General features: G+C 42.2%; 1 protein-coding gene and 1 long non-coding RNA gene across 5 annotated transcripts; both read right to left on the bottom strand.

Moving 5' to 3' along the window:
- Window positions 1-15,844: 15,844 nt before the first annotated feature.
- On the bottom strand, window positions 15,845-57,428 carry Ehf (ETS homologous factor). 4 transcript variants are annotated; one of them, XM_004852054.4, is made up of 9 exons: window positions 57,243-57,428; window positions 35,725-35,824; window positions 31,957-32,202; window positions 29,741-29,803; window positions 27,276-27,344; window positions 27,089-27,157; window positions 21,075-21,134; window positions 19,584-19,779; window positions 15,845-19,480 (listed from the first exon to the last, which is right to left on the bottom strand). In XM_004852054.4, exons 2-9 carry the CDS (start codon window positions 35,819-35,821, stop codon window positions 19,381-19,383), a joined length of 900 nt encoding a protein of 299 aa, XP_004852111.1. In that variant the 5' UTR covers window positions 35,822-35,824; window positions 57,243-57,428; the 3' UTR covers window positions 15,845-19,380. The 4 variants fall into 4 exon arrangements, with proteins under 4 accessions (XP_004852111.1, XP_004852107.1, XP_021120034.1 ...); XM_004852050.4 differs by having other exon boundaries at window positions 21,075-21,137; window positions 57,243-57,427; XM_021264375.2 differs by lacking the exon at window positions 57,243-57,428 and adding an exon at window positions 53,711-56,131 and having other exon boundaries at window positions 21,075-21,137.
- Window positions 57,429-102,680: 45,252 nt separating this feature from the next.
- On the bottom strand, window positions 102,681-138,789 carry LOC110350633 (uncharacterized). Its single transcript, XR_002397322.2, has 8 exons — window positions 138,408-138,789; window positions 132,491-132,637; window positions 128,711-128,969; window positions 123,751-128,015; window positions 123,577-123,617; window positions 111,284-111,894; window positions 110,895-111,028; window positions 102,681-106,698 (listed from the first exon to the last, which is right to left on the bottom strand). It is a non-coding gene; the product is annotated as an uncharacterized LOC110350633 (long non-coding RNA).
- Window positions 138,790-144,179: the final 5,390 nt, after the last annotated feature.

Below are 144,179 nucleotides of genomic sequence, written 5' to 3'. Positions count from 1 at the left end.
TGTCCAGTTGAATTGAGGCAATGTTTCTGCAACCTCAGCAGAGCACCTATTATGTAGTAAGTGCTCTGCAAATGGTAGCTTCCAGTGCTTTCTATATGTGGTCTCCTTCCATCTTTGTAATAGCTTTATGCAATGGTAATTACTATGATCCCAACTCTATCATTGAAGATGCTAAGGCTCAAAGGGAATGGAAGAAATTGCCAAAAAAATCTAGAGAGCAGTCAAAATTAGAGCCTAATCTAAATATGTCAAAGCTCTATACATTAGGATATACTGGCTCAAAGGTCTGCTAGTAAAATTGTGACATGCTGAATAGTCTCAGGTTGGTGTTGTCCATGTTTCCTCTTTCCCTCTCCATCTTACAGGGAGCCCCAGTCCCGAAACTGAACCGGGATGGAGGGAAGTGGATGCTATATTTTACCGAATCTGGTTCCACACTCACTGTCCACTGCCAGAAGCCAAAGACTGAACACAGTAGGCTCAGAAAGGAAGGAACTGGAGCAGGATTTTATAGTAGAGACCTTGGAGGTTACCCAGTTGTCAAGGTCAGTGGGCTCCTTTGTTTGTCCCAATTTGATTAGGTTTCATTTTGCTTTGGAATACTTTGTTTAAAAGAAATTTTATGAGAAAGCCCCAAATGTAAAGCCAATAAAAGTGGAACCACTGTGTTGATAATGAGTGAGCAACCCAGATCCCTGATATATGTATCACCTCCTAACTCAAGAAAGGTGGCCACATACCTGGAGACTAAAGGACTATGTTGCAAGCACATGGATGGAGACACTAAAGGTGGTGGAAAGTTCAGGGGGCTGGGAAGTCAGACCAAGATTCAATCTAATCTCATCTCTGCCCTTTATGATGTGTATAATTTGGGGAAGAAAAATGGTCTTTCTGAGAAATGGGGCTCTAGTTCAAACTTGAGATAGAAAAAAAAATCAATATAGATGAAAATATCTTCATGTAGTAGGTGACAAACAGAAGAAGGTAAAAAAAACAGTTATTAAATAATTAACCTTGATTTTTGTTTTGATTTTTTTTTAGTTTATTTTGTTGCATTTTTGTGGTTTGTTCTTGTTTGTGGGAAGAGGAAGAGACTTTAAACTAGATGAGAAATATACCTTAAAATAAGCATATAATCACAGAAAGTGGAAAATGCATATCATTGGCTCCATTTGGTATTTACTATATGCACAGAACTGTATGATACTCAGATGGAACAAGCTATATAGCCTAGTACCTACCTGGAATACAATGTACATAACAGTCAGAGAGAGGGAGAGAGCAGGAGAGGGAGAGTAGAGCTTTATTATCTTCTATAAATTAATGTTAGAAATTACATATGGTTATTTTGCCATATCATGTTGGTGCCATAGACCAAACCTAGCACATTTCAGAAGCAGACAAGAGGATGTGAATACCAGAAGTATGAGCCACTGAGAGGTGGTCTTAGAAGCTGAAGATTACAAACTGATACAATCCCCACTCCTTTTCTCTTTTTACCCTAAAACAGTGAACCAGACAGTAGTCCTTCCAATTTAGACATTTTAGAATTCTAACACTTCATTTAGCTGAACAAATATTTTCTATTGTTCATTGAACAAAACCACAAAGGTAAATATTTTAGATTAAATCTAATAAGAGTGGAATTAATTTTTTTATTTGTTGAGTGCTCACTATGTGTCAAGCAATGTATAAATTTTCATAGATTATCACTGAAATCTAAAATATTTGAGGGCAAGGAGTTTTGTTTGTTGGTTCATTATGACAGTCCCAGTCTGTAAAAGTAGACACTGGGACTGTGATAACAAAGGCTCTTCATAGTTAAATCTTCAAAATAGCCTTGCAAAATAAGTGTTATGGATCACAAGACTTCATTGGCTTCCCAAACTCATAAAGATAGTAGGTGGTAGAGCCGGGCTACCAATGCAGATCTCTGTAGTTCCAAAGCTTATATTCTTATCCATTACACCCTACCATCTCCTTCATTCTCCTGAGCATCCAGAATAATGAGAAAGATGAAAAGTAAAAGAAGCTGAAGTTACAAAAATTCAGAATATCATAAATGCTTTATAATAAGCTATTTCCAGTTTGAAAGACTGAATTTCTGTCACTTGTAATCAAGGGAATACAGTAACTAAGGATGAGTACTAATAGCTTAGAAAGAAAAGACTGTCATATATCCCTAAATACACACAGTACATGCATAAACACATACACATACACACACACATATACACACACAAACGCACTCAGAATGTTTACTGTGCATGAAAACTTATGGGAACAAATAAAACTTTAAAGTACAAGAGTTTCAAAACTTCCCCAATTCTCGGCCAGCAAGTGATTATTTTGATTTTGGTCAATCAATTTCTTCTCAGACCACACATTTGAAGAGGAGTTTTTCCTGTGCCATAAAAGTCCGACTATCGGAATCAGAATCAGAAAAGGAAGGGAAGGAGGAGAGATAAAAAAAAGTGCAAGTTAAGGTTGTTGGAATAAATTTTATGAGGGAGGAAGATAAGGTTGTAACAGGTAGAAAAAGAGCAGCTGATGTGAAAGAAGTGGATAGGAAAAGACAACAGAGTTTAAAGAATTGCTGTCAGCATTTACTCTTGTCAGGTATTAAAAACTTGAGTTACTTTGAAGTCACGTTTTGGGGTCTGGACGGTATTCTTCTACCAGCAGTGTTCTGAAGCAAGGCCACATGGAATGTGGTTTGGAGAATTATACATAAGATTTCTCTTTAAGAAGAATTTCACAGAAGACAGGGAAAATACTTCAGAGAAGACAAGGCAAACACAAGAGATACTGTTGATGTTAGGGAAGGTGAGAGCATCCTGCCAACAGCTAATGCTTAATATTCTCTATGCCAGAGAATAATACCAAATGTCAAATTATCATGGTCTCAGGGTACTTGAAAAGCAATGCGTTTTGGCTTATTAACAATCTGGAGATCCTCTGAGCTTTATATGACTCCCACATGAGAAACTGAAAGATGCAAATCAATAGAAAGACACCCCATGTCCATGGATTGGAAGAATTAATATTATTAAAATGTCATACTACCTTTTGGGGGTGGAGCTCCCAATGCTGAACCAACACTGCCATCCCTATAACAAAACCACTTTCTACATACTGCCAGATCTGACTTCTAATAGTTTGTTTTGTTAAACAAATTTCTATCTATGTTCATACTTTTTTCTTCTATTATCTTTATCCAGTTTTAGGATTAGCACAATGTTGAGTTCCTAAAATGAGGGGAGAAGTGTTCCTTCTTTTTTCTGCTTTAATTGTTTGATATAATTTATCAGTTAAAATGTATATGAGCCTGCTGTTGTCATATAGGTAGGTTTTCAAGCTAGGAATATACTTTCTTTAATAGGTGCTATTCAAATTTTATATTTCCTCTAGAGTTAGCTTCATTAATTTGTCTTCCAAGGTACTTCTTAGAAGTTGTCAAATTTATTTCCAAACAGATTTTTGAAATATGCTTTCTATATCCTTTTAAATTCTGTAAAATCTGTGGTAATGTCTCCTAGATCTTGATATTGTAATTTTAAAAATGTGTAATTGATATTCTGTAACAGGAAGAAAAGGTCTAAAGGAGCAGGGGAATTGGGAGGGGTAGGGGAAGGGAAAAAAGGGAAAAGAAAAAATATGAGAAAAGGAAAAAAATGGAAACAAAGTCTTTGCAAATAGGGAAGGGTGGAGGGGTGAAGGGAGAGCAAGGGAAGGGGAAAAAAAAGAACCAAGATACTCATGTAATGGTACAAGATCCCAATGATGAATGTAACTGTATTTTATACCAAAAATGTACCAATAAAGTTAATGGGGGGAAAAAAAGAATAAATATTGAACTGACATAAAAAAATAAAAAATAAAAAAATAAAATGTCATACTACCCAACATAATACAGATTCAAGGCAATCCCTAACAAAGTTCTAACATCATTTTTATAGAAATATCAAAAAATCCTAAAATTCAGGTAAAACCACAAGATTCCAAATAGCCAAAGCAATCCTGAACACAAAAAGAACAAAGCCAGAAGCATCACACTATATGATTTCAAAATCCACAAGATAAAATAATAAAAATAAGATCATACTGGCATAAAAACAAGTACATAGGACAACGGAATAAAAGAGAGACCCAAAAATAAACCCCTGTATTTACAATCAATTGATTTTCAACAAAGTTCCAAGAATACACAATGAGGAGAGACTGTTCAATTAGTGGTGCTTGGAAAACATGCAAAATAATGAAATTAGGACCTCTTGCCATATACAGAAACCAACTCAAAATAGATTGACACAAGATCCAAAATATAAGATCCAAAAACTGTGAAACTACTAGGAAAAAAACATAGAAGGAAAACTCCGTTGGTATGGGCAATGACTTTTTAATAGGACCCTAAAAGCTCAGGCTATAAAAGCAAAAAAGGCACATGGACTTTTGTCAAATTCAAAAGCTCTATGGAGCAAAGCAAACAACCACAGAATTAAAAGACAACCTAGAGAAAGGGAGAAAATATCTGAAAACTATATGTTTAGTAAAGAATTAATATCCAAAATATATAAGGAACTCAAACAATTCAATACTAAGAAACAAATAATCCATTTTCTAAATGAGCAGAGGAATGGACTAGACACTTTTTCAAAAGAAGACATACAAATGATCAAGACATGAAAAACTGCTCAACCTCACTAATCATCACTAACTTCATATCTGTTAGAATGGCTATTGCCAAAAAGATGAAAAATAAAAAGAATTGATGAGGTTGTAAAGAAAAAGAAGTCCTTATACATGGTTGGTGGGAATGTAAATTAGTAAAGCCACTATGGAAAACAGTAAAAAAAAAGTTCCTCAATAAATTAAAAATAGGACTACCATGTGATCCAGTAATTCCACCACTAGATATATACTCAAAGGGTATGAAATCCATATGCTGAAGAAATATTCACACTCCCATGTCCACTGAATCATTATTGACAATAGCTAAAATATGGAAACAACCTAAGTGCTCATCAGTGGATAAATAAGTAGAGAAAATGTGGCATATGTGCAAAATGGAATACTACTAAGCCTTTAAATAGAAGAAAATCCTGTCATTTGTGACAGGATAACCTGTTAAGTGAAATAAGTCAAGCATAGAAAGCATAGAAAGACAGTGCCATGTGATTTTATTCAGATGTGGAAACTAAAAAAGTCAAACTCAGAAGCAGGGAAAATAGTAGTTACCTGGAGGAACAGAGGTGGAGGTATTGTGGAGTTGCCAGGGAAATAAGAAATGGGGAAAAGACACCCCCATTCCATTAGCAATTGTTAAAAGTCAGACAAATAATCCATAGCTTTGATCTTTGTTCCATTTTCAAAAGTACTTATTAAAAAATTATCATCAGAAGAAGAGAAGGATCCAAAAAGGATGACTAGAGGTGCCAGTTCTTGTCACTGCCACAGAGGAAAACCAGTGATGAGTGACTGCATTTCAAGGAGAAGGGCTGAGGGACAGTGCTAGAACTCAGTGAGGGAGAAATAGGAACCCTATACAGCATGGACACTCTGGATGGTGGCATAGAGAAAAAATAAAACTCACATTCACTGAGACCCTGGCCCCTACTTGAGGGTACTCCATATTGTCATGAAAAAATAAGCAGGAAGGCCCAATAACTCCATCATCACTGGGGACCACCATACATAACTATAAGAGTTACTCGGCTCTCATAGACTTTGAACCTAGTTTAGGGAGTTGTCTGGGGTCCATGAGACTGCTGCGGTCCAGAGAAGTTGGGCACCCTCAACTGACAGAGCCCAAGCTATTACAGCACAGCGCCATTTTGAGAAAGGACCCACCACTAAAGTCCATTCTGTCCCAGGGGCCAGTAGCCATCCTTAAGGCCCATAAACACTCAGCCACGCTCATCTAAAAGGCTGCAACCTCATGAACTTGACTACATCCAGCCATTCAACTGCAGCCTGGCACCTAAGCCTACACAATGGAATGCACTCCAGAAAACAGGTGACTCTGCACAGCCATGAGGGCTTTCCCCAAGACCAAGGGAACTGACATACTCTCCCACTGGGGACTCAGAATTCATCGCTTTAATACCTTACTGCACCCCTGGAACAACAGCTGCCACTGCAGCTATCAATGTTCCTCAGCAGGCCCTGACACGTCTGCACTATGGCCCACAATCCTAGCATCACAGGTGCTACTCTTGGAGGTCCTGGCACCTTCAGTGCTCGACTCACAAGGCCTGAGGAATGCCCCTCCATGGCTCATTGCCCTGGCATTATGGCTGCCAATGCAAGAGGCTCTGCAGCCATTAATACTTGCTTCCACAGGATCTAAGGATGCACCCCTCTGCAGCCTAGAATCACAGCTGTGTGCTCCTAGAATCACAGCTGCAAGAGGCTGCACCAATCATGGAGCCTGAGCACATGTCCCTCCCTAGCCCATACTCCATACAATTGCTGCCATTAGCATTGAAACTTATTTCCAGGGGCCTATGGTAATAGACCCTTAGTGGCCCACATTCCTTTCAAAGTCACATCACTACTTCCACATGACCTGCAGTTTAGACTGTTGAGGCACTTGCAAATACCACTGCCATTGATTACATCTGAAGAAATAACAAAGAGGCTGAACTTCTGTGCCCTCTCAAAACCACAACCAAAGTACATACCTATTTAAATAAAAATGTTGTTCCTACAAAAGTTACTTCATAATATTGGAAGAGGTGACTATTATGCCAAATCCCCAAACTTCAAGGTAGGGGCAAAATAAACATGAAAAATCAAAGAAGTACCATACTTTCAAAGTAATGCTATAATTCCCTAGGAACAAATCCAAATGTAAAGAAAATCTACAAAATGCATCTAGAGGAATTCAAAATAATGATCCTAAAGAAAATCAATGAGGAGTGAGAGAAAACAGACAGAAATTTCAACAAGATGAGGGAAAAGTTCATAAGAAGAAGAAGTGCAACAAATAAGTAGAAATCATATAAAAGAATTAAGCTGAAATTGTGATGCTAATGAAAATAAATAAATAATAATATTTAAATTTTCAATGACAGACTAGGGCAAGTAGAAGAAAGTATTTCTGAACTTGAAGATAGGTCTTTGAAATAACCAAGACAAACCAAAAAAGAAAGAAGAAGAAAGGGAGAAGAAAGGTGAGGAGGAAAAGAAGAAGAAATAAAGAAAACAAAAAATCTAGAAGGTGTTAGAAAGTCCTTGAGACCTTCTGAACACCATTGAATGAACACATACAAGTATTTGCACTATGGGAGTAAAAGAGAGAGAAGGGAAAAGATATCAAAAACCTTTTCAATACAGCTATCTTGGGAGGACTATATATATATATGTCCTTTTCACTTTCCTTTCAATATAATAATAACGAAAACTTCTCAAGTCTTAAAAGAGATGTGGACATCCAGATCCATGAAGCCCAAAAGACCTCAAGTAGATTTCACCAAAACAAACCCCATACAAAATATATGATACTCAAACCTTTTCAAAATTTAAGGACAAAAGAGACTTCTAAAAACAACAGAAAACCATCGAGGCACATAATAAGGTGATTCCCTGGTAGACTAATAGATTTGTTGATTAAAATATTATAAGTAACAAGAGAATGGAATGTTATATTCAAAGTCCTGAACAAAAAAACTGCCTGCCAAGAGTACTACATGAAGTAAAGCTATACTTTACAAATAAAGGAGAAGTAATGCCTTCCCCAGAAAAGCAAAAACTGAAGGAATTCATCATGACTAGAAAAGCCTTACGAGAAATGCTTAAAGGAGTTCTACATCTGGAACTGAAAGCATGACAGCTACCGTCATGAAAACACACGAGAGAATAAAGCTTATTGGTAAAACAGATACACAAATGAAAAAGAAAGATGGTTCATATCTTACTGTTGCCCATCTGTTTATGGTTCTTTTGTTCAATTCAGATAGAAATTATGAAGTAGCAAAATGCAGCTCTGCTAGCAGTCTTGATGTCACCAGATGACACTGGATAATGCTGGATGACACCAGGGACACAGTCATCTGCTGGTCACTGCCACTGCCCACAGGTGCCTGCTGGTGCTGGCTTGTCCTGGGCACTGTAGGTCAACTCTACCAGGTGCTGACCTCTGTTGCTGATCGTCATTGGCTGCTGTCTCAAGTTCATTAGTGCCAACAGCTCTTAGTGTCTATTGCTCTTTCTTTTGAAGTGAGGATTCTGTCCACACTACTCAGAATAAGAATGCCGCATAGATTTACAGGACTTTTGGAGCGCACATTACCTGAGAAATGAATCACAAGCAGGCTTACAGGACCACAAAAGTGAGTCTTTATTTTAACAGACCTTGTACTGCAGTACAGGGCGGGTCAACACACTGGAGGGAGCCCTCCTAGACTAACCTGAGAAGTAGCTGTGAGTGCTGCTTACATAACAGCTGAGGTCGCCTGTGATTGGTCCAATTACAGGCTCATGATTGACACAGGGCTCTAAGACAACCTCAGCTGGCCAAGATTCAGTGAGAAGTAGAGCCGAAACCAGGGAACCTTCTGGAAAGCTAGCTGTGGGGATTGAGGATGTTAATAATGGGGCAAGATCCTTCTCTTCCTGATCTTAGCCATGCCAGAATTTCCCTCCCTTCTTCAAAATGGCTCAGTAGCATCTGAAGTGGTGGGAGCAGTGGAGGAGTATGCACTGAGAATCAAGCTGCACCCATGTTGGAGTGGTGTGGAGGAAAATGGCCCCTAGATAGCCACGGAGGACCCTGAAGCAAGTCGTCCCAGTCCATTGGAGGTAAGGAGGAGCAAAGGGAAATAAGGCAGAGGCATATGACAGCCAGCAAAATTAGGAGAGTCAGGCGCCTCTTTCCTGTCTCATCAGTGAAGAAAGCCAACAAATGACAAAGATAAACAATAAAAGAGAGAGAAAGGACCAAAGAACAAAATGGTAGGAGTAAGTTCTTACCTATCAATAATATTCTTGAGTGTATACGAATTAAATTCCCCAATCAAAATATGTAGTTAAATAGATAAGAAAAAAGACCCAACTAATTCCTACAAAACAGTCATTTCTCTGGTAAAGATACACATAGACTGAAAGAGAAGAGATAGAAAAACATTGCCCACACAAAGAAACCAAATGTGAGCAGAAGTATCTATAATTTTTAAGTTAAAGTCTATTAACAGAAACAAAGAAATAAATTACATAATGATCAAAAGATCAGTTCACCAAAAGGTTATAACAATTGGAAATATATATTTCCAATACTGTATCCAAATATATAAAACAAAGAATTTTAAACTAAAAGAAGAAATAGGTAGCGATACAATAATACTTGAAGACTCCAATGTCTCACTTTCAACAATAGACAGATCATCAAGACAGAAAATCAACCACAAAGAAACAGCAGAGTTAATCTACACTGTAAACCAAATGGATCCAACACACATCTATGGAACATTTCCTCCATCAGTGGCAAAATGCACATCCTTCTCGACAAGACATGGAAGAAACATTCTTCAGGACAGATCACACATGACAGGCCACAAAACAAGTCTCATTATTTTTTAAAAGAAAAGAAATCATGTGTCTTCTCTGAACCCAACAAAATAAAAATAGATATCAACGACAGGAAGAACAACAGAAAGTGTTCAAATATATATTAATTGAACAATATGCTTCTGAACAGCTAATTGGGTCATTGAAGAAATTAAAAGAGAAATAAAAATTCTTGAAAATACAACATAGTAAAGCCTATATGATTCAACAAACACAATACTAAAATGAAAGTTTATAGTAATAACTGATCACATCAAAAAAATAGAAATATTTCAAGTAAATAGCCTAATGATGCACTTCAAGGACCTAAACTACAAAGAGCAAACCAAACCCAAAATTAGCAGGAAAAAAAGAAAAAGGTAAAACAGAGCAGAAATAAAAGAAGATTAAAAACAATATAATAAAAGGAAAGTTGTTGATTTGAAAAGGTAAAATTGACAAGCCTTTAGGTAGACTAATAAAGATAAAGCTCAAGTAAATAAAATTAGAAATGAAAAAGAGCATTACAACTGACATCACAGAAATACAAAAGATCATAAGAAACTACCATGAACAATTATATGCCCACAAATTGGAAAACTAGAAGAACTGACCAAGAAGAAATAGTCTTAGCATAAAATAATAACTAGACCAAAGCAGTAATTAAGTCTTCCAACAAAGAAAAGTCCAGAATCTTAGGGCTTTACTTCAGCTTTCCACAAAATACTTAAAGAACTGATTTCAATTCTTCTTGAACTATTTCAAAAAATTGAAAAAGAAGTAAATACTCATTCGTGGAGTCAGCATTACCTTGGTACCAAAACCAGACACAACAATAAAAACAACAATGACAACAACAAACTATAGATCAATTTGCCTGACAACCATTGATGCAAAAATCTCAACAAATTACTAAAATACTACCAAACCAACACCACACGAACAAGACATCATATTAAGTAAAATAACCCGGGCATAGAAAGTTATATACTACATATTCTCATTAATTTATAGTAAGAAGTGTTTCAAGTCCAGGTCCAACTTGGTCTGAGTGTTCAGAATATCATCAGGGATCCGACAATAGTTCTCTGAAATTTGGTTTTTCTATCTCACTTTGTGAGACTAATCTCCCTTATGGAAGGAAAGGGTCATTGACTTGTTAGTGTTGGAGCCATGTCTTGAACCCAGAACTGGTGTCCTCTCTTTCTGCAGTTCCTTGTTATTGGTCACACTACAATGTGATATCTGTTTCTTGGCTGTCTCTTCCACAAAGTATGTGTTCCAAATTAGACACACACACACCCAGCTTATTCATTAGGAAGCTGAGATTTAGAGAGGTTAAGTCACTTGCCCAAGGTCACCCAAGTTATAAGTGAAAGTATGAGAATTGGAACTGAGATTGCCCCAATTCAGAATCCTATGCATTTTACTCTGTTAACCTGCCTTGCCTTCCTGGTGATTGGAAGCTATCTGGGCTTGAAGAAAGAATGGCTACCAACAGAGGCACTGTGGTGTACAACTGGAAGTACTACTAGATGGGCTCAGGCATTGTCCGAGTGTGTGAATTTGGACCTGTCATTTGACTTTGTCTTCGGTCTGTCTGGTGCACAGTGGTAGCAGCCAAGGCAGTCATCAACACCTAGGTGAAAGGTATTGAATAGGGACAGTGCCTTATTTCTTGCACCAGGAAGCCAAATCTTTCACTTCTTGCTTTGCTTGCTTTCTCTGTAGAAAACACCTTGGTAAAGAGTCCAACTTAGGCCAGAGTCCTGTGTACCTTATACAGGTAAGACCTGTCCTCAGGTCAAACTTAAGAGCCTACCTCTGTTTTCACAGCTTTGGCAAGGAGCACCGATTCTATCTAGTGTGAATACACTGTTTGTTTTCCTTCTCTTTCAGTTTGCCATTGGAAAAGTCCATTAGTGCTGAATGACATGACTAAACAGTAAGGGAGAGAACAGTTGATGTGTTAATAACTCTTAGGTAAATACCATTTGTTATTGTCACCACTGAGGCTTTCACAGCGGTGGCACCATTCCTAATCCTGCACTGTCTCATTGGCTCTGTCTTTTAGCAACCTGGAAAGACAGGTTTGGAGAGGGAAGGAATCTGAAGGGGATTGGTGAGCAAGAAGAAGGAAGGATATGGAAATGAAACAGGGACTCTGAAAGACACAGAGACAGCAAAAGAAAGAAAGACACACACACACACTCACAGTGAAGCAGAGGAGAGAAGACAAAGAACTAATGATGGGTCTTTTACCAGACCCCAGTCTCCTGTGCTTCTTCCTCAGAAATGTTGGCACCTGTACATTCACTTATTAGCTGCTCTTTCTTGGTCCTTCTGGTCTCACATTTGCTCTTCCATCAGTACCTAAGATGTGCAACTTCCCTTCCCTGCTGTGACCCAGAGGGGGGATGATGTCTGTATTAGAAGAAGTTTTCATGGCATCACCATGGAGACCGAGAGGACAGAGGGCCTTCCCTGGGGATGACTCGGTGTTGGGGGTGGAATACTCCTGTGATTATGGGGTGGCGATCATAGCCAAGCAGAAAAACATTTGAATGGAAGGATTTATGAATAGGAAAACAGAGAAACTTGCTTCTCTTCCTGGCTAAGAAAAACTGACCGTGAGTCTGACTCTTACGACAGGTATTTATGTCAAATGAGTGTTCAGATCTGGAACTATGCTTTTGAGGATATCAGACACAGGATTGTTCAAAATTTCACTCCCTAGCTAGGAATCATCAGATATGATTTTAACCCAGGATACATGACTTGAAGACACCATGATGGCTGGATACTATTGCACTCCTAGGCTGGACACTCAAGTAACTCTCTATGGGTCATGTAATTTCTGAAATGAGTCCCTTACTTTGTTCAGAGCACAATATTGTCACAATGCTTTCAAAGAGAAATAATAGAGCATCGTGATTAAGACCTTAACTCTGAAGTCTGCAGGCAGAGGTTCATATCTCAGCTCTGCCACGTACTAGGGATATCTCAGGCAAGATCATTACCTTCCTAAGCCTCAGTTTCCTCATCTGTGAAGTGGACATAAGAGTCGAACCTTTATCATGGGGTTAAAGCAAGGATTAAAATATAATTGTAAAGTGCTTAGCACTTTACCTGTATGTATAAATCCTCCATAAAATATAGAATAATTAGGCATTAGAGTCTGTTCACTTTATCCCCATGCCACCACTGGGAAACAGGTATATGTCTCCATTTAATAAGAAATTATGGAATAGAGAACTGACATGTCCATAACCTTCAGGCATTTAGAGTTGAAGTCAAGATCAGAAAAAAAAAAGCAATTGCCTCCACCACACCATTATGAGGCTGGGCTTTCAAGAGACTAAGCTGTGAAAGAGACGATGTGAAGAGAGAAAAGAAGAGGGATAAGTTTTTGGTCTTGGGGAACAGGTGTGATTAAAGGGATGAGAAGAGTGAGATCTGGAGAACAGCAGAAAAGCAGGAATTTCACTGTTGCAGAAAATAAGAGAGGGAGATCTTTTCTCAAAATGCAAGAGAAAAGGAGCCACCAGGATCAAAAATCATAAAATTGAAAGAAATGCCTTGTAATTTAAAAATAAGATCCTTCATTTATTTATTCAACAAATGTTGACAGGGTCAGGTGCATATGCTAGGCACATCCTAGCTCTAGGAGTTGGTGAAGATAAGAATGTATACCCTAGCAGAGAAAGTAAATAGTATAAAATAAACTAACAAATGAAAACTATAATTTCAGAGTCTGTACCTTCTGAGGAGACCAAAAAAATGGATGATATAGTAAGAATTCGATCTGAGTAGGTGGGCAGCTGAAGCAACTGTGATTAGGAAAGTATAATTTTTTAAACTAAGACCTAGAAGGAGCCAGCCACAAGGAGATCAAAAGAAAGGACATTGCAGGTGATGAGAGCAGGTGAAGCAAAGTCCCTGAGGCAGAATGAGTTTTACTTTGACCTTCAAAAGGGCATTGTCCTTGACTTGATGTCAACAAAGGCCAGGCTGTGGTAGCTAATAGAGAAGAACTGACTTATAAAGAAATAGAAAGGCTAAGGTAAGCTACAAGAAGTTGTTCCTGAAAAGATAGAAGACAGTAGTCTTGGTGCCATCTGGAGCAGACAGTGGGCAGTGGTGGCCATACTTATTTAGGAGACCTCTCATTTCCCTTCTCCTTGCAGTGGAATTTCCCTTCAGTGCCAACATTCACAACCAGAAAGCCATATTTAGGATATCCATATTAATAGCTATAAGTTATTATGGGTCAGGATAATCAAATCCTCCCACTCCAAATCTCTGCTAACAGCATCAAACTTGTTTGTACTCCAAGATACTGTCATCATTCCAGCAAACACAAGGATATTTGCTTCAGATCTTGTTTGTTTGTTCTCTACAATTCAGGGTCACCCTTGATTTCTAAGGCTTCCCAGATCTTGTCTTGCTAGTTAGTTTTGCTCACTACCTTGTCCACCCTCACCTCACCATCCTGGGTAAGATCCCAGAGCAAAGTGATCCAATGGAATTTTCTCCAGTGATGGAAATGTTCTACATCTGTGTCATCCAGTGCAATAGCCATTCACTGTGCATGGCTATTCAGCACTGAAAACTGGATAGTATGATTAAAGAATGAAATGTTTAATTTGCATAATTTTAATCAATATAAGCTTAAGTAGCCACACATGGCTGGAGCCTGTAGTTTTGGATAGTTTGAAAGAGTTAAAATTCAAGAGGGTTCATTGTTACCAGTCACTTTGCAGGTTCTTTGTGATTATTGAGAAATAAACCAACACAAACAATTAATGCCCAGGCTAGTGAATGAGGGAATTTCTTCTTAAGGAGAAAAAAATGGAATATATTGAAAATTGGCTAAGTTTAATATGCAGGACTATTATCAGCATACTTATTTGGCTCAGACATGAACATACTGCCTCTTCAGCATCTGAGGTCGTTATTTCTCAAGTGTGCTCTAATGAGTGTTAATTTCATGAATTCTTTGGTGGAAAGGATCCATCATTAAATAGGCTTGGGAAATTGAGCACACCTTTACTTTCCTTTGAAAATTCACAGTGTACATCATCATTATAAAGCCTATGAGAAGTCCTACAGTGTGTAGTTCTGAAAATATTGGTCAATTTAGTAGTTCTGTAACATGTTGGACCACAGAAATCCCTGGGTTTGTGGTGTATGCATGAGAGAGGCATTCAGAGGAACTAGAGAAATCCACTTCAAGAGTGTAGGAAGAGGGACTTGGGTAAACAATGCCAGATCTACTACTTATTATTAGCTGGGTGACCTTGAGAAAGTCACTTAAGCTTTCTGACCTTCATTTCCTTCATTTGAAAATTAGGGATTATATCTACATGTCACAGGCTTGTATGAGGATTATATGCAATAGGATGTATAAAAAACATATTGCCGTTTTTGAGATCAAGGGAATCTTCTCAAAATAATTAGGTATTATTATTATTATTTTCTTTGTTATTTATAAAGTTAAGTGACTGAATGACAAACTTTCTGGGCCTAGGGAGAAATGTATTCTGAACTTGCAAAGCCCAGAAATATTTTTAAACATTGTATTGGAAATCTGGACAAGAGAGTAATCTTTTCTAATTCTCTTCACTTATCCTTAGTAAGATGTACATCAAACATTGACTGTCTCTTCCTGCAATCCATCCTGAACACAATAACCAGAAGGACCATTTTGAAGCAGAAGTTGGAATACATCATTCCTCTAGGCTTCCCCATCTCATACAAAGGAAAAGCTAGACCTTGGTAAAGGCCTCCAAGCTCTATGTGATCATTGCTATTCTGGAAAACACACACTCTTGCTGTTTTCCCCTGTATAAGACAGGAAGTTTGAATTTGCTGGTGGCCCTGGTATGGATCACTCCCCAATTATCTGCATGGCTCCCTTCCTCATATCCTCCAGCCCTGGGCTGAGACGTTTCCTCCTTAATCCTATCTAAACTTGGCCGTACACCCTCACATGCTCTAGCACTCTATTCCTCTTCCTTGTTCTACACTTCTTTACTACACATGCAATATGCCATGTTTTATTTGTTTGTGTTTTATCTTTGTCTATTTCTACCCAGTAAGACATAAACTTGTCTCTTTCATTCTGTACCATAAGTCAATGCCTAGGGCAGTGCCTGGCACATATGATATGCTTGATAAATGCTTGTTGGGTAAATGAATGTGGAAGCCACGGATGTTCCGTTGCTGTGGCTGAGTGCCTTTCCTCCAAGCCCAGTTCTGGGTGGTTTGTTGAAGAATGAAACACACGTCTACAGGCTGGTTTCTGTGGTTTTTATTAGTGTTTTCCAGGGCCCATCAAACAAACAAACAAAAAAAAAACCTGTATTTTGAAAAATATAATTCTCTAATAAAATAAGAATACTTGGTTTAAATTTAACATAGTTTAAAGGGAAAGATTTCTAATTTTTTAAACAACAGAAGCAATAGAGTTGCTTTCCACATAGTGTCAACCTGGAAGCCAGATGGCAAGAAAAGCAAGAATTATGTAGATAGCTACAGAAAGATTAATCTCAATTTAGTTCAACTTGTGAAGGCCTGCACATTTCAAAGGTTTATAAGACAAAGTCTCAATGGGTTTTTTTTTTTCTCTTTCAATGCTGTCTTATTCCAGAAACCTAATCCTAAGAACCAAAGCTGAGGGTAATTTGCTGTGAGTACTGCAATGTTTTTCCATTCAGGGGTACACATGGAGGATCTACTATACTCTACATAATTAGACAAGATCCTCACATATATGGTTCCATGCTGCACACACAGTAGGCACACATTCACCAAATGCTTTTTTAAAAAACTAGAATAATATAATTGTCTCTCTTGCTGCTTTACCTTTTTTAATATTTTATACATCTGAAAAACAACACGCTTGGAAACTAAAATCTAACATGCATTGCTAACCTTATCAAAAGATCCCTTAGCATCTCTCAAAAAGAAAAAAAAATAAAAACCAACCCAAAAATGCTAAAACTTAGAACTGTTTTATGCTTAAATAGCAATTTACATCATATAAACACATTCATAATCTTCATTGGTTAAAATAGGTCAAAGAGTTAATTACTGGTGCCTTGTGCCAGAGAAGTCTCACAGTTCCAAGTAAGTTAACAGCATTCTCCAACACACACTGACTTCCGGAACCAAACAGCCTGTTTGGGTTTCATTTCAGCGCTGGTGGGAAGGTAAAATAAAAAGTCTCACAGTAAAATGTTCATAATAGATAATATGTCCTGGAAGATTCAGCTGTAGTGCTCTTATTCCAGTGAAGAAATGATTCATGTTCCAATTACACATATGGCCTTCCAGCCAGAGAAGTCTTCTAGAAGGCACTCATTCATTAATTCAACAAATATTTACTGTGTTCCTGAGTCATGCCAGGTACCAGGAAAGCAGTAGTGATACGACATGGTCCTTGCCCTCAAAAAGCTTACAATCTAGCGAGAAAAGAACTTTGAGGAAGGATCGCTATATTCAAAGGAAAACTCTTAACTTGGGTCTCGCCTGCTCCGTGGAACCTTCAAGAAACTGTGTGTTCTGGGATCCAGGACCTTGCTCAGGTTTTGTCAGGACAAGGGGAACCTCAGATGGTCTAAGTTTTGTGAAGACCTAGCAGTACATTGTGTGACTTAATTTCCCATAAAAACTTGCTAAGAAAGGAGAACAGAGCCTTTGACTTAAAGAGGTTCCAGGAGACTGTGTTTAGTGTCTAGGTGGACATCTATCATGGATGAGCTTCTCAAGTGAAACACTGTGTGTCCCCCAAACAAAGGGATATTCCTCCGCAGGACTTTCTATTCCCTTTCAACACTATAGGAAGTACTCTGTTCACACCCCAGGTTGGCCTGGCTCAATTACCTTGAGCTCTCCAAGTCACGAATAGCCCAGAGAAAAGGCAGCAAAGTCAGGCCAAGACAACAGAGAGGTATGCAAGAACTTAATACTGCAGCCTATTTAAATAAGTACCAGATGCCAAGAAACTGTCACTTTCAACAAATAGCACAATTTGCTGTTTATCTGCAGAACTGTTCTCCTTAGTATTCCCCAGACTTACCTACTCCCTATCAAAGACTGTTCCTCAAAGGAAAGGTTGCAGAAAGAGCCAAACCCCATTAAGAGGGGTGTAAATAACTTCTAGGTTTGAGGAAGGGTGAGCACAGGGAAGATCTAAATAGAGGTGATGGTGAACAGGCAAAGCCAGGGAAAGAAGAGCAGAGAACTGGCAGATCCCCTTAATAACCTTACACTGTTCAGACACACAAATATCCATGTGTTACACATACAGCCAACTGGTGGGAAGGCCCCCAGATTCTCTAACCTTGGAAAGTCAGGTGTCTTTATGCAGAAATAATCTAAGTTGCATAGTCAGGATCTTTGCTGCTCAGTTTTATTTTTCTCAGTCCTCTCAATAATTGTTACTTGTTAGTAAAAGCTGCGTGGAGGTGACCAAGCCAGGCAGAAATGAAACTAATTTGGTTATACTTTCAGAAGGCAGATCATGGGTGCTCCAAGATTACCACTCCTAATGGTCCTCATGAATTCTTAATTCTTCTTACTTCCAGCCTTCTAAATGCATGCAGGTACTTAGCAACCAGTGAGTATGAATAGCTCACCTTCACTGGGTAAGACACGGTGGTAGGGGTCTATTGGCTGATGAAGAGCACTCCTTCCTATTAACAAGAGTCTCCCTTCCATATAATTGCTGAAGACAGGGAGTCAGGATGAAGGAGAAAGTCAGTAACATGAGGAAGCCAAAAAGCAAAGTTGCAAAAGGAAATCTAGATGTTCAATTTTCAAATTGTCTACAGATGTCCATCCTGGATTTCATGGCCCAGTAAGTCATCAGATATCCAGAACAATCTCAGTATTAGGGAAGAAGCTTCCATTGCCTTACTCCTGAGCTGAATTTTCTGTTTGTCTTTTCTATCCTCCCTGCCTTTTGTTTCTTTCTTGTTTTTAAGCTTTCCCCTGGATGCAAGTCTCAGCAATAAACCATTCACTTTGAGATGAATTCAGACGAGACAGAGATGACTCAAAGACAGAAGACGAATAATACATGCAAAGAGGGGTTTCCCTGGATTGCTCTCATTCCCTCCCCCCCCTCCTCTTGAGCTTTTTCACCAACAATTCTAGGAGAAAGGAAGAACAGGTAAATCATTCCTGAATAAATATAAAGCCCCCCACCATTATTCTTCTCACTGATTTGGACATTCCAAGTCATGTGATTATGCAGGGATTTCACCCCACCCTGGATTTTGGAAGTCCCCATTCTCCATGCCTTGGCTCCTAAATAGCAAGTTAAACTTTCCAGAATCTTCTGGTTTATCTCATCAATCTGAGACCCTGAACTCCATCCCAACAACCATGTCCATCTCTCTCTTTATGAGGTCATGTGAGTGCTTATGTGCAAAGGACACATTGTCTTTTCCTAAATCATTTTGCATATGAAAATATTTAATGCCCTCTGAATTTCTTTTTCTTTCTCTTAGCAAGAAGCGCAAGGCAACAAGCCCTGTTACTCTTGTGGAAAAACGCTTCACAATAGAGGCAAAAACAAATCATGACCACATACAGCATCATATTTCACAGAAAACTGTGCACATCTGTTCTCCATATAGGACATACTTCAAAGTAACAAAAAAATTTCATCAACTGTAGTGTTCCTTCTTGACAGTAGATTTTTCTCCCTAGTGGTACATAAATATCAGAGAAAAGTAGTCTTTGAAATATTTACGTCCAGGAGTTCTTCGCTGGTTATTATTTATTAGGTGTGTGTTTTGGTTTGTGTTCCAAGTGGTGGTAGCCTCAGTTCTCATTTTCTCTCCACCCACGAGCATTCTTCCCAAATTTATATACCAGCCTGCGTCCATCCACCCGTTCCAGAATCTCTCTTTTGTAGTAATATCTGCAACAAAGAAAAGTCCATAAGATGGCTGTTCAGACAGAGACTGCCAGGTAAACAGCTGGTCATGTGGCCTTTTCATCTGGAAAAACATGAAACTTCTTACCTCATGGCCCGGCTGAGCTTCTCATAGGTCATGCTACTGTTGTTTTTCTTTTTTCCCCATAGCTGAGCCACGGCTTCTGATTTCAAGAACCTGAAGATGCCCTCAGACCGGTCTTCCCACTTGATTAACCCTGGGTTCTTGTCTGGGTTCAGGAGAATATCACGGATAAATTCCCACAAATGAGTCCCTCTCGGGTCTGTTAGGAAGAAGGAAATGGAGCTTATTTTGTCCTACATCACAGCAAGGAAAAGACAGAGAGAGTGTTGGGTTGTAATTTCTCCCTTCAAGTGGGAGATACTCTACTGAACAGGGATAATGGATCACAGAATCGCCAAATATTGTCCATTAGAAAAAGCACTTGAGAATAAACAATTAGGACAGCATTTTATTTTATATATCACAAAACTGAGGCACAGAGAATTTAAGTGATTTGACCAAGATAACAGAGTCAATATTGGCAAAGCCAAAACTAAGGAACAGGTCTTGGGTTTCTTAAGCCAAAGGAGTTTCTTCTAATTATTATTCACAACCTACTTATGCTTTATTTCAACAGTTTTTCCCCAGAGAGCACTTTCAACCACTTTTTTTCCAGCACCTCACCCAATTAAATTACTCCAGTCCAGCAACCCAATTAAAATACTCCACTCCAAAAAAAAAAAAATACTCCACTCCAAAAGTAAATCAACATGGCTGTAGATTATGTATTAACTACTAGAACATATTGGGGAGGTGAATATCATGCCAAAGTTGGGGTTACCAATTTGAAAATGAAGCAGGCATTGCAGTAAAATTAGCAACCACTGAATTTGTGACACTGTCCCCTCCCACACACCATCCACGGGGTTATGCTAATTTACTTTTATGGGGTGACCTAGATTAGCAGGTAGTATGGACACTCTAACTCTCTATAGTTTCTAGATTATACCATCTTCATTTCTCTCTATGGCCTCTCAGCACTATGTCTGTTATCTCACATATGTTCATCAGGCTTTATTATTGGGGGCAATCCAATTCCCAAAGAACACTATAAAAACTTAGAATAAACAGTCATTTCTTGAAACAAGAACCCCGCAAAGGTCGGAGGGCATCATTCAGCCAAAGAAAGAATGATGCGTCTCCATTGCTTCTTCCCATCTCACTCCTCTTCCCACCTTTTTTATTCTGGGAAAGAGAAAATTGTTAACCCTCTGCCTGTAAGAAGCTCTTATGCACCGGGGCTCTGGCTTTAGAATAAATACGATGCAATGAGGAGGAGATGGCCAAGGGCTCCGACTTTGAGAAACAACCGCACACTTCCTACCTCTATTTCTTCATAATGTGGCTCATTCTGAAATATCATCAACCATCAACTGGGGCCTCTATTTTCCCTCCCAGTTCAGAGTGAAGAAATAGAGATAGTAGGCAGGGGGAATCTTAGCCTGAAAACTGGGGGTCTCCAGTTATAACCAACATGAAGCAGAACACCGAAGGCCAGAAAGCCAGGTAACGTACTGTGCTTTTTGGTGTGGGGCTTTGTAGGATGGTCTGGCTCCTTTTTCATATCAGGTGACTCTGCTAAAGAGAAAAATGAGAGCAGTTTAGTTCATCTGTTTCCTATCATTATCATTTTTATTCATGCGTCTACCCCCTTAACCAATATTTATTGAGCACCTACTGCATGCCTGATGCTGTTTGGGACTGTGATAATGAACCACATGAAACAGATGATAAGTGCTGGGAGCAAAATAATGCAGGGTATGAAATGGGGATAGACATAAGGAGGTGGGGATAATTTGCAATTTAATCCAAAGTATTAACACCAGACTTCACTGATAAAGGGACCTATGGGATGTGAGGGGGCTGGCCATGCAGAGAGTTTAAAGAAAAGCCTCTCATGGATAAGGACAGTAAAGGCAAAGGCCCTGAGGTGGATGTGTGCTTACATGTACACAAAACTGAAAGAAGCCAGGGTAGTTGTGAGCAAGACGCAGAACTCTAGGAGATGAGATTACCATCATTAATGCCTTGGGGCATTAGTTTTTTTTTCTATAACCCAAAAATGTAAACATTTACAACAAAGAAAGATGGCTCTTAAACCAGAGGAGTGCCTTTTTTTAGGCATGCAAAGTTTTATTTTAGTTACCCTGACAAAGGGGCCTTTGAGCAGCCTGAGCACAGCTCAGAGAGCCACGGTGGCCTATGAAAACACATTATTTTCACAAATGACTCAACTATCACCAAAGCAGAGGTGACAGAGGCAGACCTCGGAAGTAAAAATTCTTTTTTAAAAAAAAATGCCACGTATTCCCTTGTATGTGGAAGGTTTCAAATCTCATACAAGCAGAGATTAGAACAGTGAGGACTAGAAGCTAGGAAGGGGAAGGGAGAAGCTGGATAATGGGTAGAAAATGCAGTTAGATAGGAGGAATAAATTCCAGGGGTCTACAGCATAACAGTGTGACTATAGTTTACAGCAATGTATTATCTATTTCATAACGAGCTAGAGGAGAGGGATCCCAAGGTTCCAAACACAAAGAAATGGTGACTGGCAAAGAGATAGAAATGCTAACTAACTAACCTGCATTGGTCAATACACATTGTATGCATGTATCAAATTCTCACACTGTACCCCATAGGTTATAGACATAGCTTATCTCTGTGTGTGTGTGTGTGTGTGTGTGTGTGTGTGTTTCAGAGGATAGTGTGGGTGTTGTGAGAATGGAAATAGATATTACACCCCCCAAAACCCCATAATTGAAAACCAGCCAATCATAATACAAAGTAGTCCCCAAATACAAGTCAATCCTTTTAGGAATTTGACCCATGCCACTTGTCTCTTTCTTGCACATTCCGTCAGAGCTCCCTCCGCTAGGGCTCACTGACCCACATGTGGCTACTAGGGTACCTGGACTGACTAAACCGCATGCAAAGGAAGAGAGTCAACAGTACTCATTCAATTGTTCAAAAAGGTTTATGAGTACAGCCACTATGGAAATGAATATGGAAAATCCTCAAACAACTAAAAGTAGAAGTTCCATTTGACCCAGATCTACCTCTTCTAGGTATCTTTCTGAAAGATAAAGACATACCACAGGGAGACATGTTTACGGCATAATAGCAAATTTGTCTATCTGCTAATCTTGCCTATCAGCTAATCTTGCCTATCAACAGATGCATGGGTAAAGAAAATGTGGTATTTGTACACAATGGAGTATACTCAGTCATGAAGAAGGATAAATTTTTTTTGTATTAAATTCTTTTATTGGTACATTGTAGATATACAACACAATTACATTTCTCATTGGGAATTGTACCTCTATATAATGCATCTTGGTTCTTATTTTTTCCCCATTCCTAGCCCTCCCTTCACACCCTCCACCAAAAGAAGGATAAATTTGAATCATTTGTGAGATTGATTCCATAGTACTAAGTGAAATAAATCAAACACAGAAGGTTAAATATCTCAAAGTTTGTTTCTGTGAGAAACCCAAAGTACAAATACTGTAAAGAGCAAAGTAAAAGATCGATGACAGGATACAGGGTTATAGACTTTGTGGAGGTGGGAAGAGGATTTGGGGATGGAAGAAGAAAGGAGAAGGGGGTGAAGAGGAAGTACAAAGAATCACGATGTGATCTGTGTATGCACCAGTTCCCCACAATGAATGTATTTCATATGTATCACAAATATACACTAATAAAACTTTTTTTAAGTTTATGAACCACTGAACACTCACTCCTAGTTAAGAAGAACGGCTCCTGTTTATGGAGTACCTACTAAGTACCAAGCCTACACTACGCACTTTACACAAATCACCTTACGTAATTTATACAATAACCCTAAGAGATGGGTATGATATACTAGGTATTATGGTCTATAGCTTACAGCTGTGGCAGATCTGAGAAACACAGAGCTCAAACGACTTTACGACTGTCATAGAGCCTGAAAGTGGAGCCGGGATGTGAAGACAAATACTTTGCACCCAGAGTCTTCACTCATAAGCACTCTTCTATGCCATTTCCAAAGACAGTGGCCTGTGCTCAATCACCTTAGCACATAGCTGATAACACAAAAGTCTTTCCTATCAAGGGTCAGATTCATTTCTCTACTGCTTTCATTAGTGGAAAAAATAATTCCGATCTAATGATTGTATATTTCCCAATGCACATGGCCTCACTCAGCTGCTGGGTCACACAGCCCGTCACAACTCAGTTCTCCCAGCAGTTTCTCTCAAAGCCATCACAAGGTGGAGAAGAGGTCTTGAATAAGAGCTGGACAGGAGCAAACCTTCTCATTCTGGTTAAGACTCTCTCTCCTGGCATCTTCACCAGGAGGACCTGCACCTGACTTGGATTTCTCTGAAATCTGGGAGGACAAATTCACAGGAAATGGGAGGAGACTTTGCTCTCCCGCCTGAATGTTCTAAGGCAAGGTTGCAACACCCCATCAGGATGTGACAATATTGCAACAGATCTGGCACCCACCCCGGTTTCCAAGTGATACATCACTCTGACAGGGCCACGTTGTTCTGCAGACAAAGAGTGGCATTTACCCAGCAGGCCACAAGCAAAGCTCATTTTCAAATGGCATCCAGGATGGTGCAGGGCCATTATTTCCAAGCCAGGCTTGAATTCAGAAAACCCTGAGTGTCTCTCAGTACATTATCTTCATTGTGAATTCCAGCTTAATGTGGAATGAAACACTTTGGGGTTAAGGCACCTTTGTGCATAAGATTAAAAAAACAAACAAAACCAAGCCTTGGCCCCTCTCCCCAGAAAAATGCACGTATGTGTACACTTCTGGGATTCTGTCACAATTTTAAGAGTTGATGGCCCATCCAAGAGTTCATAGACTCTAGATTAAAAGCTCCCAGACTAGATAGACTACACAAAAATTTCTCTAAGATAGCAATCATTTATCCAACCTAGTCCTCCATCTAGCTTAAGAAAAGACTTTTTAAAATCCTGCTTAAGAACAGATGTTAGAAATAATAATAAAAGAAGAAAAACCATGAAAATGTTCCCATCATCATATGGGGCAGTAAGCAACCAAAGACAAAGAAAATATCTAATTTCTTCCAGTCCCCCTCTTCCCGTTCCAATCCACAGAATCACTGAGCTGCCTTAGCACTAAAATCTTTTGATCTACAACTTTAATACAACCAGCCTCTCCCCCATCTCTCCTTCCCAATGCCAGAAAATAAAAAGTCAAGGCCTTTGAAGTTACCCATGTGGTTAAGTGATTCATTGTTATAAAATAATGGCTCACTCTGGGGAGGTTGTCCAGCCTGGCTTTCTCTCCCTCCCCTCCCAGCCACTCAGGGCCAAGGTCTGCAGGGTCCGGGTAGGGGCAGGACAAGGCACAAGTTCAGGATGCAAGTGTGAGAGCATGACTTCAGCTAAACTGCTTCGCAAGAAGCAAAGATTAGACGCATTTACATATGATTCAGCTGTGAGCCATTTCTTTTCTTTATGGGATATACAAATTTCAGTGTTCTAATAGACCGTGTCACCCTAGCTTTAGGCTCAACAAGTCAGTAGATAAACACATCAAGCCTGCGTTGGCATGAGTGGCTGCAGGACTATTGAGCAGATCAGAACACTTGAGGCAGCCATTTTATAAAAATGGGCAGATGACAGAGAAATCCAAACAAAGCCGCTTCCCCACCTGTCTTATCACAGGGACCATCAGTTTAGGCAAGTCCCGCCCTACCTCCGCTTAAACTTGCACTGAAACTTAGACAGATATGTATTTAACCTCAGTCAATTTATGGGAACTTGAAATGTGAAAGACTCCGGTGGGTGGCAAAGGTCTTTTAGGGGACGCTGGTCCCATGCAGGACAGACAAGGGAGGAGGAGATGAAGATGAAGAAGCTAGAGAATAGCAAATTCATAAACCCATTTTAACCAGTACTATCAGAAAATATTGGACACATGGACTCAGAAGCTAACGAGCTCCCTTTTACTACAAGCATGCAAGCAGAAACCGGCCCCTTAGGCCCCTGTTGTTGCTGAGATTCTAGAAAATCTAAGTCAAGATACAGAAAGGGGAAGGAAGACCTGGCTGCAGAGCTATGACTATTAGGAAAAGTTCCCCAGAAGCCTCCAGTCCTAACAACCCTCGAGGTGCAGGAAGTCATTAGTTCACTTTATTCTTCGTGGAAATCTTTTGCTGTAAGTCAGAGACCCAACTGGAAGGACAGAGAGGTGACACCTTAGGAAGTGTGAGAGGAAATCAGAGGGTGACTTGGGTGGTTTCCTCAGCCCTGAAGCCTTCACTCCTTACTGTGGCAATGATTATTACCACAGCTATTGTACCCTGGCGGGCTGTTCCTCCAGGGTGACACCTTAGAGCCTTTCCATGGTTTGAGCTGCTTCCTCATTTCAACAAATAACTGCAACTTGGAGTGACACCTAATGCTAAGGGCTGTGGAGGGAGGGGGAGTAGAGAGATGAATTGGCTTTGGTGTCAGCCACAGTTCCAGAAGCATTTACACTGGCTCCCAGCCAGGTCTCATCTGAGGGGCTAGAACCGAACAAAACCTCAGACCAAAAGCTTTCATTATTTCACGTCTCAAAAACACACACTCAACAAAAGCAAAAACTAAAAAATAAAGAGGAAGGGTTGTTGTTTAATCCCCTTATTAAATCCCAGTTCTGAAGTTGTCCCAAATTCAATTCCTACAGAAAGGCATTTCCTGTGCGACTGACATCTAACTTCTAGTTCATAGACCCAAAGAGATCCAAAAGTTTCCACATCAAGGAAAGTACAAAATCTTCTACATAAGTCATTGCTACACTGTCCTTGCTAATGTGCTCATCTGTAAGGGGAGTGTCATCTGAAAGCCAGATTCCCAGTTAGCCAGCCCTCTCACTGGTGTAAGCTTGACTAAGAGTCAGGAATCCAATCTTCACAAAATGCAATCAATGTGAACATAATTCATAGAGTGCAGGTGCTCTGATTAGAGAGAATCAATGAGCCATCAGACTTAGACTTAAAAACTAAGACAATAATATGACTGTGGGGGTTCTGGAAATTTCCAATGTCTACTCCTCTACCCACAGACCACCATCATAGGTTCATGACTCCTGAATTCTACTGGTGGACATTCTTTCTCTAAAGCCAAATGTATTTGGAAATTAATGTTCGAATGCAGGTAAAAATTAAATATAGCCCTCTTCCCCCATTTATGTAAATGATTTTTTCAGATATATCCCAAGGGCAAATTGTTGCTGAAAAGAAAGGAAAGTATGAGCAAAATATGTTGTCACAAGATAGTGACTAGTTTCACAAACACATCTACAGACAAACACATCTAGAGGAATCCCTACTGGTCATCTTGGATGTATAAATATTGGCTCAAAAGAACACCTATTCTTATAAGTGGTAACTCAATTCCTTTTTTAGCCTTTTAATGAGGAAGACTCTAGCAAAGCAGAAATGTAGGATGTTGGTAATTCTCATTAATTCTCACTACTTATGCACTTGCATTAGTCACATTTAGCCTTAGATGACAGGACAACTTACCAACAGGAAGGTGACCACTGGTTGTCATGGAGATCTGGGCTCGGCAGAAAGTTTTGCTGTCCAACAAATCTGTAGCAATGAAAACATGAAAGTCATGAAAATCTCCCCCCTTACTATATCACACTGTGGCAATTAGACAATCAGAATAAGAATAGAAAAGGGTCTTCCATGTTGGGGAGTTAGTTACCTACTGTGCTACCATAGGTGGTGTCATATAAATAGTTTTCTTCTTTCCAGGTGTTCATAATGGAAGAGTCTACAAAGAATAGAAAATGGGAAGACCAATAATCATTATCCTCAATATGAAAACTCCACCTCTTATAAGTCCCTGCTCATCAAACATCAAGAGGGCAGGAGGTGGCCCTCAGAGAGAAGGGATAATATGCTGCTTCAGCTGTACATTGCTCACTGTTCTTCCAGTGTCGTGGAGGTAATGGCATTGTTATGCCGCTGTCGGTGTGATCCATACCTGTTGCATTTGGGAAGTGAGAGGAGCTGCAGTAGTGGAATCTTGTCCTAAACCAATATTTCAGTTTTCCTAGGAATTTTTCCAATCGTGTCTAACACTCTATTATATAATCACCAGAATATTTTTACCTTGGTGTGGAGTGAAGCCCTTGTTAGAGGCAAATAAATGTATGATAAATGGCTAATGAACATCTTTTCCTATAAATATCTTTCCGGGAGAATTAATGGTGTTTTTATTTCATTTTGCTTTGTTTTCAGAAAAAGTCTGTGCATCTGTCACACTTTCTCCATTTCTGAGATTCAGAATGTACCCTCAAGCCAAGTGACAGTCCCCTCCCTCCAGGGTGTCTCCAGTTAGTTTAAGGGCTGACAAAAAAAAAAAAAAAATTCTCAAAACAAAACCAAGGAGAAGGGAAGAAAGTATTACCAAATCAAACAAACAACTTTTAAGAATGAGGCCCCATTGCCTCATCTCTGGGAAAAAGAAGAGCCCTGGCTCTGATTAGCCAGGTCTTCCCACTCTTCAGATTCAGGTTTGAAGAAATGCCCCTCCACCTAGCCCAAATGAAGTCCAACTCCCACACAACCCCCAGATCTTGGCTGGTCTCCAACTCAGCATTTTATTTCCCGGCTAAGTGCTAAGATCTCTCACCTTCCCCCTGCCCCACCTCCCTAACACCCTTCTTTCCCTTAACCATAGTCCAGGCTGCCTCTCTGCCCCTCTCCTGCCTAGGTGCTGAGTTTTAGGGCCAGGGTAGTAAGCCACTGGCTGAGTTTCCTTTTGTTTTTACAACATAAATGGTAGAAAACCTGACTCACTGGCTAAGTCCTCCTGTTTACGACATAGGGATTTAGTTGGTATTTTAACTAATAGCTAGGCGTTTGGGCACCCCAAGCCCAATCTCTTGGGGTTACACCCTCTCTCCTTGTTGGATCACTTAGTACACCTGTTGTTGTCTCTGAAAACAAACTGAACCAAAGAGGTTTGGGGGTGTTGGCCCCTTGAAAAGCCTCTTCTCCCCTCCTCCCAGGGTGAACCTTCTTCTCCACCCTTTAGTTTAGCTTTTCCAAACTGGCAACACAAGAATGTCTGGATGGTCAAGGAGGAATTACCAAGTTCTTTGAGGACACTCTGGGTCTGCCAGTGGGGCTATCTGTAAGGCCAAGGGACAGGGCATCCTTTTAGCCAGAGGATGTTTCTGTCCCTAGAGCCAGGCCCATAAATCATAGACCATCCAGGCATCCTATCCTCATCTATCCAGAGGAGGGCAGGGTGAGGAAGGCCTAATTAACATGCTTAGCAGCTATTGTTTTTTTTCCCTTTAATAATGGTAGACCAGCACCCTTATAAAAGAGTAAATAACTGCATGAGCCAATTTTGGTACTGAGTGACTCACAAATTACCCCCAGGTCAAATTCTGTCCTTGGTGACTGGCACGCAACCCTCAGGGAAGCCTGTGACAAATGTGGTCAGCCCACATGGCTCCCAATCTCCCTGATGTGGACACAGGGAGTGGCCCAGGAGCAGTGGCACCTGCAGTTTTCTCATGGCTGTGGACTCTAGGGGACAGCCTCCAGTAGAGAGATGTGAAACAGAGGAAGGGGAACAAAGTGAGCATCAAATCTATGGGATTATAGACTCTGCTCAGAGCCCAAAATAGTATCCTTGATGTGAAAATGTCCTTAAGGCAGAAGCAGGGTTTCACGGCTGTCTTTAGACATCTCTACAGGAGACCCATGGGACCCACCAACTGGACCACCAAGTCGGCATCTCCCTCTTTAAGGAACACATTCCCATCAGGGGAGGTGGGGGAGAAGAGGAGGCACTAACTTCCTCTTCTCTTGCTCTGCTTTCCAAACTTGGCCAAATCCAATCCCTTCCCTCTTTGCTGGTGAAGAGGCTCACTTTAGATTCTGCATTTCTGCAGCTACTGGCTGGAAGTCCAATGATGCCCTGAAAGAAGTGCAAGCTCACCATCCCACTATACATCAGAAGGAGTTGGGGGTCAACAGTCCCAAGGACAAGGGAAGCCCATGGGAGCCACATAGGGAAGTGGCCTCCATGGGTTTCTTGCCAAAACCCGCTGCCCCGGCCTATCTTGCACTCCACCCTAATCGGCCCCTACCCCCGTGCCCCAGGACTTTGCCTAGCCAAATGGGCTCCGTGCCTCTCTTACCACTCACCATTTTGTTCCGTCTTGACAATGACATTGTGTGTGGACTGGAACAGGTCGCTGCTGCACTGACCTGTGAAGGACACAGTGAGAAAGTCAGTGAGAGCCCAGAGGGAGCCAAAACTCCATGCTTCAATAAGAATAGAGCTGGTTTCTATGATAAGTGAGCTTCTGTTGTCTCACTGCCTGCTCACCTATGTTTGCTTATGAGAAAGTGCTTCCTTCTCAGCTTCTACAGGTTCAAACCTAGAGATGTCCCTGACCTCAGAAAAATAAGGTCTATGGCATCCCCATCAGTGGAATTATTTGGCATTGAAGGGGAAGGAATCTACTATGATGGACACAGAACTTCAGAAATCAGAGAAACAGTTTTTCCATTACTAGCTATAAGACATTCATCTTTCTGAGTCTTAGTTTCCTCATCTGTAAATGTAGGGGATTAAAGTCAATCGAATCACTAAGTAACTTCTAGGTGCTTTCACATATCAAAATATGAAATGAAAACAAAACTATAGGAAACTATAGGATTTTAACTAGCTCAATTCTTCTTTGATTTTAAATTTGATCAAGTCTACTTTCATTAGACCCAAGATATGAAGTACATTTGGATAATATGCAGTAAGTCTTCCCTTATTTATGACCTCAACACTGGAAGAAATGGTACACACCACATGTCCTAGTGTTTGTTTACACCTCCTCTCGAGTTGTATCATATAAAAGCATATATGTATATATGAGTGAATCAAGAACTTTTTCCCTCCCAGAGAGATTATGTCTATTTCAGGAGTGGAAGTCATGCCTCCAACCACTCTGACCTTCAGATTTCCCATCTGTAAAATGGATACAATATTTATTTTGTCATAAGGTCATTCCATAATTCAGTTCACTTAGAGCATCCAACATAGGTAAATAAATAAAAGTTAATCGAATGTCTACCAAAAAAAGTAAACAATAAAACAAGGGTGAAAAATCTGACCATTAGGCACTCAGAGGCCACGGCAGCACACAGCAAGAGCAAACAAGTCATGAGAGGTCAAAGATGGAAGGTCAAAGATGGCTGCGGCACCTCCCAGACCTCCCTGTCTTAGGCCTCAGTCACAGTAAAGTTTTAAAGGAGTGGATTTAATTGGAGGTGGGGAGATAAATATTTTTAATTCTTCAGATATAAGTCGGCTCTTTCTGAAGACTCCTGGGAGTTATTTATAGGGCCTTGTTTGGTTTGGTTCTTGTAAATGAAAAATGAGCAATCAAGGCTTCCAGGTGGGTGGGGAAAAAGGAGTGCCAGGGTGCTGGATGAGGTCATCCAAAATGGCCACCCCAGCTGCCAGCTTCACAGCCAGACTCCTGGGTCCTTCTCAGTGTTGACCACAGCTGTCAGGGTCTGACTCTGCTTCATAGTCTTGGAACTCACATTTCCTCATCCTTATTCACTCACTGAAACACCCCTTCTGCTAAGACATAAATGTTCTTCCCATTGTGGCTGCACCAGCTCACTGTCCAGAAACATTCTTCCTTTCCAAGGTGTCCACAGTTCTCAGAGGAGTTAATTTTACATTCACTATCAGAGGAACCTTATGTCAGTGTCCAAGGCATTCTATAAGATGAGTTGTCTTCCCCACAGGGTCTTATGAAGTAGTATAGAATGTGTGTGTGTTAATAAACTACCAGCAATGGATGGTACTTGGAATGGTGGCCATCTAGGTGATAGGCGAGGCCTGACGAGAGACTTGAGGCTTTAGGGCAACCTTTAGGGCAGTGTTAGTTCCAGAAAACACCACACAAACAACTGCACATGTCCAGACCTTAAGAACCTACATCTAGAAGATTTGGTTTTGCTTACTTGTTAGCTTTTTAAAGAAGTCATGATAGTCTTTAACAAGCAAATGATTGGGAATTAAACTACTGAACTGTTGGCAAGGGTTTTTTTAAAAGAGATTTCTAGGAGTAGCAAGTATCCTGTGAATATTCAGCTAGCCCCCTCTCTCCCTGGAAATGAACACAGCCAGAAGAGAGAACTGAGTTACACTGGCATTCTTAAGAAATCAGACACACAGGGTCCCCCAGGCTTTGCTACTGTCTTGTCACCTCTGTCCTACTTCCCTGTCTTGGGAAATGGTCATTTGGAGGTGAGACCATCCTTCACTGTCCCTGATAAGGAACCCAGCCAGCTGCAGACCTCCAAGCTTCCCAGCCACCACCTAGCAGGACAGAGAGAGGGGCAGTCACCATTCCACTTGAGATGCTGCAAGTTGCTGTAGAGCAGCTGCCCCGCTGTGCCCGCTGCCCGCGTGAACTCCTGTAGACTCATGCTGCACAGATGCTCGCCGTTGACATCAAACTCTTGGAAAGGGATGCAGCTGGCGTCCAGCTGGTTGGTGTCCAGGAGGTGCTGCAGCCACTCCCACACCTGATACTTGGTCCAGTACTGGGGGTGGATTTCGTGCCACTGGCCTCCAAAAAACCCGCTGGAAACTGCAAAGCAGGAGGCGACACTGAGAGTGGTCTCTGGTTGTTGCCAGGCATAAATCTCACACTCAGCCTGCCTGGCTGGCCCCTGGATGTCATGAGGAACACAGCCCCAGCCTGTCAGCATCAGCGTGGGGGTTGGACCATGGGACAGGCTCTGGGAAGTATGGTTCTTTTCCCCCACCATGGCCGGGGCATCAGTGAACCTCTGCACCTTCATGTTCTTCCTTTCCTGATGCTCCTCCCTGCACTATGAGGGCTTGGAGCTGACATCCGCCCCACCCCAAGTCCCACAAAAACCAAAGCACTGCTACAGTTTCAGTAACTTACTAGCTTATTATCCACACCCAAATCATCCCTTGGTCTCCATGGGGTATGGTTTCAGGATCCCTCATGAATAATAAAAGCCTCCGATGCTCAAATCCCTTACATAAAATGGCATGACATTTACCAAATATCTTCACATATATTTCAAATCATCCCTAGATTTCTTGCAATTCCTAAAACAATGAAAATACTATATAAATAGCTCTGCTGTATTACTTCAGGAATAATGACAAGAAAAACTCTGTACATGTTCAATACAGACACTGAAATTAGGTATAAAATTGACAAGCCAGGCATTGATACTCTTTGCTAACTATTAGTGGTCCACGACTCTTGCCTTCCATCCTGCTCTTTCAGTGTATTTGTATTCTATCTCTTACTCCCATTGAATTCCTACCTGTCTTTCAAACTTTGGTCACCAGTAAAGCTATCACTTACTTCCAGGGCTCCCTATCTTTTGATTCTCCAGGAGATTGCTTGGGATTTCTCCTAATGGCTGCTGTCATATCCTGCTTTTCTTTACAGGCCTCTGAGTACTGTCTTATTCTCCTTTGTAAACTGTATGCTCAAGGTCATGGACTCTGTCTTACTCATCTTCACATGTCCTATAAAATATCCTCAGAGACCTTGCCATAGTAGATGCTCACCATATATTTGTTCAGTGGACTTTGCGGCTGAAGAAGAAATAATGCAGAAATACAGAAGCACTGTGAGATACATTAAGACAATGTTTAATTCAAATACTAGTGAAGAAGTGAAGTTCATTCAAGTAGGTAAATATTGTTGAGCTTAGTATGCTAACCATCTATGTATGGACTCTTGCTCAGTTAATAGAATATCATATAATTGGTCCAAAGTCACATGGGCTTGGGAGATGGGGCACTGGAGAAAAGACAGCCAGTCTCTGGGGCCATGTTATAGTCCCCTCAAAAGAGGTGTCAAGAGGAGGCGCTCTGCTCCAAGAAGCAGATTCTATTGCATCCCACCAAGAGGAAGCAGGCAAAATCCAACTGAATATGTCACCAACTCAAGATATGGACCAGAAGAGGGAAAGGTATTTATAGGGAAATTATCTCTAACTGTCAAAGCCATGCTAGATCACTACTTCCCAAATATTTATATGATCATAAGCCACAGGGAAATGCTACTCAAATGCAGATTCTGATTCAGTGGGTCTGGGGTGAGGCCAGAGTGTCTGCATCTCTAAAAAGCTTCCCACAGTGCTGATCCGGTTGAGCTGTGGGGTGACAGGGTGATTCAGGGCTCTGAAAGGCCCAATCCCTCAATGCCCATGGCCTTGTCCTCAACACCCAATTATTCAGTCTTTGATCCTTTTTTACCTTTTTTTTTTTTTTTTTTTTTTGGTACTGGGGATCAAACTCTGGTCCTTGCGCTTGCACAGCAGGCAGTGAAACCACTGAGCTAAATCTCCGGCCCTATTATCCTTTTTTAATTGTGTTCCTATGACGGTGAAGTTCTAATTTTGCCAACAGGAGGCAACACCTTTCCATAACCCCACAACAAACCTGGAATTATCTCTGCTGCAAATTTAATATGATCTAGATTAAAGGATAGTTTCTAAAATTGTGTCCTGTCCCGACTTGGCAGAAGCAGAGAATTTTGTCTGAAGTTGACTGGGGGAAGATGTCTTACAGGCAGAAAACGCGTCAAATTTCAGAAGTTTCACAAGAAACACTGAAAATCTTGTGAATTCTGATCCTCTCTGTCATTCAGCTGACCTCCTTTTCCTTTTCCTAACCTTGATAAAGAGCTGGCCTTCTCTGGGGCCTTTAGAATTTAAGAAATAAAAACGGCAAATTCTACTTCCTGCTAAGTAAATTGCTCCAGTTTTTTTCCAAAACAAAAAGAATGCTGCCTTTTCCTTAAAGGCCCTAGGACCTGAGGATGCTCAGAACTCCCTGCTCTACTTAGAAGCTTCCTCCTAGGTCCCCAAGGAGTCTAAGGCCTACAACAGAAAACATAACTGCCCAGAAAGGGTAACAGTCTGGTAGGACAGGTGATCAAATAAGGGAAGGCCACTTGTTCACATATTCTACCTGTTTGGCTGAGATTCCAAACTGAAAGAGGTGCTCAAAATGTAATATGTATTTGTAGCAATTCCCCACAGTGAATGCATTTATTATGTATCGCAAACATGTAGTAATAAAAAAGGAAAAACAACAAATTAAAAGAGGTGGAGCTGCACTCAGATCAGCCACTCGTGGGAGAATGTCACCTTCTGTCACCCTCCCACTCCTGCTTCTCAGACTGTGCATCCCATTCAGCTGTGTCCTTGTTTCAAGACAAACGAGCAGCAGTCTCTGGCGGGGAGATTAGCAGCAGGTGTGGGTGGGAGAAGGCCCAGAGCTTCTTAAGCCTGGCGCTGTTGGGTGCCCAGCAGCCTGGCTACGCTGAAGCCTTCACTGCAGTGGGTGGGGCATCTGATTCAGCAGCAGCTTTATTCCACTCAGCTTCTGCAGGAAGCCACAGGCTTGATCACCAAACCCTCTGCAAGCCTGCCCACCAGGCCCTCCTCCTGTAGATCAATAAATTCTAGAGATTCAAGCGCTCAACAAGAGTGCCTGGTCTCCTTACCAATTTCTGACCCCTTACACAGGGAGATCACTGGAAGATGAACTAGAAAGATTAAGCTGCTGTTAGCCTCCATCTTTGTGTGTGTGTTAGATAAAAACATGAATACACACACATGGGCGCACATGCGCTTGCACACACACACACACACACACACACACACAGAGCCTCTCCTGTCCTATTTTGATATATGCCAGCAAAATGCTTTTGAAAGCTTCAACAGGAAGGCTTCACTTTGGGTGTCTCTTCTACCACCCTCACTGCCCGAGGGCCAATCTGGAACCTTGCGTTTCAGCTGGACACAGTGCAATATCTCAAATGGACTTTTGTCTGGTGCCCATGGGGCCTCTAGACAACCGTAGTATTAAGAGTTCTCAGGGCTGGGGGTGTAGCTCAGTGGTAGAGCTTGTGCTTCGTGTGCACAAAGTCCTAGGTTCTATCTCCAGCACTGCAAAAACCAAAAACAAAAGATGTTTTCTCCACTCTGCCTGGTCGTCAATCTCCTTTGCTGAGTAAAATCTGTAGTTTCCAAATGTCAGGTTGAGAGGGGAGTTCAAGCAAAGGAAGCATGCCCCTGGGGAGTGAGGTCTACGCCCACCCAGCCCTTACCATTGCACGTGGGGTAGCTGTCTGTCCAGGTCGGCTGGTGGTGGAGGAGGCTGCTGCTGGGATTGAGATTCATTACACCACTTCCTTCCAGAATCATGATCTGTAAGGGACCAAACAGCCAGTTCAGTCAGTGCTTCTTGGACAAATGTCACTGGAGAACACAGATCATAGCGTTCATTTCAAAAGACAAAAAAAAAAAAAGAAAAGAAAAGAAAAAAAATGTGTCCACCCACCCATTCTCACAGCACTTTCTGTAAAAGCAAAACTCATGGCAATTAAAAATTTCCAGGTTCAATTTTCATATGCATGAGGCAAGTTTTTATAGCCACTCATTCATAAATGAATAATCTCTGATTGAGAATGAAGCAGAGGGAAAATGCAATACCTTCTCCCAGGTAACTCTGACTGGCATCCAAGGGAGTGTGTGTTCGTGTGTGTGTGTGTGTGTGTGTGTGTGTGTGTTCACAGAGGTGAAAATGCAAAAGAAATTTTATTTAAAGTGGAATTTCAGTCAATGAAATTTCAGACCCAGACTCTTTGCAGGGTCTCTGATGGAAATTAGAGCTTACATATCCCCACATCCAAGTGGTCCCCACACCTGAGGACCCAGCGATGTCTCCTGAGTGAACATACCTGCCAGGGGGTGCACTGGGAGGTTGAGTGCTTCAGTTGTATTTTACAGAGCTTCTTAATTATTTGTCTGTGTGATAATATCAGAAATCATTTGGTTTCTCTGATAAGCACTGCCCATTTCTGGTAAAGAGAATTAAATTTTTCCTTTCTGGTAAAAGTTATGATTAGCCTTTCTTCCCCTATGACAGACTTGGAGGACTCAATGGCTTTAAAGCTCACCACAAAATGACTTGACCAGTCTGTGGGGTCATTTTCTCAGTGAGAGGACCTAAGAACAGAGCTTTCTTCCATGACCCGGTCTCCTTTTGCTAAAGAATGCAAAAATGTTACACCTTCCATCGTCCAGCATTTACGACAGTGCCTAGCCCCACGCTAGGCACACTCCACATTGCAGACCCAGCCCCCAGGGGTGAGCAATTATTCAGAGGAAGAGCAGGCAGTTTCTGCAAGTTTACCGAGCACTACCCAGAGGCTGTAAAAGTCACTTGCTCTTGCTAAAATGTTGGGGTGGATACAGGAGTGAACAGCGCATTATCAGGCAGATCATGGAAATGTTCTTGCCTATTTGGTGGAAATCTTTCATCCTCGAATATCACCAGTGTCTACAGATTGGAACTCATATCCCTTCCCCAGTGTAATTCCAGCTTTGTCACTGCCCCCACCTCCAACTGAGCCTCTGCTTTTCTGCCTCTGTGTTGGGTCTGTGTGGGGAGAAGAGGGCCCTGAGAAAGGCATAGAAATGCATTCATGTATGCGTTTATTCCACAAATATTTATCAGCCCACTGCAGGTTCCAGGCATACAGCAGCGATTAAAGGCTGAGCCAAGCTGGGCACAAATATGTATGATAGTTATTAGCATCTGTCATCACTGTTGCTTGGTAAATAATCAGGCTCCAATTCAGACTAAGCAAGGTGGAGAAGGAAAGACAGGCTAGGCACAATGGGCAGGGTAGCAGTGCATGGACCCCCAGGGGAAAAGAGGAGAGCTGGTTCTGTGACCCATGCCCTATATGAGGGCTCTGAATCCTGGACAGGGAGGGTTGACTGCAACTTCTCCCACGTCGTACATAGCTCAAGTTCATATTAACTCGCACAAGTTACTTAACCTCCTGGACCCCAGGCTCCTCATACACAAAAAGCCAATAATCCTGTCTAACCTCAATACTGGTTGGAAAACAAATGGGTTTCTACACCTCAAGCACTTGGTAGAAAGTAGAGCCTGATTACGTAGGACAGGAGTTATGATGAAGAAATTTGTTTCCTTTCTGGATAACTTGAACCAGAAACAACTCAGGGCCTCAGTTTCCCCATCTGAAAACTTAAAGAAGGTAACTATGCTGGCTCTTAAGTTTCCTTCTGGAAACTACTTTGATTCTCACCTTTGGAGAAGAAAAAGTCAACTCAGGTCGAACTGTCCACTCTCTTTCATTTTTACCATAACTAGGCATTTCCCATTCCATTTTCTAGCACAGTCGCCCTAAAGCTAAGAAATCAGTCTGAAGACTTGAAGGCAAAAGAAAACCTCCAAGTCTGAGGGAGCCTGGCAGGGGGAGGAGGACACCAGCAGGCCTGGGCTCTTGTTTGCTCAAGGCTGGGCTTCTTCCTGGGTAGCTCTTGATCACCCACAAGCAGTGGAAAGGTTACTGTTTAACCCTGAGAGAGAGGGCGGGAGCTCAGAGCCCAGCCCATCTGCGTGGAGCATGGCCCTCCACCTGGGGAGGAGGCCAGGGAAGGCTCACCTCAACTTCTAACTCAGGGATTGGCCTACAAGGGCTCTTTCACAGTGGCCATTTCATCAGGAGCGAGACCTGGCTAGTCACCTCTGAGCTGGCTCCTCAAGCAGCTCAGAGGATTGATTGGCTGCTTCCTAACTACCAGAAAGTGGGGGCCGCTCAGCTTTGGAAATGGGGATATGTGGCTTGGATTTCCAGGTCAACTACCCTTTGTGGATGACCTCGAGTTCCAAATCTGTCTAGTCAATAACTTCCTGAGTGTCACTTTCCCCAGCTGTAAAATGGGAACAAGACCAAACCAGAGTGAGACATTCATGTATTTGTGTATATAGAAAAATTAGCAAGTAATACAAAAAAAATCATAAATGTCTCAGGCTAATTCTCAGTTCCTCTCCAGAAGGCAAGTGCCATTTCTCACTGTGACCTGGAAGCATCCAGAACTATTCCCACCTCACAGAGAAGCCTCTAGGACTACGGGGTCAGAGCTTTCCCCTTCCCCAAGCTGTACTGACCTGAGATCCCAAGCTTTGCACCCCCTTTCCAAGGGAAAGCAGCCAGCACCGTGAGGGGCCCTTTTTACGCGGCATATTATATGGTTACCACTCATAAAAGAGTTTATGTGGCTTAACCCTTAGTGAGTCAGAGTTCACTGGTGCTGAACCAGGCTTGTGAGCAAAGAGGGTCAGGGACTCAGACCCCTCGGGCGCTGCAGGGAGAGTGCCTTCTGGGGGCTGGTTATCCGTAAACCCTCTGGCTACATCCTACTCCACTCCAAGGCCCAGATTTTCAGGAATAAAATGAAGACATTTTCCTCCACCAGCCTCCCAAGATGGTTGAGAAGACCAAATGAGATAATGGATAATGAAAGGACCTCAAGAACTGTAAAAAAATCCTATTATAACCAATACACCCACACCCCCATACACTGATCTGGACTTTCCATGGTATACAGTGATTGCTTTATAGGGTATAAAAAGCAACCATTTAATTAAAAAGTAGGAGGACTATTAATGCTCTATTTTCAGCTCCCTTCTTCTTCAACATAGCTGTCCTTATTTCCTTTAAAACAAAAATGGATCACGTCTGTGAAACAGAGCCTTGGACTCAAAGGTCCCAGCTAGATTCCAGGTCCCATCTTTCAGCCATGTGAGCTTGGTATGTTAACCTCTTTGAGGCTCATTGCTCTTCACTGGTTTAAATAGGGTGGGACTGGGAGGTGGGTAACAGTGATTTGCTCTAAGCCTAAGAACTATTTGGAAGAGTCACTCCTACAGTGGGTTTAAAGGTATCTAGTCCAGTGCTGTACACACAAGCTCCCCTTTCCTTCCTTTTAACAGTAATTCTAGAGAAGAATCTTAACACATTTTACTTCTTCCAGGACTGCAACCCTAGTTCAGAGCATAACGAAGAACTATGGCAATCTGCATGTCCGAAGTACGCTGGAAAAGGGCTCATTTCTCTCCATCTTCAGCTTTTAGAGGAAATGGAGAGAATGGGAAGGAAAGAGGAAGAGATCCCCAGCCATATTAGGTAGTTGTTAGAAGGAGGGTTTTGTAATATCCCCTCATCTGAAATTTGGGGCTGAATAATTCTCTGTTAATTTTTTTTTTTTTTAACTATTAGAGTAACTTTTTTTTCCTTAAATTCTTTTATTGGTACATTTTAGGCATACAATACATTTACATTTATCATTGGGTGCTTGTACCTGTGCATGCTGTATCTTGGTTCTTATTTTTTCCCCATTCCCTGTGAGCCCTTCACCCCCTCTACCCTTTCTCTTTTAATTTTTTTAAATTAACACATAATATCTATATATGTTTCTGAGATGTAGTAGATTAATTCAATAAATGTATACAATGTGTAATGATCAAATCAAAATAATTGGTATTTCTATCTTTTCAAACATGTCTTATTTTTATATGTGGAGAAAGTTTGAGCTCTTCTAGTTATTTTGAAATAGAGCTTGCCATAGACTATAGTTAATATACTGTGCTTTAAAATACTAGAATTAATCCTCTCCTAACTAACTGCATATTTGGTATTGTTTTCCAACCATTCTCTGCCCCTCCCTCTCCCCACCTTTCCCCATCTCTAGTGGGCTGCTCCTCTCTACTTCTGAGGGGTCAACTTTTCTAGTTGCCAAAAATGAGTTAGAACCTGCAGTATTTGTCGTCCTGTACGTACTTTACGTCACTTAACACAATGTCCTCCAGTTCCGTCCACTTTGCCGGAAATGACAGGATTTCACTCTTTTTAATGGCTGATAACATTCCCTCATGAGTATACACATGTTCATCCATTCACCTGTCAGTGGCCACTGGCTGTGTCCCTATCCTGGCTGGTATAAATAGTACAGCAATAACCATGGCCATAGGTGGGATTGGAGAATTCTCTACTCTGGGGCTGTCTTATGCATCATCTGATGTTTAGCAGTATCTTTACCCACTAGATGTCAGTAGCACCCCTCCCCCCAAATGTCTCCCGGAGCCAAATCACCTCTGGTTGAGATCAATGGCTGAAGACAAAGCCTGTGGCGGCAGACAGATTGGGCTTTGCCGTCTCACTGATGTGGCAACTTTGGCCTGTCTCTTAGACTTTCTAAGCTGCCGTTTCCTCTCCTGGAAAACAGACAGCATTAGTCCCTGCCGCCTAGGCTGGCTGAGGATTAAACAGGATAGGAACCTCAGAGCCCACTGCAGCACCTGGCACAAACAGAGCAATTGCCTAATCAATGGAGGTTTAAGAAAAGGCACTGTGTATGGAGCCACCTCCACCTAGGCCCAGGTTGTAGGTGTGTGTTCGGAAATATAGGATAAATTACTTGCACTATTAAAAACTGAACACATACCAAAAAAAAAACCTAAATTTTATTTCAAACCCAAATATTCAGGGATTTCTTCATAAATATTCTCAGATGCCCATCGTGGGTAGGAACAATCAAAAGGAAGAGAATTTGACTCCCTGCCCCTATTGATGGGTTGGACTTTCACATTCACCCCAAAATTTCACCCTTCTGTGCAAAAGTTCATAAAAACGACTTGAGGGACAGAAGTCTCCACCTTATTTGAAGAGAAGATGCGGGACATACTACCCAAAAGACTAAAGCACAGATAAGCATTGTGTGACAAGCCTCCAGCCAGGAGCTGTTCCACTGTGGGCAGCAACGCCCCTGAGCCATCAGCTCCCCTAAAACTTAGGGGACCATGAGGACTTGAACAATCTGAAACATTTTTGCGGCAGGAAAGCACTGAGTAGCCACAGCCTGCAACTTGGCAGGAGACATAGCCTACTCTGTCCATCCCTGTTTTAATGAGTAGTTTGAGGTGAATGTCAACCCCTGCACTGTAAGCTGCTCAAGATTTGGACTGCTCTGTTCCAGCCACCACAGACACAGCCATGGCCACCGAATCCCACTCCTTTTTCTGGGTCTTTGTCACAGGCCTGTTTCTCTCCTGCAGGAGGCCCAGCCTGGCCAGCCCCGGGCATAGGCTGGGTCTCTGTGAGGGAAAGAATGCAGGGGAATGCAGCCCTTGGCCAGACCCTAAAGTTTAACAGCCTAACATTTTTGGCTACTACTTAGTGGCAAATCTGCCCAAAGCAGAAGGTGAGTCATAGACACTGCATCCCACTAAATCAGAGCCGAACAGATATTTTTAAGGATGTAAAGAGATTTCCGCTCAGGCTCCCATTGCCTTGTGTCTTGAGGGCAACTTTAAAAACTACCATGATGGAGATAATGAGGGTTGAAATTTTTGTCCTGCCCTTCGGTGACTGTGTTGACCTGAGGAGAAGTTCTGTCCTCTCTGCAGCCTCAGTTTCCCCATATAACAGAAAACATGGAACTGATGAGTGATTAAATGAGGATGTTTATAAAGTACTCAGCACATTGCCTCATGCGAGGCAAATGTCGAGTCAGTGTTAGCTCTTATGATAGGATCTGAGCCCATCTCTCTTTAAGCTGGGTTGGTTGGCCGTGGGGACATTCCTGGGATAGGATTAGACTCCCCAGAGACAGGAGAATGTAATGGTCAGAGAGCCCCGGCCTCTGGAATCACACGGGCATGGTTCAAATATGGTGTTGCTGATTTGCTAATGGGACAAGTTTAGACAAGTCACTAGCTTCGCTCGACCTCAATTTCTTCATTTACAAAATGTGTATGATACGGAAAGCGTGGCTGGAAGACAAAATGAAATGATCCCTGCAAAGTGCTTGGGAAAGTATTTGACACACAGTAAGTGCTTGATAAATGTTAGCAGGTTTTTGTAATAATACCAATTTTTGTTATTTTTCGAATGTCCAAAGGGGAAACGGAGAGCCAAGTTCACATTAAGCACAGCCTCAGATCTCTGTCGTCTGCACAATGTCCTCCAGTCCCAGTGGCCTGGCACTGTCCAGCCTGGGACAGCCTCTTGTGCCTTCCCACCCATCATCATCCTGGTGCTGTCCTGGGGTTGCTCCACTAGCACTGAGCTCCGACAGCCAGGGCCCTGTCCGCAGGAGACATGCCCCTGCCCTGTGGGCACAGCTCTGGCCCTAGGACTGAGAGGTATCCCTCCTGCTCCCCTTCCTCTCACCAGCCACACTGTGCCAAGGCTGCCAAGCAACGTGGGAGGGCACGATGCCCTGGCTTCACCACTTGCTTTGCACCCCCAAGCCCAGAGCTGAGTGCAGAGGCAAGAAAGAGAGCAGCCAGTGTGAAATGCGGGTGCAGCAGGCAGCCCCAGCGGCTCATATCCCGCAGCGTCCCTCCCACAGGAAGTGCTCAACTGCTGCTAAGAGCAGGGTCTGGGATTGGCATTATAGGGACAGAAAGGCAAAGAGAAGGAGACACTCCTGGGACCCTGGCATGGGGCTGGAGTCACGAACTTCAGCTTCAGATGCTCTCCCACACTCTCAGGACTTTAAGAAGCCAACAACTGCTCAAATGGTCTCTGGTGAGACAAACACCATCCAGTTTAGGCCTGTTCAGAAGGAAGCAGATCTTTCTTTAACTCACTGGCTGGCTACTGAGACTCAGGACTGAATGTATTTAGTGTTACTGTTATACTGTAGCAACTAGGTTGTGCTGATCACTTCAGATGTGCTGGCCTGTGCTAATGGTTTTTAAAAGCATTATCTCAGTCAGTGCTTGCAACAATCTATGCAGCATTATGTCACTTAACAAATTTCTATCTGAGGCTCAGAGAGGTTAGTGAACTTGTTCAAGGTCACTCAGTTTAGCTAAAATTGGATAGAAGAGAATTTAAAGTCAGACTTTCTAGCAACAAACCCAAGGAGGTGCTTTGCCTGAGATTAAAGCTGCTTTTCACTTATCCTTAACCTCAACTCCCTCATCCTATCCCTGATCACAGCATCGCCCTCTGCTGCCTTACACCTTTATCAAGCATATGTACAAAAATATATACATACATACTTACATAAATACATATATACACATCCTCCTACGAATCAGTAAAGTTATTTTAATTATATATCTGGGAAATAACCTGGCCCATAATTATTTGCGCTTTAGCCGAATTAGTCCCCAGGCCAAAACACACGTTTGCCCCTGCTGCAAGGGTGCAGGTTGGGAACTACCAAGGCCACAGGACAGATCTCCCTCAGGGCTAGTGTCAGCCTTTCCTGGCCCCAGCCCCAAGGGTCTGAGAGGTGAGGTCATCGTGTGTCTTTTTCATTCAACCACATTAACCCCAAACCGCCACAGAACTGGCTGCTGTGGGACCTTTATACTCCTCAAACCAGAAACACAATTAGGCTTTTGCGATGACAGCAACATGGAGACCCTGTGCAGTTCTTAATCATTGCCAGTAACAGGTGAATTCACAGCATTTGCCCTCGGGATGTTGTAACAGCTTCCTGACTTCCTGTTTGAATATGGCTGGTGTTCATTTCAAAGACCGATTCCCAAGGAGGAGAAAAGATAATTCACCTACGTGCAAAATGTGGCTCAACATAATACAGACAATAATTTGTGCTTTTACAAATGAATCAAAATGTGAATCAAGCTTGGGGAATGTATTTGATCCCCTTGGGATTACATCACAGGTAATTTTAAACCTTCATGATGTGTTTTGAAACACGCATTTCATGTTCCCAGGGGCATCTTGAGAAGTATTATTTCTGGAGTTTCAAGCCTTTTTGTGATAATATTGGGAGGCAAAGTCTGGATACATTATAGGTTCAGCTTCTTGACTATAAACAATTTGAAAATAAATATATCATGCTGATCTTTGATGTCCTTGGTGCCAAAGCCAGACAAGATGGCACATACAGAAACACGTACCGAAGTACATCAAAAGACAAGATTGTCTTAAATAATCCACAGGGCCTTTATCAATCCTACTCAGGTAAGCAAACTAAGAATAGGGCAAGCTTTGAATCTTAATGGTCACAGAGTCTGTTGAGTCCTCAATAGACATGGTAGCTTCTACCAAAAACCCACGTCCACTTTCATTGTATTCTTACGTATTGGGTGAGACCCAAAGCTTCTGAAGATTATCTATTGACTCTAAAGATGTACAGGCACCAGGGATCTTTGAGAAATATCTCTCACACTCGTTAGATTAGAAGTTAAAAACTTTGTAATAGAGTCAAGGTTGGGAGACATAAGTTTCCTCCCACCTCTGAGAAAAGGCCTGCGAGATTTCAATTCTGCTCTCTGCCTTGACTTTGACATTGCCTCTGCTCCTCTGTTGAGGCCAGAAAGGCCCCATTGTTTCTTTCCAGGGGTAGCTAAAGTATGCTATATCCTGGAAGGGTCATTCCCAAGAATTCACTCTTTTTCCCACCAATTCTGAACCTCAAAATCTCTCTCCCCACTCTGCCTGTTTTTTATTCTAAAATCAAACAAACAACCATAAGTTGGAGTTAGCAAGAAAGTGTAGCAAAAATACAGGTCCTGCTTCTTATTACAGGCATGGATCTTTGTGGGTCTTTGTTAAGGCACAGATGTGGGGACTGGAGCGTCTATGATGACTCCCAGGATGCCGTTTCTTATGTGGTTGAAGAGGATGGTAGCCATTTCTCAAAGTTTGGTCCATAGATGGCTGTGTCGTCGTCATCTAAGCAGAGGTTAAACTTCAATTTTTCTGGGGTCCCATCTCAGTCCTCTCAATCACAGTCTGCATTTCAAACACCCTGGATGAATCCTGGGCCATTCTCACAATTGAGAATTTCTACTCTACGGACTCAGTTGCCTCCCCTCAATTTCCCACCACAAGGTAACTAACTCTGAGAAATATCAGCCTTTGAATAAATGTCTGTATACACAGGAAATCCTTGTATAGTTAAAGACAAAAGATTCAGTCAGGAGAATTCTAGCTCCAAACCACCTGAGAAGAAACTATTCCTGTATCATTTACCAATGTGAAATAAAACAACTAGGTGTGGGGGAGCATACCTGTAATCCCAGTTTCTTGGGAGGCTGAGACAGGAGGATCACAAGTTCAAGACCAGCCTGGGCAGCTTAGTGACACCTCGTCTCAAAGTAAAAACATAAAATAAAAAGAATCTAGAACGTACCTCATGGTAGAGCATTTGTCTAGCATGTGCAAGGGCCTGAGTTCAATCCCCAGTACCCAAAACAAACAATAACCAAAATTTTCCTAATACTCAGTAGCCCCAAATGTTCGATTCAACAGCATTTGCTTACTTCCAAGTACACACCCTGCAATCCAGAACAAGTCATCTGGCCTCAAAGTGTGACTAGCTATCCCAGACCTCATCCCACCCCCTCTGTAGTCCTGCGCAGGGTCACTTAACCACTTGGATGTTAAACCTCATACTTCCCTCCCCAAATCAACTACTGTCTCAGCCTTCTGCAGCAACTGACTCTTCCCAAGAAATGCTTCTCGAATAATTACAAATATTTATTCATGCTCCCAATTAATATAGATATTTATCAAGTGTCTGCTAGGTGTTCAGCATCACGATACTGGGGCCAAACAGTGAACAAAACACTGATGATGGCACCCTGCCCTGATGGACTATTAGCAGGACACACTTCCAAAACAATAGTAGCTCTTTCCAAAGCTGGCTGAGCTCACTCCCCAGCTCCCCTAGGGAATGGAATGGAGCAAGAGCAGAGAGAGTCAGGTAACCTACTCTGGCATTTGGAATAACCGACCTTGACAAAAATTTCAACTTGGTTCAAGAGTGGGACAGATCCTCTTCTCTCTAACAACCCCCTGCCTTTGCCTGCAGAGAAAATCCTTGCTAAAACACAGAGTTGGCAGACAGGATAAATACTTCTGAGTTTCACCAAGCAGCCTCTGCCAAAACTAATCTCCACTCAGGGCAGAATAAAGCCCATGGTTGTCTGGATGGCTGAACGCCCCTTCCCAAGACAATGGATTGTTTATGTGGCCCAGGGTTAGGAGCAGGTTGTTAACATAAAACCCACCGTAAACAGAGCTGTTAATTCAGTTGCTGGCAGGGGCTTCTGTTATCTTCTGAATCCCTCCCAGAGGGTATAAGCCCTACCTTTTCATTTGAGTTGGCAGCAAAGTTATTTTTTTGCACCTGTTGCTCTGCTCCGATAACAAAACGCAGTTAAGCATTGATTTGTTGGAAAATAAACAGAAAAAAGCAAAGAAAGGCATCTGCCCAAACAGCCTGAGCTGGTTTGACGGAGCACTCATGCCAATTTGTTTTTCCTATAAAAACCAAAGAAAACCCTGTGCTTTCAGTTTAGGTGCTGCCCTCCCACTCCACAGAACAAGAGGAAGCATCACACAGGCCAGTGGGGGCTGGCAGGGCCAGGAAGCCCAGAAGGCCTTGTACTTTTCCATTGGCTGATTCCACCAGAGCACTGAGGGGTGTCGGAGGTCTGCAGAGGGATGTGGCCAGCTTCCAGCCAGCCCAGCTTCAGATCCTGAGTCAGATTAACAAGGGCAGAGAGGGGGCTGCTGCAGGTGATGGAACCCCAAACCACAGCACTCTCCCAAATGGCTGACTTCCGAAAGTCAGTATGCTTTAGGGAGTAGGTGTGGTCTGTGGGTTACCACCTAAAGCAGAAACCCAGCGACCTCCAGCCTAAGTCTAGCCTCTCTCATAGACATCTTCCCTCCATCTGTGGGCTAAGAGTATAATCTGAAAACCTGGAGTCCTTGGATCACGGTCCTCCTGTCTCAGAGATGAGGCTACCTGTACCTACCTCAAAAGTGGGCTGTGCAGACTCACTCCTGTTCTGCCAAGGAATTTGAGGTCCCAGGAAGAAAGGGCCTGAGAGATTCCAGGTGGCATTTCTGCCCTAATCTGAGCATCATAGCACTCCCATTTGTCATTAGTTTGCCTGTATCACATGATGAACCAAAGCTAAAAAGGATCACTCGAATGGAGAACATGAACAACACTAATTAAATAATAGCATCATTGCCCAGCCTTCTACACACACACTCAAAGGAAGTCTTTTAATATCTTTTTAAACTGGAGAAAGCATAGTCATAAGTGACATTCAATATTCCCCCGCAAAATCACCTTTCCCAGCCTTTTCTTGGCCACGGGGCCTTCATTTCCACCAGACCACTGGTTTAATGGGAAAGGCCATGGAACATGGCTTCCCCGGGACTGTTGAGAACAGGGTGATCCAACAGGGAGGGATATGGCTGGCTGAGCACTCCCAGGAGTACTTGTCATGAGCAGGGCAGGGAGTAGAGTGCCTCAGACCAAATCAAGCAGCAGCAGAAGAAAAGATTTAACAACACCCTTAGTTGACTGAAAAATAAATAAGACCAATTGCACAGGAATGCGGGAAGGGTGGAGGGAGGTGAGGGTGGGGATTGGAGCCAGGGAGGGGTGAGATGGACAAGGACAATGGATTTGACCATTTCAAGACTCAAATTTCCTCCCAGGAAAAGAGCAAGAAGCTCAAGCCAAGAAAAGATCAACAGCCACCAACGTGGAATTTCATAGACTGCATAATTACAAAACAACAACAAAAACTGACGGTAGGATAATTTACATCAACTGAGTATTTACTAGGCCTTACAAATTGAGCTAGGCTTTACACGAATTATCTCATTCAATCCTGGCGAGAACCTCAAACATCAGTATTTAATGTCCCATTTTACAGATGAGGAAGCACAAAGAAGTTAAGCAACTTCCCCAAGACACAGATCTAGTAATTGGACTGGATATATTGTAAGAAATGCAGTAGGGGAGGGGTGGGAAAAGTAGCAGAATTCTTTGTAGCTTTAAAAACAGATTCCTTGTATTTCTAAAGAGAAGGATATCACTTAGGATCCCATCCTTTTAATTTGACAGTTGAGATCTTTTGAGGAAGGCTCCAGTGACTTTTCCCTAAATCTGAATAGGAGCCACAATGATCACACTTGCACCCTAATAAAAAGGTCTCTGATAGTGCACATCAGTCCAGACACTACAGAAAGACTAATTCACAGCTCCTCAAACTCATCCATTAAACTGCAGTGTGAGGGGCTAGTGGAGTGGCTCAATGGTTAAGCTCCTGCTTATCATGCATAAGGTCCTAGGTTCAATCCCCAGTACCAAAAGCAAAACAAAACCCTTCATCTGGCTTCCATGGATGGCCTCAGATTGACTCAGGGGTTAGGTGGCTGCCTAAGGCCACCTCAGACTTATTAGCCAAAACTAAAGAGCAGCAATCATAATAGGAAAAAAGCTGCTAAAAATTAAGAAGGAACTCTGGCCCCCTTGGTGGGGCACCAGATGGCTGAGTATCACACATGAGTCCTGAGGGCTGGGAACAGCACACTGACAAAAAGAAAGAGACTATGGATTCAGGAAGTCTGAATCTCTCAAAGACATCCAGAAAAATTCTCCTCCTCTTTCACTGCCACCGGGTCCACAATCCTGTTCCAGAACTTGTAACAGTTGGTAAAATTTTAGCCCTCAATTACAGACAGAACCTCATAAGCTTATTCTGTCACCGTCTTCGCAGCTTAAGCAGCAAACACTGTGACATCTGGATTTGCTCACATATTAGAAGACCTCCTCTTCAGAAAAAGTGGAGTTTTCCCTTTGTTCCGATACTCATTAAACAACAGTAGGCAACAAAGCCAACTCCTTAGTGTCTCCCTACAAGAGCAACAGATTCTTGGCCCACTAGGTTTCATTTTCCTTCCAGAACAGACTTTGTTCTGCTTCTCCTAATTCACTGGCCTATACAGCCGGCTCTCTGGAAAAGTAAAAAATGAAAACTTATCAGGAAGGGAAGCAAGAAAACCTATCAGAAAGCTTGTCCAAGAAATTAAATCCTTTCTAGCATATAATACAAACATTCCTACACTGTATTGCAGGAAACCTTCCAAACTTAAACTAAACTACAAAACTCATCAACTCAAAAACTACACCTTTCCTCCTTAGAAGGCCTCAGCTTCCCTGCCACCACCTCCACCCTCACAGGGCTCCGTTTCCAAGACTCCCAGCATCAGGAATTGTCACTCGTCCAAACAATGTCACCACCTCCAGAGGCAGGAGAAGTCATATGATGCATTGCTTGGTCCAGAAGGAAAACATGAAGTCCCTGGTTCAAAACATATAAGGATTTTCAAAAGAACCACAGCAGAGCACTACATCAAATGCAGAATATTTCTAATCTCAGGCCAGCCGTAGCTACACATGCTACACACCCACGATGCTGGAGAGGGGGTTGGTCCCCATTTTTGCTTGAAATTGCACCAAGGGTCTGTCATCATTAAGGGTGAGAGGTCTTTTCTATCTCTGACTGCCCCATGACCTACCTTCTCAGGTGAGTGGGAGGATTCTACAAAATAGGACATTGAACGTGCCTGTAACCACCTGGCCTATAACAAGCTCTCTCCCAATGTTAGCTCTTATTATCATTACAATCATTACTATTATTATCATTTTTATTATGCCAAGGTCCCTCCACAACTCCAAGGCTACCCATAGGGAGGAAGAACACTGTCCTCTGTTTTGACAGAGTCCATCTATCAGCTTGTCCTGTTCAGAAGTCACTGCATTGGCCCTGTCTGCAAGAATGCTATAAATTAAGAGTTCTTAACCTTTTACTCATACTATGAACCCATTTCACAACCTACTGAGGAATGTGGGTCCCTTCTCAATGATCTCAATTATTGAAATACTTTTTTTAAATAAATGTGATATCATAATAATATATGTCCTTCTTTAGTAACACATTAAGTAAGACTATCTGTATCAGTCTAATAACCTCAGTGACATCGGGTCATGATAGTTTGAGTTATCTGCAACAAGTGTAATGTGATACAAAAATTTTGTGATTGCTCTTGGTAACAGTCACAGATGCAGTTAATACTATATTTGTATCAAGAAAAGATGTTAAATTTTAATGAGAGGGAATGGAAAATCATGATGTAATATTTTCACATCCAGGTTCATGGAGCCCCATGAATATTCTCCACAGATACCAAGCAATCCTTGGAAACCTAGCTGAGAACTTTGGCTGTTTAACTAATAGCAAGGACTACTCCTTCATCTTGGCCTCTAGAAACCACTTCCATATGGCCAGAACACTTGAAGTAGTTACCAAGAGGAGACCCCACAGGGTCTAGACAGAATAAGTAATTAGGTTTTGTTTTATTTTTTTTCCCAAAAAACCTCTAGAGCATTTGCCCAAGGCTGATACCTTCAACAGCAGTGGTCAGTAGACATGTGCAGATGCTCTCAGAATTTTAGGGTAGGTATTGAAAGTTCCAGTCAGTCATGTAAACAGTCCAAAGAGAGGACTGTTTCTTCTGGAGGCTGCTGTGTGCCAGGACGGGTGGAAGACAGGGGCGAAACCAAAACAGGGATGGAACATGCTGTAGGCCCACTCCAGCTCTTCCCTGGGAGCCCCATGTGTTGTGATACGCAGAGGGTCAAATGGAGATAAAAACCTGAAGTCCTCTGTTAACACGAATCATCTCATTTCCCTGCTGCCCACCGTGACCAATAAATATCTATTGCATTTCTTTCTCTGCAGAGCCAAAGTTGATCATTAATGGAAAAAATTTAATACTTTTTCCTTCTGACCCAACAGAGACTCACTGAAAACACCTAAATTGAATATTTCTCCTTGACTTCCACTCTCAATTTACTAATTATTTATGCAAGCATTTATTCTGGTGCTTTCACACTCTATGTTTAATGTCATGCTTACAATATCCCTGTGCAGTAGAGGTTATTAAGCCCATTTTCCAGATGAGGACATTTAAATACTAGAGCTTACATAATTCACCCAAAGTCATTCAACTACCCAGAGCCAGAGCAATTTGGAACCCTAGAATTCTGGCTCTAAATCTAGTACTCTTCATACCATGCCCCAGCTGATTCTAGGCCACAAACTTACAGTGACCCACTCCTTCAGATACACACCAGTTAAAGTCTACTCTTCATCAGTGTTCCTCCAACCACAGCCTTCTACTCAGTGGAGCTAAGATGGCAGTGACTGGGTGCTCTCTGATTTTCTATGTGAACAAAATTGAGGCAGAGGTTGAATTTAGGGCCACATGTACAGGCCACTACAAGAAAAACAGTGTCCCCTTTCATATTCCTTCTACTTCATCCTCCAAAATATGCTGTCAGCACTACAGAAGGAAGTTTTTTTAAAGCTCCTAAAATGAATCCTGGAATAGTCTCAGTAGGATGGCCTCCAATATCCTCAATAGGATATTCTCCAAGGGCTACTGTCAAATTCCAAAAGTAAAAGACCCTCTTCCTGTTCCAAGAAATGCTCGACAGAGTTTTAGAGGGAGTTTTCACCAAGCTAAGAAAGGCCTAATGGGATGACTGAACTTTCCTAAATCCATAGCTAGAAAAGTAAGAGTCCAGCCCCCGAGATTACTTATGTGTCTATGGCATGATGTGAGGACAAAGTGGCAGATATGATAGTTTAACTTCCCCCCAGTTGCAACATCAAAGAAAGCATATACTGAGACAAGGTCATGTGAAAGTAAAAATAAGCTGTTACATCAAAAGAGGTGGTCTACTAGTTTAATTATCAAACTATTATTAGTTGGGCATTTTTATTCCTTATTAATTTAGGGTTTGTTTCATCAGAAAGCATGTTTTGAATGTGCCTATGCTGGTCATATTTTAAACAACTGTATATTAAATATCCTTAATAATGAAAGGAAAGTTATTGAAGGAGGTTCTAAGCAGGCCGGGATATGGGGAAAGATGAGACGGAGACATTGTGAGTCCAACAAGCCAGAGATAAGGGGCTTAGTGCTAGTGAAATCACTTTTCAAAGGAATATTCTATAGATTATCTCTTTTAAAACAAGGTCAATTAATACCCTATGAGTGTTTTCACATGGAACACCCTTCTTGACCCTGTTACAAGCTCTGGGTTTCTCTGGCTACAGACCTGAGCCCTCAGGGAACCCCAGGGGTCTGAGTTGGGCCACTCAGTGGCGGAGCTAGTCCTTTTGCCCTTGTGATTACCCACTGGATCTTCCTCTGGGAGAAGTGAGTCCACGTTCATCTGGTCTACCCAGTAATTCCCAGGCAATCAGTCAAGCAAACTCATGAGTGCCCCTATGGACAAGTGTATTTCACCTTTTAGGAGGCTGCTGTGATACTTTATGGAAGGCACCATTAGAATGTTGTTCATGTACAGCGACTGCTCCCTGTGGTCCAAGCAGCCTGCTTCAAGCACTTCCACACTCTCACCAGCTTTGGGCTTGTGAGGCAAACAGAGAAAGATGGCTATTATGTGGGAGCAAACTAATATCCCTAACACCCCTAATAAAGGCTCTAAGTGTTGAGTCTTGGTACCTCCAAAGTTCAAAAATCACTTGTCCCAAGGAAGCCATTTAAGGGTACTTGCTGATCTTCTTTCCTTTCTTATTTTTGGAGACCATCTCCCACCCCTTTCCCAGTTTCCAGACTCATGCTGATCCCACTGGACCTCCCAGGCATAGGTGACCCCTCAGCCACCCTCCCCAACCTCCTTAGTCACCCACAGCCTTAGAATCTGAGGATTGAAATGGATTTTAGAAATGATCCACCTTATCTAGAAGAGCAATCTAAAGCCCAAGTAGGTGGAGTGCATTGCCCTGGGCCACACAGCTTTGTCAGGTCTCCTGCCTGCCCTTGTGACAAGTGTCACGCAAACAGTCGTGGTGTCCCACATACAACCTTCACTACACTGTGCTCCCGACCCTCCAAAGATGGAGTCTTGCCTTCTTCAGGGAAGATTCTTACAGAAAGATTTTTTTTCTCTCCTTCTGAAATCTAGTAAAGTGTTTATCAAGTAACTGATGGATCCATGGAAATGTCTACTCTAGCACTTCCTGGCTTGCAATGTCAGTACTAGTCAACTAAAAATATGTCCCACACTGAGATGGCTTGTTGTTGGGAGCCATTTACTCCATTTCACAGTGATTTCCTGCCTAATAGCTTAACAATCTGACGTTTTTAATCCTTGTCCAATTTAAAGAAACTAACAATTTTTAATAAAAACCCAATTGCCTGCTACTTAAAATAAATATTATTTTAAAAACATTTCATAACAAAGAAGATATGAAAATGTTGTCAATTATGCACCCTCTCTCTGTTCAGTTATTTGAAGACAGATTTAAGAGAAACTGGGCATAAGTGGCTGGCTTCCTCCTGCCTGTCATTCAGGGAAATCCCCACCAGAAATTTGGCTTACCTGCGCTGAAGGCCACCTCGCTGTGTTCAGTTACCCGGTAACAAAGGCAGGGGGAAAATGTGTGGGCTCTAAACACCACAGCAATGCCTCCCAACCACGGCCCCACCCACAACGGAAGGGACTGTGGCTTCGACTCCACCAGAGGACTAGTTTAACAAAAGGAATGGCCTGAAACAGCAGCCGAGTGGTGTCACCAAAATTCAGGTTTAGAATTTATATTTGGTTCCTCAAAGCAATGGCGCTGACTCTCACTTGTGTTACCCGCTACTACCATGGCAATCTCGGTGTCCATCCCACTCTATTCTCCCAGAAGACAACATTTGAAAATTACGTCTATCTGGAGGGCCTTGGAGATGACTTCATCTGGAGAGAAGGCAGAACATAGAGTAGGTTTTCAGTGATTTGTACGAGATGTGATAAAACATGGATTTGGGTTTAAATATTATTTTTAAATTATTGCAATAAAAGACATACTGCCATGAATCACTCTAAGAATACTTCCCTCTGAAGGGAGGGCAGGGGAATGGGGAAAAAATAAGAACCAAGAGAGATTATGTAAAGGTGCAAATTTCCAATGATGAACGTCATTATATTGTATACCTTAAATGTACCAATAAAATTATTTTTTTAAAAAATACTTCCCCTCATTTCAAATACACTTATCCCACACTTCTTGACACTTTCTGAGGCAGTTGTAGAGTGTCTTTAGTTGTGCTGTCATGACTGCCTTGATGTCCTAAATAGATTCAAAATGTTTACTCTTTGTGGTCATTTTGACTTTGGGGAAGAGCTAGAAGCTACATGGTGCCAGATTCAATGAACAAGGTGGATGAGGACACACGGTCATGTTTTTATGAGCCTGCCTTTCTGTTGCATGGCACTTGGCAGCAGTATTTACCTTATTGTTGATCACATCTTATAAAGACATGAAAGAGGATTTTTGAACTGCTTCAGAAAGTGATAAGAATAACAGGATAAGTGTGTTTGAAGCAAGAGGGAGTATTTTGAGAGGATTAATGGCAATGTGTCTTTTGGCTGTAATACTTTTTAAAAATTTAAACATTCACTGTATTTTTTATTACTCCTTGTATAAAATTCTATGCTGGGTGCTATAAATGAAGCAGAGCTCTCATGCCAGGCCTTCTGAAAAGCAAGAGAGTCTATAAACACAACCTAGAGCTTAAATTCCCAAATTCAGCAAGGAACAGGGAGCAATAAGAAAGAAATAAAACTTTATGAGATTCCCGAAAGCTAAATTCCACTTCGTTGGAAGAGAACTTTGGCCCAAAGCACTCCCATTCTGAGCTGAGACTTTATACAAGTTCCTTCCAGTTTCCAACTAGCCAACTGCACTCAACTGAGTACACATTTTAACCTCCCAGGTTCTATTCTGTCTTAGACCCTCAACAAGTCAGAAAGATATTGAAAGAGGATTAGGATAAAGTTAGTCAATGAATGGGAGCACTTCCAGACACCTACAAACATGAAATTGGAAGTGTGACTGTAGGGCTCCTCAGAGGTCAGGAAAGGCCCCAGGTATTTCCATTGAGAAAACACAATATATTAATATATTAAGAAATCATATATATATATATATATGTATATATATATAATGTGTGTGTGAATTTAACAAATAGGCAATTTTTAGCGCAAGAAAATTAATGTAATAGATTTTTTGAGACCATTTGAGGCCTTGATCAAATACATTGCCCTACCCATAGCCACCCTTAAAAGGTCCTAAGGACGATGGGAATTAAGTTGTGTTATGTACCAACTCCCCATGATGAATGCAATCATTATATACTGAAAAAGCATACTAACAAAAATAAAGGTTTTTTTTTTTTTAAGTTCCTAAAAAGCATCATGAATACCAGTGTAAGAGAACTTTGAGCACAGCTATTCTTCCAGGGTTGCTTTCTTTTGGAATGCTTCCACATGTCTGAGGATATAGCTCAGTGGTAGAGCATTTGCCTAGAATGCCTCTGTAAAATATTGTGGAAATACAGAGAAGGAAATTAATTTTTAAAGCGTGGTTACAGACTTCCAAATGACTGTCAATCCCATTTCATTTCCATCGCCATTTTTAGACATAATTAGCCATTGGTGTGGAAGCAGTGTGGTCCTACGTGATGGCATATTATAAAAAAGACGGAATTAACGAGTTATTTCATAGTCCCAGAATTTTAGGTCACAAAAAGAGGACAAATGGAGCCTTCTACAAACTAAATGCAGCCATTACCGTCATTCTTAAAATCTCTTTAAGAATTTTTTTCTGATAGCATTTCTTAACCATGAATTCTTTTTTTTTCTCCTTAAAATCTGTTATTGGTACTAATAATGTATCTTCATCTCTCCTGTTGGAAATTGACTCTTTCCTTAACCTCAGTGGAAGTAGCATGCTGCCACACACGATCCCCAACTTCCCTTTTGCACACTGAAAGATACTATCTGCGCACAACTTCACACCTGTATCTATAGAATCAGTGCCTAAACTAAACCTTTCATCAGAAGTTCTCAGAATCCAAACACTCACTCTTTTTCTCCCTGCCACTGAGATGATTGCAGACAACCAGCAGAGACACTGTGTACTTGACCTCCCAGAATCTTACCCTTCATCTTAACAACACGCACTTCCACAATAGCGCTTGGGATACTAAACTGACAAAGATGGACAGATTGACAAAGTGGCACCACTTTGGTGCTGCTGCGGACTGACAAGATTAATTCCTCGCTGTCCCAGTTCTGTCCACACGGGGACCAGTCCTTCTTCATGGTGTCCAAACAGAATCAAAAGAGTCCCTGCTTCTAATGCATTTGTTGCTGCTGAGTCATGTCTGCTTGTCTGGTCATAATATTCCATTATGGAACAAAAGATGACTTTGTCCCTTTGTGATATGGTAAAACCTTTTGCCTAAATAGATTTTTTTTTTCTAGACAGAGTTCATTTTTAAATGGTTAGCTCTCCCCAGTGCCCCTCACTATCTTGGCTGCCTGGCCACTCTTTCCCATGTGGATGTAATTTCCCTGCCTATTTCCAGCTATTTTCCAACACTGGAACTTATTAAAGTCGAGTTGGCCTTTCCCTATAGCTCACGAGTCAGGAAAATTATCAGCAGAAGACATCTCTAGAGAGTGACATGGTGTGCTCTGAGCCCCCAAAGCTTACTTAGCCAATCAACTGTTCACTAAGCTACACCAGAGTCACCTATTCCTATCTGCCTATTTGTTTCAGAAGAATCCAACCCAGGAACGTGACTTTGCCCCACAGGTAGAGGGAAACCAGGGGCTTTAAATTCACGGTGATTAGAAGTCCAAACAAGGCAGAAAATCCACAGATAGCACCCAAAGAGCTCGGCTGCCCCTGAAATAAAACTCTAACAAGAGGCAGTGAGGTAAGCCCAGGTAGGCAAGCTTCATTCTTGCCAGCTACCTCCGGGAGGCTGCTCTATTTTCATTTGTCTGGTTCAAGGCAGGCTTCTCTTCCCATGCAGGTGTTTGAATTCCAAAAGAAGGTTTAAAAATAAGGACTTACCTCATTTGCCTAAAGATTCTGGGTGGGAAATCCAATATCTCTGGCTAATGGAGAGGAGTGGAGGCAGCCAGCAGATGTCACGCCAGCTCCTACCAGGATGGGGAACCACAGGTGTTATCACGTCTGAGCCCTCATCAGAGTGAAGATAAATGCATATGACAATAATTTAAAATCATTTTGTAGGATATTAAGCAATAAGCCACCAACCGGGAATTCCCTAAGTCACTTCCCCCTCTTGTGATTGGCTGCCCAGCCCTTTAAAAGAATAAAATAAAGGATTACAAACATTGGCTCATTTGCATTTGGCCAACTCACACGTTAGTGTTCAAACAAAACAGGTCTAACCAGGTTATGCCTGTGTCTCAAGTACAGAGAGACAACCTGTTAATAGATGAGGAATTGATTTGGTGGTGACTGTTCTTTTCAGCTTACAGGCAGTTTCGGGTGAAAAGCACCATGCTCCCCAAAGACACCATCAGGAAGGGAGAGTATAAAAGGAAAGTGAGCAGAAGTCCAAATCTGGCAGAGATGGCGGTGGAGGGGTGTGTGGGGAGGAGCCTTCTTGAACATCTGTCTCATTCTCTAATCTGTATTTAGTCCACTCAGCTTTGGCGCCAAGATCTTTTCCCTGGCTCTGCAGGTATTATGTTCTGAAGGAGCTTCTGGCCAATTCTCTCTCCAGACACCATGACTGCCTTCTTGACAGTGACTCTTCACAATTTCAAGGGACTTTGAGAAGCCTTTCTCCCTTGGCCCCAGGTAAGAGCGTTGGAGGAAAGTTTGAACGAGAAGGTCCCTAGAGGGAAGCTCCACTATGAGCTATCCAGCCCCAGCAGTCATTTCTCGACAATGCAAGGGCTGATTTGCTGGATTATCTAGTTTTTTCATTTCTCCTTGACACTTACGATCTTTTTTCCTGTTTATTGACTCTCCCTATAGGAGCACCAAAGGGAGTGACCAAGATCCTGAAACAGGGAATAAAACAACAGTCTGGGCAAGAAAGCAGATGAGGAGGGTCTGTAGATCTCAAATACTTACGCAACCTCCTGGGCCAAGGGCATGCAAGGAGTTACCTGTTCCTGCTTCACTAGGTCACAGATGTTCATGCACCTGTACAGAGGAGCAACTGCCCTGGCTAGGAAAAATACCATCCCCTAACCATTAACTTTCTCTCTTGAGTCTTCCCTGACACTGGCCTGGCCTGAGTGATGTGTCCAAGAAGGTATCTTGAACTCACAGGACCTACCCCCTTTGTGGGAGAGGGAAGGGAAATAGAGTTTTGGCAAAGAGATAAAGATTTTATGATCAAAAGCAAGAAGTTCCTCGTGTAAAAAGGAAAGGCCTACATGTGAGCCGAGGCTCCTGGTGAACAGACCAGAAAGCAAATGGTTATTGTATTCTGAAGGTAGGATGGGAATGAGCAGTGGTATGACTTCTTCCATGCTTGCTATATAACATGATTGCAGAGAAGGAGAGCACCAGTGGATTTCGGAGGTCTTGGAACTCAAGCTGTTCTTAAAGGAGGTCTTGAAGCTTAGGGCAGTACAGTTTAGGGCAGCTCTATAAAGCCCCTTTGCCTCTGTAATTTACACCACACAGTCCTACACTTCCCTCCTTTTCAACTGGGTGTATTGGCCAAGGGCCCTCTCTGCATACAAATGTATGCCCTGGGCCTGAAAAAAAACAGTAAAAGTCATTATTGCCCATTATCACATTAGCTCCAATTAGTTTATCAGCTCTAGATCTGAGAGTAGGGCCCTGAGGGAATGGGCTGCTGGGATTTTGCTTGAGAAATGGATGAGTCAGGAGCAGCTTGAAGTAGCTACGCTCCACCTACAACAGGGTTTTTGCTTGGAGGGGGGCAGTATTAGTGCTATTAGTGCTATAGGGCTCTAGGGAAGCAGACTTGGCCTCATTTCTACCTTTGCCTGAGACTAACCTGAGACAGCTAGGTGGAGTAGGAGGTAGGGACTGTGTGGTCCTGAGGCGGTAAGCTTCAAATGCATCTCCCCTAATGATGTGGCTAACTGGCCCAGGCCCAGCTTCTTTTAATTAGAGGCCCTTTAATTTCTAGCTAAAGAGTTCTGGTGATTTGTACATTCCTTTACCCATTCCAGGCAGGAGGACTGATCCATTAAAAAGGGTCATGGTGGGGGCAGGAAAATATCACTTCATTCTCACAAGCCTCCTTATCTGAACAGTTTTTATGTATATAAAGTGTCTAACAATGTGTCTTGTACTTAGTGGGTCCTTTTTAAGTATGGATGCTTTTATTCCTCTTTTTCTTTTTCTTTTTTTTTTTTTTTTTTTTGGTACTGGGGATAGAACTCGGGACCTTGTGCTTGCGAGGCAGGTGGCAGAACCACTAAGCTAAATCCCCAGCCCTGGATCCTTTTAATTACTTGGAACCTCCTAGAAGAAAAACAGAAGTAAAAACAATATCTACCCTTCCCTGTATTTAAAAAAAAGCTAGATTTTAGGCATTTAGCATCTGTGAAGAAATTCCTTTGGAGTATGGTCTTTTACTTTATGGAGGTGGAGGGAGGGAAATACGTACACAAATAGATGCAGAGATAAGATAGATGTTTTGATTTTTAGCTGGGAATACAGAAAGTTGGATTTGATGATTTGATGAGGAGGCCTTTTACTGTAGGAGTCTCAGATAGATCAAGTTTGTCCCTCGTGAATAAGAAGTTTAAAAGTGTAACCATAAAAGCACCAAACATGGCAAGTACTTTATACACTCATTCCAGCACCTCAAGAGGTGTCAAACAGGAGCCTCACTACCATCACAGACCTCTAGCTTTTGTCCTGTGTTACAGAGATTCTCTGGGAGGCTGATAAAGATACAGAGAAGTACACAGAGCAATGGGACCAGGTCAAGATCAAGATAGTACAGGAAACTAGAACCAGCCCTGGAAACTCAAGCACTGAGTATAGAAATCTTCCTGGTCTTCTCTGTAGCTCAAGATTCTATCATTGTCTCAGACTTTTGCAAACACACAAAGTTTTTGAATGAGTACTGATATTAGTTTCCATGGGGGGAAAAGGGACAAAGCAAGTCAGACCAAGTTGTTTGCTATGCCCTGGAGCTTATGAGTTCAGATGGCTTGTCTTCTAGAACAGTGATCCGCAACCTGTTTGGCATCAGGGATCAGTTTTGTGTCAGATAATTTTCCATAGACTGAGGGGCGGGTTAGTTTTTTTTTAATTAGTATACATTTGTGACATGTCATTACTGTACATTCTCCAATGCTAGCATCACCACCTCAGCTCCACCTCAGATCATCAGGCATTGGATTCTCATAAGGTGCACAAAATCTGGATCCCTAGTATGTAGAGTTCACAGTAGGGTTTGAGCCTCTATGAGAATATAATGCTGCTGCTGACCTGACAGAAAGCAGAGCTCAGGCAGTGATTCCAGCTATGGGGAACAGCTGCAAATACAGACGAAGTTTTCCTCACTTACCTACTGCTGTATGACCCAGTTCCTAACGGGCCACAGACTGGTACCCATCATTGGTCCAAGGGTTGGGGAGCCCAGTTTTAGAAGATCCACCTCCCAAAACCAAAGAAACTTAGGAATTGTCATTGTCAAATCAAGCCTAAGCCAAGGAATCTCTTTAAGCAAGATATCAAAATCTAAGAGGCCTGAACCTTAACACTGACACAGAAGGTGCTTACAAGGTCAATGGAGAAGTGTGTTTACTTTACAAGAAAGAAGATGCTCCTAATATAGCATCTCTTACCAAAAGCACTATGTTTATTTTTGAAAGCAAATGTATGTTTGTATATGTTTCTGTCTGTCATCCCCTGCTGATCAAATGGAGCTCCCTGTAGGGTAGAATGTGACAACTATGTAGTGAAAACCACATAAGAATATTCATGTAGGTCCAACAGGAGCAAGAAACACTCTCTGGTCCTGTAAAACTCATAAGGGAGGAAGAATCAAACAGAGCAGAATATCATGATCAATTACCCTGACGATCATCAAACAAGGAACTAGGACAGTGATGTTGAACCTTTTAGAGACCGAGTGCCCAAACTGCAACCAGCTTATTCATTGCAAAGTAAAACCTCATATTTATCACTCAGTGCCAACACTGCCCATATGTGCACTGTTATCCAATACTCTGCTGCTCGGGCAATGCTGGGGTGACTTGGCCTGCGTGCCTGCCAACAGAGAGGGTTTTGCGTGCCCAGTGTGTCATGCGTGCCATAGCTTCTGCACCACTGAACTAGGGTTTATAAATATCATCTTATCTTCTACCCTATGCCCTCTAAAGGCCACATTTGCAAAATCCTCAGATTTCGGGATGAAATTAGATTCCCTTGAGAAGCTTCATGGGCTCAGAAAGTAGCTCCCGAGTTTTTTGTGGGAGACCTCATATTGACAGCTGTCCTAGCAGATTTGTGTGGAGCACTCCAACCTTAGATTTGGCCATCATATATGTGCACCTACTCGCTCATTAACCTGCTCCCAATGGTACATACCACTGAACTGCTGAGATGGGGGACAACCTCAGTGGTACTGGGAGGGGATAATGGCCACCGTTCCTGGAAAGAACGACCCATTGTATAAACAAGCACATGCACGCACACAGCAAGTTGAGTTTTCTGAATTCCTCCTTTATTTTTTTCTGATATTGGGGATTGAACCCAGGGTCTTAAGACAGGATCTCAATAAGGTACCCAGGCTAAGTTCAAATTTGTGATACTACTGCCTCAGCCTCCCAGAGTGCTGGAGTTTCAGGTTGCCCCGCCATGCCAGCTCCCCTCTTTATATTTCTAACATTCCCAGGGCCCCTGTTCTTGCCTAGTGTGAGTTGTTCCTGCTGTTCCTTCTGCCGCATCTGTATCTTCTTTTTATCTTTCTGCCCTTGTCTTTCCTCACACACAGCTTTACGTGGCACACTGAGTAAATGCCACTTTCACTGCTGAAATGAGCACTTTGTTTCCTGAATCAAACTGTTTTGAACTTCTGTGTGGTATCTTTATCAGCTTCTTCAAGAAGGCTCAGTTTGCCTGGTGTGGTGGTGCATGCTTATAATCCCAGCATTGGAGGGGGTGAAGCAGGAGGATCACAAGTTCAGACCCAGTCTAGGCAACTTACCTAGATCCTGTCTCAAAATAAAAATTTTAAAATGGGCTATGAGTATAGCTCAGTGCAAAGGCCCTGGATTTGATTTTTCTTTTTTTTTTTTAAGAAAAAAGGTCTCCATTCTCAGAGTCAGAGAGGGAGAAAAGACCGGGCAAACTGGCCACATCCAGGCAAACTTCCTATAATCAGTATTTTCAGTTTTGCATGGGGAAGAGTTTCTTATAATTATAGCAGTTCAGTTTTCCTTCCTTTGGCATTACTCTTTCTTTAATTGGCAAATTAAAATTGTTTATATTTATAGTGTACAAGATAATGCTTTGATATACATTGTGGAATAGGTAAACCAAACTAATTGACCTATGTCTTACCTCACATACTTATCATTTTTTTGTGGTGAGAATACTTATAATCTATGCTAGGCAATTTTCAAGTACACAATCCTTTGTTATTGACTATGGTTACCGTGTTTTACAGAGAACAGTTGTTTTTACATTATTTTTACCTAAAAACTCCTTTCCCACTGTCATGGAACCATGAAAGATAAAAGAGATTAAAGATTTGCTGTTGTATGTGAGTTGGAGGAAGGGAAGCTAGAACTTTGGTAGCTTGGTTTTCCTTCCCCAGGCTCACAGGTTTCCAGCCTTCTGTCCTTGCTGTAGCCAAAAAGCCACCAAAGTCACCTTTACAAATTCAGTTTCCTAAGTTCCTCCCCACTCCAACATTGGGGTGATAGCAGAGAAAATCATCAGTTTTATGTTCATTGCCATCTATTCATATTTTGTGGGTAGGTAATAAACCACTACTGGCAATTGAACCCAGGGCCTTCTCCCTGAGCTATGTCATAGCCCTTTCTATTTTTTACTTTGAGACAAAATCTTGCTAAGTCACTAAGTTGCCCAAGATGGGCTCAAACTTGGCGTCCTCCTCCCTCAACCTCCTAGAGTGCTAGGTATGTAGGCTTCATCACCATGCCCAGCTCCCAAGAGGACATTTTAATGGAGTCAACCATGGGTAAAGGTCTCAGTACCTGGTCTCTTTCAACCAGGGACTATGAGAGACAGCAAATTCTCAGACCCAAGCAAAAAATGTACAAAAGGTCCATCCAGGTGCATACTTATTTGGGAGACACTATGGTCTCAGGAGACTAGGGCCGCTCAGAGACTATATCCTCAGCCTTCTCAGAAGCAGCCTGGTCAGATGGAAAGGACATAGATTAAAAGCCAGGCAAACTAGAGCAATTTTGCCATATTTACCTAACCCTTAGGTCTCAGATTCCCCACCTGTTTATGGAGATATTGAGGTTCTCAAAAAGCTATTTAGGGAGTTAGACAAGAAACTATGTAGAACATCAGAAGGGTGCCTGGCATTTGGTGGGCTTGGGGGTGTTTATTAACTCCTTCTGTGAAGTATGGAGCTTAAGTCCTAAGCTCTCTCCTTAGTAAGATAAAAAGCTTCATATGGGTGGTCAGAGAATTAACCCTCCATGATTCTAAGAAAAAATAGAAGGGGGTGAAACTGGAAAAGGATAGAAAAAATTAAGAGGATCAAGAATATTTACATTTATTTGGTTTCAATTGTGTCCTAGGACTAGGCTAGAAATTTAATTTGCATTACCTCATTTAATGTTCACAAAAGTGCACCAGAAAGGAACTATTACCAGTGTCTCATTACAGATGAGGAAACCAAGCCTCATAAGCCTAATAGGGTAACTTGGTCAAAGTCACACAGTAAGACAAGTAGCTGGAGCTCAAACTAATCCAGTCATTCATTGCAAAACAAGATCTCATAACCACAGCTCTCTCTAGAGAAGAGAAGCTTAGCAGCTGGTTGAGATTTGGATTATAAATGTCTTACACAGACATAGAAATTCAAGATCAGTTCTGGAAGACAACTGGAAATGTGTTTCTTTATAAGACTGAGATTAGAAAGTTGAAATAAAAAATTCTGAACTACACAAACAGGTCTAAGATTCATAGACTTCTGTTTTGTTCCCCTGCCCTTCAATACCAAATACTTAAAAAGTTAAATGCTCAGAATAAAAATTGAGGGGAAACCCACTGGAGAACTCATGACCTGGCCTTCTCTGGGAAGTCAGGAGGGTCTTTTGACACAAAGGTCACCCTGACACTCACCAGTCTCAGAGCACGGGGTGAGCCAAATACCACATGAGAGGTCTTTAGACATCTGGATCCAGAATGAGGGGAAGAGAGCAGAGAGCTACAGAGATAAGGAAAGCATTAAGTATGAACTTTGAGGGCAGGAGTGAAACCTGAATGAGAAGCAGGAGTCACTATATTTTCCCATTCCCATTCTTCATAAGCAATGAGAATCTCAAAGTAATTGACCAGATTGCTGACCTCAAAGCCTTCCAGATATAAATTAGGAATTCTGGATCTGCCTAGGTCTATCAGAGAGGTGACAAGCACATCCACTGGGACTATGCAAAAAGCTCATTTGCATAAATAAGTTACCTATTCAGTCCATTCAAAACATGTGCACCTGTACATTGGTGGAATGTCAAGAAAGAAGCCCTTGGAATTATATCTGAATAATATTATATTTGAGGGAAATTCAAATAAAATCTCCCTAGTTATATCATGGCATATCTGTGATTTTCCTTCCTTCTCTCCCCACCCCCATTCCCAGCAACCACATGTCAGTTCAGGGTTTAGAATTAGTCAGGCTCTCTTTCAGGACAAGGTCAGTATGTCAAATAATCCTATTTTGAGGCTGAGTTTCTTTTATGACAATACCCCAGGAAAGTTTTCTGGGAATCCTAATTCAAGACTGGAGGTTAATAGCTCTGAGATTCTGAGAACCAGAAAATATTGTGTAGGTGGGTGTACACTCATACTGAAATAAGGAAGTCTTCTGCAAACCTACCCCAATTCTGCATAGTCAGAGCATCTGAAATCTTCTCTTGGGAGGATACCCCTGCTGTGAAAGGGGAGGAACCACAGCCTGCCCACTTCCTTACAGCAGAAAACACGAAGGTCCTTGAGCTCTGGTATTCTGGGAAAAACGGGATAAAGAGGGCAAGGGGCAGGAGCCATCTGCTAAGTGAGTGTGGGACAAGGGCATGTCCAGCTTGCTGTGGACTTTCACTATCAACACCAAAGTCTAATGTCAATGGACATTTTCCATCAACATTAAAACACTACAAGGTCTACTCGACACTTATGGTCCCAAATTCATCAGTTATGGTTCTCCAGGAATTGCCACAATCACCAACATAGAAAGCCTCAAGAAGCTGAGATCCCACGATTGTCTGTGATTGTGGTGGGGGCGGGGAGCCCTTGGCAAACACCTGAGTTTTTGTTAATCCATTTTCTTTCCAGCTTGGCAGGTCACCTTAACTTGGAGACTGAATGCACAGCTGGGAAAAATAATGCTATTTGTTAGGGGATGGGCCAGTGCTCTGAACTTGAGCCTTGGCTGGGGGTAACATTCTTTTAACAACCAGGTAAGACAAGCCTGGAAAACCTCAGCATCATGCCAAGAGGGACATAATTCCGAAGCACCCAGACCTCCAGGGGTCAATACATGGCCCTCAGCCTCATTTGGAATGAATACATCCATTCCTGCAACTGAAATCGCTCTCCATTCCTTAGAGCTGTTGGCAGCAAGCAGGGGACAGAAGGCAGAGCTGCTGGGAAAGGGGGTATGGTGAGAAAGACAAGGAAAGAAGCAGAGACAGCAGTTCCTATGTGGCTTATCCCGATGACCGTAAAGACTGAACCCCCCCCCCAAAAAAAACTCACCTTGGTAAAATACCTTCCATTTTAGCCACAACAATGCCCTAATTTATACACACATCCCATTCTGCACTTCCTCATGTTTGTGGTCCTCTCGAAAAGCAACCATATCTCATTTCTCATATCAAAACCCTTTGCCAGTTCCCCATTTGCTGGAGCTGTATTCCTCAGAGGAAAACCCCCCTATCTCAGGTGGCATGCAAGATGATTCTAAGTCATGATTCTGATAATGATTTTTATTTTAACAGTTATGTCTACTTGATACAAAAACACATTAGTAAAGAGTGAGTCAATGCAATGAAAATTATTAAGTAGATTATAATTATTAAGTAGACAGACCTAGCCAAAATGATAACCAGGAAATGGGACTGATTCAAATTTGGGAAAATGACTTGCAAGTAGACAGTCCAAACTAGCCCAAGAGAATGACATGCACCATCCTCCAGCACTGACATTTCTGAGTCCTAAGTCCCTTGGTCTCCAAACCTACCTCACTGGTGCATGTCAGGCACAGAGAACTCAGGCCATTTCTGTACAACCATCCTTTGGGGCTCCCGAATCTCGCATGTCCCACCACGTGGCCAGGCAAAGATGAGCACCCAACTATTTCCCAGCACCTTCTCCTTTCAGCCTCCTTCAACTGCTTTCATCGGGATTTAAATCTCCCAGGACATCGTATGTATTCAGAAACATTTAATATCCAACACTGAACATGTTTTTGGAATTTCTACCATGGGCCAGGGACTGTGTTAGGCAATGGGCATCCTGTCATAAGAGGAAAAAAATAATTTCTGTCATCACTGAATACGGTTTGAGTCTAATGAAGTGAGGTGACAGCATGCTTCTTATTCTGTCATGTGGAGCTGCTCGGGGGTACCCACTTCTTCCAGCCAACCTGGCTCATCCAGACAGATAGGGTCTTCTTTGTGGTAAGAGCTCCAAAAACTCCTGACTTAACTCCAGCCACATAGAAGGACATTCAAACCTACTCATAGAATTGAATTGGATGGCACTGCTCAAAGGCTAAAAACCAAGCTCAGGCCCTAGTGCCCTAGTGTCTAGAAACAGGAGCATCAGCCACAGGCACTGTATGTTTATCATGCTTTAGAAACTGTTTCATCTGCGCATCTCATTAGATCCCCATCATATCCGAGACATTGAACACAGACAGAATGCTCAGAACAATGACCCCATTGGGTTGGGTGACCTTCCAGAGGTCATACAGTTAGTACACGGGAGGCAGGGGCCTGAGGTCAAGTTCATGGTCCCCAGTGGCTGCTCTTAGCACCGTCACAGTGCTCCTCAAGCTTCAGGGTGGGACCCCTCCAGGCACAGACAACTCTGATTCCAGCTGGAAAGCAAACCCGCAGAAGGTATGGAGCATTTACTGGCATAAGGTAGTACGGTGGCTACCAAAGGGAGGAGGACAGCCAGGAGCCCTGTGAGGAGAGAGGTGGCCCTGAGAACCAGTGCTCCGCTGCCTCTGGCATTCTCTCTCACTTTCTCCCTCTTCTCCTCTCTCTCACCTCCATTCCTTTTCCAGAGCCACTGCCAAGCCTCAACAGGAAGTCTGCATGAGAATAAGCAGTTCACCCCAACATTAACCACTTCAACACCGAATACCCCACACCCCAGAAAACCCCCTGTTCCCTGCAAGCCGGACAAGGTGGTGCCCCTGGCAGCCTTTCACAGAGTCATCCTCCAATTGGATCTTCTCTAATAGCTATGCGTCCTTGGGCAGTTATCTACCCCTCTGAGGCCCTATTTCCTTATCTGCAAATGGAGATGACACCACCCACCAGGGCTGCCACTAGGAATAAAGAAACAAATGTGTTCTGGGGGATGACCAGTGAGCCAGTACTGGTTGCAGTGATTGATACCTTTGGAAGATGGACTGAGAGCAGTGTGCATGCAGCTGAATCAGAGTCTATGAGCTGGCAAATGCAGCCATCACTCTTTGGGATCCTAACATGTCAAAGATCACATGCCTACAACAGATATACTCTTACTAAGGTCTTTGGCAAGAAACTAAAGACTTACTGGCGATACAAGCAAACCTCAAATCTGCTCACATCTGCTTCATTATTTTTATTAAGGACTTACTATATGCCAGATACTGTGAATTTTATTTACAGCAATTTCTCATTTAATTGTCACAAAGACCCTCTATAAAAGGCCCTAATGTCCTGTTTTAAGGATGAGAAAGCTGAAGCTAAGGGAGATTAAGTAACTTGCCCAATCTGCCTGAGCTCAGGGTCTCTGTCCCTAACCTTAACCACCTAACCAAGCATAAGTAACATCTTCTCCTTGGCCCTCAGCAGGAGCTGACAGCTTTGCTCCTCCTCCCAAGAGAAGGAAATCAGCATTTCACTGTACACTGGGTGATCTGATCAGTTTGGGGAAGGAGGGGAACTAGCAGGCAAGCCCTTGCTTGCTGGGAGATGGCTTATGCTAAAACCAGGCTGGGTTTCCCAGAACCCCGAGTAAATATTTGCATACTGTTATTATATTGCTGTCCAACTTCAGACTGAGGAGAAAACAGAAACACCCGCACCCCGGGCCAACATGCCATTGTAGCTTGGACAGATAGTTTCTCAGCCCACAACAGACTAATATGCAGACCAATTCCTTTGTTAAAGAGAAAAAGGCTCCAGGCTTGGAAATAGACCAGAGTTTTCATCCCAACTCAACTGTTCACGGTCTGTGACTTTGAACAACTGGAAGCTTAGTTCTCCCATGTGTAAAATGGGGCTAAGTGGGCAGCACGATCACCATCGCATCGTTATGCCATCACGGAGCGCTCACAGTTCACTGAGCACTAGTCTGGTACCTCTGTTTGCACCAGGAACACATTGACACAGTTATTGTTTTCATCCCCTTTTTACACTTGAGGACGTTGAGGCTCAGGGAAGTTAGGAAATTGGGCCAAGGCCGTGCATCCAGTTAAGAGAAAGATCTAAAACCCAGAATGGCTAATCAAGAACATAACCAGGACTACAAAGCTTTCCAGGAGGCAGGACAGGAGAGGGAGCCCAGCTCCTACGGTCCCCATGGTGGGTGGCATCCTCTGCCCCAAGTTCTCAGCTGCTGTTCTTTGGGACACAGCCTGGGAAGCCAAGGGCGGGGCTGTCCTCCGGAGCTCCTCCTCTATGACAGCACCTTCTCCTCCTTCCTGACCTGCACTGGCCTCCATGGTGAAGGCAAGTGACTCACGGACTGGGTAAGCACATGTGGACTCGAGTGACTCAGGAGCACAGAGGGACCAAGGGAGAAGCAACCAACTGCCGAACAAAGCCAGGCAGCACTTGTGCCAGAGATAATTACAGGCTGGAGCGGTGACATGAAGGCCCAGGGAGGTCCAGTTTACAAGATCATCAACAAGGTCATAACCATAACCTCACAGACTTCGAGGAGGTCTGGAGTCTCCACCAGGGTACCGGGGACCCAACTATGGTTTTAATAACAAAAAGCCAAAGAACCTCCCCTAGTCTCTACTACCACTATGCAGTCTCCTTGCCTTTCCTACAGCATGCATCCAAGCCAAGTTCTCCAGCCCTGGCCTCCAATGTATGGACATTGCAAAAAGGCAGGAAGGAAGGTGTTGGGTTGGAAGTGTGACAGGCTTGTCAAAAGCACACAAGTTACAATGGCAGTTAAAACAGTGGCAGTCCTGGTTCTTCGTGGTGTCACGTAACAAATTAAAACTAGGTCATTTTTTCATCAAGATAGAAAATGCAAACATACACACTCATGTCCAGCAACCTATGACATCACTCTCAAAGTCCAGGTTGAACCCTGCCATTCGAAATAGAAAGTATATGCAGCATTCTGGTTTACAGTCAGATAGGCCTAAGTTTGTGCTCCAGATGGGCCACTTAACCTTCACCAAGTGACTTGACATTGCTAAGCTTCTGTTTTATCTTTTATTAAAAGTGAGGATCTTAACAGTATTAACTCCACAGAGTTACTAAGAGGACTAAGTTAAATAACACATGAAAAGGGCCTCTCTTGTCATTTATTTTTTGTTTGTTTGTTTTTGTTTCTGTTTTTTGGTACGGGGGATCGAACTCGGGTCCTTGCACTTATGCAGCAGGCAGCAAAACCACTCAGCTAAAGCCCCGGCCCTCTTGTCATTTATTTTAATTTTTATTCCTGTATTCTGAATTCTGCTTCCTCTTTCCCCCGACTGGGCTGTCAGGCCTACACAATTTCCATTGATCCCTATCTTTCCATGATCATTTTGGCTTGATTCCCCAACCTTGCTGTGGGGGTAGAGGGTTTAAAAAGAGTTCATTGAATTGGGTACCAGCCCTAATCTTGGGTTCCCAACTGTTTGTGAAGGGGGGAGTATACGGTGGACTGAACCCACAGCCTTCACACAAAGGCACATCCTCAGAGCCCACCCCCTCTTTTTTTTAAGGCAGGGTCTTGCTAAGTCACTTGCCCAGGCAAGGCTTGAACTTGTGATCCTCCTGCCTTGGCCTCCTAGAGTGCAGGAGACAGGTGTGTGGCCAACTTCAGGTTCCTAACTCCTATTCCAGACACGTCAGGGTAAAACCTGTGTCATTAGTAACTGGGCACCAGAACGGCCCACTGGCCCCTTTTTACCTTCAGAGGCTGCCGAGGCGCCTTTCTCACTGTCTCTGATCTGGCTGCCCTCCCCTCCCTGAGAGCTCACTCTCTCACCTGCACCCAGCGCTGAGCCATGGGCTTTTTCCATGGAAATGCTATTTGGTTACCAGGTGCTTTGCATTTTGTAACACCGAAGGCCTGTAACACCTGTGGCTTGTGTTATCCAAACATGAGCCCAGTCACAGCTTGACGATGACAGAGACACACTTTTTAAAACTAACACTTTGACCTCCTTCACCTTCCTTCTTTCTCTTCCAAACACAAGATCAGTGTGTCTGGATATTCTATAATAACAAAATCATTACTAATCACTTACTGTGACATAATTCTATGGGCTTAAAGTATATCGCCCCATTGAACAGGCAGGGATGTTCCATTCAATCCTCAAAGAAAGCTTTCCAAAAATCCTAGGGCCTAGTTCCTATGATTTTATTGGGAAATCATTTCTACAGTAGTGCTACCCACTGGGGTCATGAAGGCCCAGGTTCATCTGGTTAAGGAGCAACGAGATGAAGCTTGTCAGTGTCCACATGGTCAGTTGGGAGGAGGAGAGTTTCATTGTGTTCAAAGTCCCAACATAACGGGTGACACCCATGGTTGATTCTGGCGTGGGATGTAGACACTCTGTCCATGGGAGGGTGTATTTTTATATCTTCGTGAAGAACAATTTGAAAGTATCTATCAAAATTTAAAATGCTCACATTCTTTGACTCAGCAACTCCATTTCTAGAGATTTCTCATATAGATACATGTGCAAGAGGCCATAAAAATGTATGATTAAAGATTGAAAGTAACTCTAGTGTTCTTCAATAGTAGAATGTTTAAGTAAACTGTGGTCCAATAAGAAAAGAGAGCTATGTGCCATGATGTTGAAAGAAAGATGTCCATAAAAAGTAAAAAAGCAAACTGAAGAATAAGACTTATGTTGGCATTTTTTAAATATACATATTTTGTGCATTTCCGGAGGGATGTACAACAAATAATTAATGGTTGCTTCTAGAGGATAGGGTTAAGGAAGGGGAGTTCACTTTTTAAAAGTTTTGTGACAGTTGTGTTTGTATTTATATGACAAAAAAATACCCAGACCACAGATCTCTCCATCCATCTCCAATGATCCTTCTGGCCAAATCTTCCAGAAAAGCAATCTATAATCCAAAAGAAACAATGGGTTCAGAGCTTTGAAGTTTACAAAGCAATTTCACAAACAAAACCTCAGTTAAATCTTCCACCATCCCCACAAAAACATCTCCATTTTAGAGATGAGGAAACAGTGGCTCAGAGAGGAAAGGTGCTTCTGTCCCATGTCAGGTGGCTGGAGTCTGGTAGAACAAGGACTAGAAGACCAGGTTGTTCATCTTCAGAACCAGGCACCTTTTCCAGCCTTTCTCAGCTAATACTTGTAACATTTCTTCCATGACCAGAGTCAGATTGTCTCTGGCACAAGTGAAATCCAGTATACCTGGGCATGGTGAAGAAAGCTGAAGGTGGAAGAGAGAAGGGCAGGGGTAATGGTGAAGGGCATGATGGGGAAGAGATAATAAAAAGGGTTAAGAAGGCACAAGAGGCTTGGCATCATGTTCTGTAATTAAGCCATCAGCAAACCAAGTAAGCAACACCCCACAGATGCCTCCTTCCCATGGCAGCTCTGTTGTTTGGGGTTGAGTCATTAGCTGTCACCTTGCTCTAAGTTGTATGTGAGCTGAGCCTGAACCCCACTGTGAGAGGGACCATTCTAGTCCTGAGTATAGCTAATGGACTTCCACCCAAAAGCCCTTCAAGGTGCCCATAGTTAAGAGAAGAAAGTCCAGAGTCTTCCTATAATGTGCATCTGCTTGTTTACCATCCATTAATGGTTCACATGCCCTCTGGAATAAGGCCAAGCCTTCATAAAACAATTTAGAAGAACTAGTTCTCCAGACTCCTCTCCAAGTACTTCTCCTTTTAGTGCCTGTGGAGGAAAAAACCAAACTCAATTTCCCCTACTGTGTTCACACAGAACTGTGTGAACAAATGTGACCAAATGTGTGCAGGATTTTTCCCACACACTAAGCAAACCACAGCATGGTGGCCACCGACCAGGTGCCTCTAATCGGTCCTGACGTGTCATCCTGGAGAGCGCACCAGATCCTCCAGATTGGGGGCTTAGTCCCACAGGCAGAGGGGTTAGTTCCCCTACCCCACTTCCAACAGCAACTACAAGTTCCAAGGTCTTCTTTTAACCTGTGCTTCTGACTGACCAGCTGTATATTGGTGTTCCCAAAACCCATTCCTTGAGGTTTGACTAATTCACTAGGATCAGTCACTAGAGAAACACTTACTTAGGTTTACTAGTCTATTATAAAGGATATCTTAAAGGCTGCAAATGAACAGGTAGATGAAGGGATGCATAGGTAAGGTCTGGGAGCGTATCAAGCACAGGGGCTCCTGTCCCTGTGAAGTTGGGGCATACCACCCTTGCTGAGTTCTTGTTCTTGTTCACTGTCCTGGAACCCCTGAAGCTCAGGCATTTGGGGGATTTTATGAGGGCTTCATTAAAAATGGGGGATCAACTCACCTTGGCCATTGGTGATCAACCAACACCCCTCCAACCCCCAGAGGTGGAAGCGAGCTGAGTGCCAACCCTCTGATCACATGATTGGTTTCTCCTTTAACTACTCTCCACCCTGAAGGCACCTAGGGGTGGCCAGCCATCGGTCAACACGTTAACATAAGTGTCTTCTTAGATATTTATCACTTGGAGATTCCAAAGATTTCAAGATCTCAGCCAGGAAACTGTCTGAAACCTAAATACACATTTTACAATATAACAGGACTCAAATGTGCAGACCACTCTCCTGTTCTCTGTTCCACTCCTCACTATTGCGCATGCTGTGCTGGCCCAGAGGACATTTACTCCCCCTTCTCCCCCTGGCTCACCACTACTACTTTGGATCTCACCCCTAACACAGCTGCCTGATGGGCTGGTTCCCTCCCATCCATCAGTCCCCACCTATGTGGGGAGCTCCCTCTCCTTGACTCTTCTTTTCTCTAGCATTTACTATACTACATTGTAATGCCAAATTGACTTGTCTCTCTCCCCAGCTGGACTAGCATTGTGATTGGTGCATTCTAGGAACCTGTAAATATGTATTTAATAAACAGGGAATGACATGGTATGAATGTCACCCTGGCAGGTATCAGACTTCAGCAATGCCCCTTGGCCTCACCAGCCTGGCAGGTGTCACATAAATCCTGCTGCCTTGATCCCCATGGCTATTTCTTCTCTTTCATTGCTGAGGAAATCTTAAACCTTGAATGGTAGGCATGTTATGAAGGGCAATGGCCATTGGGAGTGCATTGTGAGCTATTTCTTGCAGGCTTTAACCGCAAGTCCTTAGGTATAAATGAGAACACCCTCAGGTTTACAAGGTGGTAATAGAACCAAAGGGCTGAGGTCAGGCTCCAAAGCTCATTGAATCCATTCCCCTGCCTCCAGGGAAGACTGGCTCAATCACAGATAAGTGGGCGTTGTTGTGTTATTAGCAGGACCAATATTATTAGTAATATCTGTATTAGTACCTATATAATAATGGTTTTACTAAAAATAAACACAAGGAAGATGAAGTGGGGCTCCTTGGTCACCCTTCCCAATACTCAGGACACAGAATCTGGTCTCACCTGCATGAGGTCTGATCATACCTTCCTCTTGTCAGCATGATTGCCCAGTGACAGAGAGAAGCAAGCAGCTTCTCTTTTAGAGGAAGGCAAAGAAAAGGCTCTGGACTCTAGAGTGTGGCTTGGGAGCATGTCTCACACAGTAGTCAGAAGGAGGCACAATGTCACCAGGGCCACAATCAGGCATTTCCTCAAACTGTCCCCTGTGCAGAGGGCTTTACAGTTTTCCAAGTGCTTGCCCACCCTTGATCCTGTCTGAGCCTCACAACACAGTAACAATTGTGTGCAAAAAGCCGAGGCCGGGACAGGCCTGTAGGTGAGTTTCCCAGAGCTCTCACACCTAAGCGAGAAACTGAGCTCTGATGGAGGAACCAAAACATTTAGATGGCTATTTGGATGCTCTCTCCACTTTATATTCAGCTTCTCAAAGCTGAATATAAATGGAAGAAGATAAGTCATGGTATAATCAGGCCCACAAGCCCCATAGCCCACATCTTTAATGAGTATATAAATACCTGCTATACTCCCAGAACTAATCCAGGGCCTGAAGATACAGCAGTCAATAAACAGATCTCTAGCCGGGGATTTAGCTCAGTGGTTTCACTGCCTACTGCGCAAGCGCAAGGACCCGAGTTCGATCCCCGGTACTCCCCCCCACCAAAGAAAAGGGATCTCTAAAAAATAGAGCAAGAATGCTTGCCCTCATAGAGCTTATATTCTGGAACTGTAGTATTTACTAGTAGGTGTCAGGGACATGGTTTTTCACAGCCTAGAATTAAACAATATTGAATCACAGCATGAGAAATGTGTACCTTTCCAATTCTCTTTCAGTCCTTCCCAGACTTCAAAGGCAGTCTCAGGGTACTAATATCTCCTCACCACAAAAAATGCTGGGCCTTACTTTTTTCCCCCTTCCCCTGCCCTCCCTTCAACCCCTCCACCCCTCCCTATTTACAAAGACTTCTTTTCCACTTTTGCCTTTTCTCATATTTATTCCTTTCCCTTCTTTCCTTTCCCCTACCCCTCCAACTTCCCCTTCCCCTTTGGACCTTTTCTTCCTGTTTCACATTATCTATTATACATTTTGATCAAGATATATTATGTAAAGGTACAAATTCCTAATGCTGAATGTCAGAATATTGTATACCTAAAAAGTACCAATAAAATTCATTTTAAAAATTTTTTAATTAAAAAAAAAAAGGCTGGGGCTGCAGGATCCAAGGAGAAGGCAGTTCCATTGTCAGGTTTTAACCTCTTTACTAACAATTAATTCTAATGTGTGGCCAGTGTTGCTCGTTTTCCATTGGAGATAGGGATATTGTCACTTCGCAAATACATGCAAATTCTTTTTTATTGATACAGAATAATCACACATATTTATAAGATACAGTGTGACCTTTTGATACATGTATATAATATGTGATGATCAAGTCAGGGTAATTAGCATTTCCAACTCCTTAGACATTTATCATTTCTCTGTGTTGGGAATGTTTACAAAATATATAATAAATTGTGGTAAACTATGGTCACCCTATTGTGCTGGAGACCACTAGAGCTTATTCTTTAATGAGCGAATCATTTTGAAGAAAGACTCAGAGGCTAACAGGACACCTGGTAAATGTAGACACCCCAAATGCTCGGTAAACATGGTTGTGGTGGGGCCTTCAGGCTGGGAACAGCCGAGAGCAATTCTGCTTTTGAAAACCCAGATAATAAAGTTGCCTCTTCTTGGGCTTTTAAAAGTGGAATATTCCAAAGTTTCATTGCTTGATGCTTTAATTCATCCCATGTCTGTCACCTTAATTCCTTCACCAACCCCTCCAGTCACCACTGGGCTTAACCATCTGTCTCTAGGAAGGAGGCCTTGGAGCTAAGCCTGGATTCCAACTGCTGGCTGTCAGTTTTCTCTCTCTTATCTTGATCTCCACACTTTCTCGAGGAGTGCAAAGGTCATTCACAAGAAGCTCCCTCAAAGTTAATGGCCCTTCATTCTCAGAAACCAGTGGCCTCCTACTCTAAATGAGGAAGCACCTCCAAATTCCGAAGATCCTAGTCTGTCTCCAGGGCAATGAACCCTACCTAGGCTCTGGGTCAGATTAACCAGGAGCTTCACCAAAATAGAGCTGCCTGGCTGACTGCCACAGACCCTCTGAGTCAGAGTGACTTAAAGGTGAGGCATTTTGTCCTCCTGCGGGGAGTCCCATGTTTAGCCAGATTGGGAAGCTGATGGTCTTGGTTGGAGATGCTTTCTCAATTGGCTTCCTATTCAGCCAAGTAATGACGAATTATCTTATCAAGGCCGCCAGGGCAGTGGTTTAGTACGTGGGCTTTGGAACTGAACAAACCTAGATTTAAATCCTGGGCCCAGCTTCCTAAGCATGCTGAGCCTCACTTGTCTCAGCTATAAAATGGAGATAACAGTGATAACTACACAGCATCCTGTTGTTTGAGGAGTCAGTGATTTAATGTATCAAAACCACATAGTCCAGTGACTGGTTCAGAGTAAGACCGAAAGAAATAGACACAAGAAAAGACCATCTGTCTGCTGACTACTTTGAGTTCTCATTTTGTTCCCAAGTTAACACCAATCCTACCTTAATCACTGCCTGTATTTCTTTTGCTCTTACTCTAACCAAGCTACTGTACTGTCTGCTTTTGATACATTAAGTCATTGAATCCTCAAACAAGCTTTTGTTCTTTTCATTCCAATCTAATCTATTTCTGTGCTATTCTGAACAATATAGATTGCCATGAATTTCTTTAAAATTCAGTGAAACCATTCTAACTTGTGAAGTTTTCTGGTGCTAAAAATAAACTATATCAAAAAAAGAAGAGGAGAGGGGAGAGTGAAGTAGAAGGTGAGCCAAACCGTCTGTGATATCCAGATCTATTTGCCCCCTTTCCCTTTACCCTGGCGGGCCCTAAATTCAGAGGCTAGGATTCTAGATCGTTCGCATCAGTGTCCAAACCCTCCTGGAGTCAAGGCCAAATTCCTGAGCAACTCACAGAGGCGGGTCAGAGGCGAGGGGTAATATGGGGCCTCCTGGTATAACAAGGGGGTTCGAGGAAGCCAGGTACTCCTGCCTTCCTCACTCTGGCACATTTCTTTGTTTGGAAACAGGGGGGCTGTCTCCTTATGGCGGGTCAGGTCACTCACATATGAACTGGTTCCCTGTTCCAGGAGATCCTCCCTGAAAGCCCACTGGGTGACAGTCCTGTGCACATGGCATACATTGCATGCTGGATTTCTTCTGGCTCACCTGCCCTGTTTTCTAAAGGAGGAATGTGGGACCTAGGATCATGGAATGACTCAGCTGCAGCCACACAGCCAGAGAGTGGTGGCGCCAGGATTTGGAACTAAGCGTCCTGGCTGCTTGCACCACCTCATCCCAATCCCTACATCGCCCTGATGAAGAGCAGGGCCAAAAGTACCACGACCGCATTTGCCTCTTTACCCTGATCTGTTGCCTGGCACAGTGTGCAGAGCTTGGTAATGTCTGGCTGGCTGAGTGAATGCAACAGTTTGGGAACTAAACTTATTCCCAGTGCAGCCCAGTAATGCAGTGAAGGTGGTGCTTCTCAAACTTCGATATGCACTTGTTAAAAGATGCTGATTCAGAGAGTTTGGGGTAAGCTGGGGACTCTGCATTCCTGGCAAACTCCCACTGGAGCCAGTGTGTCTGGATTCAAAGTCCAACCTTGCTCCTTCCCCACCATGTGGGCTGAGCTAAACTTGCTGGGCAGGGTCACTGGAAGGTTTAAATGAGTTAGCATATAGTAAGCACTTTTCCCAGACTCACTTGCACATGTTAGGCACCGAAAAAATGGTTGGCCATCGTCACAGGGCAAGAGAGAGGAGCATCCCATAGTCAGATAGGATTCCAACAGGGTCCCCAAACCCTGCCCAGGAGAGACAACATATTTTTCTCTGGCATCCAGCTAATCCTCATCCAAAACACTAACCCACCCCTGAATAGCACTGGGCTGCGAAAGGGATGAGTCCATTCTGGCCAGGTTGATGGCCACTGAGAGAAGAGCAGAGGAAAGTGCCAGAAGACAGAGGCCGAGGCAGGCTTCTGCCTCACAGAGCTGAAGTAGCAGCTGGCAGTCCCCAGATGCATGCACCCTTAAATCATCTCAGAAGGCAGTTCTTATCTCCAAAATCCTGAAGAGACAGGAGGTAAGAAAAGCAATGAGGTAACTCTGCAGAGTCCTGCTGATATCACCTGGAAAAAGGTAGACACACTGATCCAAGAGTTCTCAGAAGACATACATTAAAACAGTCTGGGGTTATCAATCAGGTTGGTGAGGTCTTTAGAAAAACTTGGAACCAAGCACTTCATGTTGCATCCTTTTCTCAGATGGAAAGAATTTTCTCTCTGCTTTCAGCACACGTCCTTTCTCCTGCCCCTAGCAAGGTGCGGCTGGTGGCCATTATTCATACCAAGCCCCCAGCAAGGTGTGGCTATTAGAGCCTGGATGAAAATCTGGTACTTTTGGTTCCCCTGGAATCCAAGTCTTGGTGGATGAAAACACACTCCACTGAGAATGTTTTAGACATTGGCTGTGGAAAAGGGGCCGTTGGAAAGAAAACCATGTAGCTGCAGGGTCAGGAAGATCTGCAGGGCAAACCCTCACTGTAAAGCAGGGCCGATGCCTCTCTGGCAGGAGGGTGAGGTGATTAGAGACTGGAAGACTCTCCTGGCTAATGCAGCCACTAGTAACTGCTCCATTAATTACTGTGATCACCCTTCAGGACCTCCCTCCCACGTAAGGCTTACCCCTCTCCTCTTTGATCTCAGCCTGTCTGTAGATTACTGGCAGGCATTACACCTGCCTCTGTCTTTCCACTGTGATCTCAGGGAGGGCCGACCGCCTGTCTGGCTTGTCTTGGATCTCTGTGTCTCACAGAGCTGGCATAGAAAACGGACAAAGCTGACTTGCAGACCTGCACCTTAGAGATGAGAGAAACCTCCTGAGCAACCTGAGCAACTGTCCCTTTTCAGCCTCAGGGCTGAGCTTGGCTGAAGGAAATGGTCTTAGAGGGGAAAGGGCAGCAGCGGGCAGCAGCTGCGAACAGCCCCTTGGCCCCAGGGCCCTGTAGCCTCCCCTCCACCCTGTGACTGGCATGTGGACTTCTCTGGTGAACAACCTCAGTTTGATACGCTGGCAGGCCAGGTCCCGGCGTGTGCAGGCAGGGCAGCTCTTAGCTCTGGGTTGGGCACTTTGTCAATTGTTTCATTCTCTCCCTTATCTCCAGCTAGTTAGTGATTAACTGCTCTTTGAAAGTTTCCCAGCCTCTACTGAGTTCCCCAGGAGCACAGGTGGGTCAGAGCAGGAGAACCTGAGTCAGGTCCCAGTTCTCTCTGCAAGGCAGGGAGGACTCAAGGTACAACACTGGGTCATGGGCCTGCAGGCAAGCCTGCTGAGAGGCAGGAAGTGAGAGAGAATGCTGGGACGGGCACCCCAGATGCAGGTCTGCAGCTGCTAGTTCCATAGAAGTGTGTGTGTGTGTGTGTGTGTGTGTGTGTGATTGGGGAGAACAACCAGGACCTGGGGGAGACACCACACCTCCAGGACCTTTGCACTCAAACCCTCACCCTCAATAGCCTCCATCAGATCAAAGCTGCGTTTACAGCTGACCCCAAAGAGTGGAACAACCACTTCCTCCCACCTCCTAGCAAGCCCTGCCCAGCTGGGCCACAAAGAGGATCCCACAGAAGAACCAGCTGGCTCACGCCAGCAAATATCAATCAACCTTCCAGGGAACACAAACCTTTTCTTTATAGAGATTGGGCTTTTCCATTTTTTCCTTTCTTTATCCCCAGAATGTTTGACTTGTGGTTTAGACTGTAAGGGAAACCTAGAAACGTCTAAAAAATACTAACAATAAGCAAAATAATTGGGAATATGTAACTAAGTGCATTTTTCTGGGGATGGGCTTCTACACTCAGCCAGAGTGATATGAATCAGCCATCACCATTTTTCCCCAGAAATTCCTTTTCTCATTTCCTGCTTGTTGCACTGCTTTCAGTGGGAGGAAGCAAACCTTCATCATGACACAGAAGCCCGTGCCTGTGGTCTGTCTCCCTCTCCTTCAGCCAGGCCTGCATTATGGTGCTCAGGCCCCTTGGGGTCCTCTTCTGCCCAAGCCTGGGGACCGCATCCCCACTTACCCTCTCTCCACCTCTATCTTGCCTCCATTTTTGCTGAGACTGCCCTTGGCTCATGCTTCAGGCTTTAACTTCCATGAGTCCCTTGGACAACCCTGCCCTGGCTTCCCAGGCTCCTCCCCAGCTTCAGATCTTAGCACTTCACATAGTAGGACTTATTTTGCTTGCTCATTTAGTGCATAGATTGTAAGCTTCCTGCGGGCAGGACTTTGGGTGGCTCACAGCTACAGCTACAACAGTTGCCAGAACACCTAGAGTCCAGGAAACCTCACAAATATCTCTAACATGAATGAATGAAGGAAGGAAGGAAGGAAGGAAGGAAGGAAGGAAGGAACGAACAAACAAATGAACAGCTCTCCTGGAATTTTCCGAGAGCTGAGTTGTAAACCTCAAAATGTAAATACTATTGTCCTAAGCAGGGATCAATAAACTACAGCCCCTGGGCCAAATCTGGTCTGCCATTTGTACAGCCTATAAGCCAAAAGGTTTTTTACTTTTTTACATTTTTAAGTGGTTGGGAAAAAAAATCAAAAGAAGAATATTATTAAATATAAAAATATATGGAATTCAAAGTTCAGTGCCCATAACTCAGGCTCTTTTGGAATAGCACCAACATGGGCTTTTGTAGCCTCTGTGGCTGTTTGTCTCCAACAGCAGGGTGCAGTACTCAAGCAGAGACTGTCTGGCCTGCAAAGCCTATGTATTTACTGCCCAGTTCTATACAGAAAACCTTTGCACACCTCTGCTCTAAGAAATGCTAAGAAGGCAGATATAGATGGAGTCCAGCTAGACGTAGGAAAAGTTGGGGGAGGGGAAAAAAAGAAAAATTTTAAAGGAAGAAAGGAAAAGAGAAACAAGAGGAATAGAAAAAAGAACATTTTGGACTTAATAGATGTTTACAGAGTGTTCCACCCTACAAAATCAGAATGCACATTCTTTTCAGCTGCACATGGGTCATTCTCCAAAATAGATCACATGCTACCTCATAGGACATATCTAAGTAAATGTAAAAGAACTGAAGTTATCCCCTGTATATTATCAGACCATTGTGCAATACAATTGGAGATCAATAACATAAGAAACGCAAAACTCCCACAAACACATGGAAATTGAACAACACCCTCCTGAACAACCAATGGGTGACAGAGGAAATTAAAGAAGAAACTAGACAGTTTCTACAAGTAAATGATAATGCCAGTACAACATACAGGAATCTGTGGGACACAATGAAAGCAGTTCTACGCAGGAAATTCACAGCAGTGAATGCCCATATTAGGACAACAGAGAGAACTCAGTTAAATAACCTAATGCAGAACCTCAAGCTCCTAGAAAAAGAAGAGCATAACAAACCCAAAGCTCATACAAGAAAGGAAATTATAAAGATCTGAGCAGAAATCAATGCAATGGAGACTAAGAATGATACAAAAAAAATCAATGAATCAGAGTTGGTTTTTTGAAAGAATAAATAAAATCGATAAACCTTTAGGCAACCTTATCAAAAAAGGAAAGAAGAGGCTCAAATCCATGCAATTAAGAATGAAAAAGGTGAAGCCACAACAGATCCAGCAGAAATCCAGAGGATCATCAATACCTACTTTGAGAACCTGTACTCTAATAAAATGGAAAACACAGAAGAAATGGACATATTCCTAGATACATACAAATTGCCAAAATTAAATGAAGAAGATAAAGAAACTCTAAACACCCCAATAACAATGAGTGAAATTGAAAATGTAATAAAAAACTTACCAACAAAGAAAAGCCCAGGTCCTGATGGCTTCACTGCTGAATTCTACAGACATTTAAAGAAGAGCTATCACCATTACTCTTTAAACTCATAAAGGAAATTGTAAGGGAAGCAAGGCTTCCAAATTCATTCCTGGAAGCAAGTGTTACTTTGATCCCAAAACCAGGGAAAGACCCAACCCAAAAAGAGAACTACAGACCAACCTCCCTAATAAACATAGATGCAAAAATCCTCAACAAGATGCTGGCAAACAGAGTACAGAGTGTCATCAAGAAGATCATATACCCTGACCAAGTCAGATTTATCCCAGGGATGCAAGGATGGTTCCACATCTGTAAATCAATAAATGTAATACACTATATTAACAGAGCCAAGGACAAAAACCACATGATCATCTCAATAGATGCAGAAAAAGCATTTGACAAAATCCAACACCCATTCATGATAAAAACACTACAGAAAATTGGAATAGAAGGTCTTTATCTCAACCTAATTAAGGCTATCTATGAAAAACCAACAGCCAACATCATACTAAATGGTCAAACACTGAAAACTTTCACGCTAAAATCAGGAACAAGACAAGGATGCCCACTATCACCACTCCTGTTCAATATTGTTTGGAGCTTTTTTTTTTTAGAGGAAGGTACTGGAGATCGAACTCTGGACCTTGCACTTGTCAGACATGTGCAAGAACCACTGAGCTAAATCCCTGGCCCCTTCCTGTTCAATATTGTTCTGGAGACATTAGCCATAGCAATTAGAAAAGAGAAAGAAATAAAAGGAATAAAGATAGGAAAGGAAGAAGTGAAACTGTCATTATTTGCTGATGATATGATACTTTACATAGAAGATCCAAAAAACTCAGTTAAAAGTCTTCTAGACCTAATTGACAGATTCAGTAGAGTAGCTGGATACAAGGTCAACACTCAAAAAACAATAGCCTTCTTATACGCAAATAGCAGACCCATTGAGAGAGAAATTCAGGAAATAATTCATTTTACAATAGCATCTAAAAAAATGAAATATATAGGAATCAACCTAAGAAAGGAAGAAAAGACCTCTACTCTGAAAACTACAGCTCTCTGAAAAAGGAGATTGAAGAGGATATAAGAAAATGGAAAGATATCCCTTGTTCCTGGGTAGGAAGAACCAATATAGTGAAAATGGTCATACTTCCAAAACTACTATATAGATTCAATGCAATGCTGATTGAAATTCCAACAATATACTTCACAGAACTAGAGAAAACAATCCAAAAATTCATTTGGAACCAGAAGAAACCTAGAATAGCAAAAGCAATTCTAGGCAACAGAGACATGGCTGAGGGTATCACAATCCCCAACTTGAAACTATACTACAAAGCTACTGTGATAAAAATAGCATGGTACTGGCAAAAAAATAGACCTGAAGATCAATGGAATAGATTAGAAGAAGCAGAAACAACTCCAGACATACTCAGCCACCTCATCTTTGACAAAGGAGCCACCCACCCTCATTGGAGGAAAGATAGCCTATTTAATAAATGGTGTTGGAAAAACTGGATTTCAACCTGCCAAAGATTAAAACTAGACCCATACCTATCACCATGCACTAAACTAAGATCAAAGTGGATTAAAGATCTAAATATTAAGACAGAAACAGTAAACTTGCTGGAAGATAAGTTAGGTAGAACTCTTGATGACATTGGCATAGGAAAAGACTTTATGAACAAATCTTCAGTAGCATGGGAGCTAGCACAAAGAATCAACAACTGGGATCTCATCTTATTAAAAAGCTTCTGCACTGCAAGAGAAACTACCAAAAGAGCTAAGAGACAACCTACAATGTGGGAAGAAATTTTTAGCAGCTATACCTCAGAGAAAGGTCTACTATTGAGAATATATAAAGAACTTAAAAACCTCAGACCCCCAAATTCAAAGACCCAGTTCAAAAATGGGCATCTGAAATGAACAGACATTTCTCAGACAAAGAAGTAAAAACAGCAAATAAATATATGAAAAAATGTTCAACATCACTGGTCATTCAAGAGATGCAGATGAAAACAATTCTGAGATTCCACCTCACCCCACAAAAAATGGCTGCTATCAAGAAATCAACCAGTAACAAATGCTGGCAGGGGTGTGGAGAGAAAGGAACCCTTCTCCACTGTTGGTGGGAATGTAGACTGGTGCAACCACTGTGGAAGTCAGTATGGAGATACCTCAAAGAACTAGGACTACAGGTCCCCTTTGATCCAGCTATTCCCCTACTGCGAATCTTCCCCAAAGAATTAAAAGAATCACACCTCAGCGATATATGTGCACCTATGTTTATAGCAACACAGTTTGTAATAGCTAAAGCTTGAAAACAGCCCAAGTGCCCATCAACTGGAAACTGAATAAAGAAGATGTGGTTTTTTATAAAATGGAGTACTACTCAGCCATAAAGAATGAGAAACTAGAGACATTTATAGCCAAATGGATGCATATTGAGGCCATACTCTTAAGTGAAATAAATAGGACACACATGTGTAAATACCGAATAGTTTCTCTAGTGTGAGAAATTGAAAGTGTAAATAAGGATGAAAATGATTAAAATGAATAATTGATAATTTGAAATAGGAAAATGTCCAAGGGTTTGGGGATGCCGGGAGGGGAAGGGGAAAGGGCAGAAGGGAAAGGAAAAATTATGAGAAAGAAAAAAAAATGGAATCAAAGTCTGTGTAAATAGGGAAGGGTGGAGGGGGTGAAGGGTGCACAGGTAATGGGAGAAAAAATAAGAACCAAGATACATCATGTTCTGGTACAAACACCCAATGATGAATGTAAATGTATTTTATACCTAAAATGTACCAGTAAATATATATATAAAGAAAAAAAACATTTTGTTGAGTACTTACTTTATAACTTGCACTGTGTTTGGTGCTTTACCTGCTTTATTTCTCAGATGTAGACAAAACTCTCACAAAGAGGCAGAATCCTTGGTCAGAAACCACCATCCCTAAACTCTATGCTTCCTCTGGCATTTGCTGCCTGTTGACCATACAGCCCGCTCTCCTGTCTTTAAAGCATCCAGGACTGACCTTCCGGCATGCCCTTCCCATAGCATATCCTGTTCCAGACATTTCTGTCTGCAGGCCAACAAGTGTGCTTGTCCATCTTACTCCCTTAAAGCCCTGCTACGTGACAATAGGAGCAAAGACAGGTTTTCTCTGCATTATTCCCACTCCCACCCATGCTACCCAGCACAGTATCAGTACAAAGGAGGAACTCAATAAATATTTGCTGTGTGAGTGAATTAGACAATCAACCGCAGAGATTTAGGTCATTAACTAGTTTCTCAAGGCAAAGGGCCCCAGTGTGAGGGTAAGAGGGGTCTAATGAAGATAATTACCCACAGTTAGGCCCTTCTCAGCAATATCACCATCCACCCTAAGACTGTTTCACGAAGAACTGTGGCCTCCTGGCATCTCCCCTTCCTGCCTTGATGTCTCTTCTTTGGAGTTTCCCACCTCTCTTTCCAGAAGCCCTTGTCTCTTCTGCCTCTTCCACCTCATCTGCCTGCCCCATCACTGTTCCATGCTCTTGGCTGCTCACAGAATAATGGTGGGTGAGGGTGGACAAGTGACAGTGGAAAAGAAGGCTTATATTTGGGATCTGCACTTCCCACGTGGTCACCTCAGGACAAGAGTAGGAAGGACTAAGGCAGAAGACTCCATCAGAAACTAAACCTGGCTGGTAATTTCCATGAGAGGTGGTGACTCTCACTTTTGGAGCTTTTTGGAGAAAGATGACTGATTACCTTATAAAAGAAAAAGAAAATTAATTCATCAGTTCCAGATCTGGGAATTCAGAGAGAAAGATAAGATGGGGGGTTGGGAAATGATCGATTTCAGAAGTATGACCAACACATAAATGGGGACAAGCTCAAGACACAACCCAACAAAGCGTGCCCAGTTCCTTTGATTTCTTTCTTTGTTTTTGATGATGTCATTGGCTAAAAGCTTGCATCTCTTTATGCTTTTCCCATGTCTGTGGTTTCCCATGGTAACTATCAGAAACTCCTAGGAGGCCTCAAGACTAAGCATGAGACAAAGATTCTTGGACACAAAGTCTTCTTTCCAGGACCAAGAAAAGCCTGAGGATGCAAAACGTACAGCAGGAGCATGAAAGAAATAAGTAGCTCAATGCTCAGAACCCAGAGTAGTAGGAACTTGGCTTGGGAGGCTTACCTTGACCTTCCTGTGTGATCTATCATCTCCAGAGGAGAAGCAGGATATTTCTATAGATTTCCCATCTGCACACTCAGCTTGTGAAGGACCACTGTGTCTTCCAGGGCGGGGCAGCCAATTTTTTGTACCAGCAAAACTGAGAAAGAACAAGTGCTTATACAACTTACTTTTTTTTTTCAAATTAAAATTCCTTTATTGATGTCAGTCCCATTTTTAAAGAAATACATAGCCTTATGATGCAAATTCACTTCTAAAATAAAAAAGCATAGAAGAAAGTCAATAAAAATAAGCATCATTAAACTCATAAAAATATTACTTGATAATCAGAGCAGTGCAAACTACCACATGCAGGGCTACCTCATATTCTTCAAATTGATGAGAGTAAAAAGATGGATGATAATGGATGTTGGCCATGATGTAGTGAGAAAGGAATTCTTACCCACTGCAGTTTCAGGAGTGTGGATTGTTATAAACACTTTGGAGGGTGATTTGTTAAATATCTAGTGAAGAGGAAGATGAACATGGCAAATCTGTGTTCAGATACAAGCCCAGGGAAACTTTGAGGCACACCCACAAGGTGGACGGTACAGAAATATTTGTCACATCACTGTTTGCAAAATGAGCAGCTGCAAACAACCTAAACAAATCTCCACCAAGAATGAATAAAATATATTGGGATACTATCCCCATTTGTTGCTTCATTCACGGTTTCATACATTTTTCATTCAATAAATTTCCATGAGTTCATATTAAGATGTATGAAAATCTCCTGGAAAGACAGAAAGGCACAATCCAGGGCTTTATCTTGAGTCTAAGGCTTAAGTCAGAGAAGGTGCCCAAGGAATGAGATCATTTTATGAGTACACACAATGCCAGTGCGTAAAATCTTTGAGTCACATCACCCAATCATCCATCCTGACCCTAGAGTTCAGGCTGGATTGAAAAAATAGGTGGAATCTATGTGGTCTCTTGTTACTTATCACTTACTAAGGAAAGAGCTCTGAATTACCTGAAAGAGCCTGAGAAATCCTTCAACTTCAAACATCAGACCATGAGGAAGAGCAGACCCAGGGGAGAGATAAGAGGATGCCATGAAAAAGGGAAGTCTAGAGATGGATCCAAGAGGAAAGAGGCTCCTGACACAACCTCTTCTTCCTGGACACAGTTCTTTGTTAATGGGACTAGGCTTGGAACCTACCCTACTCCATGCTGCACCTCGGTTGAACTTAATAGTTCAACTCAAAAAATGTTTTTAAAAGTATCAAAGGCTAAGGTTGTAGAGGGCTGGATCACTGCCTCCACAGTGGCCAAGATTCTTGAGAGAAGAGATGGCACTAAATCAAGGTTTATCTAACCCTTTAGTCAATATTATTTTTCCTTGCCTACAGAAGCAGGGAAGTAAGTATTTGTAGAAGATTTAGCCACCCTTCGCCTAAACCTTACCTAATTAACCTCAGTCAAATAATCATCAGATATTCTGGGTTTTATAGCTATGATATCTACTATGCAGGAATTGATTTATTTGAGATTTTAGAAGTCTAATATCTGTATTCGGTTAGGAAATGGTCTCTAAGCATAACTTTCTGCTCCTTTGATTAAGATGCTTTGGGATTATAAGGGACCACATAGGAATTTAAGGAGCCAAAGTGCCAGTTGATAGAGATTTCTGGTTATTACGGTGTTGATGAACATAGAGGCTTCTGTGTAGGGATGTGGAGCTGTGGGCTTGTTTGGGAAACTGTGCTCACTTATTGAGCATCACACTCTTACAGGGACAGAATATCAGAAATGAGAAATGGAAGGAAAAACAGAACCATCTTCGATTTGACCTTTGCATTGTGCACAAATGGGTCTGAGTTCTATACAGGAGAAACCCTCCTCTGTGTTCAGCCATGGGGGTGCCAGGAGGAGATTGGATGGCAGAAGTGAGAAGCGAGGGGTATGCCTCTGCTCCCTCTCCACCTGTGCATGCTCTAGCAGTCACTGCCTTTCCTCTGTCCTTCCAGCTCCCTGCAGACAAGCCCATCAGGGGCTCTGATAACATTATTTCCTCCCTTTTTCTTTTGAGTCTATAAATACTAGTAACTTTCTGTTCTTCCTAACCTTTGAACTACCTCATCATCAATTTGTCTTTGCAGTTCTTCCAGTACTGCTGTGGCTTGCTCCCTGCACTAAATTCCCCCTTTGAAAACACTTGAGTTCTTTTCTGCTTTCCTCCACTAGACTCCAGCTGACAACAGGGGGTGACTGGCCTTTGCTTTCTAGACCAGTCGATAACTGTAATTCTTTGTCTTCCACACTTACCAAGCAATTGCTCTTCTTTTACCCTGCCTGCTTATTTCATCTAAACCCATGGTATCTCTGAGATGGACACAGGGGAGGGAATACCACTCTCAATTTAAGGAAAAAGGAACAGATCTAAAAGTGACATGCCAAAGTTGCACAACTACAGAGCAGAAGCCAGAAGCCAGGTGTCTTGTGGCTGGTGTTAATTTCCCTATGGTACTTGGGCTTTTCCCCCTCTCCTCATACCCTGCCACCAGAAGACATTCTTTCTGGGTCACAGTAAAGATTCATTTGGGTCTCATTTGCAATTGATGAAAAGGTGCTATAACTATGCAAATTGCACACCCAAAGGAGTTGAAGGACTATTCATTTCTATTTTGGTCTTTATAAGACCAAAATTTTGCATTTGAGTCAGCCAGGCTTTATCAGCACTCTATAAATCATAGGGCAGTATTTCTCAGTCAAAATTACCCTCAAGAGGAGGCAGGGGCATCTTAATCCATTTGGGCTGCTGTAAGAGAACTCTATAGATTAAACGTAGAAACAATAGAAATTTATTTCTTACTGTTCTACAGGCTGAGAAGCCTAAGATTAAGGTGCCAGAAGATTTGGTGTCTGGAGATGACTCACCTCCTCATTCAAAGATGGCCACCATCTTCTCACTGTGTCTTCACATGGTGGAAGCTCTCTGGGGACTCTTGTACAAACACACTAGCCTCATTCACGAAGGCTTTAATCTCGTAACTTGATCCACTCCCAAAAGCTCCACTTCCTAATACCATCACAGTGGGAGTTAGGATTATAATATATGAAATTGGGAAGTAGGGACACAAACATTCAGTTCTGGTAGAAACAAATTTCTGAACCCTACCACCATCTACTGAAATGGACAATCTGGGAACTGGGAACTGAGATGGTGTATTTTTTAATAGAAGCCCAGATGATTCTTATGAAAGTATATTTTGAGATCTACTGTTCTATGAGACAGAAAAAAGTTGCCCATGCCTACAAAGAGGGAAGGATCATTAGGTGACTAGAGAGCTGGTTTCTGGCCAGTCATATAAAGGTTCAGTCCCTCTAGTTTCAAAACCCAGTACGAGTTGCCACCTCCTGGTACCTCATTATATGTCAGATAGAATGCTAGACCCCCAGCACATGGTTGCATGTACTCTTCACAGTAATGCCAAGTAGTATTATTCCCACTTTACAAAGGAGAAATCTAAGATTCAGATGAAATAACTATCTCTGGTTCACTCAACTATGACCCAAATTCCAACCAAGTTCTGCTTGACTCCAAACTTGGGCTCTTATCTGTTTCTGTTACTCCATCCAGAATGAAGCCCATTTCATCTCTGAATGATGGTGGGGACAATTCCACGCTAAGCTGGCTCTTTATAGGATTCCCCAGGATTTTTTTCTTCTTATTCTTAACCATCAGTGAAACTGTAAAGGAGGTGAATGGTGTTCCAATCTCCTTTTCAAACCACCAGGTAACAGGAGAGGGTCCTGGCATGTGAGGTTCCCAATCACCTCTTGATTGACCTCCTCACTCTTTTCCAGGGGTTCTTGGAAGCTCTTCTGCCCTTGCATTTGGCTCAGAAGCTTCTGGTTTTACTCCAGCCCAGTAGAAACCAATCAGACTGCCTAAGGCATCAGATGCCTGCATTAATTCATTTAGAGAGGCCCTGGGGGAAGCAGCCCATCTGTTGGGCTTATCAGAAATGTTTAAAAAAAATGATAACATGAATGGACAGGTGTGCAAGCACAGGGCTTGACATCTGGATGATCTTGCCTCATTTGACCTGTCTTTTCTGTTTTCCTGATCCATTGCTTTACTTATCTGGTCACTGTTTTTGCTGACACCACTGTTTAAATCAGCCAAGCTAATGAAAGAGCCAGGTAGAGTCTGACTCAAGGGGCAAAGGAAGTAAGGATTCTCAGAGCAAGCTGATCATTTGAATTGTTCCAAGAGGGCTGCTGATCTATAAGAAAATGCTTACTGCTTTCTCTCAGTTTCAGCGTTCTCTTTATCCTTCCCAATAGTTGTTGGACCCCCAACCTGCCTCTTAATTTTATATGCACGTTTCAGTAGGAATTTGTCCTGTATGTGAGGCTGACCTGGCAAGTTTTAAAAGGCACATACTTGATTTCAAATCTCAGATCAATTATTCACTAGCTGTGTCTCCTTGAGCATATTAAATAATCTCTCTGAGCCTCTGTTCACTCACAGGTAAAATGGAGTCAATAGTCATATCAAGTATTTAGAACAGCTAGAAAATAAATTTAATTTTATTTATACCAATTAACTTAGCACTAACTCAACAAATATTTATTGAAGGATTTCTATGTTCCAGATACTTCAAGGGACTGGAGATCATTGAGGTGAGCAAAAAACTAGGGTCCTTGCCCTCAGAGGGCTCCTAAACTATTGAGAGAGACAGATAAGCAACAGAGGCATTTATAATACACTGCCATTTAGTGCTAAGTGCTATGAAGAAAAATAAATCAAGATGACATGATAGAGTATGGCAGATGAGAGAGAAAATAATACTGTCATTGATAAGGTGGCCAGAAAAAATCTCTATGTAGAAGCTACCCTGAAAAAGAGATTTGAATGAGATGAGAGATTAAACAGATGGATATCTAAAAAGGAAGGACCTTCAAAGCAGAAGAAAAAGCAAGTGCATAGACCCTGAGGCTGGAGTATCTTTTTTTATCTAGAGACCAGTATTGTACTAGTCACTTTCCCATCACTGAAAAAAAAATACCAAATACCCACAACTTAAAGCAGAAGAGGTTCATTTTGGTTCATGGTTTCAATGGGTTCAGTCCATGGTAAGCTGGCTCCAAAGCAGAAACTGCATGGTAAATTGGCATGGTGAAAGAAAGCTGCTCATGCTATGGCAGCCAAGGAGCAGAGAGAGAAAGGAGGAGTCGGGGACAAGAATATATTTTTCAGGTCATTCCAATACTATGACCTGCCTCTTCCAACAAGGCTTCACTTCCTAACAGCATATTCATCTATGAATTCACCAGCGGATTAATCCACTGATGAGAATAGCACCTCCATGATTCAATCACTTTCCAAAAGCCCCACTTCTGATCAGGAGAGTTTTAAGGGACATTTTAGGTCTAAACCACAACTTGTATGGAGGTCAGTGTGGCTTAAATACAGGAACCCAACAAGAATCCAAGAGGCAAAAAGTGAGAAGTACATAGGTAGACTACAACCATTCATTTATTCATAATATTTTCACTTTAGGAAGAAATCTGGAGATACTATGACAGACACAAAAATTAACCAGATGGAAAATTTACCTTTAGGGAGCCTTAAACCATTAGTGTAGTAAAGGAGAAAAAATATCTAAATGATGAAGAAAATAATTGATGTAATAAAAGAAATGTGGGTAAGTACTACATGCGTCTGAGAGCCTTTGCCACTCAGAAAGATTCATGAAAGCCATGATATTCATATAAAGACTGTAAAACAACTGTGTTTGCTATACTCAAAGCGATACACTTGAACTTAAAAACATTTCAGCAGTGAACTGAATGAAAATCATTATGAATTTGAGAAAAGAACCAAATAGGAATTCTGGAATTATGGCATCTTAAAACCCCAATAGCCAAAATGAAATACTCAACAGATGGGTTTAACAGCAAATCCAACAGGATAGAGAGAATCAATGAATTGAAAGATCAGCCAGAAGAAGTTACCTAGAATGAAGCAGAGAGACAAAATGATAAAAATATATACAGATGAGAAGACTATAATAAGCCAACTTAACTTATTTTTAGTGATCCTAGGAGGAGAAGTTAGAAAAAGAACGGCAAAATAACCTCCCCAAGAATGGAAGGAAGTCAAAAAGAACAAAAAACAATGAAAGATTAAAAAATACAATAGACAGAATTTCAATGGTCAAAATCTGGTTCTTTGAAATGACTGCTAGAAGCAATAAACCTCTGATAAGACAAAGCAAGGAAACAATGGGGAAGGCACAGATAATGTTAGCAATGAGAAAGAGAACATTATTCCTTATGTTGCAGATATTAGCAAGGTAAGGGGAGGATATTATAAACAACTTAATAAATTGTTGATAAATTTTAGACAAGTTTCTTCTTACCAAAATTAACAAAAGAAGAAATAGAAAGCCTAAATAATCCTGTAATTATTAAAATCATTTTTAATTAAACATAAACTTATTGTATATAAAATGTTAAAATTTGAAGGTTTTAAGTCAATTTTATTACACATTTAAAGAAGATTTAATGTCAACCTTATCCAAAATTTCCAGAAAATAGAAGGGGTGGGCACACTCTCCATTTTATTTTGTGATGCTAGAATAATACCAAAACCCAAAAAGAATAGTTTGAGAAATAAAATTACAGACCAATTTTATTCATGAACATAGGTACAAAAAGTCTAAACAAAATATTTACAACCCAATACTAGCAATATATAAAAAGAAAAGATTATCATGTCCAAATTTAGGTTATTCCAAGATACTAGTGTAAATGCTAGAGTAAATGTTGTTTTACCATCAGAAAATCAGTGTAACTGGATACTTTACCTGGAAAATGTTTGAAACATATATGCAAATTATACATATAATAACAAAATTATATACATGGTTTGACTTAGGACTTTTCAACTTTATGGTAGTATGAAAGGGATTCACATTTAGTAGAAACTGCACTTCAGATTTGAATTCTGATCTTTTCCTGCATAGCAAATATAGTAAGATACTCTCTTGAGATGGTGAGGGGCAGCAGTGACCCACAGGTTTCTGTCAGCCATGGGATCACAAGGGTAAACCACCGACCCTATGGAGTACATTAACTCCATTCTAACTTATGTAATTTTTAAATATTGATTTTATCAAAACATAACCATACTGTAAGTCTAGGAGCATCAATAGTCATTGTAATAGATGCAGTGAAAAAAGCATTTGCTAAAATTCAACATTCATTTGTTATTAAAAATGTTAGAAACTAGAAAAGGAGAGGACACATAAATTATTGAGTAGAGTATCTACAATGTAATTTATAACAATTGGTTTAGATCTAAAATGTTCCCAGAAATCTCATGTGTCTTGAAGGTGTTCTGATCGTGGTGGTGCTATAGCTAGCTGACTTTCTGTTAGGAGGCATGGTCTGGAAGGAGGGGTCACTGGGGATGTGACCTAGGAAGATGTATTCCTGTCCCTGGCTCCTCCTTTCTCTCTTTCTGGCTGCTATGAGTTGAATAGTCTTCCTCTCCATGTCTTCCACCATGCTTTCTCCTTTGGAGCCAGTGGCCATGGCCTCTTGTCAGCCAAAATAAAGGTCTCCTCCTTTAAGTTGTAGGTGTCAGGTATTATGTATGGAAATGCTGACTAAGATAATAACCAATGTATTTAAAAATGAACCTTTGAAAAATCTTCCCTTTGGAATTAGGAACAGAACAGTGATATTCATCATCACACCTATTCAACAATATCTGCAGCTTCTACTAAGGTTAAGGCATCAAAAAAGAAATGAAGACATAATGTCTAGACAGGAAGACATAGAATTGCCATTATTTTTAGATCATTGTGTTGCATAGAAAATCTATGGGGAAAGTTACAAATAATTTTTAGGATTTGATAAAGTTTCACACAGTGCTGGAAATAAAGTGAACACAGTAAAATAAATTCATTTTCTATATACCAACCACAAATATTTATAAGATAAAAAAGGATAGCATTTATGATAGCATTTAAAGCTAAGGTAAAATTTGACAAAAACCTAAGGTAAACTTTAACAAAAGATGTTTAAGAACTGTGTACAAAACATTATAAAACATTCTTGAGAGAAAGTAAAGAAGACTGGGATTAAGAGAGAAAAACTCATGTTAATGAACAGGAACATTCATTGTTTTAAATGTCAGTTCTCCCTAAATGGAGCTATAGATTCAATAAAAGTCACAACAGGATTTTTAAAGACCATAAGCACTTTCTAAAATTTATATAGAATTCCCAAAGGTCAAACTAGCCAAGACCTCGAAGAAGAAACACAGCGCTGGGGGACTTGTTCTACAGGTGTGGAGTCTTACTACTAAACTGCAGTCATTGTGACCATGGTTCCCATACATGGATAAATGGAGGAGGATGTCACTAGTGTTTTCCGATACCTGGGTATCCTGCCCTACCAGGCACGTGGCAAACAGCAAGTCACAGCCCTTGTAGGTGGGTGGAGTCCTCTGACAGTTTCTGGCAAATGAACTAAAAGAGGAAGGGAATGACAAGTGATACTTGCATGCTGAGTCAACCATTTCCAGTCTTTGGTCTCTGGATGGAGATCAGCACTCCCAGTAAGGCAGACACTTCACTTTAGGAAGGACAGTGGTCCTATGTCAGCCTCTCTCCTCCATCACCAATAAAAAGGAAACAACTCTATTTCATTTATTCATGGAATGGTGAGTTTGTCTGTTACCCAAAACAAAGTACATCTTGTCCATTTCTGTCTAACATACAGACAGACCAAAGGAACAGAAGAATGACCAGAATGATCTAACCACATGTGAGCAATAAATTTTTCAACAAAAAGTAAAATTGCAGAATAGTAGAGGAAAAGATGGTTTGGGTACTACTGAATATCCATTTGAGGGAAGACTAGAACTAATCCCTACCTCACACCATACACAGAAATAAATTCTAGGTGGATTATCAACCACCTAGAGTGAAATTGTACAAAGCTTCTAGAAAAATTCTTCATGACTCAGGAAAAGATATTCTAGCTAAGAAACAAAACTCACTAGCCACAAAGAAAAAGATAAAGTGTATACTATTAAACTTCACAAGGAAAGGCGTTTTGTTAAAAAATGAAATATCTAAATTTTAATGCCAGTTCTCTCTGGATAATTAGATGATAGGCTGAATTTACTTTCTTAATCTTGTTCATCTCTTTTTTAAAAAATTCTATGATAAAGAAAAAGAAAGAATAAGTTGTTAGTTTTCATTTCTGTTTATAATCAAGAAGAGGTGAGCTAAAACTGAAGGTACTTAATAAAATTTTCCTGATCCTATTCTTACCTGGTTGCTCACCCAGAGGAAAGAAATCCTAATGGTGAGATTTCAAACCATGTGACAGGTGTGTGGAAGTGGGATTTTTGTGGTCACAAGTACCCTTTCAAATGTCCCTTTTCCATTCAGGTACTGGAACATTATGAAGGCAGCCTTTATTACTTTTTTAAAGCCTTTCTGCTATAGATTCATAGCTCCTCTTCTTGGGAAGAGGTAGCCTTGGGAGGACTCAGCCTCTCTCCCTCTGCCATTTCCAGCCTTCTCTCTTTTTGACCCTGTGCCTGGTGGTGTGGACCAGACATGACAACACAGAGCCACAGGCCCTCCCAAGGGGACCATCTACCTGGCCTCCTAGTGATGGATACTGGATTGCCTCCCTCTTCCATTGGTCATGCCCTTCCAAGCTCTCTGTAAAACCTTTATTAAGCACACATTTGACTCTTAGTAGCCTGAATAAAAGGCCTGTTAAGACCTAAAGCACATGTAAGGATAATTTTTTTTTCTGGTTTCTGCGTTGTATTGCCTCTTATTTATTCATTAATTTTTTTTTTATCACAAGTAGTAAGTTCTTCATTGACCATGGCTCCTGAAGAGACTATATCACCTAAGCTCTGGAGTCTGGCAAAACACAGAGTAGGATGGGGAGGGTGAGAGATAAATGAGCGGTCACCAGGCAGAGATGTCTAACCCTGGAGACAAGGGAGCTGTAGATGGGTTCAAATATTCCAAAAGCTTTATAATGGTGACAGAAGGATCTAGAGTAAGAGCAGGAAGTAATAGCAACTGTGCTCATCACAGGAAGTGTGGTAAACACTGTTTACCAGAATGTATGCCCAGCCGAGTACTTTATATACATAATCTCATTTAATATTTGCAGCAACCTTGGGACAGATATAGTATTTTCCCTTTGTAGAAGATGAGGAAATTGAAACTTGGAAAAGACTAGGTAATTTGCCCAAGGTCACATGGTTAGAAGGGGGTTGTGTTAAGTCGGGAATCCAATCCATCATCTTTATTTCTATGACAGTAACTATTGCTCTGGGCATTGATGGTAATTAGTCTACATTTTAATGAGATAATTCATCTCAGCTTCACACCCTTTTGAGGCAAAACAAGAATCTTGACTTCTGAAGACATTTTTATCTGGCATCTGTTTACTGAGGATGCCTTCCTGCATTTGAGATGCTATCCCCCATAAGACAAGGAGAGAGTTGTCCTGGCCACGATGTGCTGTCCTCATACCGCATGAGATCGTGCACATAATCCGCGTCACTCAGAGCTGGCCCAGCAGGGGCCCTCCGCACATAGCTGCCGTCCCTGGGCGTCCCCGGGGCTCCCTGTTCCTCCTCCCCATGGCAGGTGCGGGGACATGTCCAAGCAGAACCGGATTCCCACTGTTTCTTGGATGCTGGTGCTGGCAGTTATTGCCAAGAGCACCTCACATCACCCCACATGTTCACACTGTGTGTTGTAGGTGTGCACTGATGTCACCAGGTCTCCAGCCCCGAGCCTGCTCACCGGCACAGAGCTACCATGTCACAACAGGAAAATGATGTGATGATGACGAGGGCTCCGATAAGAAACTCTGATAAGTTTCTACATCAGATACTATAAATGGGAGAAAGTGTCACGAAGAGCCAGCACCTCGTGGATGCTGCAAGATCAAAGGTGGAGTTAGGCAAAATCAGGGTGTGAATATTGGCTCTGCTCTTCCCAGCTGTGTGACCTTAGGCGCGTGATTTAACCTCTCTGAGTTTCAGATGCATCTGGAAAGCAGAGATAATAATACTATCTCACAGCTGTGTTAGGAGGATGACACGATGTTAAGTGATTAACAGAGTCTAATCCATACAAAATCCCAAATAAATATTACCAATTTTTTTAAAACGCTACTATGAGATTTGTTTTGCACTTTAATAAGTAGTTACTTTAAATGACCTTCCTCTCCTGCTGGATAGGGCTGTGCTCGGATGGCTCTGGACCAATTGATCAGCTCATGGGGCCTCATTTAGGGTCAGTTCCCTGGTTTGCAGAGGCAGGGGCCAGGCAGGCCGGAGGCCAGGGACTTAACTTCGCCAGGCACAGAACATGCAGCATTGGGAAAGTCATTAGAAATGTTTAAACACAGAGCAATTGGCAAGGAGATAGAATCAGGAGCGCTGACTCGCTCCAGGCCTCGGTTTCCCCGTCTGCTTGCATTGCTGACCTACCCAGGTGACAAAGTCTGATTCAGCCAGGTGCGTCTCATCCCTGTGCGAGCACTGGCAGCTCCTAGTTCTTCAGAGCCAGGAAACGCTTGGCGTCTGAGACTCCTTTCTGGGGTGGAGTTTTGGGCTAAGCAAGCTTCCTTGCTGAGTCTCATCACGCACGCACGCACGCACACACACACACACACACACACACGCACATGCACCCCCTCCCTAGGCCCAGTTCCCATACCTCATTCCAGCCAGAGCTCCCAACCCTCCCAGAGAGGAGCCATTTTCTTTTAACAGGGGCCCTGTCCGTTTCCAGCAAAAGCTGCGTGACGTATTCAAAAGGAAAGGCCTTTCATTCCTTTACATTTTTGGAGAATGTACATTCAGGGAAGAAAATGTTGACAAAGAAACACCCCCTCACACGCACCTCTCCACCCCTCCACCCCTTCACCCCCCACACCTGCGCAGTGAAAACTTGCTTTGGGGTTGAGGAAACATCGCCATCTAGTGGTAAAATATAAAAATAACCAGATTGAGAGTGATGGGCTTCTGGTCTACACTGAAAAGTCCAGAGAATCCAGATCCTCAAAGCTAAAATCAATCCTCACACTGTACGGATTAATGGACATGTTGTACACAGATGGTTTGTAAAGGTCTAGACTAGAACCCAGACCTACTGGCATTTTATGTAAAGAATTCGGCTCTCTTCCACCCACACCTCTCCCTCAAATCCAATCATATGCACACCACATCCTTCAGCCTAAAAACGCTGCAGTACTTGAGGCTGGCAAGATCAGGATTCATTTCATCTGGCACATTCCCTCTTGCTTTTTTTATCAACTTCATGGGAGGCAGAAGAGAAAGAGCAGAGGCATTTTCACCTGGCAAGTGGGTAAAGGGTTCACAAAGATAAGGAGGCAGATCAGAAACCAGAGGGAGAGAGCCTGGATTGATCAAGAACTGAAAGTTCTGATTCATGTTTCCAGCCATGTTGTGGTGGGACTTGCTTTATTCTCTGGACCAGCAAGAAATATTCGCCCAGATCGAGAAGGATAATTTTCTGTTTGGGGATTTTGGATCTCAAAGAGAGAAGGTTCAATGAGTTGAGTATAGAAACTTCCATTATTTATGCAAAGTGTGAAAATCAATTCTTGCGTAAATTGAGCCATATGATTATGGGCACAGTCATTTCTACCTCTTCTATTTGCATATCGCTTTGCAGTTCACTACACACTTTAATGTACTTAAAATTATTTAATCTTTACAAATGCCATATGGTAGGAATTGTTAGTCATTACCAATGAGGAAATATAGGCTCAGAGAAGTTAAGCAATTTTCTTGAAGTCACACAACTATAGACGGCAACACCAAGACTTGAAAGAAGGGTGGAAACTTGATATTTAAGCTATTGTGGTCCAGGTGGGGTACTGAGTGCTTCTGGAGAAACTCTGGTTTCTCCCCTTGGGGAGTAGTAATCAGTCAGTCACTCCTTGTTCTTCCAGCCTGACATCTGCAGGAGTTACCCCCACCCCCAGTCTCCTTCAGCTACCACATCCTATTGCAATCTGCTTGACTCAGGGCATGCCAGAAAGCCAAGTGACATACACTGTCATTTAGCATTGACTTGGAAAAATGTTTCCAAATATTACAGTCCATCCACTGAGGCACTGACGCAGCAGGACCCCTTAGCATGCAGAGGCCACCAGCCTGTGTCCACAAGGCTGTGAGGAGGGCACTTTGTGCACTTATCAGCTAACCCTTCTGAAAACACCTCGGTGAAGAGAATCCTCTGTGCATTCTTGCTTTGTAATATTGGATCTCTTCTGCTGGATGCTCCCTTCTAACCATCCTTAGACCACCACTCTCCTGCATCCAACCTCCCTCTGAAGTGGGATCGTCTTGTGTATCCATGATTCATTTTTGTATCCATGATTCCTAAGCTGACACGCATTGCTCTATCCTCTTCCTCTGCACTCCAGCCTCAAGCGGCTTCTATTCAACACCAGCACTGTGCTGCTACCATGTGCACATCCAAAGCTCTGGTTGCCCCCAACCTCCAACGCCTCTTTTCTCAACCTTTCCCATCTCAAGAAATGAAAATTCTGTGCCTCCACTAGCTCAGACCCAAAACTTCAGTCAACCCTGGATCTGTCTCTCTCTCACCACCTATAATGACCCACCTGTAAATCCTGCCAGCTCTGCCTTCAAAACAAATCTAGAAATTCCTACTTTTTATCACCTCTGCCACCTAGACACCTCCACTTGAACTATTGTTAATAGCATCTGACCTCGTCTCCCTGTACAGCATCCAGAGTTGTCCTCTAAGATGTAAATCAGAACGTAAGACCCCTCGAAGAGACTGGAGATCCAGGAGGTCCTGCCTGGTCCCTCCTCCACTGTTGCTCCAGGATCCAGCTCCTCACCCCTGAGCTCCTACCATTCCCCCTCACAATCCCCCTTGGCCACATTGCTACTTTCTGCCTCCCCCACTAGATATATAAGCAACGTCAGAACAGGAAGTTTCATTTTATTCCATGCAGTAGCCCAATGTTGAGACAAAGTCTGGGACATAGAAGCTGATCAGTAAATCTTCATGGAAACCCAGATGCCTTTCCCTCGGTCTCGTTTCTTCATTTATACTGTCAGGTGAGAGCCTGGCCTGATTCCCAGCTCAGTCTTCTTACACTGTGCCGGTGGCCCATGAGTCCTGTGAGCCCCAGTGGGGTTCTCACTGCCTCTTCCCACTTCAGCACAAGAGCTGACCTGGGCATGGTCCCCAGTCTCCTGGCCTTCTCTGTAAGGTGCTGCTTCTGAACATCCAGAACAGCTTCCCAAAGGCAGTTCTGCCCTTCTTCACCCTTGGTGGTGCCAGATGGTAGAGCCAACCAGGAACCTGGGCCACACAGGTTTCCGGTGATCTACCAGGTGTGCTCAAGTGTTGGCCAAGACCACACAGGGTGCAAGTTGATGATTCTGGACAAACAGCCAAATGGTTTCTGGGTCTCCTTTCTCCCAAGTCCATACAACATTGGCCGGGCCTCAGCCACAACTGTGAGGTTTAAGGGGGAAATCAGAGGGAAGGGAAAGAACTAAAACTAAAAAGAGGAGAGGGTGAGGTTCTCAAGAGAACCTCCTGGGAAACACCAAGGTATAAGTTTAGGCTGGGGTGATAATTTTGGAGAAGACAGTAACTTCCAGGGCAGGGGCTAACTTCCCAAAGAGGCCCCTCATACCTACAGTGTTAACAGACATTCAAACTCTATAACCTTTGGGTCAACAAGAATCCTTCTATAAGTTGCAAACACTCTTCTGACTGTCCAGATCAGGGGCTGGCAAACCTTATTTTGTAAAGGACCAGATCCAAAACACTTTCGGGTTTATACTCATCCAATCTATGTCCAACCTCATCAATTCTGCAATATTAACAACAAAGCAGTCTTAACAATACATGCAATAAATGGATATGGTTTTACTCTAATAAGCTTTATTTCCTAAAACATTTGGAGGAACCGATCTAGCCCCTAGACCACATTTTACTGACCTCTGGTCTAGAACTTGAAAAAAAATGGAGAAATGTTAACAATGCAGATTAAATTCCAAAATGTGTCTATAGCCAATGTATGCATGCTAAATAGCACACAAAGAGATGAGGAAATCTTCTTCTAGCATTTGAAAATTATCTGCCACTTCAGCAAATCTGCACACATCGACAAACGATTGAAGGCCAATGTGTAACTCTGTTGTTGCACTTGCTTCCTGCTTGTTAACATAAAGGAAAATACCAACCCTCATTCTTGGAGGAACTATACTTGTTCATCAATTAAAATACCTGGCTACACTCTGGATACAAGATCCCAGAACAAACATCAACAGAAGTGTTCTGTTGGGGATCAATTGGCTATGGAGAACTTACAATAAAGAGAATTATATATTTTAGGGTTTTTTGTAAATTGTGTTTACACATTCTGTCTATCAATCAAAACTTTGTAACACATCACTTTTTTATGTACTGCAAACCACATTGTTAAGGCCTGGGCCAGGGAGTATGGGTTTTTACAACTGTCAAGAACAAATCATCTACCTTAAGCAACTTTTATTTTTTCTCCCATCTTCCACCCCCTGCCGTACGCATATGGCCCCTTGGGGAAGGTCCCCAAGGAACACACAAGGGACTCTTTAGTCGAGAAGTCATGAGATCCACAGGGGTCTGCACTCTTTTTGCACATTGAACCCCAAAGTTTCCGGGGAGACACATATCCTCAAGTCCCTATTCACTGTTCCTACAAGGAAAATCCTGTGTTCAAACCAATCTTGAGTCTGTGTCCTGACAAAGATATTATACCGGAAACTATGAATGTTGTAGGAACTTTGAGCTGTATGGCTATGTTCTGATCCCATGACCATGAAGTTCATTCATGAGAAAATTTTAAAACATTTGAACACTAAATCCATAAAGGCCAATTACTTAGCAGAATATTTGAACTGTAAAAAGTAAAGACAATTTCATACGTGTTACAAATGTTCTGAAGGAATACGATTCCTGGCCAGGACAGAGAATCAGGATAGGTCTAAAACTTAAATGGTCTGCCTAGAAATACACAACCCAGCTTAAAGACCATTCAAGATATTGCTGCTTTTAGTGTAGTTAAACATCCAAAAATGACTTGTGTACGATCCTGCGACTTCTATAACTTCCTCACCTTTAATTTGGGGTTGGGACCCCGTTTACATCCCATCGCCTTTAATAGGCCAGGAGCTACTAAAGGCAGTGACTATGTTTGGTTCCCAAATCCCTAGTGACTGAGGAGTTGTACAGCATAATGTAAGGGCTCTGACACTCACAGGAAAGACACAGAGCTGTCTGGCTGTGACTCAGTGTCCCCAGCACTGCATGGAGAGAGAACTCTGTGCTAGTGGCCCACTCCTCCTGGCTTGGAGAAAGAAGCAGATTTCACCAACCGAAAGAGCTGTGGCCTTGTCATCGCAGGAGCTGGTCCGTGAGACCCTGAACAAGCATCTTGCCGCACGTCTCCTCAATCCCTCCTCTCCCACATCTCCTCTGACCCCTCTTCAGCAGGCCCATTCACATCCCCTCCAGAGTAGACCCGGAATGACAATGAGCTCTTACAAAATAAATCTCATCATGTTCTCTCATTGTGTAAAATCTTCCAGCCAAGTTTTAAACATGTGGGTTCTTTTTTTTTTTGTACCAGGGATTGAACTCGGGTCCTTGCACCTTGCGCTTGTGAGGCAAGCGGCGGAACCACTGAGCTAAATCCCTGGCCCACAGGGGTTCTTTAACAGAGCACAGGAACCCTTACAACTGCTCTCTGCAAAGCCACATTTCTACCCTTTTCAGGCCACAGTGATCTTCCTATGCCTCCCTCCGCAAAGCCCTGACCTGCCTCTGAGTCTCTGCTTATGCTCTTCCTTCCCTCTCTCCCTTCCACCTAGTCCATCTAGTGGAGTCTTCTTCATCTATAGACTTAAGGACTACTTTTTTCAAAACTATCTCTGACTCCCAGACTCAGACATCCTTTATCCATTCCCATAACATCTTCTACTTCCTTTTCATGACTTGTCTCAAATCCATTTGATAAATTACTTGTGAAACTATTTGTTTGATGGCTCTCACCCTTAGCTAGACTGGAAGCTATAAGAGGCCAAGGATGTATGTATCTGCTCCTGCCATATTGCCATCTAACAACTAGTAAGTGCACCATCAGTGTACTGAATGACTGCCCCAAAAACTTTATCTCTCTGGAACTGTTTCCTCCTTTACAAATGGCAATAATGCCCACTTCATAGGATTGTTGTGAGGATTAAATCAGTTGAACTACCTGAAAGCCCTTGTGTGTCGTCTTGTATACAGTAGACAATAAATGTTTGTTTAATGACTATAAGCACTATAGCTTCTAAGATGCCACCTTTTTAAATGGATCTAACATGAGGACTAGTTAGTAATTAGCACTTGTGAAGGTTTTATTTATTAGGTGATTAATGCAACTTAAATCTTGAGTGTTGAGGCCAAGGTATTATTAACACAGGTGTTGATTGGCACTTGCTGGGCACAGAAGGTGTCTCACGCCAGACCAGGACCCAGAGAAGTGTTGTTCTGGGGTATGAGTTCATCCTGAGCCGAGGAAACAGACAGAATAGAGCTGTCTATGCCTGGGAAGTCCAGCCGGATCCTGGTGTGCAGATAAAGACACCATGAGGAAGTCACCAGGCTAGTGACTTCCAGATGCAACCCAGGACACAAAAACAAAATGTGTCTCTCTTTCGCGCTTTCTTAGCAAGATTATAGGTAGTGTGAGCAATCAAAGCAAAGCAATAAACAAAGAGAAAGACATGGGGTCCAGTCATAATTGATCCAACCCAGGAAATGGGAGACTGGAATTCCCAGGGTGATAAAGACTAGGAGACCCAGGAAGACAATTAAGCACTCAATCAGAATGGCCACCAGGGCAGGTTGGAGGGCTCAGGGAGAGATGTCAGTGGGGAAAAGCTGATGGACTATCTTACTGAGAATGGAGTTGGAGAAAGAGCTGGGAGAAAGATTGGTGATGGGTGTTTAGAAAACCACACAGAGCAAAGTGTGTTTATTGTGAGTGAACTGTACAGAGAGCTTCAGGGCCAGGACAGGAGGTGGAGGAGGATAAGAAATAGTACAAGAAAGAAAATACAATCCTACTACATTACATGAACAATATTTATATGGTTATAGATATTGGCCTCAGTCTTAACCACTATGGTAATATCGCCGCCTGGAGGGTGAGAGGTGCGGATTGTAGCTCTTGGTGGTAAGGGCAGGTCCCGTGTGAAGAAGGCTCCATAAGAGAACTGATCCTTACTTTTTTATGGCAATAAACACAATAAATAAAAAGAAACTAATACAACAAGCCAGGATAGCAATTTGGGCGGCTATTGAAAAATATAGAGAAAAAGACAGAAATAACAGCTGAACAAAATTGGAGCTGAGAGCTGGGAAGATGAGTTTATACCACTGTTGTTTATTACAGACCAACAATGCCGGTTGAATGTTTAAACTGTTATTTAAAGAAAAAAATTTTAATACCAAAGAGGAAGTGTGACAATGTTTGGGCCATTTATGATTTTTCTGTAATTCTCAATTTTTTTAAAAAAAAAATGCTCAACTTCATTCTTATGTAGCAGAAAAATAAAATAAAATTCCTAAAAAGAAGCATCAAAAATAAAATTATTAAAAAGGACCATCAGGGCTGGGGATTTAGCTCAACGGTTCTGCCGCCTGCCTCTCAAGCGCAAGGATCCAAGTTCGATCCCAGGTACCAAAAAAGAAAAAAGGAATATCAGCTGTACACAGAAGAAACTTTGCAAGTGCGGCCTGGAGAGAATGTGGAATGGAGAGAATGTGGAGAGGAAAGGATGCTTTCTTGGTGATAGATTGGGCACTGGTGTTTAACCATCTACCTGAGCATGGCAGAGCTATGTTTGGTCCAGAAGAACACCTTTCTCTTTCTTGTCTCCCTGCCCACCGCCACACCCTCTATCCCAAATTGCTTTTGCACCCATAATCACAGGGGCCAGGAGCTATCAGCACTACACTCTTACAGCACGCCAGCTCGGAGTCAGTGGGTGATACACATGTGTACACGCCCTTCACGTTCTCCAATCTTTCAAAATTGTTGTAATATACCAAAAACACACAATTTCCCATCTTAACCATTTTAAGTGTGCTGTTCGGTACTGTTCAATAAATTGATAATGTCATTTGACACTACCACCATTCATCCTCAGAATTCTTTTCATCTTATAAAACTGAAACTCTGAGCCCATAAACAATAACTTCCCAATCTCCCTCCTCTCAGCCCCTAGCAATCATTATTGTACATTCTGTCTCTGTGAATTTTGACTAAGTACCTCACAAAAATGGAATCTTAAGAGTATTTGTATTTTGGCATTGTTCTTTTTTCACACAGAATGTCTTCAAGCTTCATCTATATTGTAGCATGTGTCAAAATTTCCTTCCCTTTTAGGGCCAACATCCCATTGTATGTATATCCCACATTTTGCTTATTTATTCATTCTTCTATGGACATGTGGTTTGCTTCTGTTTTAGCTTTCATGAATAAGGTTGCAGTGAATATGGGTGTACCAATATCTTTTCAAGATCCTGCTTTCTGTTTTAATATTTTGAAGAACCACCATATTGTTTTCCATAGTGCCCACCCCATTGTCCATTCCTACTAACAGTTATAACTACACATCCTCACCAACACTAGATATTCTCTGGTGTTTTAATAGTTGTCATGCTAATGGGTTTGAAGTGATATCACAGTATAGTTTTGACTTGCATTTCCCTAATGATTAGCGACATTGAGCATCATTTCATGTGCTTATTAGCCTTTATTTTTGATATGCTGCTGTCAACAAGAGTCATAGTGCACACTGTACCTGTATAATCCTCCTTTATAGCACCCTGCACAGAGCATGGACAATTAGGCACTGAAAATACTTAATGAAGGTACAGAGGGAAAGTAATAAAACTACACAATTGAGCACACAAGCTTGGGGTCTAAAACAAGAACATGAGCTTGTTTGACTTCTGGTTCCATACCTACAGGTTGTGGGCAACAGGATCCTGGGCAAGTCACACCTTTCTCTGAATTTATCGTCTGTAAAATGAGAAGAGTAAAAGAGCCTTGATCACAGAGCTATTGTGGGGATTAGCTGAGATAATGCAGAGTGGCACATCTTAAGTGCCCAATAAATGCCAGAAATTTGAGGTATGAACAGAAGGAAGTCATCCCTATCAATCAGTTGCGGCCGGCATGCTATTGACACAGTTGACCTTGGCGAATATTTTAACTAATACTTATTTTTAATTTCAACATTGTTGAAAACATAGTTAATGATATGGGAAGACATATCAAAAGCATCCCTCCTTACCCCCCCTCCAAAAAACCCCAGCAGGTCAACATTCCCCTGCTATCACATCCCAAAACCATTTGTAGAGGTAAAGCACTTTCATCTATTTTAATTTTTCTTTTGATATTTGCATCTACTTTTAAATGGGCCCATGCTGCTATTGATTGACATGTCAATTTTAGATATTATGGTAAATGAAGATTTAGCTCTCTTACCACCCCACTGCCTCACTCCTTCCTTCAATGTCACAACATTGGGTCAAATCAATAGTCAGTGTTTGGATTTTAGTAACTTTGTACATCTTTATTTTTCATTCATTGGTCAAGTTGTACATTATGATTGTCTTTCTTGAATGCTGCTTTTTATTTTGACAGGAGTTAGCCATTGCCTGTTTATTTTTCATATATATGTTTTTCTCTGTGCTTTTTACTATTCTTACAATATGTATTTTACACATATTTTTAATATTACTACCCAAATATTTAAGCCAATGAGATATTCTCTTTGTCTTTTCCCCTGATGCTGTCCTCTGTGGAGTTGTCTGTCTCTTATCTCCTGGGACACATTCTCTCTGAGACCTCTCTGGTTGTGTCCCTGTATTATACAGTGGCCTTGAATCTCAAGCCTCCTTGCTTCCACTTTCTAGATTTATGACCTTTTTCTGGTGAAGTGGATCTTCCAATAATTATTCCTGAGGTTGAGAGAAAGAGGGAATGAAACTTTAGAGCCCTTATGTGTCTTATGTGCCTGATGATATTTTCATGCATCCTTCACATTAGGTTTTTGATGAAGCTGGATATAAAATTCCAGTTAGAAAATCATTTTCTCTTAGGAATTCTGGGGTGCTGTTGTTTTTGTTTTCCATTAGTATCCAGTATTGCTATACAGAAGTCAAAAGTCATTCTGAATTCAATATCCCCTATGTGTGGCCCATTTTCCCTTTAGGAGCTTTTAAGACTTTCTTGTTCAAAGAAATACTGTGTGTGTGCGTGCGTGTGTGTGTGTGTGTGTGTGTGTGTGTGTGTGTGTGTTTTTAATCCATTCTGCTGAGTAAAAGATGAATCTTTCAACCTAGAGATTCATGGCCTTTTATTCCAGAAATTTTTCTTATATTTCCCCTTTCCCTCTGTTCTTCTGAAACTTCTGACCACACACAGCCTCATAGGTTGATTCTCTGTCATTTTCTTTCTTTTTTTTTGTGACCTCTCACTATGCCCCACCACCTCTTTTTTAAAAATTAATTTTATTGGTACATTTTAGGTATACAATATAATGACATTCACCTTGGAAATTTGCATCTTTACATAATCTCTCTTGGTTCTTAATTTTTCCCAATCTCCCTGCCCTCCCTTCACCCCCTCCACCCTTCCCTATTTACAAATACTTTGTTTCCATTTTTTCATTTTCTCATATTAATTCCATTCCCTTGTTTACTTTCCCCTACCCTTCCCACTTCCCCTTCCCCTTTGCACCTTTTCTTCCTATTTCACATTATCTATTATGCTTTTTGATCCTTATTAACACTTTCAGTTTCTCACACCAGAGAAACTATTTGGTATTTACACATGTGTGTCCTGTTTATTTCACTTAAGAGTATGGCCTCAATGTGCACCCACTTAGCTATAAATGCCTCTAGTTTCTCATTCTTTATGGCTGAGTAGTACTCCATTTTGTTTTTTTAAAAAAACGAGTTTTCTTTATCCAGTCTCCAGTTGATGGGCAATTGGGCTGTTTCCAAGCTTTAGCTATTACAATCTGTGCCGCTATAGACATGGGTGCACATATATCACTGTGGTATGATTCTTTTAATTCTTTTGGGAAGATACCCAGCAGGGGAATAGCTGGGTCAAATGGGACCTCGAATCCTATTTCTTTGCGGTATCTCTGTACTGATTTCCACAGTGGCTGCACCAGTCTACACTCCCACCAACAGTGGAGAAGGGTTCCTTTCCCCCACAGTGCTGCCAGCATTTGTTATTGGTTGATTTCTCTGTCATTTTCAAACCTGATGTTTTATTGTTGCAATATAGTTTTCTAATCTTCTGTTTCCTTCTTTAATTTTTACTTTACCTTTCATGTTTTTCACTTCCAGGTGCTCCTTCCTCTTCACTAATGAATCTGTTTCAATGGCAACTTGTTCTCATTTTAGGGACGCAATATCTTAATCTATCTCTCTGAAGGATTGTAATTAGTTGAACATTTCTCTGTTTTAATTTAACTTTCATTTCCCTGTCAATTAACTGCTTTTTACACTATCAAGTTTTCTTGATTTACTCTTTCATGTTGGAAGTCTCATCAAAAGCGATCTTATCTTTTATAATTAAGACTGAGGTACCAATCAAATGGTTAGAAGCTGTGGGCTCATGGTGAGGGCCTGATTAATGCCCATCCCTGGAAGCCAGTCAGGTGATAAGCTGCATTTTCACTCTGGAGCTCCCCAAAGTCAGGCTGTTTTCTCATGGATATGTGGGCCTCTTCAGAAAGGGGCCTTCCAGTCTTCTGTGTGAAGGAGGATTTGGGGACTGGTGTATGCTCGGCTGCTGGCACTCCAGGAAGAGAGCTGGAGTCTCACCTGCAGACTTATCCATTTTCATTTTCTAGATGGTTGACACCTGTACCCTGCTGTCTCTGTGGCTCTTTCACTCAGTAGACAACAAAGTCCCTTGGCTACTTTCGGACAGGAAAAAAGGCTCTTAGCATCCAAGTTCCCCACATTCTGAATGTCAATCCCCATCTACTGCTATCTGTAGAAGCACCTGCTGCCTCCACACCTCAGCCTTTCCATGGTTCTTCCTGGGAAAGTGGCTTGTTTCTCATTGGTTCCCTCATTCCCCCCAATCATGGAAATTACTGCTTCCTCCACTCTGGTAAGTCGAGTGCTGCTTCTCCAGATATTTTCCATGTTGCAAACTTTGTTGAAATTTCTTCTCAAACGATGTTTCTGCTTCTCCTCTTTCCCTTAGTCTTTGTCTGTTTCTACTTTTTTAATCAAAGTAAGATTCACATGACAAAATTCAGCATTTTAACCATGTGAAAGTGTTCAATTCTGTGATGATTAGTTCATCCACAGTGTCATACACCCATCATCTCTATCTAGTTTCAAAGTATTTTCACCACCCCAAAAGGAAACCCTGTAGCCATTAAGTAGTCACTCCCATCCCACATCCCCCCCGCCCAGCTCCTGCAGGGAAGCAATCTGCATTCTGCTTTCTATGGATTTGCTTATTTTGTAGTTTCCAATAAGTAAAATCATCCAATCAGACAATTTGTGTCTAGACTTTCACTTATTATGATGCTTTTGAAGATCCATGTTGTAGTATTCATCATCACTTGATTTTTTAGCATAGCTGAATAATAATTCATTATATATAAATACCATATTTTGATTAGCCATTCATCAGTCAATGGACATTTTTCTATTTCTTTATTCATTTCCTGTCATGAGAGATTAGAGCTGGGAAGGGGAGATAATAGATGTCAGAGGTCAACCTGATAGATGTGTTTAGCCAAAACAGTGTTGCCAAGTGTTAGTGTAAGCTCCTTCTTGCCAGCCAGGCACCAATATGACTTTTATTTTTGCCTTTGTATAGAAAACAAACTCATGCCCAGTGCTCATTAGAGTTACCACCAGATCTGGGCTATCTTATCTGTGTCACAAATAAAAACCTTTTGCTCCTTCCAGGCCTGGGGTCTCCAATAAATTAAAGAAACTCCCAAAAGGTAATTTGGAAAGACAGTTTCAGATACAGTGGCACATCAGTTCATGAACATAATTCATTGCATGATTCCGGTCACAAACCAAATTGGTCATGAACCAAATCAAATTTCCCCATAAGGTTCAATGTAAATAAGGTTTATCCATTATGAGTGATATGTATTTTCTAGCCACAAAAATATGAAACAAAGTACAGTACAGTATGAAGAAAGAGAAGAGAACACTAACCTTGCTTGAGGCAACTTGTGGTGTGGAAGCCAGGAAGGTGAGTGGGAAGGAGGTGGTTGGTTGTGGAGGGAGGGACCCCTCCATAAGGACATCAGGGGACCTCCTTGAGGGGTTTCCTCTTTTCTTCATCTCAGCTGTAAGGGAAATTTTGATTTAAAAATCTATCTAACGTCACTTGGTTTACTCCTATACTGCATAACCCTCTGGAAATGAGAGACCACGTTATTGTTCACCAGATTCAACATTCCATTCATTACAGTTATGTTGGGGTGGTGCTTCTAAAAGAAATCCTGGCACTCATTCCATTTTTCCATAATGGATTTTATCACATCACTGCTAACCTCCTCCCTGTCTTCCTATTCTTAAGTGGAATGCTCCTCAACAAGCACCTTCTGCTGTCACTCTGGAGTTCAGCAAGTTCTTCTGTCATCAGCTCCTCCTTATGATCCCCAACAAGCTCCTCCATGTCTGTACCATCGATGTCCAGACCCATACTCTTGTCCATGGACACAATCTTCTCCACTACCTATCATGAGACCCTTCAAAGTCACATTCAGTGACACATTCTGGCCACAGCTTCCTCCAGTCTGTTTAAGGTCCAATACATGACCTCTTCCCAGGCTTTGTCAATGAGGTTGATGCAGTGAAGGACATTGAAGTGTTTCTTCCAGAACTCTTTCAGAGTCAAGGACGTCTCTTCAGTGACAATAAAACACCTGGTGAAGAGCACCTTTGTGTACAGCTGCTTGAAGTTGTAGATCACTTGCTGGTCTAAAGGTTGGAGAAGAGGTGTCATATTGGGGAGGAGGAATTTGACCTTTGTGAAGTCACACTCAGCATCCATGTCATCCACCAAGGCTGGAGGCCATGCTGAGGCACTGTCCATCAGAAGAAGGCACTTTTCAGGCAGTTCGTTGTCAGAAAGACATTTCTTGGGCCGGGGATTTAGCTCAGTGGTTCCGCTGCCTGCTGTGCAAATGCAAGGACCTGAGTTCGATCCCTGGTACCAAAAAAAAAGAAAGACATTTCTTAACAGGGAGTGCAAACAACTCATGCAGCCATTCCATGAATGATTATCTTGTGACCCAAGCTTTTGCACTGGCCCTCCACATGACAGGCAATGTGCCCTTGCACATTCTATTCCATGAATGCATGAGGGGTCTGGGAATGGTACATGAGTAGTGGCTTAATCTTCAGATTGGTGCTTGAGTTAGCACACAACAAAAGGGTCAATCTGTCCTTTGTGAGCTTGTATCCTGGCAGTACCCCTTCTTCCTTTGTGATATAGGTTCTGTTTCACATTTTCTTCCAGAAAGCCCTGTTTCATCACGGTTGAACACTTGCTGAGCAACATATCCTTCTGCCTTCATGAATTCTGCTAATTCTTTCTTGTAGGCTTCTATAGCAGCTTTGTCAGAATTGGAAGCCTCACCATGTCTTATCACACTGTGAATGCCACTTGTCTTACAGAATTTATCAAACTACCCTCTACTGGCTTTAAATTCATCACTTGTTGCACTTATAGAGGGGTTTTCTTGCGGTAAATCACCGTGCAATTTCCTCGTTTTTTCACACATTTTAGCTTCATTAATGCTATCACCTGCCAACTGTTCCTAATTTAGCCACACTAATAAAAGATTTTCCACCTCTTTCAGCACTGCATCCTCTGCTTGCTTAACATTGTTATTCCTTTTGCCACATCAGCTCCTTTGATGTCATCTATATTTTGCAAATCAGTCAAGATTGTCGACTTTGTCATCTTGTACTATGAGGCCAGATCAGTCACATGAATACCATGTCATGCTTTTCTACAATTTCCTTTTTCAATTCCATGGTTATTTTCTTCAAAACCTTCTTACCATTCTTGCTCTGCACTTTCTTGTTACCTTCATCATTGCCCTGCACATTCTTGACATCTTCATTACCACTCTGCACTTTCTTTTTAACCACCTAGCTTGCTCTGCACTTTCTTCGGAGCCACACTGGATTGAATACTATTGTACAGTACTGTATGTGCTAAAAAGAACACAAAAAAAGCTTCACAGTGAGTGTGCACAGGTCTGTTTGTGACCATGTTCTTGACTAGAGGAAGCGATGACTGCAGAGCAGGGACAATGATGAGGTCTTGATCTTCACCCAGTGCAGTTTGCAAATGGAAGCAAAATTTTGCCAAGCGCTTCTGTTTGTGAACTGAATTGTTCATAAAAAGAAGCATTTATGAACCGAGGTGCTACTGTAGTTTTGGATAGAATGACTGTTTACCTATTAGATAAGTGTGTTTGAATCTCAAGAATATTTATAATTAAGCATAGATCTTATAAAGTATTTCAAACACCATAGAATAATAGTTTTGTGTTAAAGAATAATTCATGGATAGAGAGTATTTTAAGAACATATAATCTCATTCTACAAAATCTCATACTTCATAGCCTAGATTTGGAGCCAAGTAACTTTGAGACATGAGTAACACTCCAATTTGAAAAATGTCAGAATTGCTAAAAAGATTAATTCTCAAAGCAGTGCTGAGAATGGAAGAGTGTGGAGAAGTCATGGCAAAATTCCTATCTCCAACTCGTGAGTTTATTAAAAATATAAAAATCCAAACCACTCCTGAAGAGTGTGCACACTTCCGAAAAGTCCAGCTAACAAGGTGAGTGAAAATATGAAAAATCCCAGAAAAAGAGCTTAACATGTCTTCATATTTCAATGGACCCTACTAGGCACAAGCTAACCTTCCTTTGCTTTGATTTTGGAAAAGAGAAAGTCTCTTCTCTGTAGCTTTCTCGGGAACCCCAGGGCAGTTGGGAAGTTAGTCCTTCCCAGGATCCTGCATGGCAAAATTCCTGGATGTGCCAGTTGCAGGTGCCCCTGCTAACCCAGTTTGGGCTTTAGCTCCAGGATTGCCCAAGCATTTGACTTTGCTCCCTGCATCATTTGCCCTTTCTCATGACAACAAAGACATGGACCATATGATGAATAAAGCCACACTGTAAGTGTCTAGGGCCTGCCCATGGTCTTCAGAGGCAAGTTCTTTCATGTGAACATCAAATGCTACTGGTGGACAACTGGTCCTGCAGTGAACAGAGCTCTTAGTGTACCTTCTGGATCTAGGGTACAGGCAGGCACAGCACTAGGCTTTCCAGAGAGTCAGAGACCCTGGAGCACAAAGTGGCAAAGCAGATCAACAAGACAGAGAAGTCATGAAGGGAGACAGATGGAACAAGTTAGTCGGCATATTTTTCAGGTGGCCCAGGAAGGGTTCTTAAGAAAGGCAGGTGCAAGTATTGATGATGTCTTTCAGGTAGGGATTATAAAAGGTTTCCACTTCTCCCCATAGTCATCACCCACCATGTGACCATCCCCGTAGCAGTCATTGTACTATCACCATCAACATCAGTTCAAATAAACTAAGTGATGACATGCTGTTCATCACAGCCAACATGACCATTCCTGTAACTATGGTCACAGCCACACTATCAGAACTACAAGAAGCACCACCAATGCCTGAATAAGTACTAATGTTTGCACTGTGCTGTGAAAAGGAGATAGAAAACCTATGCTGCCCCTAGGCCCCCAGAAATTATGTTATAATCTTCATCATTATCATGAACTCAAACATATTAAATGCTTACCATGGACTAAGCACTATATAAGGATTGGACCTAACAATACCCTGTAAGGTAGTAATGTCTTCATATTACAAATGAGAGGACAGATTTTGAGAAGTTAAGTGATGTTTCCATCATGGCTGGGGAATTGTGGAACTGTGATTTGAACCTCCCTAGGCTGCCTGGCTTTATGACCCACACACCTCACCATGATGTAATGCCTCCAGCCTTCCCCAAGAGTCTTCAGATTGGAGCAGATGCCAGAGGATCCAGAGAATACAATAAGAAGATATTTGAACTGTTAATATTATAACTTCTCATTTCATCCTCTTCAGTGTCTATTTTATACATATTTTATAATATTCATATAATAGAAAACATATATAATGTAGAAGTTAATAAGCCACAGATACATGCTTAACTATCTACTGAAAGAAGTGTGTGGTCAAAAATGGTAGGAGATCACTTGTCTTAACAAACCTGACATGACTGGTCCCATAGTTAGACAAGTGAAAAATCATATAACCTAGGCCAAAGCATTCTCTGAGAAGATACATCCCATGTGTATGGTTCTGATTCGTGATTTTGTGCTCTGCAGAATTAAGGTCTTGACTATGGCAAGTGACTAAAAATTACGACTTATCTTTCTATAGGGTCCTTCTATAAGGTCATCTAATAAACTGAGCTCTCCAGCCTGTGTATAGCAGGATGATTCTTTCACTGTGTATAACAGGATGATCCATGTTAGAAACAATAAACATGAGCTAGTTGCCTGACTTTTTAATTAACAAGTAAAGCTTCATCTTTTTCTAAGACTGTTCTGGAAATGCCTCTAATTTTAGTTTGTTCAAAAAGTAGATTTCTATTAAATGAATGCTTATCTCTTAGAGATATATTGTACAAACAGAAAAAGACATGGTCTCAAATATACTTCAAAATAATCTGCAGTGGGGGAGAGGCTGGGATCAGAAGAAGCAGAATCTTCCTAAGATGGTTGATGGATATTTAGGGTACATGATGTTATTCTGCCAAATTCAATCTGTGCCCTAAAGTACATACTATATTAAAACAGTCAAGGGCTAAAAAAAAAATGCAACTGGATTTTTTTCCCACTGAGCACTATCAGAACCCATATCTCAGCTGAGGAAGGAGAATGATCTAATGTGGATTTAACAGAAATTATTGTATACCCTTTCATACATTCATGAAATGCAGTAAATATGCACGTCTAGTAGAAGGACACATGTTGTTTGCTGTTGTATTAGAATTATCCTCAACCTACAAATACAATTAAGAAAGAAAAAAGATCTAATTTTAAAAATCATTACATTAGCTATTCAGGGAAAAATTCAGGAAAGAAATAAATCTCCTATGTCATTGAGATAAATGGGCCTTTGAAAACATTTTTCAGCAGATATTATTGGCATGGGAAAAAAAATGAATAGACTTTGCACACTAATTTACCTCTCCCTCCTACTGTTCATTCTACAAGCTGAGCTTGAGTGTCATGACTCAGAAGGGCTGGAAGTCATTTGAAGGACATCTCACTGTGAGATGCAGACTAACGCTCTCATGGAGACAAGGAGAGCTACCAAATTTGACTTCTCTGACTTCAGGATTAAACCATGGAGCAATTCACCCATGGAGTCATCAAACAAAGCAGAGAAGGCAGGAACCACAGGGTTATAGTGGCCCATAGCTACTGAAAAAGCTAGAACTCTCTCCCAAAGGAAACACCCACGAGTTGACCATATCACCTCTCCAAGAAACAAGTGTCACCCTGCCAAGAGGCCTCAGGGAAGAGTCCTTCCAGAGTTCAGCCTCTGGTTCTCTTCAATCCTTTGTGTTCTGAGGAAGAATTTCCACACCAAGAACTCAATTCCAGTTACACCCCAAGATAGGATCGAAATGATAGGTAAATATAGACCCAGCTTTCTGCCCAGGCAGCCAAAGCACACAGTGCCACAGGGGACAAAATGGGCTGATTTGGATCTCTCGTTGTGACGTCTTCTTGGAGAGTAGCTGAGGGCAACTAGGAGTGGTGCTCACCAGACTGTGCTACCAAGAAAGCAAAGGGAGAAGGCTCAGACTGCTCACTGTGACATGGACTTTCCTTGGAAGGGAGAGGATGGAACCACCCCATCCATGACATCTAAGATGAAACAGAAGGCAGGTGTGGATGAGCCATGCTGACATGACAGAATTGGGGTCCCTGGGTCCAGCTGGGGGTCTGTACTGTGCCACTGTGCTGGAATCACAGAACCTCAGAGCTGGGAGAGGTTGACAACTGCTGCCTGTTCCCCAGGTGGAGGAACAAATGGGTTGTTTGAGGGAAGGCTTTAGGCATTCCATTATCCCTATCAGTAAACCTCCAAGTTGCCCCTGATAAACGCAATCTAAGGATGAAATAGTGCTTGACCTGCACATGCTTTTCTTCAAAGGCTCTGTACCTTTCCTTGAAAGACCAGCACCCTAAGTCTCTCTTCCATGGTGATGCTGGAAACACCACCTGCCCTTCCCATCTTCCTTAGGCGTTGAGTGCTTTATCAATCCTACAAGTGATCAACCTCCCAAGAGATTAGGACCTTGTAGTCCCACCCTACGTGCAGGTGGAGCCTTCTGAAATTTTTTTCTGAGCCATTCAGTTGTAGGAATTGTGAACCTGAGAAGTTCACAATCCTTTTAAACTAGTAATTAATTTCTTGATTCTGTACAAAGAAAGGGCCTATTTAGATGATAAAAATTCTACACAAAAATATGTTTCATGACATAAAAATTTGGAAACAATGGAAGAATACTAATATAAATGATATGACTTAACTTGATAATGCTCAGCCACTAAAAACAATGCTCACATGGAGAATATAGCAACACAAAAAGATCATCATGATGACAAAATGTTAAGAAATGAGGACACTAAGTTTAATAGTCATTAGGCTGAGTTCATATTTTGTAAGAAAATCTATTTATAAAAATACCTAGATGTGGTCCCACTTATATTATGCACCTAGAAAGTCAAATTCATTAAAACCAGAAAGAAAAATAGCGGTTACCAGGAATAAGTAGGTGGGGATAGAGTGTGGAAGGGGGAGCTATTGTTCAATGTATTCAGAGTTTCAGTTGGGTTGATGAAAAATCAGAAGTTGGATGCTGTGATGGTTGCACAACAATGAAAATGTAGTAATACACTGACCTGTACACTTAAAAATGGTTAAAATTGCAAATTTTATGTTATATATACTTTACAACAATAAAAACAAATAGGGAAGGGGAGCTGAAGGGAGGGCAGGGAAATGGGGAAAAAATAAGAACCAAGATACATCATGTAAAGGTACAAGATCCCAACGATGAATGTAACTATATTATACACCTAAAATGTACCAATAAATTTAATGGAAAAAAATGCGCCATGAAAATGATGAGAAGGAAATAAACCAAAAGTTAAAGGTACTTGCACTTGGGAGGAATTTGTGATTTTTCTTTCTAATTTTCTATATTCTTTAAAAATCCATAAAAATATATTTAATTGATCATGGAAAATCCAATAAACATTATTTTTAAGAGCAAATTACAATATGGTGTACATACACAAAGGAATGTTACTTAGTGGTAAAGGTGAAAGAAATTATGTCATTTGCAGGAAAATTGTTAGAACTGGAGATCATTGGGTTAAGTGGGATAAGCCAGACTCTGAAAGAGAAGTATTACAGGGTTTCCCTAATATGTAGAATCTAAAAATTAAAATTAAAAATGATGTGAAAGTAGAAAAGAAGGGATAGTATGGAAGGTAGGCTAATAAGGGGAATAGATGTAATCAAAATATGTGTGAACAAAAATATCACATTGAAACTCAATGTTTTGTAAAATGTATATACACTCATAAAATTACATTTAAGAGATTTCAACATGATATTGAATAATTGATGTCTTCCTATCTTGTTTTTTTCAAGGCTCTAATCATACATTTTTCTCATTTATATATTTTGCCCGACCTGAATTACCCTAGTCATTTTATAAAAGAGGAAACTGAGGCTCAAAGAGGTCAGCTGACCTCCCAGGAAAAGAGTATGTAGCAGTGACAGTGTTAATGGGAAGGACCATCAAGGACATTTTTGGTGAACATAGCTGACACAGAGCACCAGAATGAGATATTCATTTTGCCTTTAGACACAAATTTCTCCAAAGTGTAGAGAAACTGCTTGCCCACTAACTAGATTTCCAACTACCCTCTAATTTCCACTAATTTTTGTAGCTTCTATGAGAAAGAAACTACTTATTATTTTTTAAAAGCTATCTTGAATTTAATCCCCAAAACCCCACAATTTCTCCACAACCAGAACACAAACTTTCTGCTTCTCAGAATTGGGACCTCAGGACCTTAACACTCTGAAGCATTAAGGGCTCAGTTAGTCTCAGATGGGACGCCTCAAAGTAGGAAATTTAGACTCATCTATTTTGCAATTTAAAATAAAAACAAGGTCTATTAGTGATTGAATATTATAATTTCATTCACTTTCATCAATTACTATATTAAATTGCCTAAACTATCTACTGTATTTCTCCCACATCTTGTTTGTTTATGGCTTTCAATGGGCCAGCAGATCACCTAGATGACTTGGACCATAGCATCCAGAAGGTACGATGCCCAGGCAAAATTCTACAAGTGAAGATGTTGTAAGCATCCTTCTGCCTAGCCTCTCTCCACCCTGATTCCCATTTGACTTTAATTTGCCCCTATTGCCAGCTCAGTGATCTTTGCATTCCTGAAAGAACAAGACAGTGAATGTCAAAGTCAAAAAATATTCATAAGCCCTTTGCTAAACCCACTGAAACAAAAGAAAGCACTTCTGGTATCTGGCACCTCGTAATTAAGAAACAACGCCTCCTTAGTAATAGAGGGAATGTGGAGCAATGAGAGGGCTCAGCCAGAACTCCTGCCAAGCCCAGAGAACCAGCTTGGTTGGTAGAGGAGACAAATAGATACCATGAGTCAGTCAAGTCTAGCGTATACTGTAAGCCATCAAATTCACAGAGCCTTCTGTGAATCAACATAAAACTGTCCTCTTGGCTTCCAAGTTCCACAGAAGTCACAGCAATAAGATGGGACTCCTTGGAAAAATCAACTGCAGAGAATTCATAGCAAAAGGGCTTTAATAGGCATAGGAAATGGAGCTTCACTGCAAATGTCACCTCTGGATGATGGAGCTGTCCAGGGGGCTGTGTTCAAGGAGGATCTGAGTCTACAACCACAATAGGAAGGAAAAGTAATGTCTTCCTTTGCTTAGGAGTTGAGGCAGAGTTTCCCCAAAATAGGCTGTCTAGGCAACACTGGTCTTAGGCAGAATGAGAAGGAAGATGAAGATTGCTCTGAGAAAACCCAGCTTCTCTCTAACTTTCTCCACCTCTGCCCCACGGTACTCAATGCCCAGGTTCTGTTCTGTCATTAGCCCCTCAGCCCTCCTTCTCCCAGTTCTTGTCCTGGCTTCCTTCTCTGGTATAAGCACAAGGACAAGGACTGACAAAATCTGGAGGAACTGGAGACCGAGTCCCATGGTTCCCATAAGCCATAGGGGGCCAAAGAAGAAGACATCTGGTCTTTTTTCTGGATTCACTCCCTTCCTCCAAGCAGCTCCTATTAGTTCACCACAAAAATCCTCTCTCACCTGAGACCTGGGCTCCAAGTGACAATAAGAACAGTAGGACAAAGAGGAGAAATCCAAACAGTTAAAAAAAAAAAAAAAAAAAAAAAAGGATGGTTGTCATTGGGGCAAAACTTAGACACCAGCTTTCCCAGGGATTGTATGTGTTCAATTTGGTTCTGCCCACATAGAGATGCCCTCAAAATGTTCTAAGTCCTAAAGGGCCAGCACTGGTCTCAGTGGCCCTGTCCAGGTCTCAGAAGCCACCAGTGCACATGAAGGTACATCTGCCATGGGAGAAGGGAGAAACAGCAGAAGAGAGCTAGGCCATCTTTCCTCCTCCTTAAGGTTGAAGCTTGGACAAAGGCAGAAGAGTGTAGAGAAGACTCTCCTCCTTTCGGGTCTAGGGTAGCACCACATCGGACCCAAAGGCCAAACCCGGGTTCATTGCTGTGAAAACTAAGTTCATCCCTAGCAAGGTGAGGCCCCTAGAGGAGAGTGCAGTCACTGTTCTTGCTGCACAAGCTTAGTCCTTCTAATGGGGAAACTGACCCAAGATGCCTGACAACCCTTTTACTCTGTTCTGAACCAAGAGATTTGGAAGCTATGTATGCAAACCTCTAAGTCCCTCAACTTATCTCTCTACCTGCAATCATAACAAAGACATTTAATAAATGATGAGTAAATGATAAATAAATGGATGGACCAATTGATGACTCCAGCCTCTCAGACCATACGATCCACTCAGAGATGGGCCTTTTTGAATACTCCCTCAGCTAATGAAGAAAGAAGACCTGTCTTCCCAACCTTCCCATGGAAGAAGCTGCTTTCATCAAACCTTCCCATGACTAAGGTAGCCTCAGGGAGGGACCTGTTACCTTGGACCATTTTAGCCCACCCAGTCAGGACATGGTGTACCTACTAGGTCAACCAACCCAACTTCTTCCTTGCCAGCCATGATTCTCCCTCCTCTCTCTTCCTACCAGGGAGAGAATGGCAAGCATCTGGCACAATCAGAAGATCAAGCCAACTGTAGTATAAGCCATAGCTCAGGAATTTAGGGCTGAAAACCTTAGTAAGTTACTAAACCCTCCTGTGTCTCCATGTGGCGCTCAGTAATAGGGAATAATAGCACCCGCCTCATTGGTGTCACGGCATTTCCATTAGAATGCGAGCTTTACAGGGAAGGGGCGCCAGGGTGTTTGAAAGCTGGACACATCATTCACAAAGTAGACTGTGTGTGCAGCGCCCCCTAGAGTTGTGTTTTGTTAATCACATGTAGTGTAGAACAGGGATTTTGTCTGTTACCACAATAGTCCCTGACTCATAGTAGGAACTCAATAAATGATGATTGGGTAAATGAACACGACTTTCATAGGATATAACTAAATGATTTAGGAAAAGGACATGGCTTTTGAGTCGATGCTCAGTAAAAGGTAGTGGTGATTAGTATTGATAATGTCATTAAGTTAATTGGTAAAGCACGTTTCCCCCAGCCTGGCTTTTATAAATCCATAGGTTGTGGACTTGACCAAGTGTCCAGCTCCAGACAAGGGTAGTTTCTCTCACATCCTCCCACCATGTCACTTGCTTGGCCTGGCCTGTCCCCTTCCTGCCCTTGGCCCAGACCTGATCCCAATATGACTCCAAGGCTGCAGCAGAATCTCAGAGTTGCCATCTGGCTGCCTCGAAAAAGTCAGGACTTTCCTCTTCTCTGCCTTTTCTTGGCTCCCTCCTTTGGCACCCGGGAGCCTATTCAGTAGCCTGGTTCTACTCAAAGGCCATAGCTCCTTCTTGGAAACAGCGCAAGTGTGAAAACAAGGGGCTCACACACCTCTGCCAACAGGGACGTTGCATAATGACAGCACCGTGTTCCGGGTGAAGAAAACCCAGTGTCAGAAGGCAGGGTAGAAACTTTTTCCCTATGCTTAAAGAGGCTGTGTGGATTTCTAGGCTGTTTCTCCTTCAAAGGGACAGATTTGGGTTTGAAAATCAGACACCCCTGGCCTCAGCGCGGAGGTGCCTCGCCTTCCGCACCAGCACCACACCCACAAGAACAACCTCCTCCTTTTGGGGGACAATAGGTAGCTGCCGCCTTTGTATAAGGTGAACAGTTTTCAGGAAGGTACCCACCCCAGAAATATGACCTCTCTGAATGCCTAGGATTCCACTACTACTGATTCACCCCTTTGGGCTCAGCACCACCCACTCTCTGACACTCTTAGAAACACAGACTCTCCTGGGAGGGTAACACGCAAAGTAATGCCTTGAGTGAATAAATGCATCAGGCGTTGTGTTTCCTCCTGATAGGAATATCTAGGTGTTTCGCCCATGGAGTTGGGGTGGATCTTGCAAGAATCCAAGAGGAAAGAAGCCTTTGAAGTTAAACTTTGTTAGCGTCACCTGGTTTCCAAGAGTCAAGTCTACCAACATCCTCCAAAGACAGCTGGCTCTGGAGCTGTTTATTTCCATGAATTAATCACCAAAGGATTAAAAGAGGCAACACACACAAACAGCCCTACCTCCATACCCACATGCAACAGATACTCGGCAAATGCTAGTCTCTCCCACCTTCCCCATGAATGAAAAGAATAGATTTGTCTTTGGGGAAAGGGCTGGCCCCTCATCCTCAGGGGAAGGACAAGTGGAAGAATTTAGGTTTCCTCTCTACCCCTTCTCCCTGCCCATTGAGTGTGAATACTCCTCTGCCCAGCCAGCTCCTTTGGTCGATGTTTTCTAAAAGAGAACTGAGAGGGAACCAGGTACAAAGCTTGAGTGCCTACTCACTGGGGACCTCCAATTGGGTTTCCCAGGTCCTAAAGCTATGAGAGGCTAAAGAGTCTCTTGCTTGGCATTGATTGGGCTCTGCTTCCCTGCTCTGCCAGTTCCCTCCAGAGGACCAGGACCTGCTCTGTGTTGGGATGCTGGTCTCGGGGACAGCATCACCAGCCTCCTTTGCTCTCTAGCTTCTAGTTAGAGTCAGCCAATGGGGATCCCCACCAGAGGTTGGGAGACAAGGAGAGAGAGATGTGAGCTCTGTCTTTCCCCCTAAGCCCTTCCTATTTGGCAAGGTTGGCAACAGCTGGATCTCCCTAGCGCTGGCCACAGGTCATAGGAGGCAGCTCCTTGCCATGATACCAATCATTCCTGTACCAAAGGTAGAGTCATCACCAGTCTCCTGCTGGCTCCTGGGAGCCTGCAGCTCTTACTGATTATCACCCTCTAACTGTCACCCACAAGCGGCCTTGTAAGGACCAAATGAGATTACAGAAGCAGTTTCTGCACAAATACCCAGGGAAAAAATGAAACATCCATGAGAAAAAGCTTCCCTTGGGGAGAGGGGAGGAGGGGGCACATGTTAAATCAGCACCAAGATGAACCTAAAATGTCACCTGTCTGTGCTCACCAGTCCATTCTCGAGGGCCTTGGGCTCACCTGGGTGTCCAGATCTGCTCTTTCCATTGTGCTTCTTCTACCTGTGTGCAAAGCATTTTAAGATCTTATCTGTTTTTTGTTTCTTATGGTTATTCCCAGGCATCTCTCCAAGCAGGGAGGATTTCCCCCTTGGGGAAATCCAAGCCATGGAGTATTTGATCAAAGATGTCATACCTTCCCAAAGAAAGATGAAGAAGAAACAGAAACAAGATTCTCCTCTTTGGCGCCTTTCTTTTCTTTGAACAGGAAATTACCCAATTTATACTTTAAACCAAAATGCCAGTTGTTCCTCACAATCTTAGAGCCTCTGTGTGACAAAAAAAAAAAAAAAAGTTAGAGCTGAAACAACTCTTAGCATACTGAGTACAGCAACATGTTCCCTTCCATTTGCAGATGGGGAAACAGAGGCCAGGAGAGGAAGGGCAGAGCCTGGACTGAAAACCCAGGTTTCCTGGCACCAGAATCAGCAGTCTTCCCACCACTCTGAGGACAAGGATTCCTCAAGCCCCACTTACCCAGTTTAGGCCTTTACCCTACTGAATTTACTTACCTATGTCCCATACAAAACTATAAGTTCTATAAGGACAGAAACCAAGCCCCAGCCCTGCTTCTGTGTTTGGCACACTAATTCTTTCTAGAAGGAATGTATATTCTGTGCACGTGTCTCTGTATTTTCAGACATCAGTCATTTAACGCATACCCAGTTCTACCAGCCTCATTGATTAGCATCAATGAGGAGACCTCAAAATCACAAGCCCTTAAAAAAATCCCCAAGGCTGTCCTTTTGTAAACTCCACTATAGGTGCCCTGACCCTTGAGCTTTGTATACAGAAGAAGTCTGGGTCAAATGAACATGCAGAAAAGGCTCAGAAAGAAGTAAGTGGATAGAGAGGCTCCCAGGAGCAGCATGGCAGGTCAGCTTTCCTGGGAAGCAGGCTGCTGCCCTTCAGATATCACTAGTCATTGACTATTGCCTCAGTTATTACTAAGTGCAAATTTTCTTAAAACATCCATTCGTGATTGTCACTCCTCCTCCCACCCTATCCTTACCCAACGCCACTCCTGCTCAGAGGTGACACTGGGAAGAGGAGGAGAGGTTGCCATGTGCAGGGTTCAGGACAACGTTTGCTCTGAGAAGTGGCTCTGAGCCAACAAGAGAAGTGGTGATCAGGAGTGGCAGTTTGCAAGGGATGGCATGAGTCCAGCCCTCAGGATTCTCCTCCAGTGTCAAGCTTCCTGTCTATAAAATATTACCTGAACTCACAATAACAGGTCATACAAAATGCCCCTGATTAATCATATCATTTATGCTACTCATCAACCCTCAGTAAGGCAAGATTGCTTCCACCATGTTAAGATGAGGAAGCAACAACTCAGGAAGGAATAGTCACACAGCTAGCAAGTGGAAGAGACAGATTCAAACTCAAGTCTTCCTTTGCACTGAGTCTTGAGAAGAAACAGTGAGGGATGTGGGCTTGATGAAGGTAAAGCAGCCTTGTGTTGAACCAGCCTTCTTCAAACCACAACCTTGGCCTCCACCACAGAGTTTTATGGATGACTTAATTCCTCTTTGTCAATACCAGGCAAGATGGCAGCCAAGCTCAGCCCACACATGGGGCTCTGCACCTCCGATTGCCCAAGGGCATTCTGGGAGTGCAGGTAACCTTTGTCAGCTGGAAAGAGGATGATCAGAGGTCTCTTCTACCAATAGAAAGTCATCAGGCCTATGTGTTGGCCACAGCACAGAGCGGGGACAACCCTGTCCTAGTTCAGGGAGCATGGACACAGCACACTACAGTGTTGAGGCCAACACTGTAAAGTCCTCAGGGTGTTAGATGTCTGGAATGACACAGAGAAAGAAAAAGAAAGGAAAATGTGAGGTTGATAAAAACATACAGCGAATATTTAATTTTTTTTAAATTATATTACAGTAAAAGACACATTGCTATTAATCCCCCTCAGAATACTCCCCCTCACTTCAAGTACACTTATCCTAATGTTCTTGCCACTTTCTGAAGCAGTTCTGGAAGTTCCCTTTCATGAATGTCTTTAAGAGGTGTGATCAAAAATATGGTGAATGCTGCTGCATGCCATCCAGTGAAAAAGCAGGCTGGTGAAAACATTGTGATGTGTCCTCGTTCACTGGACACAGAATCTGGCACGGTGTGACTTCTGACTCTTCCCTAAAGTCAAAATGACGATGAAAGGTAAACACTGAGAGGATTCGGGTTATCAAGGCAGCCATGACCATGGAACAAAGACACTTGGAGAGGCAGCAGTTAAATTCTATTTTACAACTCCTATAACACTCAGCCTGGTCAAAAGAATGGATAGTGTTTAGGTTCAAATCCCAGCAACATCATGTTCTGGCTCTGACCTATCTGAGTTGGCTTCCTCATCTTCACAGGGTTGCTGGACAGAGCTGAGATACTGCATGCATAGCTGTAATTCCTTTCTATAATCTGGGTATAGTACTAGCTGCCATGTGTTGCTTAGCTCCTTTAATCTTGAGAGCTCTGGGAGACAGACCTCTTTCATCACTACTTTATATTGAAGACACCGTCTCAGAGCAGGTGAGTAACTCCCTCAAGGCATTCAGCCAAAGAGTATTGGTGCTGGGAGAATAAATGTCAGCCAGTAGTCTGACATCCTGGTTCCAACCTATGAGCACCTTGAAAGCAGACATCGGGACTTGGGCTGAGATTTTTATTAATTATGAAATATTCCGAACATGCAAAAGTATGTAATATTACAGATCTCCATGTAACACTCAGCCTTAGAAAAAATGTGGTAAAATTACAAACCTCCTAAATCATTTATCTCCTCACCCTCCCCAGAGAGTGCCCATCTTTCCTTGCTTAACAGCTGGAGCAGCTGCTCCAAGCCAGGGATGGTTTCCAGATACGAACCTGCTCTAATCATCTTCCAGAATTGGGGATTCATCACTTGCATACCCATTCTATACCATTAACATATACTCGGGTAGTAATATTGGGTCTAGGTTGCATGGTTTAAAATTTTACATAAATGGTAGAACATGCATGAAGTCTTCTGAAATACCATGTCTTCTTTTTTCTTTTTTTTTTTTTTCTTTTTTGTACCAAGGATTGAACTCAGGTCCTTGCACTTGCAGGGCAGGCAGTGGCACCACTGAGCTAAATCCCTGGCCCCTTTTTCCTTTTTTTGAGACGAGGTCTATCTAGGCCTAGGCTGAGTTTGAGCTCATAGGCCTGGACGCAATCTTCCAGCTTCAGCCTCCTAAACAGCTGGAACTAGCAGTGCACTACCATGCCTGGCTGAAATATTGTATCTTTATAATCTTTTCTGTTTAGAAAAAGAGAGAGAGACAGAGTGAGAACACTTTATGACAATATTAGATATCATAATAATAAATGCATTGACTTGAGTTGCAAACACAACCCTAAGACAGGAGCTTCAAACCTTATCCTGCACGATATTTTTTTAAATGTGCTTTTCAGTAAGTGGGGAGCTATCGGGAAGGGTTGTGAAGGATGGTACTGCCATTTGTCCTGACCAAATTTCAAGCTAGGATCCCAAGGATAAAATGATAGTGCTGATAACATAGCTTTCCATTTGTGTAGTGGGTTGACATTTTTAAGGCTTTGTCCTACACATTACTCTTTTGGGGACCATCATGTTAGTGGGAGGATAGTCTTCCCGGGGAAGAACCTTCAGACACTGCCTTTCAGCCTCATTCCTCTTCACCAGTGTGTAGTTGAGTGGGTCTTTCTGAGGGTATCCTCCAAAGAGGCTCAACCCAAAGAGAATCCGTGACCTATTTACTGGTAGTTAGGTGAGGCTGTGTCTTCCTGGGAGTTCCCGGGAAGTTAGGCCTTGGTAAGGAAGGGATGTGGACAACCCGCCCGAAGTCCTCTTTCTCTCTTCCTTGGGGTGCCCTGTCTGCTACCTTCCAGCCCCCTGCCCAACATCCCCAGCACCCTCTTGCTGATCCAGAGTGTCCAATTACTCATCTTTTCCTTTCTGAGCCCCATAACACAGCCCCATGCACTCCCACATCACTCCCTGCTCCCTGCAAGGCCTCCAGTACCATCTGAGAGTACTTAGTGCTTAGCCCAGGGCTGCCCAAACTTTGTACTTGTCTGGGTCACACTGAGTGAAGAGGGATTGTCTTGGGCCACATATAAAGAATATAATGTAGTTAATGTATATAAGTAACAAAACCTCCTTTATTTTTAATATTTTATTATACCATTAAAATGATATAAGTAAAAATCTAAAAATTAAGCAAGAAAACTTACATGTCTGCTTAATAATAATATTGTATTACTTTACAGGCACACACACATGACGGGGGTAAGTTGAAATACTATGATTGGTAATCACTAATGCGTGCTTTACTTGCCAAGTGGCACAGGCACATTTAATGCCTAATTCATATTCTCTGAGACATCAGAAGCCTGGAGGAAAAAAAAAAAAAGCAGTACGGTAAATTGTCATTAAAAAATCAATTCATTTTTAAAATTATAACATCAATGATTTCATGGAAGCCATCCACATTCTATTTGAAGATGTAAAAGTGCCTCTTCCCAGGTAGCACATTCAGTAAAGGCAGAGTCTTGGTTCCCATTGAAATCCTCTGAGACTCTCACCAATGTTCCCTTTGTCGTTATAATCCCCGCTCTGAGTCTTAGTAGAGAAGGCAAAGCTCTCCCTCCTGAGCCCTGGATGCCCAGCTGAGTATCATAGAGGACTGTGTGCAACTAGCTACTCAGAACAGGAGAGTGTCTGCCACATGCTCACAGCATTTGAGATTGTGAAAGACGTGCTCGAAATGAAATCTAATGATCAGTATTCACTTTTATGGCATGGTTTATAAAAATATAGAGTCTCATAAAGAGCCACTGTGACCAACCAAAAGCCTGTTAAGTGCCTAGAGCTTTTATTTCAGAGCTAACAATCTGAGTTCCTCACATGTCCCCATGGATGCCCCACATGACCCTGAGCCCCTGGCTTAAACTTCTTGTGCTTCATTTTCTCTGTCTGTAAAAAAGAGATAATGACACTAGCCACTGGACCGTGTTGGCAACATCCTTGGAGATCCCCAGATCAAAGCTGCTCTGCCTGGGCCAAGCGAGATGATAATGGTGCTTACCATCATTAGTGTTGTTATCATTATTGTTGTTGTTTGGAGTGACCACATTGCAGCCCAGGAAGTAGACACAACTCCGGGGCTGATTCAGCACCAGAAACAACTGGGGAGGCATTTTTTTGCACTGCAGAAGTCATTGGTGTTGAGACTGCCCCTTTCACTGAATCAGAGGATAGCATGTTCCTAGACTCCTCTTGTGGCAAGAGGCACTGTTCTTCCTGGAGACAGGGCCATGCCTCGAATACCTCAAAGATGTAAATGTCTGCGGGGGAAAGAGGCCAATGATAAAGATATTATTTATTTGGTGATAAGGTTACCCTCATCATACAGCCAGTTAATGCGCCTTGGGCTTGCAGCTGGGAAGCATTAGATTGGTGTTCCAACTCTACCACCTTATGACCTTACCCATGAGCCATCATTTCTCAGGGTCATCATTTCCTGATTGTAATAAGGATGTTATTTTAGTGATTGTAAAATAATGATCACTAAAGCAATCCCTTGGTCTCCTGATCCTGATACTTATAGTGACCTTAAAAGTCACAACAGGGGATTCTTCCTGGACAAGATCTTGCCTGGCACATTTCTCCACAGTTTAATGACAGTGCCTAGCCCTGGTCTTCAGCAGGCTGTTGGCTCCTCACTACATGCAAACAGTGATGTTCTAAGTCTGGGACAAGGAAACATACTGAACTTGTTTTGGAATTTACCAGCAAAGTAGGAACTCAAAATAGAGACCCAAATTCTGTGTACTAGTAAACGCTCCTCGTGGTTCTCAAAGTATACTCATGTGGGACCATCACCTGCCTTAATATGACCAGTATACCAAAAGTCACCCATCTGGACCCATCTGGATGAATTTGAAAAGAAGCTCCTCCTGGGTGCTTGCCATTTGGCAGACACCTGGTTTATTAGCAAATTTTATATTGTGCAAATGGGCACAGCCCTCTGCTAGATCCAAGTCTTGATATGTGGAACACAAGCTGGATTTTAACACCTAAGAGGCTCCTTAGCTTGCACTTCTAGGAGTTCCTTGGAGCCCCTTGTGTACCTTAAAGAGTCGCCTCATCTCCACCACCATCAACTGGTTTTTATTGCTTTACATGATACTGGCCAACTTTCAAATCATTTATTTGAATAAAATGGGATGTTTAAAGGTTTAACAACTACTATACATATACATATATATACACACATATATAATAGAAATAAATAAAATGATCATTTGGAGATATATAAAAGCCCAAATGTGAAAAACACATTTTCTTAGGCGATGGTAGTTTAAAAGAGTAAGTGTAAGAATTTGTAGTTTATGTGAGCTCAGAACTATAAAAAAAATTTTTTCTTCTCTCTAATTGGATGTGCTTTCTACCTAGGACCCTATTCTGATCACTGTAGAATAATTAGTTTAGTTACTTTCAAGTAAAATAAGTCCACGCCCATGTTTTTTAATCACCATTTCATCTCAGTGTCACCATGTGTACAATGAAACAAGGAATTTACCTCCTCCGTCTTTCTCACATGCTGGCCTCTGACTTCAAATGTAAATCACCCCACCTGGTTATGTCCCATGTTGGAGAAGTTGGAATGCAGCTACATCTTTGTCAGATGACTGGAAGTGTCATCCGAACACTCTCTGGCCTTGCATGAGATTTATTCTCATCTCGACATAGAGTTCCTAATGGGCCTCTCAGCTCTGGATTTTGTTTTCTCTCTTCCCTCCTCTCTCCTCTCTCTCTTTCTCTCTCCCTCTCATCCTGTCGCTTTGGTATGAGGCATGATCAAAATATATGGTGAATGTTTAAATTTTTAAAATAATTTATAACAGTAAGAGGCACATTGCCATTAATCCGTCTCACTTTGAACACACTATTCCCATCATTCTTGCCACTTTCTGAAGCAGTTCCAGAAGTCCTCTTTTGTGAGTGTCTTTACAAGGTGTGATCAATTATGTAGTGAATGCCCCTACCAAGTCAATCCAACAGGAAGGCAGGCATGTAAATACATTACAGTATATCTGTATCTGCCTTATTCACTGGACTTCGCATGTGCAAATTGTGGCTCTGTCCAAAAGTTAAAATGACCATGAAAAGTAAACATTTTGAATCGATCTAGGGCATTGAGGCAACAACAGTAACACAACTAACAACACTCATGAAAGAAAACATCCATAAGTGCTTTAAAAAGTGGCAAGAACAATGGAATAAATGAGTTCAAAGCAAGAGGGGATTAAAGGCAATGTGTCTTTTACGGTAATAATTTTTACAATTTAAATATTCACCATATGTTTCCAGCATATCTGGTACATCAACTTAATGCCAGGCTTGGCATTCTAAGGCTTTGGGAAAACTGGGTGGCTGACCCGATGCCTCCTTCTCCCCACAACACATCACACCACTTTTACTCTATGGCAGATTCTCTGTGATAAGTAGAGGACTTACCTGAAGATTGGTGACTCCCAGTCTGTGCCCTGAGAAAACAGATAGTGGTTCCCTGTACTTAAAGTAGATCATATTGTGCCTCCATGGCCAAGTTACATCTCACAAAGTGTAGGGTGACACAGAGGAAGGCCACTCACACTCTTTTCTAGCCCTCTTCCTTCATCTCTGTCTCTCCTCCTCCCAGAGCCAGAGTCACTGGTGAGGGAAGGAACTGAACTGATCAACTCCACCTCCTGAATTTTGCTGTCTTCTATCTGGACTATCACACATGCAAACTTAAAAGAAAGCATTTGCCACCTCAGTTTTGAAGATATACCATGTCATACATGGAGAAAGGGTCTCCAGATGCAAGTATGTGGAATATGGAAGATGTGGCAACATGTGCATTCATATGTCACAAGCTAGAACTTGTGGATAAAGACAAGTAGAGAGGAGGGTGGAGGTGGAACATTAGCAGTGCTCTGTGAATGGGATCACTCTAAGAAAAATGAATATCAAGCCATGGAAATAAAAGCAAAGCAAAATGGGAAGACTCTAAAGATATGCATCAAAGGCTTTTTTCCTAAAAATATGTGTCCCTTACTGCCTAGTAATTCCATTTCTGGGGGTTAGCTTTAGATATTAGACAAATACAGAATGGCTATCTACAAAAAAGTTCCATGCAAAATTATTTATAGTGGTAATAATCTTCACGTTCCATAGCAGGGAGCAGATATGTAAATAACTATGCTCTTGCAATACAATATTATGTAATCATTAAAAAGCAGTGATTCTAAAGCTATAGTTAATGAAATACAAAGATATCAAGATGTCTGGTTAAGTGAAAAAAAACAAGTCACTAAACCAGAAGAACAGCATAAGCACATTTTTATTGCATGGATATAGGATAAGTTATATTTATATGTTATACGTACATATACATTCATCATCCAGTATCTGCAGCGTCCTTGTTCCAGAACCCTCACTCCATACCAAAAGCCCTTGATATTCAAGTCCCTTACAGAAAATAGCATAGTATTTGCCCATCTTTAAGTCATATCTAAATTTCTTGTAATACCCAATATAATATAAATGTTACATAAATAGCTGTTTATGAAGAACTGGCTATATAAGGTACTAAATTTACATACAAATGTATAAACATAAATATGATATATAAATATTGGTAGTAGCTATTCTGATATGTAATTCTCCCTGCTTTCTTTATCTATATGTTCTGAATTTTCTGAAAAGAACTAGTATTAATTTTATGGTTAAAAAAAAGTAAGAAACAAGGTTCTGATTATGTTCAGAAGATAACTTGTGTGGTTTAGAGAAAATAGAGGAAAGTCACTCTCTAACTCACAGGCAAAGAAGGGAGTTACTCTTCCTGGAAACGCACTAAGAAGACCAACGTGCTGGCTTCTGAGACAGCTCCTCTGTCCCCTTGCTCTTTACAAACTGTGATTCAGGGTTCCTTATGGCAAGAAACAGCATCCAAGATGAGTAGTTTCTGCAGAAAGGAAATTGATTAAAAGATACTGGGGCTACTGTTCCTGGGAAGATGGAGTAGAGGTTTTTCTCACTCATTCACTAAGTATATCTAAAAACCATATGCATTGTACATAAAACAATCACAAGGAGGCTAGAGGACAGCAAGTAGGCTAGGGACTTGGGAACCAAGAGTGATGACACAAGGCTGAGTTTTCTGGGCTTCCTTTTTAGCTCATATATTCCAGACTTGGATGAAGCTTGCATTCTGTAAATGAGAAGTGCAAAGGAGCAGAGATGATAAAAGCCCCAATGTCCACACACCTATAAGCCCAGAACTCTGGAAGGCTGACATAGGAGGATCACAAGTTCAAGTCCAGCCCACCTCAAAATTTGAAGAAAATATTTTAAAAGGCTGTACATGTCATTCAGTGCAAAGACCCTAGGTTCAATCCCCAGTAACACACATACACACGTGTGTGTATGTGTGTGTGTGTATACATGCTGAATATCTTTAGCCAAGGACAGGGAAAGGGGTTTGGTAGGAAGAAAGAAAGATTTAGACAATCAGTGAACTGTTGCAGCCAAAGATAAAAAAAAACAAAACTAGGTCCACCCTCACCCAGGCCAGCAAAGGCAAAAATGAGGAGTAGCTACATTTGGGAAGTAACCACATTTGGGGAATAGCCAGGTTGCAACAAGTCTCCTCAACACCCTCTTAGTGTGCTGTCAGAGAAGACCAAGTAGGGAGTTGTGACTTTCATCTACCCAAAGTGGCTATAAGCACCTGCCTCATGAGTGTTGGCAGAGCCTCATGAGGAGCCTGGACTTCCACCTCCAGCCAGCAGTGTGGAGGTGCCCTTTCCTACTCGTGTCAGGGTGGTGTGCCTATGGGAAGTCAGGGCTTCATCGGCACCCAAAGGTAATGAGGCCACCTCCCTGCACTGAGAGGTCAGTGGAGGACACACAGTAACAGGACACTCCTACTCTGCTGATCAGAGTGATACCAGGGAAGGCCTCATGGGCAGTTAGAACTTCCACTTCTGTCCCCAGAAGATGCACTCAGATGTCAGCAAGTACCAAATGGAGAACCTAGGCTTCTACCTCCACCTGGCAGTAATAAAGTAGCACCTCTCTTTCCCTGTCAAACCCATGTTTAAGACATCTGGCCAAAACAGAAGGTATAAATAAGATCTAGAGTATAACAGAATAGCCAAAATGTCCAATTTCAATAAAAACAATTTCTCATACTAAGAATCAAGAAAATTTTAACTTGGATGTTAAAGATAATCAACAGATGCTAACCCCAAATTGTTAGAAACATTAGAATTATTGGTGAAGATTTTCAAGCAGATATCACAAATGCCTCAATGTACATTTGTGAACATAGTTCAAACAAGTGAAAAAATAGAAAGTTTTTCCAGAGAAATGGGACGACTCAGTAAATAAGTAGGAGTACCACATGAAATTTTACAGCTGAAAAATAATAACCAAAAAAAATTTAAAGCTTAATGCATAGGCAGGGGAAAGAATCTGTGGACTTAAAGACAGAAATATAGAAATAACTCCACCTGAATAACAGAGAGATAACAAACTGGATTTAAAAAATCAACAGAGCCTCAGGGACATGAAGAACTACAACAAAATACTTGACTCTCATGACATTGGAGTTCCAGAACAGGAGAAGAAAGAGAAAAAGACTGAAGAAGTATTTGAAGAAATCATGGCTGAAAACTTCCCAACTTTGCAAAAGACATAAACCTACAGATTCAGGAAGTAGAGCTGCAAACCCCAAACAAGATAACCCCAAAGAAACTAATTCCAAAACATATCATGGTAAAACTTCTGTAAACTACAGATAAAAATCTTAAAAGCAGCTATGGAGAAACAATACCCTACCTCTAAATTTGAATGACAGCAGATTTCTCATCAGACACTATGAAGGACAAATTTTGAGGTGACACAAAATTTGTTCAACTGTTGAAGGCAAAGACCTGTCATTTCAGAATCCAATATCCTTCAGGGATAAATGAAAAAATCAAGACATTCGCACATGAAGGAAACTAACAGAATTCGTCAGCAGCACATCTACCGTAAAAGAATAGGTAAAGGAACTAGCACAAAAAATTCATCACCTGGGATCTCATCATATTAAAAAGTTTCTGCACTGCAAGAGAAACCACCAACAGAACTAAGAGACAACCTACAATGGGGGGGAAATTTTTACCAGTTGTTCCTTGGACAAAGGTTTACTATCTAGAATATATAAAGAGCTAAAAAAAAAAATCAGACTCTCCAAATATAAAGACCCAATTCAAAAATGGGCATCTGAAATGAACAGACATTTCTTGGACAAAGAAGTAAAAGCAGCAAATAAACATAGGAAAAAATGTTTGACATCACTGGTCACTCGAGAGATGCAGATGAAAGCAACGCTGAGATTCCACCTCACCCTGGAAAGAATGGCTGCTATCAAGAAATCAACCAATAACAAATCCTGGTGGGGTTGTGGGGAGAAAGGAACCCTTCTCCATTGTTGGTGGGAGTGCAGGCTGGTGCAACCACTGTGGAAATCAATGTGAAGATACCTCGGGCTGGCGATTTAGCTCAGTGGCACCGCGCCTGCCTTGCAAGTGCAAGGTCCCATGTTCGATCCCTGGAGGAAAAAAAAAAAAAAGAAATATGGAGATACCTCAAAAAACTATGATTAGAAGTACCATTTGAGGGCCAGGGATTTAGCTCAGTGGTACCGCCACCTGCCTCACAAGTGCAAGGTCCCAAGTTTGATGCCCAGTACCAAAAAAAAAAAAGAAGAAGTACTATTTGACCCAGCTATTCCTCTTCTGGGTATCTTCCCAAAACAATTAAAAGACTCATACTACAGTGATATATGTGCACCCATGTTTATAGCGGCACAGTTTGTAAGAGCTAAAACTTGGAAATAGCCCAATTGCCCATCAACTGGAGACTGGATAAGGAAGATGTGGTTTTTTTATAAAATGGAGTACTACTCAGCCATAAAGAACAAGAAACAAGACATTTATAGCTAAGTGGATGCACATTGAGGCCATACTCTTAAGTAAAATAAATAGGACACACATGTAAATACTGAATAGTTTCTCTGGTGTGAAAAACTAGAAGTGTAAATAAGGATCATAATATATAACTGATATTGTGAAATAGGAAGAAAAGGTCTAAGGGAGTAGGGGAAGTGGGAGGAGTAGGGAAAAGGAAAGAAGGGAAATGAAAAAATATGAGAAAAGGAAAAAAATAGAAACAAAGTCTTTGTAAATAGGGAAGGGTGGAGTGGGTGAAGGGAGGGCAAGGGAATGGGGATAAAATAAGAACCAAGATAAATCATGCGAAGGTACAAGATCCCAATGATGAATGTAACTGTATTGTATACCTCAAATGTACCAATAAACTTAATGGGAAAAAAAGAATAGGTAAAAATAAGTTCTCTATGAATAGAAAGAAAATGACAAGATAAAGAATCTTAAAACATTAGAAAGATCAAAGAATATGTTAAGAAAAAAACTACACAAAAAATCAAGTTTTTATCTTGGGTTCTCTAAATTATGTTTGAGATTGACAGTTGAAGCAAAAGTTATGACATTCTCTAATGTGATTCTACCTGTATTTGGAGGAATTGTTTAAGATAATTATATTACAAATAGAGGAAATATAGTTATGTAAAGGAAGGTAAGTTTCTATATTTCACCTGAACTGGTAAATGTCAGTATCAGTAGACCATGATAAGTTATGTTCATACAGTGTAATTTCTAGAGCAATCACTAAAAGAGCTATCAAAGAGACACAGACAAAAACGGATAAATTAATGTAATTCTAAAAATGATCTAGTAGCCTACAAGATTGCAAATAAAATAGACAACACAAAGAACAAACAAACAAAAAATAAGGCCTAACATGACATTAGTTATATTAAAGGTAAATGGTCTAGATACAGAGATTAAAACCAGAGATTAGAAAACAGAGATTGTCAGAGTGGATTTTAAAATATAACTCTAGTATATCCTATCTCATCTCAAATATAATGATATAGATAAGTTGAAAGTTAAAAAAAAGGATTGGAAAAAATATGTCACACAAACTTTAATCAAAAGAAAATGACTTTACAAATATTTGATAAAGTAAATTTCAGAGTAAAGGTAAGTACCAGAGCCAGGAAGGATATCAAAATGTTTAAAAAGAGTCAGTCCACCAGGAAGACATAACAATCCTGAATCAAAATGCACCAAACAATGGAGCTGCAAAATATGTGAAGCAAAAACCAATAGGACTTGAAGGGAGAAATAGAAAAGTCCACAAGTTGGAGACTTCAACACTCCTTTCTCAAGGAACAACTAAATAGAATATTAACAAGAATATAGAAGAACCTGACAACACCATCCACCAAGAGAATCTAATCAAAATTCATTAGAAGACACCACCCAGCCACAGCACAATAACCATTCTTTTTAAGCAGCTGTGGAATAATACAAAGATTTGTGCCAACTTTACACACCTCTACAAATGTGAAGAATATTTGGTAGCTCACGGATTTCCAGGAGAGTCAGAGAGTGAGACATGGAAATTTTCCCATTGCTATGTTTTGGACATCATTTGTCCCCTAAGAGTTCAGATGCTGGAAGCTTGGTCCTCAGTGTGCACCTTTAAGAGGTAGGGCCTAGGGCAAGATTATTGAGTCACTGAGGATGCTGCACTGGGAACATATTAGTGTAAGTCTCATAGACACTGGCTAATTCTCTTAAGAGGGTTGTTGCAAAAGATCAGGACTGGACCCTCTGTAGTCTCTGGCTTCCTGCCTTACCATGTGATCCCTACCACATGTATTCCTGTCATGATCTCATCCACCATGATGTGATGCAGCTGGAGGGGCCTCTTCAGCACCAGCTCCATGCTGCTTGGACTTTCCATTGCCACAACTGTGAGCTAAATAAACCTCTTTTCTTTTTAAAGAATCCAGCCTCTGGTAATTCATTAGAGCAATAGAAAATTGCCTAATGTAGCCACCAAGAATAATAGCCAATCCCCATTTGCCTTTTCATAGATACCACTGCCACCATTACCAGGTTGACTATACCACTTCAATCTTGCCAGACTCCCAACCATTGCCATCCCTAAAAATGGATCCCTTCCAGTGCCAGCTTTCTCCTCTTGCCCAGTCCAAATCAAGGTCTGCTTTGAAGGTGTCTCATTGAAGGAGCCTAAGTCTCATTACCTCACTCATTTGTAGGACAAAATAAGTCTGTCTCCTCTATTAGGGAATCTAAACTCAGAATGCAAAAAACACCCTCAGAAAGGCTACCAAAACAGCAAGTCACCAAGTATGAAAAACGCCAGCTACGGAAGGAATAGACTTACCAGCAGCCCCACCCCTCCCTCTGCTCGTAGCCCCCACTAGGCTCCTAAGCATTTATAAAGGGGAGATCTGGCTCTACCTAAAGAACTTAGCTCTTCATCCAGCTTCTCCAGCACACCACCCCAGCTGCAGCCTCACTTCTCACACTGGAGTGCTCTTGGGTGGAATAAGTCACCAGTTAACACAAACTCATTGCCAGTGCCACATTATCTCTCCTCCAAACTTGCTGGAGTGAATTCTTATCTTCAGGCCAGATTGTTTTTCACTAGAAATGAATCAAACTTGGGCACGAGAGCAGCTGTCTCTCAGGAGAAGCAAGCAGGGGCAGGTGGGAAGACACACACACACACACACACACACACACACACACCCTTCCTGTCAAGCTGAGAGAGGAAGACAAATGACTTACATACAATCTGTTTCACTCACTGTGTAGGCCCCTCCTTGGTCCCAGACTTGAGGGATCATAGGACACAGTGTAAGGAGGGAAGAAATAGCAATGAGAATGGCTGCCCTTCTCTTTCAAATGCCCCAAGTTTGCTCCCACCCACAAAGACAGTTTGGGCTTCAAGAAAAAGAGAAAAAAGTCAGGAAGAAGTAGAATGTCACATGGGAAAGTGGTGTCGGACTGACCTGGCTCAAAGCCTAGGCTGGCTTCTTCTGACTGTGAGCCTTTGAGCAAGTTGCTCTTTCCACACACAGCTTGTTCAACCGTAAAAATGGAATAACAAAGCCAGAGACGCAAGAGGGCTCTCCAGGCACCCCATCAGGATTGGGATTTGACTTTTAAGATCCATAGTCCGGGGACACAAAGGCAGCCTGGCATGCAGAGTGTGGTATAATTCAATGCAAGAAAATAGAGGGGACCCATAATCTGGGAAGGGGGCCCCCTTAATAAAGTACAACAGGAACTCAAGCCTGGGCTCCAGAGGATAAGAAAGGGCATAGAAAGGCCTGGGAGCGCTGCTAAGCAGCAGGTCAGAGCCAAGTCAAACAGAAACCAAGTCTATGGACATCTAAGGACAAGAAGTCAGAGCCCCCTCAAATTCACTCTCCAAACCACACACCAGAAATGTTTCCTCAAAATAAAGGGGAAGGAGAGTCTTTCCCTGATGAAGGCTATCCCACAGAACACCTCCTACCACAGCTGCCAATAGGGTGAGACCACATGACCACAGCATCTGCTTCTTCCAAGATCTACCAACCGACTACACAGTCCAAATGCCAGCTCCACCAAGACTAGCTGTGTGACTTTCGGCAAGTCATTAGACTGATTGGTGCCAGTTTTCTATTTGCAAAAATAGAGAGAGCGATGATCCCAACTGAATAGGAACTGTGCAAATTAAATTGGATAATGTCTTCCAAATTGTGGCACATAGTGTCTAGAACATACTGAGCCCTCAGAACAGTGTTCAATCAATACTGGTTATAATTTGTGCTACTAGTATTAATATTAGTGCTGCCCTTCTCCCAACCTGGCTGCTGAGGAAATCGCCCTTTCTGATTTTTGTGGGACCTAAGGAGTAGAGACAAAATCCATCAGGAGGTAAAACATGAACTGAAATGCATAGGTGATTTTATTCCTCAGGGTCAACAGGACAAGCACAGTAAGGCGGGGGCCAAAGGAGGCTTCTTCTCAGGGCAGACAGACCTTGGTTCAGAGCTAGCTTCAATATTACTTTTTGATACCTCTCTGAGCTTCACATCCTCATCCCAACACAGGTAATGAAACCACCCTGGCAGACATGTCCATGTGGAACAAAGAATGCACACAAATGTGATTTCACAAGGGCCTAACACATAGCTAGCCGCTAGCCACTCTTGGGGTTGGTTCCTTTTCCTCTATTCCCATTATGAAACTCAATTTCTGGCTTAAATATCATGGTTCTGTGTACAACCTCCAAAGTAAGAAGAAAAATCTTCCCCACCCCTGAGGCCATATCTCTTTCTGACTGAATTATAACTAATATCTTGGAAAATGTAATGCCTACAACAGCATTGACCTCTCCCTGTGGGAGGCCTGATCTCAGAGTCTGGCTCTTTCGATGATTGTGTGACATTGGATATAGGACATCCCTACTCTGACCTACAGTGACCTCATCTACAAACTCAGAATCACAATCTACAGCATCTAGTTTGCCAGTTTAGTTGTGTGGATTAAATTTCAGATTGCACGTAAAAAGGCCTGAACATATTAGCACAGAACAAGGGCCCTACACTTCGCATATAGTATGCACAGTATTTCAGCCTGAAACTAAGGCTTAGAGAGGTCACTCACTAGTTCAGGATCTCATAGCTCTCTGGCACCCTTTCTCTGCTTGAACAGAGGTCACTAGAGTCAGGCTTTTGGTCAGAGAGAAAGCTTTGACTACCCCTTGTGGAGATTATTCCAAGGAGCTCCAGTAATGGCTGAAGTCTCCCACACCAAGGGAGGCTCCTGTGGTTCCAGGTGTCAGAGCCCATGGCTCACTTTCAGAGCCCAGAGCATGCCAGTTTCACAAGGAGATTGTTGGCAGGCCCCAGGGGTTCTGTTACTAGAGACTGAAAGCCCAGTGAAAGAAGTTCAGTGAATGAAGAATATCCCATTTAGAGCAAGAATTCACCTGGTTTCTCACAGAGAGAAAAGACAGCCCCAGTGAGGAGAGAACAATGCAGACCATTCACTGGATTTTCACTTAACATCAAAGCCGGTAACCAACCAGGCTAAGGTCCACACACCATTGAGTGGGCTGAGGCCATGCTTGGGCTCAGAAAGAGAGACACTGGCCAAGGATCGGGAGGCAAAAGTGCCAGCCCAGCAGCTGTACAGGCCAATCTAACTCCTGGGCCCTCGTGGACAAAATGAGAGGGTAGATGGGCTCAAGGTTCTACTATTTGGGTTGAGTGGCAATACTTTCACTCACCACCTTGTCTGTCTCCCATGTGGCTGCACACTGACATCACCTGGAGAGGTTTAAAACCTCTGACATCTGGGATCTCTCTGCCTGGGATTCTGATTCCATGCGGATGGCCCCAGCCTGGGCACTGGGCATGTTTTAAAGCTGCTCCGGTGATGCTAAGGTGCTGCCAAGATTAAGAACCACTGAGCCCAGGGGCAAGGGCTGTGTTCTGTCTTGGGTACATCCTGAGCTGAGCACGGGGCTTGGCATATGTTTGGTGCCAATAAATACTCATTAAAAGGGGGGTACTTGAGCAGCTTCATGACATTTTGAGAGAAGCCATCAGCCTGGGCTCCCCGATGACAGCTTTATGTTTATCACTTGATCATCTGTAGGGATTGAGAACAAGGATTCCTTTTTTCTTTCTTTTCTTTCTTTCTTTCTTTTCTTTTCTTCTCTTTCTTTCTTTGCGTTGACTCCTTTAAATACTTTTTTCTAAAACCAGTGGAGCATAAAATCTCTATGCTTCTTTCCAACTCTCAAGCACACTGATTCCAAGGCCATAAATCCCTTCCTGCCCTTTGAGAGCAGTAATGTTTTCCAGATAAATTATCAGGGCGGGCCAGGCCTGGGAAGGGCCACTCTAAAGGCTTCTCTGTGTCTCATTTGCTTGGTCCAAAGGCTTTGCTCACATGGCCACCCCTCTTTGTCCCCCCACGCTGACCCCTTCCTGTGTCTGCCTCTTGGCTCTGGAGATCCTCTGTGTTCCATTCTTGTTCCTCTTCTCCGATCACTTTACACTTGTTCCCTGAGTGAACTCAACCACACCCAAAGTTTTCTTTCTTGTTTATAAATTGATGGCTTCCAAATTAGTATTTTTGTTCTGCCTTTTTCTCTGAGCTCCTTCTCAGCCATCCAGCTGCCCTCTGGGTATCTCCACCTCCGTTTCCCTCAGGCACCTCAAATTTTATCTGTCCCAGAAGTGAACTCATCACCTTTCCCCACCCAAACCTGCTCCTCCTCTGCCTTTTCTGTCTTGATGAACAGCACCACATCCACCCAGTTGCCCAAGCCAGCCAATTCCAGGTTCAGCTTCAACCTCTCGCGGTCCTTTGCCTCATGCCCTGCCCTCTGAATCTTGTCTCTGAAAGAGCCACACACATCATGCTTTGCTTTCCCTACTGATTTCTTTATCCTCCACAGCACTGCCAGAGAATCATCCTCAAACCATCCAAAGACGTCACCAGGTATAGTCCAAGTTCCTGAGAAAGGTGGATGAGACAGACAGTCCGCACAGCACCACTCACTTCTTCCTGAGTTGTTCCCTGTCACCTCCCTCTGCTTTTAAATTCTGACCACACTGGCAACATGAGGCATATTCCCCATGTATCCTGCAGTTCCTGTGTGCAGCTTCTGACCAGATGCCTGAACGTAGACCTTTTACCTTACTTCCCTAGCTCTTCCAACTAAAATGGCCTGGCCCCTCTCTACATAGTGAACACTTACCTATTCTTCAGAGCCCAGACAACTCCAGTTTCTAACACTTGGCCTCCCTCCTTGCTGGGCATGCTTGATCAAGAAGCTTCTAAAATAATAAATAGTATTTATTACATGCTAGATACTTTTCCAAGCACATGGCATTTTTTGACAAATGTAATGCTCGCAACAACCCAGTGGGACAGAATAGTGCTATCTCCATCTTACAAACGGGAAAGCAGAGGTACAGAGAGGTGAAGCCCAGGCCCTGAGACTCCAGCTCCCTCAAGTGAGGAGCTTCCCACTACCTCCTCCGGATGCTCATATTGCTGCCATAGGGTCACTGTGACTACCTGTTTTCACTGCAGACTCTCATTCAAGCAAAGCTTACCTGACACTCAGCTTCTTGCATCGAAAATAGAAGGCTGAGCACAGAGGGTGGAAGGAACTCAGCTCCCATGCCACTCATACCCAAGCACCAATCTGTAAGAAAAAATAAGGAACCCCAAGGCTCCAAAGAGCAGACTGAATGGCAATGTCCTAAGAAATCTTCTATGGATCTTTCTGATGTTTAGTGGTGAGATGGCCTTCCCATCCAAATGTAGTTATGGACTCGGAGAACTACATCCAGACCAGAGATGCTTTTCTTTTTTTCACTAAAATGCAAGTAACATCTTAATGAATCAAGAGTCTCATGTCACTTCCAGATAGCTAAAGGAAAACCCAACAGGTTTCAATGTTTGTGTTCTTAAACAGAAATGCAAAATATAATTAACCCCTCTCATGACCCAGCCCCAGGACACTCATAGATGAGCTGTCTGATCACACCCCTCCTCATCCTGTAGCCAGGCTCCGCCTCCTCCCATGACCTTACCATCCTGTCCCTGGGACCAAAACAAGAGTTTGCTTTCCACCTCCACCACCCACAGTAGGAAATGGGACCAAAGAGCTCTAGGCATGAAGAGCCTTGATTTTATAGCTGGTGCAGCTGGGAAAAGTCACATGGTTTGTCCAGAGGCACCCAACATCAGTGTGAGCTTTTTCTCACTTTGCCTAAAATTGATCAGCTGGTAAGGGAAAATGTAGGACTAAAATCCAGGACTCCTGATCACCTGCAATCCAAACAGGTCCCTATCCCATTCTTTCATACAGGATCAGCTTCTCAGCCAAGATCTGGAGACGAGAAGTCTAGGACACTCAACGGAAGAACTACTTGTCCAAAGGGTAGGAGTTGAAGCGCAGGAAGAAAGGGACTTAGAAGACTTTGTCAGGGTTGTAAATCTTTTGGTTGAGGTCTTGAAGACAGGCATGTGAGGGTTACTCTCGTGACACACAAGAGGAACCTCAATTCTTTCTCACTTGTGTCTTGAATAATCTGGCTGCCAATGACTGACTAAGAGGAAGAGAGACTTCTGGAAAAGTAAGTGTAGAAAGGCTGGAAGCCAGAAGACAATGTTCTGTAAAGTTTACCAGGGTGTCCTGAAAAGGTTCTGTGTTCTACACTCTGCAGAATAGTCACTCTCATACTCAGAAGCATGCTCTAGTGCTGTCTTGCTTGCTGTCAAAATTTTGCTGACAGATAATTGCTGTTTCTCACCATTCCAGGCCTACCTAATGCTTATCCCTGGAGTCCCCTGGACTATCCCATGAGCCAGCAACTAAAGTTTGCTGTTCTGGCTATGTGGTGGGAGGAGCTTTCAGAATCTCCATAGTAAGTTCCAATGGGTCAGTAATTGTCCAAATACTATTTTTAAATGCGCTGAATATCATGCCTGCTTACAAACACTCCACAGTTCAGTTTGACTACATTCTATGAAATTAATGCT

The sequence above is a fragment of the Heterocephalus glaber genome, unplaced genomic scaffold, assembly GCF_053883595.1.
Source record: "Heterocephalus glaber isolate CG9 unplaced genomic scaffold, H.glaber_assembly_v1.0 deba00000594, whole genome shotgun sequence".
NCBI lineage: Eukaryota > Metazoa > Chordata > Mammalia > Rodentia > Bathyergidae > Heterocephalus > Heterocephalus glaber.
Note: the sequence above shows the minus strand (reverse complement) of the source record. Positions and strands in the feature narration are given on the sequence as shown.

Excerpts from the sequence above, each read along its gene's own strand:
- Ehf (XM_004852050.4), bottom strand. The coding sequence starts at position 35,821 with ATGATTCTGGAAGGAAGTGGTGTAATGAATCTCAATCCCAGCAGCAGC. Across the intron at positions 29,804-31,956 it reads GCAGCATCTCAAGTGGAATG|GTCAGTGCAGCAGCGACCTG; the intron begins GTGACTGCCCCT and ends TGTCCTTCACAG. Across the intron at positions 19,481-19,583 it reads AAGCTCAGCCGGGCCATGAG|ATATTACTACAAAAGAGAGA; the intron begins GTAAGAAGTTTC and ends TCTTTGTTGCAG.